This window comes from Gopherus evgoodei, chromosome 4, assembly GCF_007399415.2.
Source record: "Gopherus evgoodei ecotype Sinaloan lineage chromosome 4, rGopEvg1_v1.p, whole genome shotgun sequence".
Lineage (NCBI taxonomy): Eukaryota > Metazoa > Chordata > Testudines > Testudinidae > Gopherus > Gopherus evgoodei.
The window spans coordinates 32,123,119-32,244,041 of NC_044325.1; the positions used below are offsets into that span (position 1 = coordinate 32,123,119).

General features: G+C 44.8%; 1 protein-coding gene and 1 long non-coding RNA gene across 2 annotated transcripts; one reads left to right on the forward strand and one right to left on the reverse strand.

The window, feature by feature from the left end:
* Positions 1-8,031: 8,031 nt before the first annotated feature.
* RIN3 (Ras and Rab interactor 3) lies at positions 8,032-120,653 on the reverse strand. The gene is made up of 10 exons (XM_030558887.1): positions 120,380-120,653; positions 91,257-91,446; positions 79,666-79,780; positions 56,086-56,158; positions 48,206-48,297; positions 38,516-39,991; positions 34,353-34,661; positions 18,712-18,843; positions 15,517-15,680; positions 8,032-9,416 (listed from the first exon to the last, which is right to left on the reverse strand). The coding sequence occupies exons 1-10, from the start codon at positions 120,421-120,423 to the stop codon at positions 9,108-9,110; spliced, it is 2,904 nt and encodes a 967-aa protein (XP_030414747.1). The 5' UTR covers positions 120,424-120,653; the 3' UTR covers positions 8,032-9,107.
* Positions 12,563-27,688, forward strand: LOC115649837. The gene is made up of 4 exons (XR_003999943.1): positions 12,563-12,699; positions 21,558-21,564; positions 23,925-23,928; positions 27,677-27,688. It is a non-coding gene; the product is annotated as an uncharacterized LOC115649837 (long non-coding RNA).
* Positions 120,654-120,923: the final 270 nt, after the last annotated feature.

The following is a 120,923-nucleotide window of genomic DNA, read 5'->3' on the forward strand; positions in this document are numbered from 1 at the left end:
AGGGGCAGGAGTTGCTTGAAATTCCATTTATATAGGGAGGAGCAAGCTAGAGGCATTGCTCCACCCTCAGCTTTCTGCCACCTCCTGAAGAAAGGATATAAAAGACAAGTTCCAGAGTATGTTTTAGAAGAGGTGATGACAGATGTAGGGTTTGCAAGAATTGCTTTCTGCCTCAGTGGACATGAAAGAAGGCTTAAGCCTTCATTTTTGCCTAAACATCAGCTTTTTTCCCCACTTCTTGTTTCTTTTCAGTTGTGAAACTTTTACAGATGGTAAAGGCCTAAAAATAAGAATGAGATTGCAGAATTGCAAAAGGCATGAAACATCACTATCAACATTATGGCCCTGGGACTTAATAGCGTGAAAAGGAAAGAAGTGACATTGAAGACCACACAAAATAAGCCGCCCCCCCCCCCCTCGCTTCCTGTAAGCTCTTACATGCTCACAGACCCATATGCTTGTTTGGAGTCCCACTGAAGGCAATGGGGTCTAGCTACATAGAACAGCTTGCAGGTAGGGGGGCTGAGAGACCAGCATATTTTGGTAAGTATCCAAATTCCCTTCAAAACAGCAGTGAAAACAAAGACTCTCAAACAGCTGTTGGAATGTATACATCAAACTAGCCAAACATTTAAGACCTTTGGATACCAGTCTTAGACACACACATTCAGTATATTTCATGGACCCCTGGAACCCGTCATTCATAGCTTTACATTATTCTCCAGTTTTTCCCCTTTCTAACGATACATTTTCTTTAAAGTATTCAAAAGAACCTTACAGTCTTCCAGATTTCCACTTTCAAGGTTTCTGTGTTTCTTGAAAAGAGTCAGTAGGGTCAGGATCTTTAATAGTATTTAGGTGCCTAATTCCCAATTTCAATGGCCGTTAGACACCTAAACACTTTTGAGGCGCTGGGATCAGAGCTCCTCATTTCTGCCAGATAATAATATGGCATCTTCCATCTGAAGGTCTCAATGTGCTTTAAATAAGCCCCATAACAAATATGTATCATATGAAAAATGAGGCTAAGTGACCTACCAAAGATTACATGGCTCAGCTTTCTTACTTCTTAACTCTATTTTCACAACTATCTTATACCCAGGTGGGCCTTGTGCCTGAGCAGTCATTACATGATTTGGCTCTAATGCATTGGGGCAGTGTAGAGCTTCACTGTCCGGGGGAGCAGAACTGGAATGACAGAGCATAAATTTTAGTTTCTTACCTCACATCCATAAACTTTTTTCTGCAAGAATAATTTCCAAAGTGCTATTTTCCATAACATGGCTACTCATGGTTGTGTAGCACCCATTCCTAAGTAACTAGTATGGCATGGAAGAGAAGGCAAAAACTGTGAGAGATGTACCACATCTCCCTGGATTCAGCTGAGTTCTCACCCCAAAAAGCACTTAAACTTGCTGATGTGGTTAGGCCTTTTCAGAAGTTATCTTTTTCTTAGCAGCAATTCAATTACAAACCCTACCAAAAAAACTTCACTCATTTAAAAACCAATGTAGGTTAGCAGGCTCACCATTCTGCCTGACACTTACTCACCAGGGAAAGATCCACTCAGCACCAGCATGCCTATGCTAATATACAACAGTTCCCTGTTCACATGAGGGTGTTTTCAGAAACAAGTGTTAAAAAACTAGTTCAGCAGTGACCAAAGTTTGGCCAATGAGCCATGGAGTTCTACAATGCAATGCACTGCAATCATCATCAAGTTTAATATGTGGCTACAGTTGCTACATTTCCCAGTATGCACGGCTTCATCTGAACTTGGAAATATGGCCACATACATATTAAAGTAAATTGGATGTTCCCGCTATGCACATTTTGTGCAGTTCTCAGCTTTCTGTCAAGGTTTCTTGTCCTAAACTGGGCAAAGTTTACATTGCTTGAGTTTAAGCGTTATTTCTTGTTTCTTATTAAACCTATGCAAAGGGTGCCCTTCTCTCCTTAGATCTAAGTTGGTTTCACCTCTTTCTCCTCTTATGTTAGATGCCTGTACAGAAGTCCAAGGCCGCTATTTTGCAGTTGTAGGTTCCAGGCATCAGGCTGTTTGTATGGGATCAACTTTAAGACGTCCATTAAAAAGAGGCCCATAGGCAGTGCACAACCTCGTTTACTGGTCCTAGAAAAGCTCTCTAAGCAATGCAGCAGGTTCCTGAGCAGTATCTACTGGCACATTATGTTCTTTGATTCCTGTCCATCAGCTCAACAACAGCGAGGAGCAAATGAAGCCATTCTTCATTTGGTTTCTGTGGTTTACTATTCACCAAATGTTTGACCGTGACTCCTTAGCATGCACTTGTCGGGACAGAGGTGCCCTTCACTAGTGGTTGCTGCCACTAGCTACCTCATGAGGGTTGGCGTAGCAACTGAGGCAAGGGCCGGTGGTGTGGTGCCGCAGTGCCCTGCAGCTACTTGAAGCCACTTGTGAGCACTGCGTGAGTTGTTAGGCTCAGCCCATTACAGGTGTGGCTGGGTACCATGCAGCAGTTGAACTCCCTTCCCCACCCCATGTACCGCAGCACATTATCTAATAAGCAACTATTTCCAGATATACAGATGCCGCTTGTGTAGTGCGCTCCTGTAACTGTGTGCACTTCCTTAATGCTAAGAAAGGCAAAAGAAACATTCATTTGGCGTCTGTGCATTTTTTGCTCCATAGATCCTCACAGATGCCATGTTACTGTTATCTCAGTCCAGACCAAGACGAGCTGACTTGAGTGTGTCCGTCACCCTAGGGTGCCCAAACCCTACAAACAGCCCCTTGTACAGTCCCATTTAAAGCCAGCAATTTGCAGGCCCTATTCAGCCTGTCTCTGAAAGCCAGATTCTGCCTGGCTCGCATGTGGATGTACCATGGGGGGAAGAGCCTATGTGGCTTTAGTAAGGGTCAAGCAAATCTTCATCCCTTGTGCTCAGGGGAATTCAGGGGCTGAGTTGCCATGTCTCTGTCACTCCGCCAGGCACTGGCCAGAGGAGCTGTCCAGCTGCACATGGGGAGTCGGATGCACCTCACAAACTGGCATGCTAGCTGCTGTGCAGGGTCTGCATCTCTGGGAGGAATTCCGAGCCCCCAGGGCAGTGCCAAGCCACTCCTGCCCCAATGCAGGGTAGTGCCAAAATGGCATTGCTAGCCTAGTGCTAGTGTATCTGCTTCCATCAATTGGCCAGTCTGGGCTAAATCATGCAATGCTTACTCAGGGTAAAGGCCCAATGAGGACCGCAGCATGTGTATGATTATGGGTAACAACAGCCACAGTGCTAAGTCTTACTGTGCTTGTGGCATATATATTATTATCTCTCTTTCCTGTGCAGGCAATAAGAATGGACAATCAATTATTCTATGTATTCAAAATACAGGCTGTGGATTAATTTATGATGCTTTTAGTAGAATGCCTTCCATTGCTTTCAATGGGCTTTGGATCAGGCCCTAAATGATCAGCATATGTAATTGGGTTAGTAAATTATTGCCAGATTGTATTACTGGCTTCAACTAAGCGTGGCACTAAAGGCTTCCATGCACGGAAGGGTTACGTTAAAAAAAGCTGGGTGTTCTTACAGACTTTAATGTGCTCAGCAAGTTTCTCTTGTGCATTATTCCTGGCCTTGCAAGTAAATTATGTCCAAATAGTTTCACAATGTTTCTGTGGAAACTAATGCCTGAGGAGCACTTGGCTGGCTTGCACAACTTCACTTGTTCATAGGGTAAAGTCCCCTGAAAGTCTATGAGGCTTGGGCAATCTGCTGATCAATCATGTGAGGGCTAGTGTTTGAGTCACTTAGTAATTGTGCCTTGACTAATCACATGATGGTACTGGATCATCAGACCAGCAAGTTTCCTTCAGTTAAATTGTCAAGGAAGTTTCTTTTAGGTAAAGGGAGAATTGTGGAAGACACTAAGCAATAAATAAATAAATCACTTTTAATCCAAACAGTTTTTTCCGTGTTTGCCATTTTCAGTACCCGTAACTTCGGCCTCCAGCGGAGACACAATGACTTAGGACTATCTCGCAGCATGGCAACAGGATGGCCCAAGACATGTGAGCCCAGCTCGTCAAAGGCCTTTAGGCACCTAATTTTTATTGAACTCACTGGGAGTTAGGCTCCTAGATACCTCTGAGGATCTGGTCTGTGGAGCCTTTCCTCTCCTGTTCACTGGTTCATTTCTGACACAGGTCACTAATGACTAGATGTGCTGCTTATTGTAGCGGAAGATGCCTGTATCACAACTAACAGTCTCAGTAAAGAAGCCAATGGACCTATGGCCATGTTCATTGAACTTCCCTCTAGCGCTGGCATTGCATCTCCAGCTAGGAAACTACCATCTCATTAGGTCTGGCAAGTCTTAACTGCTTCCTATCACTGCTGGTGCTGGCATCTGTTGAAGCTTTAAGCAACAGCCCTGAGCTGGCAGTTATGCACAGCTCTACTGCCAACACAATGCCCCTGAGAGCTCCTGCCTGTGCATGGGAATCAAAGCTGTACAGTGAATGCTCTCTAGCATGGCTGACCAGCTCTGCTTGCTTGGGTGCAGTTAAAGAGTCCCACCACACTCTCCCTTGCTGCTCTTGGGGTGGCTGCAGTGCACAGAATGTGGTGCCAGGGAGTAGCTCCTGCAGTCAGGAAAGTGCAGGGCCTATGAGTGTGCCCAGTGGATGTAAGTGGAGGGGGATCATACGCTCTATCCTCACTTGAGCACTCACAGTCACCTGCCACAATCTGGCTCTCTGTGGCTGCCTTGAGAGAGGGAAACACTGTGGGCTTCTTGAAATATATGATTTTGTTTTTGTGTTTTCATTTTTTGGTGACACCATCAAAGCCAATCTGCAGTACAGCAGTATCAAACCTAGGGACCTTGAGGACGCCGCCAGTGACAGAACACAGTGGCGTGCAACAGTTAGAAATACCTACATCGCCTTTGAGGAAGACCGCTGCCGGCATCTACAAGAGGCACGCAAACGACGTCACAGAGCATCAGCAGCGCACAATCCACTGACCGCGAATTTCCCAGGCACCATCTGCAGCAAAATGTGCACCTCTAGAATTGGCTTGTACAGTCATCAGAGGGCACACCATGAGACCAACAATAGATGATCTGCACAGGTTTGTCATCATCGGATTGATGGACTACCAAGAGAGATATTTGTGACTTAGGGCTTGTCTACTCTTGGAAATTTACTGAAATAGCCATTCCAGAAAAGTTATTTCAGCGTAAGACCTCATGTGGCCACTTATTCTGGTATAACAGGCTTAAGCCACAAAGTCAATTAAAGTTTGTCAATTAAACTAATTTGGAAAATCTATTCCAGACTAGCTATTTTGATAAATTTCCAAGTGTAGACAAGCGCTTAAGATGATTTACTGCACTGGAATGGGATCATACTGGCAGAGCTGTGGAATGTCAGGGATGATACCTTCTAGGACTCAGAATAAACATTTTTCTCAGGATGAAAAATTCCAGATTTCAGGATAGATTATTTTATTTTTGGAAGACCTCAGGTAGAGACCAAGTAGCCTGTATTTTGCCCTCAAAGAAATCCTCCCCGGGTCTTATTAGTATTCGCAATAGTTTTTTTTCTCCTGCTGATTGATAGCTCATCTCAATTGATTAGACTCTTCCTGTTGGTATGCAGACTTCCATCTTCTCATGTTCTCTTTATGTATAAATATCTCCTGTCTGTGTGTTCCATTCTGTGCATCCGAAGAAGTGAGCTGTAGCTCACGAAAACTCATGCTGAAATAAATTTGTTAGTCTCTAAGGTGCCACAAGTACTCCTGTTCTTTTTGCGGATACAGACTAACACCGCTGCTACTCTGAAACCTGCTTTAGTGTAGTTTTCGTCATTTATATAGTGCGCCCTCAAGTGGCCAAGTGCTCTACATACATATAGGAGAGAAGTCCCTTCCAAAGCCCTGAGAGTCTGACACTGCGCCCACAAGCACTTACCCACCAGGTGTAGTAAGCCCTCATTACTGTGAATAGTCTCTTAGATTTCAATGGGAGATATGACACCTCTAAAAATCAAGCCACTGATTGACAGGTCTGAATATGGATTTAAGGACATTTTAAAAATGACTCATGACATTGGGTTCCTCAATTCTGGGCAGCCCAACTTGAAACACATTAGTGGAGCCCAGTTTTCAAAGGACAGGATGCTCAGCACTTTCTGTGTCCCAAGTTCGGTTCCCAAAATCATTACTTAGCTTTGAAAAATCATGGCCTGTGTGCTTAATTTTAGGTGCCCAAGTTGTGCTTTTTGCACTGTGGCAGCTAAGTATTATCCTCCTTAATCTCAATGTAGCTACATTGATTAGGAGGTAACTTAATGCAGGCGGGATGGGTGGTTTTCTTTTTTCCATAAGACTTATACAGATGAGGATGTGTATGGCCATTAATAATCCCATGACACTTTTAGAAAAGATAGGTGGCAGCCTCACCATACTCCATGCACTTGTGCTGTGTTGGGTGTCATTTGTCTGGCACTGGTGATTATGTTTGAGCAGTGGAATAAATGACTCCCAGATCTACTGACGCTAAACAGCTTATAAAGTACTTTGGGATCCTTCAGAATCAGAGGAGTTAGGGTATGTAAATTACTGTATGAGCTTACAGCTGTTGTGCTAAAAGGAAACCATACCTTGCTGCCATTATTTCACCCATCTTGGCAAACTATAGTGACTAAGAATTTATATATATATGCAAAATCCAGGGGTTGGGGCAGTAGCTTGTATCCAAGCCTATAGGCTGGAATAATGGTTGTGGAAGTGCTATATTACAGCCCCATGGCATGCCCACTGGTTGGAGGATGGATTTCCTTTCCCCAGCCACTGCACAGGATGTGTACATAAAGCTGAATCACTCAGGCTTCATGTGGGCATACTGAATTTCCCCCTTAGAGCAGAGAAGAGGTTCCCTCCACCTGCCCCAGATGCAGAAATGCCCTTTTCACTCCCAATAAAAAGTTGCCAAGAGTCATCTCCCCTAGCCTCAGCCCAAACTCCAGATGCCATAGCTCAGCCGTGTCGTTCCCTGGGCTGTATTCCAAATAATACCGCATATGCAGCACCTTTGATCTGGAAGGATCCCAAGGCTGTTCCCACAGTGGAGGGTACCAGAAGTGGAGGGTGCCAGCCAATTGCACAGCACAAGTGCATGAGTGCGGGAAGGGCGGGAAAATGAGTCAAAGACTTTGGGGCAAACCTCTCTCATAAAGAATCCCTCAGTGCTGCACATGATATATTTGAAACCACAATATATTATTTACTCTTCCTAAACGTAATATCACTTTCTCCTGGCTACATGGACCCAAGACTAAATGCATTACAAGGTAACAGCCTTGGTAATAATTTGTAATTTTTATGCTCATTTGGTTGGTGACCAGTACAAAGGATCCATATATATTTATTTCACACACAAAATACATGCCAAACTACAGTACTGGTGAATATAGGGACATGGATTTCAAACCTCAGAGAGAACGACTGTAGACTGTCATTGTTCAGTAATGAGGCTGGGATCCTTTAAAAAGTAATGTAATAACAATGTAGTGGGACTTGTAGGCTCCAGCCCATCCCTCAAAACACTGACCATTTCCTCCTTAATGCTAGCTGGATGTAGAAGTTGTGCCATTTGAACACACTTACACAACCCCGTTTTCTAATCACAACAATGTGTTTTTCCTACTAAAGACAAATCAATCAAAGTTGGCCTGTTCCTATAATCCTTGGGTTGGCTACTCCCCACTGCACCGACAATTACTCATATCCTGCGTGCATTAACATGAGTGGGAACTTTGACTGAGTAAGGGCTGTGGGATCAGGCCCATGATGGACTAATATCTATGCTTAAACCAAGGATTCCCATGTCCATTCTTCACTTAACAAGCAGAAAGCTGGCTTGAGGTTTTGTGTGCTTTTGCATCAGGCCATTTTATGGAAAATTCAAGCCTGCAGTGAGATTTCATTGGCAGGTTCTGAGTCCTGGAGAATAGGAGTGGAGAAATCAAAAGGAACTTCAGCAAGTTCAGTCTGCAACAGCATGTATTTACTCATGTAACAACCTGAAGATACAAAAACATCTGAGAAAATAACAGAAGCATCCAGTACTGGCTGAAAAGGAAGTGGCATTTTAAAAAACGTCTCTGACCTTGAGTCCTTTCACTGATCTATTTGAAATCAAACAGTTTTTTATAATGAATGTTGCCTTCTCCCTCAGTGTTTTTACACTGTCAAGTTATTCACAAATAGGAAGTGATTTTAGAATGATCACACATGGAAATAAATACATTTAACCAGACATTACTGTACAACAGATTTGATTAAGGTTGTTGTACATCTAAAATGATGGTGACGGAGTCTCAGTCTTTAAGAGGAAAAAATACATTGATGGAAGTGCATAAATTACGTAATTCAGTAAAATGTATGTCACACAGAAAGGCTTCTTAGCGCACATACACTATTGGATTTCATGTTCTGTTATTACATGTATTTCAAAGGTTAGTACATATAGCATCAGCAAGAATCCTGTGGCATAACATCCCAGGGTACAGATGGAGTTCTGCTGCATGATACGATTCTATGCTGCTGAACAGATCGATCATGAGTCATAATTTATTCAAACAGGGTGAAATTCAACCCTGTGCAGGGAACCAGCTCTAGGCACTCACACCACATAAGTCCTCAAAAATAGGGTTTAAGTTGTGCATAGACCCTTTACAGGTCTTCTGCATAGGTGACTCTCACCTATATAACTTATAATAGGATAGATAATCACTCTTCTGTAAAAACTCAGGAGCAACTGATTAAGCTCCATTGTCCACATCCGTTATGAGTTTGCTTGTTGCCACAGGGAGGTTTTGAGGTTTAATACTTCAAGTTTTCCAAAGTAGGAACATTCCTATGAATGGTCTGTTTGCTTCTGCAAATGAATTCTGCTGAGAAATGCCCAATAGTGAGACAGCATCTACAACTACTACCCTGTCCCCCACTGCTAAAAGGCTGAGTTCCAATATGCTCCTGATGTCAGAAGATCTCATAAGATAAAGTGTCTCAGTCTTTCCAAAGACTGCAGCAAACACAATACAAGAGCAGTTCTGCCATTATAAAAAGTCTGGCTCTTTGATGACTGGAATTTGTGTCTCTTCCTTGCATAGCAGTTTATAAATAAAATGGAAATCTTTTTTGGGTTCACTCTTCAGAAGGTAGGATTTTATATAATGAGGTTGGGCATCATCAGCAAGTTGCAGGCACTTGTCGTCAACGTGAACAAAGAGCCCATAGTTCTGGGGATCCGACACTTCAAACTTCTCAGCACATTGCTGGCCTAGCTGCTGAGCTGTTGTGTCTATCCGCGAGGCCATCGTCCGTTTCTGGGCACCAATCTCCAAAAAGGAGATGGAGATGAAATCCTGCAAAGAAAAATATAGATTTAAATATAACACTCAAGTTCAGGCCATAAGGATAGATTGGATACTAAAGAGGGGCCTGAGATACCATTTTCAGAAAAGTTTGTATTAGGATTTTGGTTCAGACACAGTTCTGGAGCATTTAGGGATTTTCATTAAGAAAACACACAACCAAGGAAATTCACTGTTAGCAGGGCCAGCTCCAGCTTTTTTGCCACTCCAGGCAGTGAAAAAAAAGAAAAGAAAAGAAAAAAGCTGCAATTGGCGGCACTTCGGTGGCTGCTCTACTGTGCCGCTTCATTCTTTGGTGGCAATTTGTGGCCGGTCCTTCTCTCTGAGAGGGACTGAGGGATCCGCCGCTGAATTGCTTCTGAAGACCCGGATGTGCCGCCCCAAGCATCTGCTTCCTGCGCTGGTGCCTGGAGCCGGCCCTGACTGTTAGACCCTGATCCCGCGAAGCACTTATCTTTAAATAAGTGATCCACCCCACTGAAGTCAGTGGGCCTCCTCACATGCTTGAAGTTAAGCACATGTAACTATTTTGATGTTTTGGGGACCTCGTGAGAATCTCCTGCTACGCAGAAGGTACACTCTGAAATCGTTCCGACCCTCATCTGTGAGACATCATGCAGCAAGACAGGAAGCAAAGGAATGCACCATCATCATGAGTAATCCACAAGCTTCTCCTCAAGACATCAAGCCTCACAACCAGATGTGTCACAGAGACAAGAGAAGACTTGGCTCATGGGAAATCTGTCAGGTAACAACATGGTGTAGTGTCTTTACTCTTTTGCTTCAGTAGGGTGGAAATAAATGAATGATTGTCGTGGTGGTAAATTCCATTCATGTCCCAGCCTCAATGGTCAGGCCAAGAAAATGATGATTCCATACTTAGTTTCTCCCAGGGAAGAATCTTGCATCACAGTTCTAGTCAGCTCATAGCCCCAATGGGAAGCACGTTTCAACTTCATTCTCATGCACGAAGATTAAAAATTCCCCGCCCTTTGGTTGGAAAGCCCTCTGGTCTTCCAGCTCAAGAAGGAAAGCTGAGAAACGTGGGATATTTTTTAAGATGACCTGGTGGAGGGCTCTGACTCTTGAAAAATGAGACTCAGCTCTAAAAAGAGACTGAGTAAAAACTTCTATAGAATTGCAAAGTCTTCTTACTAACAGTTCATCTAGGCCAGTGGTTCTCAGCCCGTGGCCCAATCAGCATGCAGCTGCAGCCCATGTGACATCCTCAGGGCCATAAGGGTAGTATATATATTGTGTGGACGTGGCCCACATAACACATAAAAAGCAGCAAGTGCGGCCCAAAATGGTAAATAGGTTGAGAACCACTGATCTGGACCATTCCCCAGCCAGTAGCGGGCTCTTCTCTCCTGCACATTTTCCAGTGATTTGTCCAGCCTATCGTGAAATGGCTAAAGGGAAGGGTAATTTGGCTGAATGTCTAAAAGGCAGACAGGTCACAGACAGTGAAGTGTTTCTTCATGGACAAAGGGAGCACTGGCTAACCCTGGCACTGCCAAAATACTAGGGCTGTCCACAGCAACTTCTGTTCACTCCGCTTCAGCATTCGTTGTTTCAGGGCATCCCTGTAAATGGCTAGTAACTAATCAGACCTCTGATCTTTACTGCCACCTTGTGGATGAAAATAAGGGTTAATGTAAAGTGTTGTTAAAATTCATTTTGTGCTTGGGGAAGGTGCTGGTTTGGCAGCATATTTACTCACTGGCCAGGTGCAACACAGGTAGCAGCTACAGAATCATTGACAGCCTGCCCTTCCCGAGTGCCACACCTCTGACTTGGAAGGACATCTAGGGAGGAGAGGATAACCCAGTCTCCCTGCCCCATTCTGTCTTTCGTTTCTCTGCCGAGACTGACAAGAGTGCTTATTAGTGTCAACTCTGAGAATGTTTTTTATAATGAGGCCAGCTCTCCAGGCAGTCACTGGAGAGAGACAGCCATCTCATTAGCAACAATTGTCAGCCTCCATTGGCATAAACCCTATTCAAGCTGCTTCTTGAGATAACATCACAGTATGGGAACGTAGCAGCCTTGGGTAGGCTAGTTACTTCCATCTCCAGGACAACCCACAGTCTTTATTTACTCCCATTCTGCACCAACAAAAATTAAAATTCTGCACCAAAAAAAAAAATTCTGCACACAATATTTAAAAATTCTGCAAATCTTATTTGTCAAATAAATGTGGAGGCTCCAGAATGGCATTGGGGAGCACAGACTGCTGGATGCACAGAGGCGGGAGATCACTGTGCAGCTCCCCCTGGGACAAGGACTCAGTGATGAGGCTGCACCCAACCCTGACACAGCACAAGGACAGGGCCTGCCCCAGAAACACCCCAGGGCCCTTCCCCTCCATGCCAGGTGCACCAGGTGTGGGCAGGCAGGCTCAGCAAGGCAGGATCCAAGTGTGGAGCGGCTTCGTGTGAAGGGATTCAGGAGTGGGTTGAGAGGGTTCTGTGTCGGGCAATCTGGGTGCAGGTAGCTCAGTGGGGGATCCAGGTGGGATCTAGATGCACAGAGGCTTGTTGGGGGGGTTCTCGGTGCTATGGTCATGGGACTCTGCAGGGGGGTCCAGGTGAAGTTGGGACTCAGGTGTCTGGATGTGGGAGGGATAGAGCTCAGCAGGGGGGGATGGGTGTAGGGGGCTCAGTGGTGGGGTCCAGATGCTGGGGGAGTGGGGCTCAGTGGAATGGAGATCCAGGTGCAACTGGTTGGAGCTCATTAGGATGGGGATCCAGGTGCAGGTGGCTCATCATGGTGGTTCAGGGGCAGGGGGAGTGGGGCTTATAGGGGCGCTTCTGAGTGGGGTAAGCAGAGGCTCGGCAGGAGGATATGGGTATGGGGTGGGGTCTGGATGCACGGCGGTTGGGCAGATGGCGGAGCAGTTCCCTGTACAGGTATCCCTCCCCCTGAGGAGCAATGGGTGCAAGAAGCATGGGAGAGGGGGAGTTTGTAGAGCTTCTACAGCCGGGGGAAAAACTTGGGGGTGGGTCTGACACATCCCTGGATGCTGTGCCAGAGAAGAGGAAGTCCTATTCTCCCCAGCCCAGCTGGGACTAGCAGCTGAGCGCAGTGCAGGGTAGGAGCCACCAGCCGGATCTTCCCCCATCTCACCCCCCTGCCCCACAGTGATTTACTTCTCTGCTGGCTGCCTGGGCACCCAAAACATACTGCTGGGGAGGGCTGCATGACCGCTCTTGTAGCTTCCTTTTGCTTCCCCATCGGAAAGTCATTTTTCTGCAGGGAAGCAAAGAAATCTGTGGGGGACATAAATTCTACACATGGGCCATGGTGCAGAATTCCTCCAGGAGTAAATGTATTACATCACCCACACAAGCCAACTAGAGGAAGTGTTACATGGAGGTATTGTACTAGTGATGGAAAAGAGGCCTATTAAATAGGAGGTGGAGTGGGCCTTTATTTTCAGTTACACCCTCTTGTACATCAGCTATTACATGACTGGCATTTATGTTCTCTATCCCACCTATTTCAAACAGATCCTTTCCAAACTGTGTTTATGGACACATTCTCCCATCAGTGCGTATACGTGGTTGTTGATAATGCTAATGGGAATCACACAACAGGATAGATCCATTAATCCAGAAGAATATATCCATTCAGATTTTCAGCTTGTCTTCAGAACTCAGATCATATTGCCCTGGCATTAACCCCATTGCCTCTGCCTGCCTACAGATTTACACATTCTCCACTCTTTTTTCTTTTCCTCGCCTTTAGTGCAGCCTCCTTGTCATTTCTTTGAATTCCATCATTGCAATAGTAAACCCCTTGGGTTGCCCTAGGGCAATTCCTAGGAGTGACCTTGGAAGTGGGGTGCTAGAGATCAGGATCTAGCCCACAACTCAGATCCTGAATTAGGTCACCAGTGAAAAAGAGTTTTCTGGGTTTCTGGGTTTAAAAGCTAGCTTGGGTAACTTTTATGATCAGTACTGATGTTCCTCAAGGGCAATGTCTGTTGTAATTCTGTGTATGTGTAAAGTCTAATCAGAGCAACCTCCTGCTGTCCGGGTTCCCTACTTCTCCTCTCAACTGTGTCCAAAATTCTGCTGCAAAAACCAGCTTCCTCCTCTGATATTAAAACCAGGCCACGCCCCTGTTGGCATCCCCCCATAGAATCATAGAATATCAGGGTTGGAAGGGACCTCAGGAGGTCACCTAGTCCAACCCCCTGCTCAAAGCAGGACCAATTCTCAACTAAATCATCCCAGCCAGGGCTTCATCAAGCCTGACTTTAAAAACCTCTAAGGAAGGAGATTCCACCACCTCCCTAGATAACCCATTGCAGTGCTTCACTACCTTCCTAGTGATAAAGTTTTTCCTAATATCCAACCTAAACCTCCCCCACTGCAACTTGAGACCATTATTCCTTGTTCTGTCATCTGGTACCACTGAGAACAGTCTAGATCCATCCTCTTTGGAACCCCCTTTCAGGTAGTTGAAAGCAGCTATCAAATCCCCTTTATTCTTCTCTTCTGCAGACTAAACAATCCCAGTTCCCTCAGCCTCTCCTCATAAGTCATGTGCTCCAGCTCCCTAATCATTGCCCTCTGCTGGATTCTTTCCAATTTTTCCACATCCTTCTTGTAGTGTGGGACCCAAAACTTGTAGTGTGGGGCCTCAATGGATTCCACTAGCCTTCGCATCAGCCTCACTATTAAGAGATTGTCGGATGCTGCTGTGACAAATATGGCAATTTCCTGACTTATCCCGGGGAGATGTCCATTGTATTCGATGAATGGTTCGTGTATTATTGTGGACCAGGACTGCATGTAACTTCTTGAGGGAGTAGCTGTGACAGATATAAGAGCTGGATGATCAAAGGACTATACTGAACAAATGATTTTTGGATTGGATTTCCTGGGCTATATGTGGGGGAGGTGAATACAAATCTCTCACCTTTGGTTATTAAAAAAAAAACAGCCTTCAGAAGCTATGCCCTGAGATAGGAGGTATGGGGGCATTGTCTGCTTATTACCTGTTACATGAGGCCAAGATCAAAGGCCCCAGCTGTATAGTGGAAAAACGGAGCTATTCATGAGGGTGCTAGTTCTGAGCTGAGAAACCTGCAGAAAACACCCTTGATGGGGTCTGAAGCACTGACTCCTACCAGAGTCCTTGTTTGCGCTGGGGAGGATGGTGATCTCTGATAAGCTTATTAGCATGTATGTAGGTTCTTTGATGGGTTTGAATATGTTTTCTCTGTAGTACTTTCACCTTCAGAGTAAAGGTACTTGCTTAGAAAAATCTGCGTGGTAACCTGTGACTGCTGGCAATTACAGCTGTTCACAGCCTTTGAAGAGAAAGCAAAGTGCACTTGCTGGCTTGTCTCGGATGCCTGGCTTGCTAGGAATATCACACAGTATAGGCAGGAAACTGTGAAGCCTGGAAAAACGCTGGTCAGGAGAGACAGAAATGTGGGTCTACGCACAGGAGAAATGACAGCTGAGGAGTTGGGAGCCCAGACTGGCTGCCCTTGAGGGGCCATGGAGGGCAGGGACGGATTTACACCGTACACGCACCTAGGCACAGCATCTTCAGCGCTCCCCATCTGCCTACAGCTGACTTTCGTGTTGCACAGTTTTAGAGAGATAAGGCGCCCTTAGAATGCCAGTGCTGATAGGTATGTGCCTACTGTGCCTAACTGGAAATCTGGCCTTGATGGAGGGGGGATACAGATGCAGTTGCTTCAAACTATGACAGCTGATATTGCACTCTCTTAGTTCTTTATTTTCAATTCTTTCTTCTCCTCTTCTTCCCCCTGCTCACATCTCCCACTTCTCACAGCTCCCTTTGTAGCTTTCTTTCATTCTGCACTTCCTTGCTTCTTCCATGGTGCCCAGCACAGAATGTAAGCTCTTGCGGATAGGAACGTTGACTTCCTCTGTGCACAGTGCAGTGCCTAGCAAGCAGATGGTGTGCGCTGAGTAATAGTATTACTAATCGCGGGGAATAATTGGGGCCCTGTTTGAAGCCTGGTTTCCAGTTGGAATTTTCATCTGCTTCTCACACTATGGAAGTTGCACTCTCCACCCCACACCCTTCTCCCAGAGCTGCTGACCTGCACAGATGAGCGGGACGCCCGGGCCTTGTTGAGCGTTCTCCGCCTCTCCCAGCGGTGAATGGAATCCTGCACTTCCATGCTCAGCTGCCGAGTTACTGTTATCTTATCGTAGTTCTTGATGTGCTCCAGGGCCCCATAGGTGGTAGTTAAGTAATAGGAACCTACAAAAAGACAAGAAGGTCCCAAAACAGCATCACATCTGAATCTACCATTACTTTGTCCTTCCCTCCTCCCTGCTTCTATGTTCATTCACCAGATGTGAACTGTTTAAATCTGAGACTGTGAGCTCCATGGGGCACGGAATGTCTTTGCATTGGTTGTATAGCAGGACCCTGACCTTTGTTTGGCATGTGTAGGTGTGACTAATAGAACTAATAAATAATGATCACAGTGCTCTCCATTCCATTCTGGTTGATGTAGTTGCAGATGCAACACATGCTACCTAACCTGCTTGTGTCACTTCTCTCACTCACAGCTGGGAAGGAGCAGTGACTGCAGGCTGGTGCGCTGTGGGTTTTCTTTGATATCTTATGGTTAAACATAGAATTCATGTAAATGAACAGAGCATCCTCTTTTATGGAGAAACCCAAGTCACTAACCTTCCCTTAGATTGTAAACTCTTTGGGGCAGGCACTGTCCTTTCATTCAGTGTTTGTACAGCACCTAGCACTATGGGGCTCCTTGTCCATGATTGGGACTCCTAGCTGACAGTGTAATACAACTAATGATAATGTAGCTGCATACAACTGGTAGGAATCAGTAACTAGAGTGGAATGAATCATTTATATTTTGGTTCCGTGGCCCAAATGAAAAACCAAAAAGTATTTCATTCTGGGTCAAACAGAACATTTCTCAACCTGAAACAAAATCTTTTTTTTCCCCATTTAATCTAGGGTGGGGGGTTTTTTTAACCTTTTTTGCCTTCTTAAATAAAGCTAGCTAAATGTTGAACTGAAACCTTGTTTCAAAATGAAAACATTAAATATTTTGTTTAAAAAATGTTGGGATAAAACATTTTGACTTTTTTGAAAAAAAAAAACCTCTCTCTTTTTCAACTGCAACTATTCATCAAATTCAACCCAAATTTGCAAATAGTTTTAGTTGACCCCAAACTGCATTTTTCAGTGAATGTACTATTGGTTCAAATTTTTCCCCCCAGTCTATTACTAACTAACTAACTAAGAGAGGGAAAGGGTATAATATCTACCTAGCCATTGACAATGAGCATATTGCAACCAATCCTGTCTACTGTGGAACTTCCTGAAGGTCCTAGTGCTTGGAGCACTGGCAGTGCTGGTCTCCAAGTGTATGGTACACCCAGTGCCCTACCAGACCAATCTCTAAAGGGTGGTGAGCCCCAGCACCTGCAGCGGGGTCGGGTACAGCATTACTGGTAGGTGCTAGGGAGGCAGAAATCTCTAATGAAAGAGCAAGGACTAGAACCTGGACATTCTAATTTCTGGTTCTGAGCATTCACCACAAGGTGACTCTTCCCCTCAGCAGGGGTAATCGTAACGCTCAGTAATCTAGTTTACCACTGAAATCAAACCAATTGTTTCCAGATTTGCTAAGTGTATCATTGTACAGCAGAGATAGGCTAAGGAAGCAATTTTCATATATGGACCAGGATCCTGTTTAGACTAAGGTAGAAGGTTGGGATTTGAGACCAGATCAAACTGGTGTTCACTTTCCGATTTGAACTGGATGGAGCTGAAGTCTCGCGAGTTGTTCTTGAGAGATCCATGCTAGAAACAAAATTGTAGGGGCAGGTTCAGGTCCAGGGATTTGAACTCAAATTCAAAGGGATTTGGATTTGAGGTCCTGAGTCTAACCCAGGGATGGCCAACCTGAGCTTGAGAAGGAGCCAGAATTTACCAGTGAACATTGCCAAAGAGCCACAGTAATATGTCAGCAGCCCCCCATCCACCACTCCCCTCCAGCTCCCAGCATCTCCCACCCACTGGTAGGAGCAGCCCCACCAATTGCACCTCCTCCCCCTCCCCAAGCCTCCTGCCCAACGCAATCAGCTGTTTCGCAGTGCGCAGGAGGCTCTGGTGGGGAAGGGGGAGGAGTGAGGGCATGGCAGGCTTGGGGGAAGGGGAAGGGCTGGAATGGTGGCAGGATCGGGGGCAGAGCAGAGGGTTGAGCAGTGAGCACCCCACAGCACATTGGAAAGTTAGCATCTGTAGATCCAGCCTCGGAGCCAGCGCCTATGCAAGGAGCCGCATATTAACCTCTGAAGAGCTACATGGACCTCCGGAGCCACAGGTTGGCCAGCCCTGGTCTAACCCATCTTTAACAGTTAACTTTCACAGTTCTTGCTAGCTTCCAGGTTTGTCTTCTCATTCTTTATGAAAACAAATGAAAATACTAAAAGGCTGCAGATGACCAAAATGGCCACTAGATGGCAATTCTGCAACATACATATCCTCCCCTTCTGTGTGCTCTGTGGGCTCTCTCTAGTGCTTCCTCTGATTGTTAATGAAACTCACAGTAATTATGGCTGGCCAGACAAATGATGTTTAGAAAACACTTAAAACAATATTTTCAGAAACACACCAGTCCCCTAGCACAGGAGGCAAAGTAATTTAATTTTCCCTGTTCAGAGAGATCTCCCCCCTGCAGTGAATGTTACTCCACCTCCTTTGGACGTCACTGGTTATTTATCACTCAGATAACATTGCCAAAGGGGTCAGCTGGGTTACACAAACATCCTGGGGGTTGACAATTAGACATGATCAAAGACATACCAACCAATTAAAGCAAAGGGATCTTTTCTCATTAAAATAATTAAAAGCATTAGCAGAATGTATTACCAAAGTTTATTTTTCAATAGAGAACTGTTAGGTTTCTAACACCTGGGCCAAGGTCTTCAAAACGTCTCTACCTCTTACGTCTGTATTTAGGTAGCTAAATTAGTGGTTTGATTTTCAGTAAGGTTGAGTACCTGCAGGTCTAACTGAGGTCAGTGGGAGCTTCTGGATGCTCAGCATTTTTGACAATCTGCTGCTATATTTAGAAACCTAACTTTGGGTCACATCGTTTTGAGGCATAAGGGGGAAGCTTACACTACAGCTGCCTGACCCTAGCTAGAGCTCTTTATCTATTTCACAAACCCTACATGCTTTCTGCAGAGAAGTACATAATCGTTTCAAAAGGGAACATGCAACATAAGAGAAGACTCTTTCTCACCCTCGCCCAGCTGCAGAGCAGGATCCATGAGCTCCATCATATACTCCACATTCAGAAGCACCTCAGTCAGGTTGCTGCGGGCCAAGGCATACATGAGCACCGGGAGGAAATCATCTGCACCATAAGGCTTCCCTGCAACCAAGAGGAACACACCCAGGTATCAACAGGTTATCCAGAAAGGCTATGGTTCTAATACAGAAGTGCAAGCTTCCCATTAAATGGCTCCTACTAGACAATTTCCTTTGCGTTAAATCAGCTAAAGGGTTCATAGCTCAAAAATGCCAATGAAAGAACACTGAAAAATTTAAAATTAAAAAACTGTCAAACAAGCAAAAACACCCCCCACAACACTAAACTTCGAGCACAAAATATCAGGTTGAAGACACAAAGAAGAACAAAGATGCTTTACCAGCTAAAATCAAAATGTGTTAGTTATTATGAAACACAAATAAGAGAGAATTGTGGATTGACATAAAGGCTGAATTCTTCTCTCTTGAAGTTCAGTCTGTTGCTGTTCAAAAGTGCAGTACCCGTGGTCTGAGTTGCTCCCATCAGCAGAGTGGTTTACAAACTCATGTAACCTTTGGGTTCATCCTCATTCTCTGTATCTGGCAGTAGAACCAGGGGTTACAACAAAATATGAGATAGTATATTGAAAGTGGTTCTTAGGGCTGGAGGAATCCTGCTTTCCTGTTCCTTCAGGAGGTGATTATCATACTGTGAGCGCTAAATTACAGTGGATGCCCCAAGGAAGCTGGGAGCCAAGGAGAAGTATTTCTGTATTCAGGGCATTAAGATGTGAAAACAAAGAGCTTTTCTATAGTACTGGTGATCAAACCAGTTTTCAGACTTGGTTTGGAGACCAGCAGCAGACCAATAGCAGAGTGAGGCTGACCAGTGGCAGAGGCAAATGTAGTGCCCATATTTAAAAAAAGAGAAGAAAGAGAACCCAGGGAACTACAGACCAGTCAGCCCCACTTCAGTCCCCAGCAAAATCATGGAGCAGGTCCTCAAGGAATCCATTTTGAAGCACTTGGAGGAGAGGAAGGTGATCAGGAACAGTCAATATAGATTCACCAAGGGCAAGTCATGCCTGACGAACCTGATTGCCTTCAATGATGAGATAACTGGCTCTGTGGCTATGGGGAAAGTGGTGGATGTGATATACCTTGACTTTAGCAAAGCTTTTGATATGGTCTCCCACAGTATTCTTGCCAGCAAGTTTAAGAAGTATGGATTGGATAAATGGACTATAAGATGGACAGAAAGCTGGCTAGATTGTCGGGCTCAATGGGTAGTGATCAGCGGCTCGATGTCTAGTTGGTAGCCGGTATCAAGTGGAGTGCCCCAGGGGTTGGTCCTGGGTCCGGTTTTGTTCAACATCCTTATTAATGATCTGGATGATGGGATGAATTGCACCCTCAGCAAGTTCGCAGATGACACGAAGCTGGGGGGAGAGGTAGATATGCTGGAGGGTAGGGATAGGGTCCTGAGTGACCTAGACAAATTGGAGGATTGGGCCAAAAGAAATCTGATGAGGTTCAACAAGGACAAGTGCAGAGTCCTGCACTTAGGAAGGAAGAATCCCATGCACTGTTACAGGCTGGGGACCGACTGGCTAAGCAGCAGTTCTGCAGAAAAGGACCTGGGGATTACAGTGGATGAGAAGCTGGATATGAGTCAGCAGTGTGCCCTTGTTGCAAAGAAGGCTAACGGCATACTGGGTTGTATTAGTAGGAGCATTGCCACAAGATTGAGGGAAGTGATTATTCTCTTCTATTTGGCACTGGTGAGGCCACACCTGGAGTATTGTGTCCAGTGTCACTACAGAAGGGATGTGGACAAATTGGAGAGAGTCCAGCGGAGGGCAACAAAAATGATTAGGGGGCTCGGGCACATGACTTACGAGGAGAGGCTGAGGGAACTGGCATTATTTAGTCTGCAGAAGAGAAGAGTGAGGGGGGATTTGAGGGCTATTAGCCAAGATGGGTAAGGAAGGATGTCCCTAGCCTCTGTTTGTCAGAGGGTGGAGATGGAGGGCAGGAGAGAGATCACTTGATCATTGCCTGTTAGGTTCACTCCCTCTGGGGCACCTGGCATTGGCCAATGTCAGTAGACAGGATACTGGGCTAGATGGACCTTTGGTCTGACCCAGTATGGCCATTGTTATATTATGTTCTTATAGCAGCCTTCAACTACCTGAAAGGGGGTTCCAAAGAGGATGGAGCTCGGCTGTTCTCAGTGGTGGCAGATGGCAGAAGCAGCAGCAATGGTCTCAAGTTGCAGTGGGGGAGGTCTTGGTTAGATATTAGGAAACACTATTTCACTAGGAGGGTGATGAAGCACTGGAATGGGTTACCTAGGGAGGTGGTGGAATCTCCATCCTTAGAGGTTTTTAAGGCCTGGCTTGACAAAGCCCTGGCTGGGATGATTTAGTTGGTGTTGGTCCTGCTTTGAGCAGGGGATTGGACTAGATGACCTCTTGAGGTCTCTTCCAACCCATATATTCTATGATTCTATGAACAGGCACCTTCCCCCGGCGTCTTTTAAGTATATGCATGGCATCTTTTCAAACACACACTCATTCCCCCTACCCCAAATCCCCAGTTGCCCTTAGTTACAAAACCTGGCTCCATTGCTGTTGGAGATGTAGAATCCTGACTACAGAACTACGATATTGTTATAGCCATGGCACCTTGGGATGAGCTCTCCTCAGAGCTACTGAGCTAAGCAATGTCAGGCTGAGTAAATATTTGGATGGGATACCTCTAATGTAAACGTACCTTCTACACGAAGTGATACTAATGGGGTGAGGATGGTCTTGTGCTTAAAGCATCCATATAGAGACAGTGAGTCTGTGAAGTGATCCATATTTATGGTATGGAAATCTCTTTGGGATCCTTTAAGATGAAAGGCACTATATGTAAACTCTTATCAGTATAAATCATTACAGCTCAAAATAGGATCCAAGGAGAAGTTCCATCAGAAGAACTATGAAGAACCTGAGATCAGCATTTCTTATCTAGAAGCTGTTCATTTTATTTTGAATTGGCATGCTTTTTGTTCATAGTGTACAGTATATGCATGATAAAGTTGCTTCACAAATCCATCTTTCAGGACACCCAGATACATACCATCTTCATAAACCAAGATCACTTTCAATCTCACTGTGATCATTCATGGTGCCTGCAATGTTCAGTCATTTTCTCTTTTAGGCATCTATGTCATGTGTTGGCTTCATTGGTTTGGGATTGGCCACATATGTCTCACTCCTTAATCATTTGTCCAGACTCCAAAAAAAATAATCTATCCCTGATGGAGCTTTGGTAAATTACACCAAGGCTGATTTTGGCCCATATTCTAGATGTCCTTCCATATAGGGAATAAATTCCTATTCCTCAGCTGTTCCCACTGACTTGTTTCAAGTCTTTGCCATGAGTCAGCTTTCCTTATTTGTCATAGAGTAGTTGACATAAGTTCTCCTTTGGCAGAGGAAGATCTTCTGCTGGAGTTTTAAACAAATACAAGCCTAGTTCTCAATAAAAAGCGTGACTTCAAAATAAACCAGAAAAAGTATCTAATAAGCAGACAGTCAGATGAGTTAAAACAGAGTGCCTAAGGCTGTGACTGTTATAGTCACTTCTGAAGCCGTAAGTTAGACTAGTTTGATGATGTTGCAGGTCTTAGCCAAACCATAAAAGGGCTTCATTTTTTGATTAGTGTCTGGCTGGATGTTTTATTCATACTGTTACTATGGCTTATGTTTCTATGAAAGCTTGAGTTGGCTGGTGACACAGGGCCAAATTCATCACTGCCATAAATATTAATCTAAGATGAATGTATTAATATTATTGCTATTAAAGTATTGTGCAGCTGGGAAAATTACTCAATGGAGACAGTGAGTACTGGAAAAACCTCAAGGAGAAGAGCCTGGATTCTGATCTCACATACACCAGAATCAATTAGGAATAATGCTATCAATGAAGTTCACACTGGTGTAAAACCAGTGTGAGGGAGCGTACAATCAAGCCTCAAGGAATCTACTGAGCTTCATTTTTTCTGCCCCTTCAAATGTTTTATTTAAGTTCTGAAGTAGCTGGTGGACAGAGCCAGACCAGCATGCCTGGAAACTCAAATTTTCTAGGGAGCCCTAGAAAGACTCACTACTGCTGCAAGAGTGCAGCCTTCAACCTGTTGCCCTACATCTCAGCTGGAAGGACCACCCTTAGGAGGGAGAGGGTAAGTCAGTCTTTATGACCCTTGCATGTCCTCTTTGCTGAGATGCCCAACATGGATATCTGTTTGTGATATAAACATTTGTCCACTAGGACCTGCACTCAGACCACCAACTTCTTTCAAAAAGCTCACCAATTGGCTCCCTGGTGGTGTTAACCTGCCATCCTGTGCTAGACTCAGATCAGGGACATGGAAGTGAATAGTTCAATGTACACTCCCCTGAGCCAGCTAGAGCTGACAGGGGATGATACTCTTCCAGGGCTCTTACAGAATCTCTCCATTTCTGTTTGGTTGACTAAGCTTTATATTTACAACCAGGCTTTGAGTCAATTATTTTTCATTCCTATCCTATCCTTTGCTCACCAGTCCTTATTATAAACCTCTCTCAATTTTAAGACATGATAGAAATATTATTTGAGAAAGACTTCTGCAGTTTCAGTTGTTTGCATGACTTAATTATTGGAATCTGACATCTACTTTTTTTTTATTATTAATGAGTTCAAACTAGGGAAGTTTGTGGCATACACTCCCAATTTGCACATAATAGTTGACTTAATTTGTTTACCTCTAGGAATACAGGTCCTGATGTCTGAGCCTTCACAACTGCAGATGAAATCAGCGGGAGTTGTAAGCACTTGCTGTGAGGAAACATTGTCTAGGGGCTATGGCATTAGCCTTGGACTTTTAGACAACCTGGGTTCAAGTCCTTGTTTTGCCACAAAGTACCTGTTGGATCCTGGGCAAGTTACTTAGCCTCTCTGTGCCTCAGTATCCCCACTAGGGAAAACAGTACTTCCCTACTTCGCAGAGGTGCTGTGAGGGGCTTAGCTACTACAGTAACAGGGTGCACATATGTACTTAAGAAAACACCACTGAAAATTGGGGTCATGATTTTTTTCATCATATTAATGATTTACAACTTGATCCGGAAATTTCTCAGCACTTCATGTGACATGCTGAGCATCCTCATCTCCCAGCAAAGTTAATATTGCTTAGCACCTGCAGGATCAGGCTCTTCCTGCACCAGGGCAGATCAAAAAGATAAACACCAATTCGCCCCCTGTGAAACCCAGTGCATCTCCACAGATTTAAATGGAGTCACAGCAGCTCGTGTCAGTGTTGATTTGGCTCTCTCTCTCTAAAATGGGCTGATCTCAACCCTTGAGACGTCTGAAGGAGGACAGACCCAGATGTGTCGGAGCTCAGGCCCATCTCTACTCAACATGGGTGGGGTTTAGATCACAGGATCAGGTCAGTTCGTTTTTACTGTAACTGCCTCGTCCAGCCTTTGAAAACATCCATGTTTAGTTTGTGTCTTTCATAGAAAAGCTCATTAACAACGTGCAGAATTACATCCTGCTGTCATCCCTCTCTCCTGCCCCAACTGCTGTTCCGAGTTCAAGGTGGAATCGTCCCACTCCAAATCAGACTTGTTTGCTTTTTTTCCAACGACAGGAAACATTTGTTTCATAAACGTTCATAAGAGGCTTAAAATAAACCTTCTCCTCTGCCATAAACTCATCCTATTACACTCAAGGCAAAGTGTTTGCAATATCAGCGGCTGGCTGCACTGGAATTGGTATTAATTAAATGCATGGTTTAATGAGATAGGGCTCTGCTCTAACAAATTCATGTATACGCTCCTTCAGTGGATCTTCTGTCCAGTAGGGCTGATAATCATCATAAGTAGGCTTGGAAGGATTCAGTGTCGGTAAACTTTGTTTTCATCGTACACACACAAAGTGATGAAAAAAATATTTCCATCAGTAATAAGTGTGATCTACAGCTAGGAAAAGTAAGAAAAATGTTCCTTATGAACTTCTTGGAGTTTGATTTAGGGATATTAACTTTGTATATTTTGACATGTGATGTTGACAATCCATGTGTTTTAATGGTTATAAACCTTAACGTTTTGAATTTCAACATCTTCTGTCAAGAAATAATTATTGTTTGACCTCCACATAATTTCATGTGACTGAAAAACTAAACAGATAAAAATTAAAAAATGCTTAAAAATAAATAATCGATATTATCCATCAAAAAGATAAAAAACTAATTCTGCCAAGCCTAATCATAATATAGTAAGAATACTTTGCACTGATATTGCATCATCCATCCATCCATCCAGTGCTTTCAAGGCATTTTGAAAACACACATGAATGAAGTCTCACAATATTCTCCTAGGAATGAGGTACAGGGGGGAGTCCCCAGGGCAGGAGTGGAGGCGTTGGAGAGTGAGTTCACCTCACTCTGACCCTGCAGCAGTAGCTCCTGCCTCATAGGCCTGGACCCGGCTTCCTGCTCTGGGTGTTGCAACCCCCCTACTGGCCTAGGATTAGGGTTGCAGTGCCAGGGGAATTGATGCCCCCTGGGCAAGGCAAGGAGGAGAAGGAGGAAGAGGACACGGGCCTTCACCCCCTACAAATGTGGACCCTGAGTGGGTTGCCAAAAAAGACACAATGCAGTTGGTAGGTCTCCTTACTAAAATGTTTGGGGATCACTGCCTTAACTCATAGGTCAGAGGCATCAGTTCATATTGGCACTTTTAACCCAAAGCAGTAATTGTACCATATGAGATAAAGGATACTCTCCAATCCACCAGCTATCACTAACAGTAGCCCTCATACAACATCTTCTGCCAGGTCTCTGTCCGCTACAAGGCAAAACTTATACATGGAATTATTTTCTCCCTGGTAAGCAACATGTGATAGCGAGCAATGTACAGGAGCATCTTGGATTCGCTGTAAATAGATTCTAGAATCGCTTCAGCATAAACTGTTTATGCTGATGCCTCCAGTGCTTAAATCCTCTTTCAAATACATGAACAGTAGCTCAGTTATGCTACTCACATTTATGCCTTGCTCATTATTAACTGCAGAACCCTATGTAAAAAGTGAATGGACAGGGTGCAATTAATGTTCATCGGGTAGGTTGGTTTTACAGGGGACAACAAAACTTATTCCAAAAACAGGGAGAGGAAAGGTTTCTAATACAATATGACCTTACTACACTCTTGTTCTTTTCAAACTAAAAGCGCAGTATGTGTGAGTCAGATTAACTGTACAAAGCACAGAATCCTACAAAATAGGACTATTAAATTCACCCCCAAGCCAGTGCAGACTTGTTCCTTAAAGTATATAATCCAGTGTTTGTTCAGTCCAATTTTAGGTGACTCAAATGAGGAAGTGTCCACCGCTTCACCTCACGGATTATTCCAGATGTGAATAGACATATCTGTTAGAAAATTGTTCCTTTATTCCTTGGACAACCCTATATGATTGCTCTCCCCAGCGTTGGCATTTCCAGCTTTCATATACTTGCAGACTTAGTAGTCATCATCTGATTAATCTATACCACTTTAGCTCTTTCAATATTTCTCTCTATACCAATCCCTGTAGCTCCTTAATCTTTGTTCTTTCTTCATTTCCCTCCTACGTACCAACAACTTTCATGCACCAAAGTGCCTAGAATGGGTCACCGTGCTCTAGTTGTGGTCTTATCAGTTTCTTATAGCAAAGGACTGTCATCTCTTTGCTCCATAGCACATTGCATGTTTCTGTCTCACTATCACCCCAGATCTGCACTGCATTTCATAGTCCTTATGAGAAAAGTTTGAAGAATTTACGGCCTGATTTTGATCGTACAGCAAATCAGGCCCTTCATGTTTTGTTAGGGGAAAGGATCTGCGCTAGAAGAACGATACAGGGTAAAACAGAATGGGGAAGTTGCAAGCTTCTTCCAAGAACACAGGGCACATGTGATATGAGTGTTATCCTGCTCTCATTATGTGCCTAGTTGCCCTTCAAGGAGGCAGTCGGTGGTGTGTCTGCAAATGTTAGAGCTGACTTAACCAATTTGTAGAGTCCCTCATCAGGGGCTGGAATTGCTGTTTACATCCTACATCCAACTACAGCCACAACTAGAACTGGTATCCATGTGGTGCACTGACAGCAGCTCTGCTAAGGAGATCTGAGCTCCAGGCTACTCTTTGCAGCTCCTACAGCTTCTTGTGCCTTCTGAGATGAAGCTGACTTCCCCATCCTGCTTAAATTCCTTACACTGTGAGAGCTGGTGCTGCAGTTAATATGAAGGTCTCTCTTCCCAGCCAGCATAGACTTACCCAATGTGAGTCATATTTTACATTATCCATTAAACTGTGGCACTGTTTGATTTGCTATTTTTAGAGTATAACCATGCAAAGTATGTGCCTGATACACAGCCTCAGCATAGCAAGAAGAGCAGGATTGCATTAGAGGCCAAAATCTGCTTCTCTGAGCCTTTTCCTGCACATTATTGTTACTTACACGATTGTTATTTTTGGATTGTAAGCTCTCTGAGGAAAGGTCCATCACCTACTAAATGTTTGTATAGCTGGTTGAGGCTCCCAGGTGCTGCCACATTATATATATTGCAGAAAAACCCAGAGGCCTCAATCAGGAGTGCCACCCTACTGCACTGAGCACTGTATAAACATATATGAAGACATGGGGCTACCCATAGTTTCTACCCTGTAAAGCTTGCAATCTAATCTGACCAGTGAGATGTGAAGGTGGGGGCAGGCAGAGGAATACAATGATATATACACATATATAGATGTGCAATTTGTAAAAAAAATTGATATAAATAGACCTAGCCATAATTCATTGGCTGATTTCTCACCAGCATGGTAGCAGAGGTGCATCTTGACTAGGAATTTGGAGGAGGAGAGGGTAGTGGCCGGATGGATCAGTTCTGCGCATGAAAGTCAGAGTAAGAGGTGCAGAGATGCTTGTTCAGGAAGCTGACAAATGGGCAGAGAAGGCATGTGGGTGGCGTGGAGGAGGTGGGGAGGACACAATGAGACACAAGAGCAGACAAGTAAGGAGAGGCAGAATTGTAGAGGGCCTGGGAAATGAGAACAAGAAGCTTGACCTTGATGTAGTAAAACTAGAGGAGCCAATGGAGAGATTCAAGGAAGAGGGTGTGTGTACCCTACACGGGTTCAGAATGGGCCTAGGAGGCCAATTGACATACAGAGCTGTGCCCGGAGAGTGGGACAGGCTTAACGGAGGATGAGGCCCAGCTGAGGAGGTGCTGGGAGAGGACTATAAACAAAAGAAGTTGAGAGCAAAAGGAAGCTGCAGATAGCGCGCAAGGAGCTCTGCAGTTACTCTCTGAGACTAGAGCAGGGCAGGATAGATAAAAATCAAAGAGTATTTTTGAAACAAATATATAAATCCATTTTTTTTAGTTTAAGGGGTTTTTAATTTAAATCTGATTGTTTTATTTTATTATTTAAATTAAAAACTCCTTAAATTAAAAATAAAGGATTTATATATTTTTTTCAAAAATACTCTTTGATTTTCTTTTTAAAAATAAACCCGTTTAACGTTAAGTCTGAATTTATTACAAAATATGTTAAAGGCTAAACTTATTAAAATCTCTTAACACATTTAAGAAATATGCTGACTCTATGAGCCTATCTTGAACCTAAAGGCTGCTTTTCTATATAAAGAAAGAATCCGGAGAGGAGGGGAATTAACTTTCAAGGTCAAGCTTTATAAATACGGCACAACAGGCCACGTACAGTATTAAGTGCTTGATCCTGTGTGGGGCTGTGCTACTAGGGGCAAGAGACTGGCAAAGTCACCACAGGTATTAAGACCTGGCCTCTGACTCTAGGAGACTCCATCATGTGATCTCACTAGGTGGCAAAAAGATGTGCCTAACCTAACGTAAAGGGTCTATATAGTTGTATGCCAATATGTTTTAATGATTATATTGACCAATGAGAAAGTACCTTTCTTTAGAAAATAATTGAAGTACAAATGGAAAAGTTGATTCAAATCAATTATTTAAATCACCGTGATTTAAATCAGTCCACCCTGGAGAGGGAAGAGACTGGGAGGCTCATGGAAGAAGCCAAAGGGAACAGTTGGTCCTGGGATCCCCTCTTGAATAGAAAAGTGTGGCAGGAGGCTGGGGTGAGACAGCAGAGTGGAGCAGGCTCTGGTGGGAAGGCCTGACAAAACAGCAGGAACTGAATTTACAGGTAGAGAGCCCTGGAAGGCATCCAGTGGAGGAATGAAAGGTCAAGCTCCAAAAGGGCAGAAGGGGTTTTAAGATTGTGCTTTTTAGTTTGGGATTTTGTTGAGGGATTCCAGGGAAGGTCCTGGAGTGCACCAGCCATGACAGAAGGGTGACCCTACAGAAGTTGCAGCAGGGGAGAAGGCCAGAGAGAGGCTGGGTAGGAAGAACCAAAGGAAGGCAGCAGCAAGGAGTCGTCATGGCTGGATCGTGGCGTAGTGAGCAGGCCTGGGTTCCCCTACTAGCCACTGGTATGGTGGCATGAGGCTGGAGGAGGGGACAAGGATGACAGAGAGCCCTGAGAAAAGGGAGTGAAAACCACAGGCCCAGAATTGACACTGAAGACGTGATACAAGGTCTTGGACACTGATTTGTTGGACTTTTTACTATTTCAGATGACCTGGCTGGTGAGCTGAGGCATAAGAAGGGGCAGACCAGCAGAGGACCAGTGCGGCCATTGGCAAGAGGCACCAGAGAGGACAGAAACAGTACACCATGCCAGGCCACAAGGTGTTGCTTCAGTGGTGAGTCCTGCCTCTTCACAGGGTGGTATGGTGAAAGGAATGGGCAAGGAAGATGGATCTTGTCTTAGCTATACTTTGTACTGGTCTGAAAATAGTGGATCAGAGCCATAGCTTCTCTGACTTCAAGTCAAGGGGGCTATTCCAGTTTTCACCAAATGAGAATCTATCCCATTGTGTTTAAATTCTAAACATAGCAAGTAGGGCTTTGGGGAATTTAACTGCAGCAAACTTACTGTGCATTTTTATTGTGTATGTTCAAGTTAAACTTCTGACATCAGGTGAAAGCTCTCTAACAAGTTTGCATATATGGGGGCTGAGCAACATTTTCTGCCAGGACACATCCCCCTACTTCCACCTCACTCATTTGTCTTCCTTGCTTCAGCAGCGAGAAAGCTGGAGACTCTACGTTTCTGTTCTGCAGTTATAACTTGAGGAATAATTAGGAACTGTTCTGGGTTGTTGTTGATTTTTATGAACAAATAAGGAATGGGGATTCACAGTTTTTAGAATTACGGTCGTGAATGTTGAAAGGGTCACGAAACTTCTAAGTCAGGCTGGGCTGACCTATGTACAAACTGAAATCTCATCTTAAGAAAATGGGAATTCAGCATGGTTAAAACTGAGCCTCCTATCTCAGGCTTACACATTCCTCTCTTCCCATGCATATAGGGGTGTAAGGAGGCGCCCTGGCTCCCAGCCGCGCCTGAGAGGGACGAGCCAGAGCAGGTGCCTCAGTGGGCGGAGCCACCACCGCCTGTCCCCACCCCCCCGGAAGTCAAGGAGCGGGACAGGAAGTATAAAAGCCCGGCCCAAGCGTTCGGTTGGCGGCCGGCTGCCGGAGAGGACAGACGCTGTAGCCCGAGCTCCCGCCGGGCCCAGCATACCCTGTGCTCACTACCCGGAGGAACGCTGGCCTGACCTGCCTCGCGCTTGGTATCCGGAGGAGCGCTGGCCTGACCTGCCCCGCACTCACTATCCAGAGGAACGCTGGCCAGATTTGCCTCATACCCGGTACCCGGAGGAACGTCGGCCTGACCTGCCTTGTGCCCGGTACCCCGAGGAGCGGCCTGAGCTTCCCTACGACCGGTATCCCGAGGAGCGGCCTGAGCTTCCCTACGACCGGTATCCCAAGGAGCTGCCTGAGTCTCCCTACGACCGGTACCCCGAGGAGCCCATGGTCTGGGACCCCCCCAGACGAAGCTGGCGAGAGACAGGCACCCAGAGAGGGGGACGTCGGAAGTGGCCCAGGGGTAGCCGACCCTGGTTTGGCTCCTGAAGAGCCTGAACCCATGTCAGTGTGTTTCGGCCAGGATCCCCACTGACAGCAGCGTGCCTTCACCGCTGCTAGGGCCCCGGGCTGGAACACAGTGGAGTGGGAGGGCCTGCATTCCCCCTGCCACCCTCCTAAGGGTGGCAGACTCCCCCTCTCCCTGGCCTGAGGAGGTCTTCTGTGTGGATGTATGATATACTTCCTTTGCTCAGCCTGCTGAAGGCCTAAGCCTGAACTGCTTACTGCCTCGCCCTGCCCAAGGGCCTGGGCTGATATACTTTGTTTGCAGACCCTTTATTCCCTCAACGCCTGCTGAGGGGTTAGGCCTACCCAGACTGCTGTGCGTAAGGAGGCGCCCTGGCTCCCCGCCGCGCCTGAGAGGGACGAGCCCCGACACCGCCGGCTTACTAGGGGTTTATCCTTGTTTTGATTACAACTCTGTGAAATTATCACAATCCAGCTGAAAAAAAACTGCACAAAAGTGCCCTGGCTTGGGGTTTTGATAGAGGTGAACCTCAGCTACTGGATTTGGTTCCAAAGTTTCCCAGACTTCACAGGTGTGAAGATTCAGAGTTCTGGTTTGAATTCCCGACTGCAAAGTCTGGAGAGATATAATGTGTTCCTTTCTGGGCTCATCTCTAGTTTTAATGCAAACTTGAAACCCATCAAAACCCTCTTAATGAGCTTGGCTAATGTATTTGTGTGGATCAAAATCTTAAGAAATTGGCAGTTTTGCAGGGTTATGACACAAAATCAGGTGGACATTGATGCAATTGTGTTTTATCTTGAAATATTAGGTAGATTCTCTGACCTGACTTGTCCCTGAATTAGCACAAAGGAAATGCAGCCATCTGGGGAAGTCACACCAGATAGTGTAATTAGTTACTGTTATTCTACAGTTATCATTCTTGTCACAGCTAGACTTTTGTCTTTTTGGCACAGGGAAAAGTTGAATTGAGACTCCATCTGCTCTGCAATTGGAAAAGATGGGAAACTTACTGATTCAGTGATGAACAAAAGGCACTTAATGAAGTACACATAATGATACAAGAAGCTGAGCACAGAGTGTACTCTTACTATGTCAAAAATACTGCCTGGACTTGAAGCTGGCCCAAAGAATGAGAAGGATTGGGTTCCTATTCTCTGGGTGAATAGGAGGGATAAAGAGAATTCCCAGTGAAATCTGGTTCTGAACAGCCTAATGCACTTAGTTAAATTTATGACTAGAGTTGTTTGGGAATTTTCCACTGGAATGCTTTTTTGACAGAAAATGCAGTTTCTGCAAATTTTTTGCCAAAAAATGTTGAATTGCTGTTAGGAAAATCAAAACAAAATATTTTGTGTCAGTGTGGTTTCACCTGAATTGGAATATTTTGTTTTGTTGAGCTAACTTCAAAATGCTTAGATTAGAATCAGGTCAAACATTAAACTGCCTTTCCCAATCAGCTCATTGCCTTATGGAAGTTGTAGTTTAGACCCCGACTCTCTTCTATGGACTAGACTCCCTGGAGGATTACATCTGTTATAATGCAATGTGGATTTCCCTCTGACCTACTGTATGGCACATTATGGGAGCCACATGAAGTTGGGTGCATCATGGGAGATATATTCCAGCCAGGGATCTAGCCCCTGGGGAGAATGGAGCCATCAGTCTTCGAAACTACAGCTCCCATGAGGCAATGAGCTGAACTGGGAAATATAGCGTAAATGTTTTGTAGAATTGATTTGAAATTCCAGTTCAACAAACCAAAATGAAACACTTCAATTTCAGGAATGTCAAAATGTTGTGTTTTGTTTTGATTAAAAAATCTTAAAATAAAACGTTTCAACATTTTCAAATCAAATATTTTCAAAATTTGACCTTTGAGGCAAAAACAAATGTTGAAATATCAGAATGGCCCGTAGGACAGCAATTCTGAATTTCGCATAGCTCTAGTTATATCTCAGAAACAATGCACAAGAATCACATGGAGATTATGCCAGATATGTGGCACTTAGGGTTAACACTTTGGCCAGTCAATTCAAAATGTGTGTTTAAGACTAAAATGATGATGAATTTTCTTAACATACAGTGCTGTGTACACCACCACAATGTGTCAAAACATATTTTATTACATTTAAAGTCTGTTTTGATAGGACAGATACACTAGAGAAGTGCAGTAATGGCTTTCTAAGCCTACTGAAGCAACCATGAAATAGTAACAAACAATATTAACACTTTGCACCTACACAATGTCCTAGGGGCACCTTCTGCACATTTCAGCCAAGGTTTTGGAAAGACAAAACCCAAGAGACTTTCCCCAGGGAACCCCTCTCAGGTTTTACACTTAGTCCAGTGCGTTGTAGAACAGGACTTTGGGAGTTTAGGGAGAGCTATGTGAATACTTATGACAATTTAGGAAATCTGTCTGGACAACTTAAGAATTCTGGTGGTTGTTATGAAATTATTATGCAGTTGTTACTATGAAAATTGATGTATCATTAATGTCTCTCTGTCTCTGTGTATCCACCATTGTGGACAAACCTTTCAACATGTACCTCCCAAACGAGGGACAATGGTGGGCTGCTAGTATGCAACAACTAGCTCTTTGGGACAATGGGTTTGCTTTTGCTGGAAGAAAATACTTCCTCCTCTTGTCTGAAAGGTGTGGGGAAGTGGATAGAGTGTAACTTTCCCATGCAGGACAAAGAGACAGAGGTGACCAAACATGAGGTTATAAAAGGACTCACAGAAGGGAAGACTCACAGGGAACCATACAGGAAGTTTGGAAAGTAGAGAGGAAGGGAACAGATCAACCAAGGTCAGAGTAGGCAAACTGGGGGAGAAGGTTCCGTGTTTCAGAACCCAAGTCAGGGACTGCAACAGAAGATCCTTGAATGGCACTAGAAGACCCTGACCCCAGCCCAAGGAATGGTCTGGAATTATGAGGAAACTGAGGCAGGGAAATGCATGCAGGGTTTATTATTTTTGTAGAGATCTCTTTGTATGGGGGAAGTCTGAGGGGTTAGCACTGCTTCCAGGGACTGGACATTGCACCACACAGAAGATCTGTACTCCAGGAGTGCGCCAAGAAGCCCTAAGACAGTGCCAGTGCCCAAGCTCCATCCAGATTCCAGAGGCTTATAATACATGGAATCCAAAAGCTGGATCCCCTTACAGCAGACTCCTGAGGGCCAAGAGGAGGCACTTGAATGGACCCATGACACTTGTGCAGGACAGACATGATGATCAATGAAGCTTATAGTCATGGACGTCATTATCAGTGCTTTGATTCAAAGAACATTGACTCTCTTGGGGTACATCTTATAACATCTTCTATTTGAGCATCTCAGAGTAATTTGCAAACATTAACAGATTAAGTCTAAGCATACCTCCATGAAGGAGTTATAGTAAACATACTAGCCACCAAGTTCACTATCAAACCAAAATCTTTCCATGTAACTGCAACAAAACCCTTTTTTCTTGGGTACCATAGCGATGAAAAAAGCAAAGCAGAGATGGAGTGGATAGGGAGAGCAAATGTTTTAATAGATCTCTACTGTACCTGAGTTTCCTTGAGCCATGGAGTCATAGATGAGTTTGCAGGATTTCAGCAGTGTGCCAATCTTCTTCTCTGGGGAGTAGAACTTGTGCATGGTTGTAAACTTGTGAAGGATTTTTTCCAGCACAACAGTTTCAGGCACGCTGGTGGTAACACCCAGGTCAGTGGTGGTTGTGTTCTGTATGACCAACTGGTTCTCTTTCAGCAGCTGTAAGGATCCATCTTTGTTGTGGATTTCCCGTAAGTAGGAATCGATGGCATTTTTTAAAGGTTTCAGGACACATTTGTACAACGCTGACTCAACAATCACTTCTGCATAGGAAGGGAGAGAGGGGAATAAAAGAACATGAGATCCATGAAAAAAGATTAGCTTAGTAGCACAGATGCATCCCCAGACCAACCTAGTCCAACTCCCATGCAAGAACCTGGGCCATGTCATAAGCAAATTTAAAGGACAGTGTCAGTTACAAGTGGGGTGCATATCAATGCAGTCTGGACAAATTGGAGAAATGGAGAAATGGTCTGAGGTAAACAGGATGAAGTTCAATAAATATAAATGGAAAGTGCTCCACTTAGGAAGGAACAATCAGTTTCACACATACAGAATGGGAAGAGACTGTCTAGGAAGGAGTATGGCAGAAAGAGATCTAGGGGTCATAGTGGACCACAAGCTTAATATGAGTCAACAGTGTGATACTGTTGCAAAAAAAGCAAACATGATTCTGGGATGCATTAACAGGTGTGTTGTAAACAAGACATGAGAAGTCATTCTTCCGCTTTACTCTGCGCTGGTCAGGCCTCAGCTGGAGTATTGTGTCCAGTTCTGGGCACCGCATTTCAAGAAAGATGTGGAGAAATTGGAGAGGGTCCAGAGAAGAGCAACAAGAATGATTAAAGGTCTTGAGAACATGACCTATGAAGGAAGGCGGAAGGAATTGGGTTTGTTTAGTTTGGAAAAGAGAAGACTGAGAGGGGACATGATAGCAGTTTTCAGGTATCTAAAAGGGTGTCATCAGGAGGAGGGAGAAAACTTGTTCACCTTAGCCTCCAATGATAGAACAAGAAGCAATGGGCTTAAACTGCAGCAAGGGAGATTTAGGTTGGACATTAGGAAAAAGTTCCTAACTGTCAGGGTAATTAAACACTGGAATAGATTGCCTAGGGAAGTTGTGGAATCTCCATCTCTGGAGATATTTAAGGGTAGGTTAGATAAATGTCTATTAGGGATGGTCTAGACAATATTTGGTCCTGCCATGAGGGCAGGGGACTGGACTCGATGACCTCTCGAGGTCCCTTCCAGTCCTGGAGTATATGAGTCTATGAGTAAAGTAGTGTCATTTGCATCAGGCTGGCATTCAGTAGGTGTGCCACAGGTAATTTACACACCAAAGGGGCAGACGTTGGTGGGGGAGGTGTAGCTGTACTCACCATAGGCCACAGGCAGGGTTTGAACCAGAGCACAATATCAAAACATAGACTTCTACCAGTTGAACTGAAGGAGTAACTCCATTAACCAGAAGCAGTAGTGAGACACACATTTTACAAGTGCATTACTATCCTGTAACAGGACAGCCAACTAAGGGGAAATATAAAGTAAAGCAGAACCCCACTTTCCCACACCGCTCTTGGTTGCTTTTCCTCTAACAACTCTGCTTTTCCAGACCCTCGTGTAGGTTACACTAACTTACCGATATGCAGTAATTTACACCACATTTTACGTCATCTGTGAATATGGCCCATGAAACCTATTTCCTAACACTTGCTTAATATTCAACAGGAGGGAAAAAAAAAACACCCAGACAACAGCAAGCTTGAGAAACTATGGGAAATTGCATTACGCCTGTTGCCTACTACAAACATATAGTTCAATGGCACTGCAGAACAGTGCAGCCGCCCAGACAGGGAGCAATGAAAACATAGCAGTTATGTTTATGGGCATGACGTGCAGCTCTTTTAAAGAATCTTCTACAGGTTACAAGGGAGACAATCTGTGTGCATGAGCAGCTAGTCTGGAGAAGAATCAGAGTCTGAAAACTTTTCCCATGGAAATCCCCACTGCCCTCAAAAGAGCTATCCCTGGCCAAGTTTAACCTGTGAGGAGTCTGCTGACTTTGGGCCAAATCCTCCTCTCACTGGTCTGAAGGAATAGAGCCCATCATCCAACTATGAGCTGGGGGAGGCATGCAAGAAGGGAGTTCTATTTCTGCAGCATTGCATTTCCAGCCATAACAGATTCCTCCTCTAAATGAGCATTAACTTAGGCAGATAACTCTCCATGCTCTGAACCTCTCCCATCTTGAAGGATGGGGGTTCCAGAGCAGTGACCAGTGGGGACCCTGCAGACAAAGGAACAGAGGAGTTCAGGTGGAGCTCTGAGGCAGGATAGAGGCCCAGAACCTCCACCAGATGGTCCTAGCCTCTGATGGAACTCAGGCTATGTGTGGGTTATTTAAGATGAAGCCTGTGACTGTTCTGAAGGTGATGGGGCTACGTGTAAACCCCACTCACAGTGGAAAGAAGAAAACTCAGGCAGTGAAAACTTGCACCGTTTTCAGCTTCCTCTACAGGAATAACCCACCGTGGAGCCAGCATTTGGAGAATGGGAACTGTAACCATACATCAGAACTCATGGAGTTCAGGGTTTGTCTTCACTTCTAAAAAAGCTGCGGCTTTTACTGCAGGCTAACTAATGCGTGCAAGCTACCCTGAAGTAAAAAACACAGTGAGAACCAGACACTTTAGTTTTACCACAAGGTATTCTCGCTGAGTTCAACCTATGTCCTTCCCTGGGGTTGACCTTACAAAATTTATCTCATGGTAAAACTAACGTGCCTTGTCTTTAGTGTGTTTTTGACATAGCTCACATGTGTTAAATACTCTGAGGTTAAAAAAAAAAAAAAAAAGGAAAAAACCCACATTTTTTAGCAGTGAAGACAAGCCCTCAGTCACCTTCTACTTTGCAGTTGGGTTTTGGTCTGTTTATTCACTTCAAGGTCTGTCTTAACAATGCATATAATTCACTGATGTTCACTTGTCTGCCTGCAACCTCGGATTTTAGCTTTTGCAGCATCAACACCTTGACGTTTGGGGAGGTATAGGCTAGATGTCCAGAGAGGAAGAGAGAGCAAGAAGACAGGACTGCAGGACATGTCTGTCACCATTAATGGTATTAGGTCAAATGCCTTATGCAAGGAGGGTGGGGGGGTTTCCATTTTCCTTCATACAGGTGAATTTCTATGCCTGGGGGTACTGAATAAAGAGGCTCATGACCTGTCCAGATATGCAGATCAGGAGTGATTAAAAACCAAGATAACATTACAACATAGGTGCTTCTTAAAGCAATGCGCAAGTTCTCAGGGTGGCCAGCAGGCCTTCCACTAACTGCCACAGCACAGAAACAGGGTGTGTGATTTTGCATCTGCACATATTTGCATGAGATAAGGATTTTACATTTCCTTGTACTGTTCCCACAAATAAGCTCTAAACTACGCATGTCTTTGTACAAAGGCCACTGGCACAATATTCTCTAGGGAATTTTAAATTAAAAACTGTATTGTTAACAGTTATTCCCCTTGAACAGAAGTTGTGATTGAGGTAAAAATGAGGCGAGTGCTGTATTTTGGGGTTAGGGCTGCCAGTGCAGCTCCAGTGTTCTTACTAGTTGTGGTGCATGGAGCAAGAATTCATGGCTTCTGCCTTTGGAAAAAACCATAACCTTGCCTTTCCCAGCAAATGTTCTGCTGCTAATACCTGAAATGGATGTCAGAGATGGGGCAAAATTCTGCTTCCAGGGCTCCACTCTAATGTTTTACTTTAACTGGACCTTCTCAAGACATGGAGGTCCACAAACAGCAGAACTTTGTAGCAGAGATCTCCTCCATGAACCTGGTGGCTGCAGACAGAGTTTTTTGTGGAGCTTAGGAAAGATAATGCTTGTTCAGTTGAATCTCTCTCTTAAAGCAATTTTGTTTGGGTTTTTTTAATTTGATCTCCAAAATTTTAATACTGCTACCCTGAATGCAGCCAATCAGAGAGCAGCTTTAGCCCACAGTATTTACATTTCATCAGGCATCTAACAATTTTATAAGGAAAATTTTTCTCTGTGTCACCATTACCCCCAAACCTCTGGAAATCCACCCCCTGAAAGAGTAAAATGTGAGCATTACCTAATTCTTCTTCTTTATAAACAGCTGGATCTATGAGAGATTTCAGCTCTGTACTTTGTATTAAATAACTCTTCAGCTGAGTCATCATCATTCGAATTTCTTGTAGCATCTCTGTGCTGGAACTCTGTTTCGCCATCATCTCTAAACTGTACACTTTATAGTCCTGCACCAAATTGCCAAAGTAAGAATCCTTGTCCTGTGACAGCTCTACAATCTTCTTCTGCAGCTTTCTGTCAGCAGATAAGAAGACTGTGAAGACATTGGTTAGGCTTACAAAGGAAAGCCTGTGCTTGGCCTTGCCCAAGATTACAGAACGTGTCTTTTTAATGGCAGGGCTGCTCAGTTGCTCTAATTCATCCTCCGTGCTGCTTGTGGAGTAAGAGTCAGGCTCAGAAGCAGAGGTCTGAGCCACTGCATTGCTTCCTGGACAGTCCAGGGAGGTATGAGAACCTTTAAGTTCAGATGAGCTAACAGATTTACAGCTAGCATCTGATTCATCCTGAGTGTGTTGGCAGGTGGCATCACCTTCTGGCTGTGGGCTCTTGGATGAAGATTGTGCATTGCGTGTGTCTGGCTCTGCAATGCTGTTTTGATTTGAGTCGCAGGAGCTAGAAGAAGCCGGCAGCCGAGAAAGCCTCTTCTTTCTTGGTGGTGGGACAGGGGGCAACTTTACGATTGCCATGGGCTTCCTCTGTAGCTCAGTCAAGTTCTCTTTTTCTGCAGCTTTGGGCTTTGCTTCCTGGCCCTCTGATATGGCTCTCTCCGTAATGGCAACAAGCATTTTTACTGCCTTTCTGCATTGAGAATCATTGCTCTCTGTACGAACATCCTGTTCTTCTTGAGTCTGTTCCCCTTTCAGCAATTCACATTTTCCAGGTTTACCAATGCAGCTTTCTTCTGAAGCTCTTTCAGATGGCCGCCTCCTCGGAGGTATGGAGGGAAGAGCACATTTTGGTGGGGCGGCTGATGATGGGTCACTGGATAAGTAGGGTTCTTTTCCCTTTTCTTCCTTACCTTTACTGCCCTCAATTTTCATTTCCTTAGTGCTCTTCCTCAGTTGCTGAAGAAGCAGCTGGTCCTCTTCACAGGCAGTCATGGAACTCTTAGATAGCTTTTCAGGTGGCTTCAGAACTTGACTCTGAGGAAGAGGAGGAGGTGGAGGGGGACGGTGAGGAGACCTCTTAGGATTTGGTGTGGATGCACGACAGTGATCAGCGCTTGCACTGGAGCTCTTGTAAGGAGGTACATCCGGAGGAAGAGAATTGCTGCACTCCTCTATAAAAATAGGATTCACGAACCACAGCTTGTCATTTCCTATTGACAGCTCAATTTCACATGAACAGTGGTTTGTGCTACTTGCAAACTGCTGGCTAGACCTTAGATTATTCATCTGGGCAGTTCTGAGGGCAGAGTCTTTCACAGGCTGGGAAATCCCCCCTCCTGTTCTTCGGTGGTTTAGAGAGGAATCCCAGAAGCCTATCAAAAAATAACAGAGTGAGACAATGCCCTGAGAGAATGCTATCATGTCTGACAAGGTATGGGAAAACTACTTTGTATCAAAAGAAGTGAGGCAAACTTTGAACCCAAGTCCACACTGGGGAAAAAAACAGAAATTTCACTAGAAAACTGTTCACAGTCCAACTGTCAGAAGCAGGGCCACCCAGAGGGATGGGAGAGGGGCAAGTGGGGCAATTTGCCCCAGGCCCCGGGCCCTGCAGGGGCCCCCACGAGAATATAGTATTATATAGTATTGCAACTTTTTTTTATGGAAGGGACCCCCCAAAATTGCTTTGCCCCATGCCCCTGAATCCTCTGGGCAGCCCTGGTCAGAAGCTCATCCAAAGAGGACCATTGACCTGATGAGGTTTGTCCATTGCTAAGTCTGAAGGCAATAGATAACAAATATGAAGCAATTAAAATAAAGTCTGTATGCCCCCTACCATAGTCATTGTCCTCAAAATATACCAATAACCTTAGATAACTAAGGAAGGAGGGAGCATGACAGGGATGGGTGGGCATGGTGGAGCTGAGTTTCCCTACTCCAGGGCAGAAATTAGAGCAGACCACCTGCTACTCTCATTCCATCATTGTCAAGCGGTCAGGACTCAGAGAGCTGGAGCATAGGATCAGAATGGATCAGACCCGTGTCCATACAATCTGGTATCCTGACAGTGGCTAGCACCAGCTGTTTCGGGGAAAGTGTAAGAACCCTGCACACATTGCATAATCTGCCCCATGCGTTTGGTTTTATCCTTGTCTCCAACAGTTGAAGATTGGCTAAACCCTGAAGCATTACGGTTCCTATCCCTTCTGCAAGTTGTTGTTAGCATTAAGTGTTATAACTCTGGGTATTCCTGTTATCCATAGAATGCACGATCACTCTTTGAATCTCTCATTGAAACTGGCTCTCTGCCCAGCTCCACCACTGCAGCTCATGGCAGTGAAACAGAGCTTGGAGAATTCTGTGTATTGCTTCAAGGCATTAGACTGAAGTATCAGACAGCAGTTTAAATATTTCAATGTCACCTACACCTGATTGGCAGAGAAGCCATTGTTTCAGACGCAAGTGACTTTGACACACTGAAAACCTGTCTTCAGTAAGTGTTTGTACACAAAAAAAGGATTTAAGTGTTTTATAAGCATTTTTAGCATCAAATTTAACCTTTGCCAGGATTCCCCTTCTCTCTGAGATAAATTCTCAGTCACTTGTATTAAAAACCACATAGCTGAAGAGACCACTTGTTTTTAGTCCTTTGTGTGGTTGCTCAGTCAGGTTTCACTGTATTCCTTAGAGGAAGTATCAGGAAGCACAGGGACTACTGCAAATCCCTTATCTATTGATCTAAGGAAAAATGCTACTTATTTGTAAGGGCACCCACTGTATGGCCTATGAACTCAGGAATTCCACACCCAACCCAAAGGCATGATAGGAAACACAGAGGTGGAGGATAGCTAGACACCAGAGATAGTGCCAGGCTTAAGCAGTCTAAGCAATTGCATAGGGCCTCAAGCAGTTCAAGGAGGCCCCCCTATTCACTTGATATTGTGTGTTGGGAGGGGGAGGGGCTAGCACTGCCTCTGCTATACACACTAAATTAGAATGGGGATCCATACATCTTATTTTACTCAGCCAGGACCCCAACCAGAGAACTGGTGCTCCTTGCACACTCCCAGTGGACAAGGCACATCACTGTGTTTCAGCAAGGGAAGTCAACTGGCCATTTTAGGAATGGAAGCAGTGGCCTGGGGTGCAGATCCTCTGCCAGAAGTCCCATTGATGTGACTGGAACTGCTCCCAGCAGTGGGTGCTATGCCTGCAGCAAGGCTTTCAGGTCTGTGCCCTCAGTGGTAAATTCTGAGGGCCAAAGCCTCCTCTCAGTTACACCAGCATAATCTCCTTAAGCTTCAGCTGACGGTGGAACAGAAGAGCCTTTGGCCAGGAATCAGTGAAATAGCTTTTGAGTTCATTTTGAGTTTCAGTATATGAGGGCTGGTTCACTCCTGCCTTACCCCACTTTCACACCACAGTAACTCCTTTGATTTCACCTGAGGCAACTTCAGCCACCATCAGGCTCGCACACATGATGTAGCTGCACCAGTGCTAACAATGCAATTGCTCTTTCTTCCCATTTGTCATGTGCTGCTCAAAACCCTCTGGCACCACCCATCCACAGCACTGTTTCTCACAGTGAAGCTTATGGATGTCAGCTTATGGTCTTCAACGTGGACCTTCACCACTTACTGCAAACAGGATCAAGCTACTGCTTTAGTCCATAAAGGACTGGGCTGGTGTCTAGGACAAATTTTGGTTTATAAGCATGTCACAGTATTTTCTTACTCAGGAAAGCTGACACTACAGTCACTTCATATTATGATTTCCTCCCAGGGGAGAGATGATGATGAACTGGAATGTCTGTCTTGAAATAAACAAACACACATTGTCAGGGGCAGTTGAACTGTTTGAGAACAAATTAAACTAACAACTGCAAGAACATGACCATTCATTTGGCATCACCTAGTCCGGGAGCTGGCAACCTGCGGCACATGGGCTGATATTTAGTGGTACACTGCTGCCATCTGGGGTCCTGGCCGCCGGCCCTGCTCAGCCCGCTGCCGGCCTGGATTACAGAACCCCAGACCAGCAGCAGGATGAGCTGCTCAGCCTGCTGCCGGTCTGGGGTTCTGGCCGCCGGCCCCTTGCCAGCTGGGGTCCCGGCTGCTGGCCCCGCTCAGCCTGCTGCTGGCCTGGATGGACAGAACCCAGGCCGACAGGGGGATGAGCAGGGCCGGTGGCCAGGATGCTGGCTGGCAGGGGCCAGCGGATGGAACCCCAGCCCGCTGCTGGTCTGGGGTTCCGTCTGCCGCCCGCACTGCCGGTCTGGCACGCAAAACCTTTTACTGGCACACAAAACCTTAAATTAATGAAGACTTGGCACACAACTTCCCAAAGGTTGCTGACTCCGATCTAGTCTAAGACCCTGCTTCCAAGAAAAGCAAATGGGGCACAGTTCTCTTTAAACTGTTTAATGCTGCTGCACGTCAGCAAATGCAGCACAATGGAATTTGCTTATCTAAGTAGCAGGAGGGAATTACAGCATCTTGTGGGTCGAGGTAGTGACAGGCATGTCGTGGATCAGCCTATGAAAGGGGAAGCTGATGATTTTTCTCAGTAAATATACAGATGAGGCACTATGCAGAAAACCCAGAGCTAGGCACCCAGGCTGAATAGCCTGGCAGGGCATTGGGCAGATGTCTGGAGTTAAAATGGGGGAGGACTTCTTTTTCCAAAGTAACTGAGGGCCACACACAGCTGCCTCCTAGAAGCTGTTCCGGGGCAATAAATATTCCCTCCCATGAAGAAAGAATAGGATGATCTGCTCCCACGCCTCTCTTCTGGCACATCCATAAACCTATATCTTCCCACCCACAGCCTGCTGCCAAGTGGGTCTGCATTGCACATGGGCAAATATAGTGCCCATCTATAAAAAGGGAAATAAAAACAACCCAGGAAACTACAGACCAGTTAGTTTAACTTCTGTGCCAGGGAAGATAATGGAGCAGGTAATCAAAGAAATCATCTGCAAACACTTGGAAGGTGGTAAGGTGATAGGGAATAGCCAGCATGGATTTGTAAAGAACAAATCGTGTCAAACTAATCTGATAGCGTTCTTTGATAGGATAACGAGCCTTGTGGATAAGGGAGAAGCGGTGGATGTGATATACCTAGACTTTAGTAAGGCATTTGATACAGTCTCGCATGATATTCTTATAGATAAATTAGGAAAGTACAATTTAGACGGGGCTACTATAAGGTGGGTGCATAACTGGCTGGATAACCGTACTCAGAGAGTAGTTGTTAATGGCTCTCAATCCTGCTGGAAAGGTATAACAAGTGGGGTTCCGCAGGGGTCTGTTTTGGGACCGGTTCTGTTCAATATCTTCATCAACGATTTAGATGTTGGCATAGAAAGTACGCTTATTAAGTTTGCGGACGATACCAAACTGGGAGGGATTGCAACTGCTTTGGAGGACAGGGTCAAAATTCAAAATGATCTGGACAAATTGGAGAAATGGGAGGTAAGCAGGATGAAGTTCAATAAAGATAAATGCAAAGTGCTCCACCTAGGAAGGAACAATCAGTTTCACACATACAGAATGGGAAGAGATTGTCTAGGAAGGAGTATGGCAGAAACAGATCTAGGGGTCATAGTAGACCACAAGCTTAATATGAGTCAACAGTGTGATACTGTTGCAAAAAAAGCAAACGTGATTCTGGGATGCATTAACAGGTGTGTTGTAAACAAGACACGAGAAGTCATTCTTCCGCTTTACTCTGCGCTGGAGTATTGTGTCCAGTTCTGGGCACCGCATTTCAAGAAAGATGTGGAGAAATTGGAGAGGGTCCAGAGAAGAGCAACAAGAATGATTAAAGGTCTTGAGAACATGACCTATGAAGGAAGGCTGAAGGAATTGGGTTTGTTTAGTTTGGAAAAGAGAAGACTGAGAGGGGACCTGATAGCAGTTTTCAGGTATCTAAAAGGGTGTCATCAGGAGGAGGGAGAAAACTTGTTCACCTTAGCCTCCAATGATAAAACAAGAAGCAATGGGCTTAAACTGCAGCAAGGGAGATTTAGGTTGGACATTAGGAAAAAGTTCCTAACTGTCAGGGTAGTTAAACACTGGAATAAATTGCCTAGGGAGGTTGTGGAATCTCCATCTCTGGAGATATTTAAGAGTAGGTTAGATAAATGTCTGTTAGGGATGGTCTAGACAGTATTTGGTCCTGCCATGAGGGCAGGGGACTGGACTCGATGACCTCTCGAGGTCCCTTCCAGTCCTAGAGTCTATGAGTCTATAGGGGTTGGATCCTTCAGTGCTGCCCTCCCATCCACCTCCCAACACATTTAGAAGGGCTGGGTTTTCCTCTGTCTTCTCAGTGATGCATCAGTTAAAAGGAGATTCTTTTTTTGATGAATCCTCTCTTTTAAAACCACATTTCAGTGCTCTACACCTTATACTCTTTGACCCTTCGTGTAATAACTAGATCCCGAAAGGGGCAATCTAGCTTGCAGTGGGACATCTAATTTCTGTCCAATGAGAATACATAACATTTTTGAGGGAAGTGGAAATTGACATCCTAGACTTTCAAACAATGCCAGCTTTCCTTCTGGAAGAAAAAAAGTGGCTGCTACCTAGCACAATCTGTCTGTACATATTAGATTTTGTTTTAAGAAGCAATAAACCCAATCCTAAATATTTCATCCTCTTTGACCTTATTGAGATGTCATGGAGCTCTAAGGAGCTCTGGAGAGATGGCATCCCTTCTAGGCAGCTGTACATTACACGAAGTTCTTTGTCTTCAGAAACTTCACTGGGATCCAGTACACAATTTCAGATGTGATCCCTCTATTGCAGGGGTTGGCAACCTTTCAGAAGTGGTGTGCCGAGTCTTCACTTATTCATTCTGATTTAAGGTTTTGCATGCCAGTAATACATTTTAACATTTTTAGAAGGTGTCTTTCTATACGTCTATAATATATAACTAAACTATTGTTGAATGTAAAGTAAATACAGTTTTAAAATGTTTACGAAGCTTCATTTAAAATTAAATTAAAATGCAGAGCCCCGCCAACCAGTGGTCAGGATCTGGGCAGAGTGAGTGCCACTGAAAATCAACTTATGTGCCGCCTTTGGCACGGATGCCATAGGTTGCCTACCTCTGCTCTATTGCCATCATCACGGTGGAAAGAAGAGGACGAAAAAGACCTCAGCTTGCTTTTTTGAGAAGCAGCTACACCTCTACCCCGATATAACACAACCTGATATAACACGAATTCTGATATAATGTGGTAAAGCAGTGCTCCGGGGGGGGGGGGGGAACTGCACACTCCGGTGGATCGAGTTCAATATAACATGGTTTCACCTATAACACGGTAAGATTTTTTGGCTCCCAAGGACAGCATTCTATTGAGGTAGAGGTGTACTACTTATTATCAGGTTTCAGAGTGGTAGACATGTTAGTCTGTATCAGCAGAAAGAACAAGGAGTACTTGTGGCACTTTAGAGATTAACAAATTTATTTGAGCAGAAGCTTTCGTGGGCTAAAGCCCACTTCATCAGATGCATCTACTGGAAAATACAGTAGGAAGATATACACCTCTACCTCAATATAACGTGACCCGATACAACACGAATTCGGATATAACGCAGTAAAGCAGTACTCAGGGGGGAGGGGCTGAGCACTCCAGTGGATCAAAGCAAGTTCGATATAACGCAGTTTCACCTTTAGTGCAGTAAGATTTTTTGGCTACCGAGGACAGCGTTATATCGAGGTATTTTGGCTGCCTCTGTTTCTGGGAGCTCAATTTGAGACACTTTAGAGGCCTCATTTTCAGAAGCTGCTGAGTACCTGCCCTCTGAAAATCAGGGTCCTTATGGTGTCTCAGGTTGGGCTCCCAAAAATTGTGGCTCCCAAAATCACAAGCCACTTTTGAAAATGTAGGTGAAATATTTTATTTTTTGTTATAACTTTGAGCTGCAAAGTAGCATTTTCTGAGCATTCAGTATTGGCTGGATACCCAGAGCCAAGGGCATTTGGACAAAAGCAAAACTCAAAGCAATAATGGGGGATCCTGAAACTGGAGTGAACCTGCTGGCTAAATTCATCAAAGCTGATAGGAATTGAAACTGGTGGGTTTTGCCCAGCCCTACTTGGAAATATAATACAGAATATCAAAAACGAGATGTGAAAACTCCCAAGTAATTCTATAGCATTAATGACAAATTAGGTCAATACAGATTTTAGGATATCTTGATTTCAGTAATGGGAGACTATTAAAAATATTGTGTGCAGAATAAAGCATTCATATATATATTTATTGGACAGAAAGCACCAAGCTACATAATTTTTCTGCTACGTTACTTCATGCAGAAAAAAACAATGGGAGGAACTATCTTGTTGAGTACAGTAACTGAGCAAACAAGGTTTACATCGCTTTGTTAAACATATCAGACACTGGCTTCACCATGGATATAAAAGAAGTTACAGGTGTAATCTCAAAGAAAAGTCAAAGCTCATCTGGTTCAAAGAGTAGAAGAAAAGTTGAACAGGAAAGTAGTGTTAGAGCTGGTTGTTAGATGCAACATGTGACTTAACTGGAGTGGGTTTAATGGCAAGGAATCAGAGTGGCTTAGCCAGAGGCCCAGTTCAGTTAACAGAACACAGAACTTAGTGGGGAAACAAAATGGGCAAAGTGCATATGTACAACTATTATCTAAGGCACTAAGATTTTGAACAATCATTTACAGCAAAAAGTAGAGATGGGAAAGTCATAATAAAGATCTGTGTTACGCTCTAGACCTAATTTTTTGGGTTGATCAGTTACCTGGAGAGCATCAAGTTCATGCACCTTGAAACCACCAAGGATCAACTCCAAGGCCAAGTAATGAAAGCAAGTCAGCTTTATACATCAACATAAATGAAGATGGTGTTTAATCAGCAAATTGGCACTGGTCTGATATCCTCCAAATGACATCATTTTTCAGAATGGCACCATTCAAGGTAGCAGTAGATCACTAGTTTGGAAGTGGGTCAAGCAGTCAAAAATACCCAATCTTCTGAAGACTCTGTCCCAGTTGAAGCTTGACTCAAGTAATCAAAAGCAGATAAACTCTACCACTTGGTGAGTGACCCATCCACAACGGTCATTGCATTTCCCATGAGTCCTGAGAGATTAATCCAAATGTAGAGGCTTCGCAGCTCATAATTCTTTTTTTCCCCAGTCACTTAAGAACAGGGAAAAGATTGTGAGGTGATGAACTGCTGGAGTGTGAGCGTGTTTTTAGCTTTTCATTTGCCTGGATTGCCAGTTATTTTGAATATTTGTCTGTTATGCTGGATGGCACTGATGCACTTTAGTTATGTTGGAGTGTCCTTTAGTGTGGGTATTTCTACATTGTACTCTGGGCACCTAAAAAAAGGCCTGGACAGGTGCCCTTTTTTAGTGTGTCTGTATAAAAGAAAAGAAAACCCATCTCCCCTGCATTTAGGCTTCTCTACCTGTTCTGAGAGCAGCACAAAGCGGTTGTACTGCCTCTCCTATCCTCCAGCAATGACAACCCTCAACTGCTTTCAGGTTACCAGTTCCTGTGAACTTGTGTAAACTTCAAGCTGCTTCATAGAAGACTTACCTATCCCCAGGCTCGCAATGGTTTCGAGGTCTGCAAAGCTATTGGCCTCCAGTATTGCTTGAGGCAGCCTGAGTGTGAAGGGCAGCAAATCCCTGTGAAAATAAATAAAGCAAAAAACCCAACCATTAAGAACTCCGAGTTTTGCAGTTTGATTTTAGAGATCTGATTTGCTAGCAATTCTAGCTCTATTCTGACAGGTGTGGAAGGCCCTTAATGCCACTAAAGTCAGCAGCAGCGCAGCTGCACCAGTGCAATCCCCAAGCTCAGACAAGGAAAACTGCAAGATGCACTGGCTGAGATTCTCTAGTCTCAAGCAGATTCTCAGCCCAAGTGAGGCTGCTTTGGGCCAGGCTGGTGGCTTCATCTCAGTTTCTTCCATGCTAAAGGAGGGATAAGGATACCCACCCACCCTGGTCCACTGTGAGGCTAAATGCTTGCAATGTTTGTAAAACACAAAGAGACCTTTGGATGGAAAGTGCTACGATAGAATCATAGTGTTAGAAGGGATCGCAAGTGTCATCTAGTCTAATCCCCTATAGCACTTCAGTACTTAAGACGGTAGGTTCTTTGGAGCATGGACCATCTTTTTGTTCTGTATTTGTATAGTTCCTAGCACAGTGGGGGCCTGGCCCATTAGTAGCGGCTCCTAGGTGCTACTGCAGTACAAATAATACAGAATAATAAGTATGTACAAAGTTATTAATACTTATAATTAAAATTATTTTGGGGTAACAGACTTTCCTCTATCACTTTTCTCATTACTTCCTACTCTGCCTCCCTCCTTTACAAAAAATTAGAGCTTAACATATTTTAGATTCTAAATAGCAAGGTAGAATTATGGAGTAGGGTCTGGCTACACTGAATGATGGGACAGTGAGCGACTGGTGAAGGATCAGCTGGGCAGTGGGAAACTGGCTGCTTTCATCAGTTGTCTATTCCCAGACTTTCTAACATTTGGGGTTTTTGAAGGTGTAGAAGTTTAATACGGAAAATGTGATGGGTGTTAGCTGGATTCCACTGAAATACACCTTCACTCTGAGTTCTATGGTAATGATGCTTTTGGGATCGCTATGAATTGTTTAGGTTTGCTCCTTGTCTAACAATAATTTGCTATGCTGTCTCTCCCTACTCCCCATCCTAACAAGGCCTTTCAAAGTCAATAATAAAATTAACAAGACAGTGAAGACCTGGGTCTGGATGGCTTTATGTGTGAAAAAGCTTAGCTAACCATTCTGCAAGAAGCAGGAAATCCTATTTAGAAAAACTAACCACATGACTGGATGGTCTCTATTTAAAAAAAAACTGTATGACTTTGCAATTCTGAGAAAGTCCCGTGTGTTGGTAGATGAACCTACTGTGAACTGCCTTCCTCCTTACAAAAGGGTGTATATTTTGCTGACTGAAATGCACACGCCATGGCTAGTTAGGAGTGCTAGTGATAATAATGTAGTATTCAGGCCTATATATTTGCCAGAAATAGAATTTTGGGTCTTGTTTTCCCATTTGACTTTTGATATTTTTATATTCTTACTAATATGTGTGAACAAGGAACAAAACAGGGTGTGGTACATCTGCCCACAAGCAGATGGGGTGAGAAAAGATAAGAAATAGAACTAAAGTGTTGCTGGGTAAAGTGGGAGTTTAATATACGAGCGCATACTTGAAGGACAATCCTGCCTCAACTCTTCTCCCGAGATAAGGTTCTGCAACCAGTCAGGAGGGGTGAGGGGGATGGGGGAAAGGAATAAGAAACACTAAAAGCCAAAGAAATGCCTGTCCGTGACTGAAGCACAACCTCACTTCTTATCCCTCCCATGGGATACAAAAGAGGTGGTACTGAAGCCTCCAGACCCAAGACCCTCCAAAACAGAACACAACCATAAATTATAAGGGGTGGGACCAAGGGCAGCCACTATAGGTATAATTATGCCTGCTAAGGAAGGGAAAGAGGACACAGTGAAGGCTCTGTAGAATACAGAGCTATGGATATGCTTGCTTGATTAACCCCAATAAATATTGCATTGCTGGCACTTTGGACTTCTGGTCTTCTGCTTTCTGTCTGCATGACAAGAACCAGGGGAGGGAGAAGGGAAAGCCCTTAACATGGCTATTATGTGCATTGCTGAGCACTTAATTGTGTAACTATTTTTAATAAACTGAGTTCACGTTTGTATCTCTTTGCATGGAAAAAATTTTAGTGTAAAAGAGGAACAGAGCGTGAGCCATTGGCCTTCTCTTATTCTGTTCTTCCTATGGGTGTGGGGTATGTGGGAATTGGCTTCATTTTTTATTTAGGTAAATATTTGTAATTTGGAAAATACCAAGAAATGAAACCCTTAGAAAAAATCTATTTTATTCACTAGCTGGGCTGCCACCGACTCACCCATTTACCTACAAGTACTATTTTAGTGCTTCGAGGTAATTTAGACACCATGCCAGAACAGACTTATCTTTCTCCTGAGCAGAGGCTCTCAGTTATGATAAATTGTTTCAAATTATTTACAGATTACTATTGACTAGAGTCTGAGCAGAGGTCACATAACTCATCAGCATTCAGGAGCACATGCTGAACTCTTACAGGCTCCCAGTACTGGAAGACCACTGCCTAATAGCCTTTGTTTTAATCTGGTGCTATCAGAAAATTATTTCCCGTTTACCTTCTCTTATTTGACAGCAATCTCTGAAATTAGCAGAAACATCAAGAGCATAGGTTACATTCAGTAATATCATTTATAAAAGGGACTAAGAGAAACATTTTCCTCTTTGTTGGGGATGTACATTTTTAGCTGCGATAGGCGTTACTAGAATTGCAATGCAGAAGTGAACTGAGTTGTCTTTTTCTTTTTTCCAAAGGATCATATGATTAGAGACTCTGCACTAAGGCTGTTTACACCACTCTGGCAGTGTAAGTGTGTCCTTAAATGTACCTTATGGCCCTTTTACACAGCCTAAGCAGTGTAAAGTAGCTTTACGATAAATGAAAATTAGACCTCTCTTAAAATGTGAATAATCACAGTAAGAGTCATATTCTTTGCTCTAGGAATGACAGCATAGCGGATCACAAGCTAAATATGAGTCAACAGTTTAACGCTGTTGCAAAAAAAGCTAACATCGTTCTGAGATGTATTAGCAGGACTATTGTAAGCAAGACACAAGAAGTAATTCTTCCACTCTACAATATACTGTATTGTGCCGAGTTCTGGGCACCACATTTCAGGAAAGATGTGGACAAATTGGAGAAAGTCCAGAGAAGAGCAACAAAAATGATTAAAGGTCTAGAAAACATGTCCTGTGAGAGAAGATTGAAAAAATTGTGTTTGTTTAGTCTGGAGAAGAGAAGACTGAGAGGGGATATGATAACAGTTTTCAAGTACAGAAAAGTTTGTTATGAGGAGGAGGGAGAAAAATTGTTCGTCTTAACCTCTGAGGATAGGACAAGAAACAATGGGCTTAAATTGCAGCAAGGGCGGTTTAGGCTGGACATTAGGAAAAACTTCCTGTCAGGGTGGTTAAGAACTGGAATAAATTTCCTGTGTAGGTGGTGGAATCTCCATCATTGGGGATTTTTAAGAGCAGGTTCGACAAACACCTGTCAGGGATCATCTAGATCAGGGGTGGGCAAACTTTTTGGCCTGAGAGCCACACTGGCGTTCCGAAAGTGTATGGAAGCCCGGGTAGGGAAGGCTGTGCCTCCTCAAATAGGCTGGCCCCCACCCACCTATCTGCCCCCTCTCACTTCCCCCCCCCCACCGTCTCCTCTCAGAGCACCCCCGACCTATCCAACATCCTTGTTCCTTGTCCTCTGACCACCTCCTCCTGGGACCCCCCACCCCAACCACCCCCCCGGACTCCATCCCCTATCCAACCCTCTTCTGCTTCCTGTACCCTGACTGCTCCGACTCCTATACACACTCCCACCCCCGACAGGTCCCCTAGGACTCTGATGCCTATCAAACCACTCCCTGCTCCCTGTCCCCTGACAGCTTGGTGAGCTGAGGCTGCGGGTGAGAGGGCAGCGGAGGAGGGGCTGGGGGTTAGCCTCCCTGTCCGGGAGTTCAAGGGCTGGGCAGGAGGGTCCCGTGGGCCGGATGTGGCCCATGGGCCACAGTTTGCCCACCTCTGGTCTAGATAATACTTAGTCCTACCTTGAGTGCCGGGGACTGAACTAGATGACCTCTTGAGGTCCGTTCCAATTCTATGATTCTGTGATTTACGTTGAATTTAAAATTCAACTACATAAAGTAGGAGTAGGATGCTCAGACTGTCACAGTGATATAGTTGGCATAAAAGTGTAGATTAGATTAGACTGGATTAGTGTAGATGCGTAGGCTAGGTTACCCAGGGATTCCATTAGAGAGGGCCTGGCCCTGCTGAAATGGACAAGATGTCATAAGTCTTGTCTAGCTCTAACATCTATACAGTATATTTTGAATTTCTGTCTTTAAATAAATGCCTGCTGTTAACTCTTCACTCTTGTGATTTTTTTTTGTTTAATGTTGGTCAATTAATAAAAATAACCCAGGTAACATTGAGGCTTCTATCGCTATCTGGATTTGATTCAGATTCCTCTAAAGTGGAAGGACCAGTTTATTAGTCCAAACTTTCGGCATGGAATATCTAAACCAAGGTCTGTCCTAGGCTTGCAGAATTTAATCTCAGGTCCTGTCTGCTTTATAGGTACACTAATAATCCATGGCGCTTTTTGTAACAGTAGGTTAACCGTGACACCTTTCACCAAAAATTCCCTTGTCCAACTACTGTGCAACATGCTATGGACCAGCTGTGGGCCCAAGTCCTACAGACTTTAGACAAAACTTCCAGGGAATCATAGAATATCAGGGTTGGAAGGGACCTCAGGAGGTCATCTAGTTCAACCCCCTGCTCAAAGCAGGACCAATCCACAACTAAATCATCCCAGCCAAGGCTTTCTCAAGCCTGACCTTAAAAACCTCTAAGAAAGGAGATTCCGCCACCTCCCTAGGTAACCCATTCTAGTGCTTCACCACCCTCCTAGTGAAAAAGTTTTTCCTATTATCCAACCTAAACCTCCCCCACTGCAACTTGAGACCATTACTCCTTGTTCTGTCATCTGGTACCACTGAGAACAGTCTAGATTCATCCTCTTTGGAACCCCCTTTCAGGTAGTTGAAAGCAGCTATCAAATCCCCCTCATTCTTCTCCTCTGCAGACTAAACAATCCCAGTTCCCTCAGCCTTTCCTCATAAGTCATGTGCTCCAGCCCCCTAATCATTTTTGTTGCCCTCCGCTGGACTATCTCCAATTTTTCCACATCCTTCTTGTAGCGTGGGGCCCAAAACTGGACACAGTACTCCAGATGAGGCCTCACCAATGTTGAATAGAGGGGAATGATCATGTCTCTCGATCTGCTGGCAATGCCCCTACTTATACAGCCCAAAACGCCGTTAGTCTTCTTGGCAACAAGGGCACACTGTCGACTCTTATCCAGCTTCTCGTCCACTGTAACCCCTAGGTCCTTTCCTGCAGAACAGCTGCCTAGCCATTCAGTCCCTAGTCTGTAGCAGTGCATGGGATTCTTCCTTCCCTAAGTGCAGGACTCTGCACTTGCCCTTGTTGAACCTCATCAGATTTCTTTTAATCCAATCCCCTAATTTGTCTAGGTCCCTCTGTATCCTATCCCTACTCTCCAGCATATCTACCACTCCTCCCAGTTTAGTGTCATCTTCAAACTTGCTGAGGGTGCAGTCCATGCCATCCTCCAGATCATTAATGAAGATACTGAACAAAACCGACCCCAGGATCGACTCTTAGGGCACTCCGCTTGACACCAGCTGCCAACTAGACATGGAGCACTTGATCACTACTCGTTGAGCCCAACGATCTAGCTATCTTTCTATCCACCTTATAGTCCATTTATCCAGATCATACTTCTTTAACTTGCTGGCAAGAATACTGTGGGAGACCATATCAAAAGCTTTGCTAAAGTAAACACATCCACTGCTTTCCCTTCAGCCACAGAGGCAGTTATCTTGTCATAGAAGGCAATTAGGTTAGTCAGGCATGACTTGCCCTTGGTGAATCCATGTTGACTGTTCCTGATCACTTTCCTTGCCTCTCAGTGCTTCAGAATTGATTCCTTGAGGACCTGCTCCATGATTTTTCCAGGGCTGATGTGCGGCTGACTGGCCTGTAGTTTCCCAGATCCTCCTTCTTCCCTTTTTTAAAGATCGGCACTACATTAGCCTTTTTCCAGTCATTCAGGACCTCCCTGGATCGCCACGAGTTTTCAAAGATAATGGCCAATGGCTCTGCAATCATATCTGCCAACTCCTTTAGCACCCTTAGATGCAGCATATCTGGCCCCATGGACTTGTGCTCGTCCAGCTTTTCTAAATAGTCCTGAACCACTTCTTTCTCCACAGAGGGCTGGTCACCTTCTCCCCATACTGTGCTGCCCAGTGCAGAAGTCTGGGAGCTGACCTTGTTCGTGAAGACAGAGGCAAAAAAAGCATGGAGTACATTAGCTTTTTCCACATTCTCTGTCACTAGGTTGCCTCCCTCATTCAGTAAGGGGCCCACACTTTCCTTGACTTTCTTCTTGTTGCTAACATACCTGAAGAATCCCTTCTTGTTACTCTTAACATCCCTTGCTAGCTGCAACTCCAAGTGTTATTTGGCCTTCCTGATTTCACTCCTGCATGCCTGAACAATATTTTTATACTCCTCCATGGTCATTTTTCCAATCTTCCATTTCTTGTAAGCTTCTTTTTTGCATTTAAGATCAGCAAGGATTTCACTGTTAAGCTAAGCTGGTCGCCTGCCATATTTACTATTCTTTCTACACATCGGGATGGTTTGTTTCTGCAACCACAATAAGGATTCTTTAAAATACAGCCAGCTCTCCTGGACTCCTTTCCCCTCATGTTATTCTCCCAGGGGATTCTGCCCATCAGTCCCCTGAGGGAGTCAAATTCTGCTTTCCTGAAGTCCAGGGTCTGTATTCTGCTATTCTCCTTTCTTCCTTGTGTCAGGATCCTGAACTCAACCATCTCATGGTCACTGCCTCCCAGGTTCCCATCCACTTTTGCTTTCCCTACTAATTCTTCCCAGTTTGTAAGCAGCAGCAAGAAGAGCTCTGCCCCTAGTTGGTTCCCCCAGCACTTGCACCAGGAAATTGTACCCTATACTTTCCAAAAACTTCCTGGATTGTCTGTGAAGTCAATGGGAGTTATGTTTGCAGTGACTAAGGACAGCTCTGTAGTAATAACTAGAGTCTGAAAGCCAAAGTGTAGCAGAACTTTTAGAGATGGGAACACAATGTGTGAGCATCCTATCCCTAAACACTGGGGAAGTTTGACTCTGGTCTCAGACCTGGACCTAAATCTTGTGACTGGACCTCTCTGCATAATGGTCTGAACTCCAAAATCTGGGGAAGTATGAATTTAAATCTGGGCCAGAACTTTACAATGTGGTCCAATCTCAAATTAATTCTCAATGACAATATTCTGCCCCCGTCATCCCATCTTCCTCTTTTAAAAGGAGGAAGAACAATGTTTGCATTTCTAAGGCCAGATATTGCTCTTTGTTACCGGCGTGAAACACTGAAGTCAATGGAGTTACCCTGACAACAAAACCTTGCCCCTTACTCTGCAATTGAAGCTGTGCACATAAGGAAAGCAGAAAGATCACTTAAGACTTGGTTACTCTGCATGCTGTTAAATATGACTTTAGTTTACACAGGAAACTTGCATATTAGAGACCAAGCTGTCCTTCCTTCTGTCCTATGCACACCTTCAAGTCAAATAGAAATACCACCACAAGAGCAAAAATCAGTTCAGGCCATGGTGTTACCCTCAGCCATGCATGAACCAATCCCTCTGAACTCAAGGAGTCCAACTTACCTACTGACACAGTAGAACGCTACCAGTTTGAAGATGTCCTCAAACACTAGAACAGATCCTTCCAGGTACAGTACTGATGAGAAAAAAGAAAAGTATTCAGCGACTGCTCTCACTGAGCCTTGTGGGGAAAAAGTTGGATGGGTTTGATGCTCACTCATCTGAGCATAAGTGGTTTCCTAGTCATCACTTGGATTCCCTGCTTAACTTAATATTAGTTAATTTAGAGGAAGTCAATGTATTATAATGATAATAGAAACAGTGGGATGAAAAACACACTTTGTTCTAGTTAAATCTGTCACTGACAGATGGAAGTTTTGGAACATATATGTGGCTGTTCTCATTTCCAGGTTTCTCTCCCCACATCTACATGTGTGTTTGTCTGGATGGGAAAAGCATTTTGAAGTTAAAAATGCAAATAATTATTTTTCAGCTGTATGTGTGTCTCACAGGGTTGCCAGGAGTCTGGTTTTCGATGGGAATGCCTGGTCAAAAAGGGACCCTGTCGGCTCTGGTCAGGATTGCTGACTGGGCCATTAAAAGTCCAGTCGACGGTGCAGCGGGGTTAAGGCAGGCTCTCTGCCTGCTCTGGCTCCACTTGCCTCCTCCTAGTGGCCGGCTTGTCCCTGCGGCCCCTAGGTGGAGGGACAATCAAGGAAGCTCTGCCCCGAGTGCCAGCTCCACATCTCCCATTGGCCACCTGCGGGCACGGGCAGCACGCACCATGCAGAGCCAGCTGGCCGCTCCTGTACCTGGGAGCTGGACATGATGGCTGCTTCCAGGAGCAGTGCAGAGGAAGACAGGGAACCTGCCTTAGCCCCACTGCGCTGCAGATCAGAAGCCACCTGAGGTAAGTGCCGCCTGGCTGGGGCCTGCATCCTGAATCCCCTCCCATGCCCCAACCCCCTGCCCCAGGTCGGAACCCCCTCCTTCACGCTGCACCCCACACTCACTCCTGCACCCTAACTCCCTGTCCCAGCCCTGATCCCCCTCACACACCCAAACTCCCTCCTGGAGCCCGCACCCCAACCTCCTCCTGCACCCTAACCCCCTGCCCCATCCCAGTGAAAGTGAGCGAGGGTGGGGAAGAGTGAGCGACAGAGGGAGGGGTGATGGAGCAAGTGGGGGTGGGGCCTCAGGGAAGGGGCAGGACAGGGGTGGAGCAAGGGTGTTCAGTTTTGTGTGATTACAAAGTTGGCAACCATACCGTGTCAGTATATTTTTGCCTTTCTGTATATGCTTTTCTCTATGTATTTTACAATTGGAGAGATTTGTTTTTAAATGATTACAGAGAGTATAAATTTTTGTTGCAAAGATTCTTTAAGGCTTCCTCCATCACAGAAATATATACTAGAGCGTTTTGCAGTAATAGTGCAAAATACTTACGTAATTGCAGAGGTTTTGGCCATTACTGTAACAATACAAACAATAATGGACAAAACCTCTATATCAACTATATATATTTATACCCACCTTGGGCTACCAGTGAATGCTATGAGCACTGCATAGGTGCTGGAACTAGGGGTGCCAGGGTGAAGCTGCACCCCCTGGCTTGAAGTGGTTTCCATCATACACAGGGTTTACAGGGGGTTCAATGGCACTCAGCATCCCTACTATACATAGATGAATGCTACAATCTTACAAATACTCTGTGTGTGTGTGTGTGTGTGTAATACTCTGTGTGTGTGTGTGTGTGTGTGTGAGAGAGAGAAAGAGAGATGGAATTCTAACATACTACATAGGACTCATGGCATTTAGTAATAATTATATTATAGGATGTCAAGGCACTTCAGATTATTGAATTTTAGAGGCTTCATAGTGAGCTTTTGAGTCATATAATTCAGTGCAATCTGGATACATAACACATTGAATACGGTTCAGACATGGCAGCATAATCAGTTTTAGAACAGTCTTAGATGGCAATCTTTTGTTTGATTGTCTGATTCAGAATTTCCTTCCATAATAGCAAAGTGACACATGGAGCACCAACATATTTACAACAGCCCAGCAGTAGAGAAAATATTTACCATAGCATCACCTAAGAAAAGTATTTAGAATGAATCTTCCTTTTCCTCTCCACTATGAATAGCAGTGTATTACAATGCATGCAGGGTTATGCAGATGTGGAATGCCTTAGCTAATGTTGAATAGAAGGTAAAATTTCCATTTTGGGATTCTCTCATTTCAAGTGACATTCTAACTAGCTGCTCCCCGCCTGTCCGTGCGTGTTGTTATTCTGTAAAACAATGGAACATCTACACAGTACGCCATTTTTTCATTAAATGACTTGGGCTTCATTCTCCTTTTATGTGCACTAGTGTAAATCAAGAATAATTCCACTGAAAGTAATGGGTGAAATCCCGGGCCCATTGAAATCAATGGGAGTTTTGCTATTGGTTTCATGGGGGCCAGGGTTTCACCCAGTGGAGTTAGATTGGTGCAAAACCTGGGTAAGCGAGATCGGATTCAGGTATCTTCACCCTATGTGGAGGTTCACGGTTACCAGGATTGCAAAAGGAACCACGGATGCAATGTTTCAGTGTATTAAATGCATTCGGGACAATCATTTCTCTTTTAAATTAGAGATGTCCAAATTGTAACACAGACCTCAAAACCCATTTTCCACTCCCTGAATTTCTGGGGGGACGTTCTTAAGTTTTAGGATACACCAAAAATCATTCAAAAAAACCCCAAGCTGTATGCTTAACATATTTAATCTGAAATTCTGCCACGGGCTCACCTACAGAGATTCATTTTGGGGGAGTTGCGGAAAAGAAACAGGGTAAGGGTGAAATCTTGACCCTACTGAAGTCAATGGAACTTTAGCCATTGACTTCAACTGGGGCCTGGATGTCACCCTGGATCTTCAGCTGCGGACAAGATACAGTCAGGGTGTGTCTCCACAGGGAGTCAGTGTATGGTATTAGGTGTTAATCTACAGCGCACTAGCCTGCCATGCACTAACATGCTACGTGGACCCTGCTACCATCCACTAAAAGTTTCCTAGTGCATTTTGATGAACTCCCATTTCAAACTGTAGTACGTCAAAGTGCACTACTTTGTGTGCATGCTAGCAGGGTCCACACAGCCAGTTGGTGCGTAGTGAGGCGATTGTTGTATGTTCACACTCTGATTTGCTGTGGAGAGAAGCCATTAATGCAGCAGAGGTGGAGACATAAGTGACTTTAAACTTCTGATCTTGGGGCTGGCCGCAGTCTGGTCTGGTCCCTGGCATAATCTAAAAGCTCATAGACAGTGGATAGTGGTTTTGTCACCACATAGTGCAGTGGGATGGTTACCATGGTAATTGTCTGTTGGTGTCATTTATCGTTGAATGACAGCAATGTTTATTTAAAAAAATAATTAATCGTTCCTCTCTACGAGGTCAGGTTTAGCCTTTATGTTATTTGAGGGAAATCAGATATAAATAGCCTTTTGGTTTGTTTCTGTATTCACGGCTTATCATAAAGAGGTTTACATTATTAAGTAGTCTTTTGTCTAATGGTTAAAGCTGCAGAGTTGCCATGTGAGAGAGGCTGGTGATCTTGGTGACAGCAGCCATTAAAAAGAACAATGCCCTCTTGGAGATTCTGAAGAACAACCTACAATGTGGGGTGCCCTGTATGTAATATCAGATAGGTGCCTTGATAGAGTTCATAGAATATCAAGGTTGGAAGGGACCTCAGGAAGTCATGTAGTCCAAGCAAAGCAGGACCAATCCCCAGACAGATTTTTACCCCACTTCCCTAAATGGCCCCCTCAAGGATTGAGCTCACAACCCTGGGTTTAGCAGGCCAATGCTCAAACCACTGAGCTATCCCTCCCCTACATAATCCCAAATGTGCAAGCAGTTAACTCTAGGAGCCTGCCTACAAGGGAGGAAAAGGTGCACAGTTTAACGTCCATTCAGTGCTGCTAGCAGGTCACGTTGTATCCTAGGTGGGAGCCTGCAACAAGGCCACATGACTTTAAATGTATTAAACTTGTCTACATGGGTGTTAATGGACCTTTAAAAAAAATTAAGCTCACTCAAATGAGCTAATTCAATTGGAAAAGTGCACCCTTATCCTTGTTTAGACAGAACTGAGCATGGGCTCCCCTTTCCCATATTCAGGAGAAACTTGTAGATAGAAGAGGGAGACACTTTGGAACGGTCACAGTCTATGGCCAGGGTCATAGTAGTGGAGTGAATCTTAAGCTGGGAAGTTCTGGTTTGGTTATTTATTTATTACCCCCTATGTTAAACTTAGTCTGATGTCCTGCTATAAATGTTATTCCTAGACAGAGAGAGAGAGACACTGACGATTGTTTCTATGCCTGTTTGCTTTTCCCAAATATTTCACCAGTTTATGAACCTCTCGCTCTTCCTGATCAGTCACAAGGATAGACGTGATCTAAAAGGCCATTTATATCACTGACTGCAGCAATCCTAAAAGACTTCACGTTAGAGGTGAGAGTCATGCTCAGAACACCTGTATTCTCTTCAGAGAGCTTGTTTTTCAGTAGAATGACAGATTCTTTCAGTCCAGACCCATTTGATAATTTGGATTTCCTTCTTCTCCCATAAATTGATAGGTCAAATTCTTTCTAAGCAGATAGTCGCCAAAAAATTATATATTTGAGTTTCTCTTTCTTTGTGTTTTTGTTTCTCAGTCTTTAGGAAACTTTCAGGCCACATTTACAAGCTTTTCACTGTGAACCTGAGGTGGAGTAGCCAACTTTCTGATTGCAGAAAACCGAACACCTTTGCCCCGCCCCTTCTCCAAGGGCCCGCCCCCACTCACTCCTCTCCTCCTCCCTCTCTTGCTCGATCTTCCCCACCCTCACACATTTTCACTGAGTTGGGGCAAGGGGTAAGGATTGCAGGAGGAGGTGAAGGCTCCAGCTGGGGGTGTGGACTCTGGGGTGGGGTCAGGGATGAGGGGGTTGGGGTGCAGTAGGGGGTGTGGGGTTCAGGCTCCAGGAGGGAGTTTGGGTGTGGGAGGGAGCTCAAGGCTGGGGCAGGGGGTTGGGATGTGGATGGGGGTGAAGATTCCAGCTAGGGGTACAGGCTCTGGCGTAGGGCCAGGGATGAGAGGTTTGGGGTGCAGGAGAGGATGTGGCTCTGGGCAGTGCTTACCTTAGGTGGATCCCAGAAGTGGCCAACATGTCCCTGGGTTTCCTGGCCAATGGGAACTGCGGAGCCAGTACTCAGGGCACGCGGAACCTCCCTGGCCACCCATACACCTAGGTGCCGCAGGACATGCCGGCCGTTTCTGGAAGCCACACAGAGCCAGGGCAGGCAAGGAGCCTGCCTTAGCCCCCTGTGCTGCCGACTGGACTTTTAATGGTCCGGTCAGCAGTGCTGACTGGAGCCACCAGGGTCCCTTTTTGACCGGGCGTTCTGGTAGAAAATCAGACAGCTGGCAACCCTAATCTGAGGGTTAGGGACTTAACTTATTTAAAAATAAATGAAAGCTAAGTTTTCATGTAATTTATTGATTCCATCAGCTGGTGCTTTAAGAAAAAGACATCACAAGCTTCATGGTAAAATTGCAAGAGCTGGCAATCCTGCTAGACAAATAGTCACATTACAAAGATCATCAGTTCAAGTGGCCACTCAGTGATTAAATTAGTACTGTGTGAAACAGGATTACAATAATGCACTCTAGGGAACTTTTAGTGCGTGCCTGCAGGGCCCACATGAGCCAGTTCATGTGCAACACACTAGCGCACACTAGAATTTATACCCCTCTGGTGCAGACTAATACACTATGTGGACAAGCCCTAAGGAGTGAATGGGTCATGGAGACTGAAGTATTCCTTCACTCTTACCAGGGGCCTATCTTTTTCAGAGTGTGAGGAGGTCAGTCTCCAGGGCTGCTATAGATGCCAGAATAACACTTAGGGTTGCCAACTTTCTAATCGTACAAAACCAAACACCCCTGCCCTGCCCCTTGCCTGAGGCCCCGTCCCTGCTCGCTCCATCCCGCCTCCCTCCGTTGCTCACTCTCCCCCACCCTAACTCACTTTCATCGGGCTAGGGCAAGGGGTTGGGGTGCAGGAGGAGTGTAAGGGCTCCAGCAGGGGGTATGGGCTCTGAAGTGGGGCTGGGGTTGAGGGGTTTGGGGTACAGGAGAGGACTCTGGGCTGGGTCAGGGGGTTGGGGTGTGGGGGGTATGGGATCTGGGCTGGGGGTGTGGGCTCTGGGTGGGGCCAGAAATGAGGGGTTCAGGGTGCGAGAGAGGGCTCTGGGCTGGGGTAGGGAGGTGGGATGCAGGGGTGTGTGTGTGAGGACTCTGGCTGGGGATGCAGGCTCTGTGGTGGGGCCAGAGATAAGGGGTTTGGCATGCAGAAGGGGGCTCCGGGCTGGGAGAGTGGGTTGGGGTGTTGGGGTGGGGGTTGCAGGGTGCAGATTCCAGGCAGGAGTTTGGGTGTGGGAGGGAACTTTGGGCTGGGGCAGAGGGTCGGGTTGCAGGAGAGGGTTTGGGATGCGGGCTCCCAGCAGCGCTTACCATGGCTCCCAGGAACTGGCCACAGGTCTCTGCAGCCCCTAGGTGCATAGGCGGCCAGGGAGGCTCTGTGCACTGACCTCATGCCTGCAGGCACTGCCCCCACAGATCCCATCAGTCATGGTCCCTGGCCAGTGGGAGCTGTGGAGCCGGCCCTTGGGGTCAGGGCAGCATGCAAAGCCTCCCTAGCCGCCCATGCGTCTAGGAGCTGCAGGGACCTGGTGCCTGCTTCTGGGAGCTGTGCAGACCCAGGGCAGACGGGGAGCCTGCCTTAGCCCCAGGCACCTGCTGCCCTGCCAACTGGACTTTTAACGGCCTGGTCAGCGGTGCCAACTCGATCCTCCAGGGGCTCTTTTCAACCAGGCATTCCAGTCGAAAACCAAATGCCTGGCAACCTTAACACTATATGCACTAGAAAAAAAATGTAAACAAAGTAAATCAGAGGGATCTGCCATTGATTACCATGGTGACATTTAGTTTTTCTACTGGTGCAAGCAAAGCACAGCAGACAGTTCCACTAGAAGTGGCTTGTGGAAATTTGAACCAATGCAGAACATCTAACAACAATGTAGGTATTATTTATTTTCATTCATATTCAGACTGCTCTTTCTTCCCCTGCCTTGCTCAGTGCCCATTATGAACCCTGGCACATCCTGTGCAAGGCTGGGGGAAATGGAGACTCAGCCTCTGAGGCCATGGCTACACTAGAGGGTTACAGCGCTGCAACTTAGGATGCGGCCACACTTGCAAAGCATGGCCAGCGCTGCAACTCCCTGGTTGCAGCGCTGGCTGTACACCCGGTCGAGCCTCGGGTGTAGCAATTCCAGCGCTGGTGATCCAGCGCTGGTCAGCAAGTGTGGACCCCACCAGCGCTTTTATTGACCTCTGGGGTATAAGGAGGCATCCCAGAAATCCTGTCAACAACAAACCGGAAGAAAGGGAGAGCTCGGAGTTCAGCCAAACTGCTTATTTAAAAAACAAGCACAGCTCCTGTTTGCTGAGCGAGCGGAGGCAGGCAGGGGAATTCCTTTGGAATGTTCACAGCTGTTTGCTTGAAGAGAGAAACAGCACGCTCATACGGCAGAGGGGGAGGGGGAAGTCCGTGTTGAGCGGACGCTTATCTGGTCTGACGGCTATTTAGGAGTACATAATCTGCATTTAGTGAATGAGAGAGGGGTAGGGGAAGGGGGTCAGAACTTTTAAAATGATTGAAGGTAGGCACTGTGTGTCTTCCAGTCCTTAGAACTTGCAAGGCAGGGAGCTGAGAACAGTGTCAACTCCAAAAATTCATTCTCTCTGTCTCCTCCACACTCCCTGTCACATTCCACCCCACCCCCCTCTTTTGAAAAGCACGTTGCAGCCACTTGAATGCTGGGATAGCTGCCCACAATGCACCACTCCCAACAGCGCTGCAAATGCTGCAAATGTGGCCACACTGCAGCACTGGTAGCTGTCAGTGTGGCCACACTGCAGTGCTGGCCCGCCACAGCTGTACGAACACAGCTGTAACTACCAGCGCTGCAGAACTGTAAGTGTAGCCATGGCCTGAGGCAGCTGAGCCCCATATCCATGTGGATGAGATGTGACTGTATGCACATGGCCTTCACCTCTCATTGATTAGGGGATATAATCACAGCTGTCATTTTTACTTATATCTGAGCTTACAGGCAATATAGATTATAGATAGATTATTAGGGTTGGAAGGGACCTCAAGAGATCATCTAGTCCAACCCCTTGTTCAAAGCAGGACCAATCCCCAAATCCCTAAATGCCCCCCTCAAGGAATATACAGAGCCCCCTCCTCCCCCTCAGATGTGTTTATCCCACCCTATTGCATATCTTTGTGTAAAATATGCAGACTTTTTTTAAAACTACAAGCTGTTGGCCAATGTTACTTACACACTACAGAGCAACGGTTCTCAAGCAAGCTATGTGTACCCTGGGGGCACACACAGGTCTTCCAGGGGGTACAACTACTCATCTAGATATTTGCTTAATTTTACAACACGCTACACAAAAAGCACTAGTGAAGTCGGTACAAACTAAAATTTCATACAATGACATGTTTATACTGCTCTATATATTATACACTGAAATGTAATATTTATATTCCAGTTAATGTATTTTATATGTATAATGCAAAAATGAGAAAGTCAGCAATTTTCAGTAATAGTGTAATGTGACACTTTTGTATTGTTTTGTCTGATTTTGTGAGCAAGTAGGTTTTAAGTGAGGTGTAACTTGGGGGTATGCGAGACAAATCAGATTCCTGAAAGGGGTACAGTGGTCCGGAAAGGTTGAGAGCCATTGCTACAAAGCACCTCACAGTACACGCAAAGCCACCATTAGTTCATCTTAAACTTTACTCATATCACTCAGTTCAAATGACAGCAGTCCATAATCAGAGTGTTTTCTTTTCATTGGTGCTTGGAAAGGAGGACTCAGGAAATAGCTGAAACAACTTGGTAGTTGGTTTAAGTTAGCTGGCTGTGATGCATAAGAAAGCGTATCCGCTTGAAATAGTGCAGCTAAGGAAATCAGTTGCAGAAGCTCAGCTGTTGGACCAGCTTCCCTGCTCCACTGTTCTTTGTCTCTTCCTTTTGCCTAACTGATCCCCACCCTTCTGAACTTCCTTATTCCAGGAGCTCCTTCAGCTACATGAATTGGCGTTTTGACTCATCAGTGCTGCTTGCTTTCACAGCTGCTTCTAGTAGTAATACCCATCTGCTTGTGGGAACAAGTACCTGAGCCAAGGATGCCCAGAGGGAAGGGCAAGTGGGGCAATTTGCCCCTGGCCCCGTAGGGGCCCCGCGAGCCCTGGCCCAGCGGCGGTTCAGGTCTTTGGTGGCATTTCGGCAACAGGGGGCCCTTCAGTGCTGTCGAAGACACGGCGCAACTGAAGGGCCCCCCACCGCCGAAATGCCGCCAAAGAGCCAGACCGCCGCTGGGTGAGTACAAGCACCGCAGCTCCCCCGCTTTGCCCCAGGCCCCCTGAATCCTCTGGGTGGCCCTGACATGAGCCTAAACCAGAGAAGGGTCCAGAGTGGAGTGGTCCAAAGTTTGATCTCTGAAATCCCATCCTTCCTCCTCCACTTCTGGAGAAGTTGGAATCTGGATCTAGCTCTCAACTTCATGAATTGGGCCTATCTCTATGATAGGCCAAATACAGTGATCAGTGCTGGATACAAAACTCTGATTGGTCCGACCAGGACCTGTGCTTTGATACTGGATCACTTTGTCAACATCTCTGCAAGTTTTGGGAGAATATTAAGTGATTGCTCCTAAATGTCTTCTGAGGGCAGTAATTTTCAGCACTTTTCCTTTCAAGGTGTATTATGTATCCTTTTCGGCTTTGCGGCAGAACTGTTTTGTGTGCACTGAAGTACAATTGCTGTCTATAAGTCAAGGTACTAGCATAACCTACTATATAGATATACACAGCATTCTATAAGCCAAGGTTATGGTGCATGGTACTTACAGCACTGCATCTCTTTACAAATAATACCATGTTTGGATAATCTGGGACATCTTATTTCCATTTATAATATCAAAGTTGTTTGCTTTTGTTAAATTTGTTTAAGAATTTCAACTATGCTCAAATTTAACCCAGGTGTAATCTCACTGAAGTCAATGGAAGTTACATCAGGCAATATTTTGGCTTAAGCCCCAAAATTTTTCTTACTAGAGCAGTAATTAAAAAAAAAAAAAAAAAAAGCCCCGATTGCTGAAGTAAGTCTTACATACAGCAAGTTAGTGGGCCAAATATACCTTTAGAGTAAACTCACTGATGTCGATAGCTTATAGTTGCAAAATTTTTCCTAATATTTGACCTAAATCTCTCTTGCTGTAGATTAAGCCCATTATTTCTTGTCCTACCCTCAGGGGACATACAGAACAACTGATCATTCTCCTCTTTATAACAGCACAACCACCATGTTACATGTACTTTGGAAGGAGGGTGTTTGGGTTTTATTCATTAGTGTGACTTCCAGCAGGTTGCTTAGGTGAGTAAGTATTACACGATCAGGCCCACAGTTCTTGTTCAGACCACACCCAATGGGCCATCTGCATTATGTGTTTGGAGTTCTTCAGCGTGATTTTATGAGTTGAATACACATTTTAGGCTGGGTTATCTTTCCAATGGACCTGACTTCCCTGGGGATTCGCTTTTAAAGGGGGCATCCTGGGTCAGTCATCAGCTGCTGGAGTTCTGCCAGTGAGCAAAGTTGGGGGCAGGAGAGGAAACACCTGGGGTACAGAACCTGATCAGAGGTACAGGGACTCTGTGGAGAAGATCTTTGTCTCTGGGTGATCACTTGCCAGAATTTGGGGGTTCGCCCTGTGGTCTGTTCCAGAGAGGGGCAAACCCTGCCTCCCAACAGAATGACAGGGGACAAACCTCCATCAAGAAAATTAAAACAACCTAGTGGAGATTCCCTACCCTGTACCCCCTTTCCCAAGGGTTTTATTGCAGTAGGGAGTAAGAGGGCCCAATGTTGTTTGTAAAGCACTGTCCTCCTCAAGGTACTTGGGACACTGTAAAGAACATCCTCATCAGAGCAACGTGAAATACACATTATAGAAATAAATAAAAGACTAGTCTCAAAAATAAAGAAAAACACAACCAGGGAGGATTCAAATAAAAATAATGGGAGATTTAGGTGCATCTGTCTGAATGGAGGAGAAGGTACTAAAGAAAACACCTTAGGAAGAGAAAGATTTCATGTGTGAGGCAGAAGCTGCTGATCTAGATTTCAAGGGGAGAGTGATTTTCACAGCCTAGGCGACACCGCCACAAAGGCTCCAGCACCTGTCACTCTAAACACCCGAGGGTGAGGTCCCTAGAGCGGATGGTGCCAGAGTGCAGATACCTTTGAAGACAATACATCCAGGGCGAACACAGTTAAAGCCTTAAAAATAAAAAAATCAACAGCACCTATTTAAAGTCAGTCTCAAGAAATCATGGCCAAACCTGCAACCCTCAGTCCTATGAGCAGTCCGGATGTCAATGGGACGAATTACATGAGTCAGGGTTGCAGAATGAGGCCTAGGAACCTAGGCTAGTAGACCAATACCCCTGCTGAAGCCCTGATGCTCATAGTACTTTAACTTGCCTTATTTAGATGTCTTATACTCTAAAATCCCCCTCAGCACTGGTTTATTTGCCAGGTTAATTCTCTAATGGCTTTATCAGAAATGATCTGTTCTTCCTTATTCTGTAGGTGAGGTGAGTTACTTCTCTTATTCACCCCTTGCTCTGTGCATTTGGAAAGGACTCACATCCTCTCTTTTGTCAAGAGGAAGGGGAAACACAATTGTTACATGGTACACATTAAAAATCCACATGTATTTGCAGAACTACAGAAAGAAACTAAGCTTGAATCAAACATTTTATGAAACTGGATTTTAGGAATGAAAATATTGAATAATTCAGATAATTTCTCAGTATTAAGCAGGAAACGTAACATATGGTGCTCGAGGAGTGCTCAATAAAAGACATCTCCCCCTCTCACTTTTATAATCATAGAGAAAATTTATAGATGTTAATAGATAAGGGGCCATAGATAGTGTCATAAACAGATAAGTAATAGTTAATAGAACAGAAGTACTTCATATCTCTTTTGCCTGTAAAGGGTTAACAAGATCAGTGAGCCTGGCTGTTACCTGACCAGAGGACCAATCAGGCAACAGGATACTTTCAAATCTTGAGGGAGGGAAGTTTTTGTGTGTGCTGTTAGTTTTTGGTGGTTGTTCTCTCTGGGTTCTGAGAGTGACCAAACGTGCAACCAGGTTTCTCTCCAATCTCTTTAATACAGTCTCTTATATGTCCAGAATAGTGAGTACTAGGTAGATAAGGCGAGTTAGGCTTATGTTTGTTTTCTTTATTTGCAAATGTGTATTTGGCTGGAAGGAGTTCAAATTCGTATTTTGCTGAAAGGATTTTAGTTTGGTACTTGTATACTTAGGTTGGGAGGGTATTCCCAGTGTCTATAGCTGAAACACCCTGTAACATATTTCATCTTGAATTTACAAAGATGATTTTTACTATTTTTTCTTTCTTTAATTGAAAGCTTTTCTTGTTTAAGAACCTGATTGTCTTTTTATTCTGGTGAGACCCCAGGGGACTGGGTCTGAATCCACCAGGGAATTGGTGGGGAAAAAGGAGGGAAGGGGGAGAGAAAGGTTAATTTTCTCTCTGTGTTATGATTACTTTCTCTCTCAGGGAGAGTCTGGGAGGGGGAGAGAGAAGGAGGGGGGAAGGTGAATTTTCCTCTCTGTTTTAAGATTCAAGGAGTTTGAATCACAGTGATCTTCCAGGGTAATCCAGGGAGGGGAAGTCTGGGAGAGGCAATGGTGAGGGAAAGGGTTTATTTTCCTTGTGTTAAGATCCAGAGGGACTGGATCTTGTGGGTCCCCGGGCAAGGTTTTGGGGGGACCAGAGTGTACCAGGCACTGGAATTCCTGGTTGGTGGCAGCGCTACAAGTACTAAGCTGGTAATTGAGCTTAGAGGAATTCATGCTGGTACCCCATCTTTTGGACGCTAAGGTTCAGAGTGGGGAATTATACCATGATAGATGGCATTCAAGAATATGCTATGAAACTCTAATTCTACACAAGACTGAGGAGTGGGAAGATCCTGGGAGTGGTGTTGGTTCACAATTATCCAAATATCACTTTCCTTTATTTCATTATGACTGTAGATCCAAAGAGCAGCTAGGAGTCACCATGATTAACTCAAGGGTTTGTGATGTGCGGGGTGGGCGGAGGGGTGGCTAAACAAGGCCTCAATTTAGAATGCCAGGGAGGAACTAGAAAGGGACTTTTCAAAGTCAAAGGATGAATGATGTCCTTGGAAATCCCCTGTGATGCTGGCAGACCAGGTGCCAGTTCTTGCCAAGGCTGTAGGTGTCAGCTTAGCAATGACAAATTCATAGCTGGAAACTAGACCAGCTCACCCGTACATTCATATTGTTCAAGATAGGTGTTAGAAAAATGCGTTTAGTGTTTAGACTCTATGGAATGTTTGTAAGTTGCTGCATGCATTAATTTCACTTGTAATGTCTGTATCCCTGCTATAAGGGGATTTGTAAGTATTGCTTTATAACTGTAAAAATGCCTGCTCTGAACCTGTGAGCCCAGGAGTGGTCCACTGCCCATCAAAGGCGACTATCAAAAACTAAACGGGCCATTGTGGAACATCACAATAAAAAGACTTGGTTAATGGCCCTCTCACACCCATGAAGGTGGTACTTGAAAGAAAGTCCATCCATCAGCTTGAATGCTGGAACAAGGGACTAAAACAGGGACACAAGAAAATTTTCCTCTCTTTGCTGTTTGGATGCTCACAGGGCTGGAGCTAAGAAACTGAATAAGAGATCCCCAGGGTCAACCTGGGTTAGCCCTAAAAGACATTCAGAACTGACATTACTACAATGCTGTCATCTTTTAAAAGTATTATATATAGATATAGATATAGTCTGCTTTAATCTGTAAATAACTCTCTCATTTCCTTTTCCTAGTTAATAAATCCTTAGTTAGTTTACTATAGGATTGGCTACAAGCATTGTCTTTGGTTGGAGATCTGAAATACAAATTGATATGTGGTCACCTAGTAAGGAGGGCTTTAAACTAGGTTCGATGGGGACAGGTGAGCAAACCCCACAGGTAAGTGGGGAACAAGACCTGGGAGATGGGTTGGAAACAGGAGGGAGCACAGGCTATAATGGCAGTGAGGAAGGAGGGTCAGGGCAAACCTGGGAGGCAATATCAAACCAGTATCTTAGATGCCTATATACAAATGCAAGAAGTATGGGTAATAAGCAGGAAGAACTGGAAGTGCTAATAAATAAATACAACTATGACATTGTTGGCATTACTGAAACTTGGTGGGATAATACACAGGACTGGAATGTTGGTGTGGATGGGTATAGTTTGCTCAGGAAGGATAGACAGGGGAAAAAGGGAGGAGGTGTTGCCTTATATATTAAAAATGTACACACTTGGACTGAGGTGGAGATGGACATAGGAGACGGAAGTGTTGAGAGTCTCTGGGTTAGGCTAAAAGGGGTAAAAAACACTGGTGATGTCGTGCTGGGAGTCTACTACAGGCCACCTAATCAGGTGGAAGAGGTGGATGAGGCTTTTTTCAAACAACTAACAAAATCATCCAAAGCCCAAGATTTGGTGGTGATGGGGGACTTCAACTATCCAGATATATGTTGGGAAAATAACACTGCGGGGCACAGACTCTCCAGTAAGTTCCTGGACTGCATTGCAGACAACTTTTTATTTCAGAAAGTTGAAAAAGCTACGAGGGGGGAAGCTGTTCTAGACTTGATTTTAACAAATAGGGAGGAACTTGTTGAGAATTTGAAAGTAGAAGGAAGCTTGGGTGAAAGTGATCATGAAATCATAGAGTTTGCAATTCTAAGGAAGGGTAGAATGGAGTACAGCAGAATAGAGACAATGGATTTCAGGAAGGCGGATTTTGGTAAGCTCAGAAAGCTGATAGGTAAGGTCCCATGGGAATCAAGACTGAGGGGAAAAACAACTGAGGAGAGTCGGCAGTTTTTCAAAGGAACACTATTAAGGGCCCAAAAGCAAGCTATTCCGACGGTTAGGAAAGATAGAAAATGTGGCAAAAGACCACCTTGGCTTAACCACGAGATCTTGCGTGACCTACAAAATAAAAAGGCGTCATATAAAAAATGGAAATTAGGTCAGATTACAAAGGATTAATATAGGCAAATAACACAGGAATGCAGAGGCAAGATTAGAAAGGCAAAGGCACAAAATGAACTCAAACTAGCTATGGGAATAAAGGGAAACAAGAAGACTTTTTATCAATACATTAGAAGCAAGAGGAAGACCAAGGACAGGGTAGGTCCACTGCTCAGTGAGGAGGGGGAAACAGTAACGGGAGACTTGGAAATGGCAGAGATGCTTAATGACTTCTTTGTTTCGGTCTTCACTGAGAAGTCTGAAGGAATGTCTAATATAGTGAATGCTTACAGGAAGAGGGTAGGTTTAGAAGATAAAATAAAAAAAGAGCAAGTAAAAATCACTTAGAAAAGTTAGATGCCTGCAAGTCACCAGGGCCTGATGAAATGCATCCTAGAATACTCAAGGAGTTAATAGAAGAGGTATCTGAGCCTCTAGCTATTATCTTTGGGAAATCATAGGAGACGGGGGATATTCCAGAAGACTGGAAGGGGGCAAATATAGTGCCCATCTATAAAAAGGGAAATAAAAACAACCCAGGAAACTACAGACCAGTTAGTTTAACTTCTGTGCCAGGGAAGATAATGGAGCAGGTAATTAAAGAAATCATCTGCAAACACTTAGAAGGTGGTAAGGTGATAGGGAATAGCCAGCATGGATTTGTAAAGAACAAATCATGTCAAACTAATCTGATAGTGTTCTTTGATAGGATAATGAGCCTTGTGGATAAGGGAGAAGCAATGGATGTGATATACCTAGACTTTAGTAAGGCATTTGATACGGTCTCGCATGATATTCTTATAGATAAACTAGGAAAGTACAATTTAGATGGGGCTACTATAAGGTGGGTGCATAACTGGCTAGATAACCGTACTCAGAGAGTAGTTGTTAATGGCTCCCAATCCTCCTGGAAAGGTATAACAAGTGGGGTTCTGCAGGGGTCTGTTTTGGGACCGGTTCTGTTCAATATCTTCATCAACGATTTAGATGTTGGCATAGAAAGTACGCTTATGCGGATGATACCAAACTGGGAGGCATTGCAACTGCTTTGGAGGACAGGGTCAAAATTCAAAATGATCTGGACAAATTGGAGAAATGGTCTGAGGTAAACAGGATGAAATTCAATAAAGATAAATGCAAAGTGCTCCACTTAGGAAGGAACAATCAGTTTCACACATACAGAATGGGAAGAGACTGTCTAGGAAGGAGTATGGCAGAAAGAGATCTAGGGGTCATAGTAGACCACAAGCTTAATATGAGTCAACAGTGTGATACTGTTGCAAAAAAAGCAAACATGATTCTGGGATGCATTAACAGGTGTGTTGTAAACAAGACACGAGAAGTCATTCTTCCGCTTTACTCTGCGCTGGTCAGGCCTCAGCTGGAGTATTGTGTCCAGTTCTGGGCACCGCATTTCAAGAAAGATGTGGAGAAATTGGAGAGGGTCCAGAGAAGAGCAACAAGAATGATTAAAGGTCTTGAGAACATGACCTATGAAGGAAGGCGGAAGGAATTGGGTTTGTTTAGTTTGGAAAAGAGAAGACTGAGAGGGGACATGATAGCAGTTTTCAGGTATCTAAAAGGGTGTCATCAGGAGGAGGGAGAAAACTTGTTCACCTTAGCCTCCAATGATAAAACAAGAAGCAATGGGCTTAAACTGCAGCAAGGGAGATTTAGGCTGGACATTAGGAAAAAGTTTCTAACTATCAGGGTAGTTAAACACTGGAATAGATTGCCTAGGGAAGTTGTGGAATCTCCATCTCTGGAGATATTTAAGAGTAGGTTAGATAAATGTCTATTAGGGATGGTCTAGCCAATATTTGGTCCTGCCATGAGGGCAGGTGACTGGACTCGATGACCTCTCGAGGTCCCTTCCAGTCCTAGAGTCTATGAATCTATGAATCTATAAGTGACTGGTGTCTTGGGACTGTCAGTAACCTGAATCTTTTGTGTTCTTTGGTTTATGGCTATGAATATTACTAAGTCCAGCTTGCCTGGGTGCCAAGACAGACTGGACTGCCCCAGGGGACTGTTTGTGACTCCAGGGTAAGACTGTTATAGTGCTTCAGGAGTTCACACTTGTTACTGGGGTGGTGAAATCTAATCACAGAACACACCATCAATTAGGAGTGTCTGTCCTGCTAATTGGCAGTCTGCCCTGAGGCTGGCACTCACAGTTGTGATCCACTCCAGACAGCATGACACCCTAGTCCAGGTCTAGCAGTTCCTTATATGGCAGCTCTAACTATAGATTTGGCAGATTGTGCCAGGGTTCCGTTGGTATATTATAATAATAAGAGTACTCTGCACTCTGCATCTTCAGTGCACATTCCCAAGCTAGGCAATTTCTTTTGTCTGTGGTCGTTCAGCAAATGTCCCAACCCTGACGCTTACACTACTTACAGGGTTCCAAGGAAAAAAGAAATGCATTTTAGAAAAGTAAAAGAGAACATGAATTATCACAATACTAATCACAAAACCCCAGCAACTGTATTTAATCCACTTAAAGTCTTCTGACAACATGAGATTCTTTGTTAAAATATCCTGTGGCACCTTATAGACTAACAGACGTTTTGGAGCATGAGCTTTCGTGGGTGAATACCCACTTCCTCAGATGCATCTGAGGAAGTGGGTATTCACCCACGAAAGCTCATGCTCCAAAACGTCTGTTAGTCTATAAGGTGCCACAGGATTCTTTGCTGCTTTTACAGATCCAGACTAACACGGCTACCCTCTGATATTTGTTAAAATAAATATCTTTCAAAGAATAAAACCTCCAAGAAGGAGATACCGTTGTCCAAAAAGACATAAATCAGAGCAGATGTATTAGGTTTTTCCAATTCTCCTGTCTTCTCATGTAGCATCATACAAAGGATACAATCCGTTAGCTTTATTAATAAGAATTCATTTGTATTCCTCTAGATTCAACAAGGTGGGCAACTCACCCTAAATGAAGAAGAACCCAAAAGCACGACCCTTAGAGCTTGCTCTAATCTGCTGCTGTCAAACTTGCTTAGTACAAGAACTGACAAGGTATCTAGGACACATCACTGACAGAACTCAAGGCTAAAAATAATATGAAGAACCATGGTAGGAATCTGACTTCTGCATGACTATGTGGTGCCATTTCTCATATTCCTGAACGGGAACTAAGTTTTAATTCTACTGCTCCATGAATTGTGCCACTTCTATAAATATGGTGTGCATTTAATTTTTTGTGGTAAATGACAGGAAGCTCATTTCTGTTTACGCCCCAGACTATACATGTATTATACATGAATTATAAACTGGGAGGTAATAATTTGGAGAAATGCTACACTAAATCCTTCATTTTCTTAGCATTCCTGGGGCCAGATCCTCAGCTGGAGTAAATCAATATAACCAGTGAAGTGACAGTGAATTATGCCAGCTGAGAACAGGGCCCATGGTTCTATTGATAGTTCATTAAGATAGCAAATTAAAAAAATAGCTCAGGCATTATATAATGATTTTTGATAAGAGTATTTAATTTTACCTTTATTCACAGGAACCAGAGATTTTATAGTGCAGAGTACAAGCTGAACAAGTGCAGCATCTGGATCTGATGTTGTGATAATGCCAGTGTTCAAGAATGGAACTTGCTAACAGCTTCAAAGAATAACTGGTAGTATTGAAAAACAAAAGCTCTCCAAGCAAAATCTAAATGATAGGTTAACTTACAATAAAGAATAGAACTTTTCTCTTCAGATCCTGCAGTTATTCCTTAAAGTTCCCGTATTATTTTATTTATGAATAATGCATAGATGTTGTTATAGATAATGTAATAATTCTTAAATTGTTCAAGGTGATTTCAAACACTCTGTGCCAGGATATACCATTATGCACACACATATTCAAGACTGGATGCCTTTCGGGAAGATAGACACTGTCAGAACCAAGTTACTGGGTTCAATACAGGACTAACAATGCAACTCTCTGGCCTGTGATACACAGGAAATCAGACTAGATAATCTAAAGGTTCCTTCTGGCCTTAAATTCTATTATTCCATTAATCTAGGAATATTCTTGTGCCCTCGCTGTTTGATAATCCAGACAGTCAAACAAATATATGATACAAAAATAAACCCAGTAACTGTGAGGGAAAAGAAACAGCTTGTGATGCTGGTTATCAGAAATTAATATCAAGCGTTTCAGGATGAATCCAAGAATAAAACATAATCCTCATTCTGGCTGGCTATGTAGTAGGGCTGGGTATACTGTTTTAACCCCTCTGCCAATGGTATCAGCAGCAGCAAGGGCCAGATATTTATTTTACAGACCTCCCCACCCCCACAGCCAGATTAATTTTTTGTGGGCCTGGATCAAACATATTTGTGGGCCCCTTGGGGGAATGAAGGGGTCAGGGGCAAGAGCACAGCAGGCAGGGTGGATTTGATTTAAATCACTAGTCAGGAAGACTTGATTTAATCATGGATTTCTACATAAAAGTGCATTCTTGTCAGTTGTTATAACCTTAATTCATATTCTTCACAACTCAGAGATAGATGTAGATTTCATTTTTTAGAAGGTACACACTATACATTTTTAAACAGTGATTTATTTTGAAAACTTTAATCATTAATATTTGGAGGATTTTCTTGCCAGGCTGTATTAAGAGGAGAGCATCACTGGACAGACATTTAAATTGTTTTATTTTACTAAAACAACAACATTAAGTATTCTGGATTTTTTTCTTCAACAGAAAACATAATATTTTAACAAAAATGCATATGTCCCTCACTTCTCACACTTATCTCCAGAGTTGTTCTTCTTGTCCAGATCTAGTCTGCCCCCAACAATCTTCTAGTCACTGAACGTTTTTAAACTTTGCACTTTTAGAGATAGGTAAGGGATTGACTCTGTGTACACAAATTTGCAGGTCTGTTATTTCTCACCTCTCTATATTATTTATTTATTTAAAAACATTTTTGCTGTTAGCAAGCATGTTACCTCTGGAGACACAAATCCACAGTTTGAGAACTGCAAAACTAAGCATCTCTGATGGTATCTTCTAGACTGAGCACTGAGTCCCATGGGATAGATAGAAAGATTAACCTAAATAATCTATAAAGAAGCCCCTGCAGCCCCGTAAGATTGGGTCCCTAAACCATGAATTATTAGAACTCATTTACAAAACTTTTCTGAAACATTACATGAATATATTTTCTCATACTATAGAATTAGAATTTATAATCCCAATTTCATGATGAGATATAATGTATCTTAATTAAAACTATCTTTAGATTGGATTTTTGAGGGAAAAACCTATTTAAATAAAAATCCGTTTTTTTGATATTTTTTTTAAAAAGGCATTGATTTTTATCACCCTGACAGCAGGGTATGATGTGGGGGAAGGACTGGTTCCCAGCTGGAGCGAGGCAGGGGCCAGGGGCAAGATGAGCACAGTGGGGTATGGGGGGAGGATTAGTCCCTGCTGACTGGAGCAAGGCAGGGGCTGGGGGCAAAAGTACAGTGGGGTAGGAGCTAGGGTTGGTCCCTGGAGCAAAGGAGGGGCCGGGTGTAAACTGCAAGTGCAGCAGGGCTGGGGAGGGGGTAAATATAAAGCGGGTACCTACCCTCTCCCTGGTTTTAGCCCATTTTCTTTCTCTCTCTCTGCACTGAGCTGAGGGTGGGGTTGCAAGTTCTGGGAGGGAGTTAGGGTGTAGGAGCAGGCTGGGGGTTGGGGTGCAGGGTCTGGCCAGATGCTAGGGTTAGGAAGAGGGCTCAGGGTTGGGGCAAGAGGTTGGGGTGTGGAGCGCTTACCTGGGGCAGCTCCCATTTGGTGCAAGGGTGCAGGTGGGAATGTGGGGAGGGGGTGCAGGAGCTCCCGTTTGGTGCTCAGGATGGGCGTGGGGATGTGGGCGGGGTGCAGGAGTCAGGGGAGAGGGCTGGGGTCATGGAGGTGCTCACGGCAGGGGGCTAGAGGCGGTATGCCCTGATTCCACCCCCTTCCCCAAGGCCTCGCCCCCGCCTCTTCTCCGTCTCCTCCCCCTCCCTCGCATGGGCGAACAGTTGTTCGGCAGCAGGGGAACTGCTGGGAGGTGGAGGGGCAGGAACAAGGCATGCTCCAGGGAAAAGGCGGGGGAGTGGGGAGCTTGGCTGCCAGCGGAGCCTGCCCTGCTCCAGCAGGAACTGGCAGGACCAAGCTTCGGCCCACTGCCCCCACAGGAGAGAGCGGTGGGCAGGGGGCAGAGAAGAGCCGGCCAGGCCAGGGCCCCTTGGGAGCATTGGCCTGGCACCATAGTAAATCCAGTACTGCCCACCCCCTCCTGTAACCTGGGAACCTATAACCACTCTGGGCACATTTGCTAGGCAAATCTGTACTCATGGCACGAGCACAGAGGTTTAAACAAACAAACTGTATGTAGGGGAGGGAAAGGCAAGGTTGAATGGGGACAAATATTTACAATTTACCTCAGGGGGCATAAGTCCCAGTCCCAGGCACTTGGACCCTGACTGGTTGATGCAGTTTGTTCTATCTCCCAGCCTCCCACTATCAGTTCATAGGTCCCCAACTTCCTTACTCACAGTTTGTGGTTCCAAGAGTCCAGGAAAATCAGGCTCCTTGTTTTGTAGATTGCTCTGGGGCTCTGCCACCTCTCCTGCTATATTGATTTCAGCAGCTAGGACTAGGGGGGCCTTGCCAGAGCCCACTAGGCTGACATAGACTATTGCTCTGAATTCCTCTGCTCCCACTGTAGTGCATGTAACTGCTACTCAATCTGCTGCTCTCCTGTTAGGAGCTGTAGCCTGTGGTGAGTCCAACTGATGCTTTGTTCTGCCTGAGGCTTAGGTGATCAAAACTGCTGCTGGTCTCTCACTTCTGCTTGCCATTAGCTAGAAAACTGGAACTTCTGGTGAGCTTGGCTTACATAAAGCCACTACATCTCTTAGCTCAGATTTTTAAATACAAGGAGATCAAGAGTCTTAAAAACTTATCCAAGTCCCTACCACTCAGAGAGAGGTTCCCAGCAATACACCATTTCTCTTTCCTTGCCCTCCGGCTCTGTCCAGGGACTCTTACCCCACCTCGACAAACGTCAGTTTCATTAGGGTGAACCCATGCCCAGTCATTGTCCCGGCTTTGCCTGGTGAGTTCCTAACAGGATAATCTCAAAAATATGGGCCCCAAGAACAAAATGTGGTCAAATTATACCCCAGTGTCCCCAAACTACCCATAGTTAATATGTAAATGAGGTTCTGCCTCGCTGAGTCAGCTCCTCTTGCTCTCCAGTAGATGCCATCTAGAGCTCACTCACTTAGTTACCTCCCTTCTCATATAGGCTTGAGGCCACAGGACTTACACTGTGGAACCGAAGGTGTAAATGTTCATCATTTTAATTAAAAAAATATGAACATTCTTTCATGGACCCTTCTTCTGTGAATAGCTTATCAAAGAAATTATTTGCAAACATCTTTTGGAAAGCAAAAATGTCTTGCAATACAAGTGTGAATTTCAGTGCTTAATTTGTAAAGTGGGAAGTGCCAGGGCACACAAAATGGCTTCCTTCACACAGTGTGACCTTGCATGCACTGTATGTGTGAGTCACACTGCATAGAGGATGCCATTTTGTTTTACAAATTGGCATCTCTGCATAGCATGACCTTGCACACACCGACAGAAGAGGTGCCCAGACCGCGGCCCACCATGAAAAGAGGTGCCAGGGCTCAGCCAAGTTACAAATTAAGCTCTGGTGACTTTGTGCTCTCACAAAAGTCTGCACCGGACATATGCCTTTTGGAGTCTCTTTGGTTTCCCCTTTTTTGCTTATAAAAAGTTCAGTCATCCAATCAGGGAACAGAAACAACACTATGCTCTTTTGGGGACCAATCATATACTGTGAATACTGAAGAGCTGAAGACACAGTCAAAAAGAAACAACCAATAGGTCAAAATATTTGTACAAAATGTTTGAATCAGAAATGAATAAAGAATAAATTAGCAAAAATCAAAGTCTGTTGGCAGCTAATTCAAGAGCAGAAATAAAGACTAAATTAATTGGATAGATTGAGATTGATTCTCCATTGCCTTGCACATTCTATCACTACTCACACCTGTGTAAATGTTTCCATTCTCATTTGCCTGAATAAAATGCTACCCTTCTAACGTGGTAGCATTTTACACAACCCTGTGCACAGGTACAAATGATGACACAAGGTACAGATCAGCGAACAATTGGGCCAATTGGTCACAACGAATCTGAACAAATTTTCCTGGAGGAGTCAAGATTTACCATTCCTCCAACTGTGGCAGGGTCTTCTTCATTGCAAGCACATGTGTACATACTTCACAGTCAAAAGAAGAGCCCACCTGATGATCAGAGCAAGAGATAAAAGGCTTGAGAAAACGTACGTGATTTTTCTTCTTTAATGTTGTACTCCTGCACATCAGAAGCCGCATTCTGGGCTGGGAAGTGGACCAAGAGTACCATGTTGTTCATGTTACCATCTCTCCTAACTAGGAATATCTAAAGCAGAGAAAAAGAAGTAGGAGCTTGTTAGGCATCTGAGAATGAGACTCTTTCCAGTAACCAGAGATAGGTCTTTTTCAATTCACATCTAACACATTTCATTCTAGTTTCACTCCAGTATGTCAAACCTTTCATGAAAAAGATAATTACTACTAAGGGGATATTTTCTCTTGGTGAAATTCAGCCCTGCAGCAGGGACTAGCAGAATCCCAATGCACCACTGATATCCCACTTAACCTGAAGGCAAAGCTGCACAACTTCACACAATTTGCCAAGTGACAACCCCTGATGCAACTGCCCTAAGTGATGGTGAATTTGCCCCAGTACATCCTCACTCAAGTTTCTAGCACGAGTATAGAATAGGGGCCTGTCATAAACAGATAGCTAAGGGTTAATGTCTGTTACACCTGGAAAGAGGTAACCTGAAGCACCTGACCAGAGGACCAATCAGGAAACCAGACCTTTTCAGGTCTGGGTGGAGGGAAGTTTGTGTCTGAGTTCTTTGTCTTGAATCTGTCCCTCTCGGCTATGGGAAGGATTTTTCTATTTCCTGCTTTCTAATCTTCTGTTTCCCAGTTGTAAGTATAAAAGATCAGATAGTGATTTATATGGTTTTTTGTATTTTACATGTGTGTAGTTGCTGGAGTGTTTTGAATTGTATTCTTTTTGAATAAGGCTGTTTATTCATATTTCTTTTAAGCAATTGACCCTGTATTTGTTACCTTAATACAGAGAGACAATTTTTTATGTATTTTCCTTTCTTTTTATATAAAGCTTTCTTTTTAAGACCTGTTGGAGTTTTTTCTTTAGTGGGGAACTCCAGGGAATTGAGTCTGTCCTCACCAGGGAATTGGTGGGAGGAAGAAGTCAGGGGGAAATCTGTGTGTGTTAGATTTACTAGCCTGACTTTGCATTCCCTCTGGGTGAGGGGAGAAGAGAGATTAGCTCTCGGTACTTCTGTTTTCCAAGACTGGAAACGGGGAGGGTGGAGTCCCTCTGTTTAGATTCACGGAGCTTGCTTCTGTGTGTCTCTCCAGGAACACCTGGAGGGGGGAAGGGAAAAGGTTTATTTCCCTTGGTTGTGAGACTCAAGGGATTTGGGTCTTGGGATCCCCAGGGAAGGTTTGGTGGGACCAGAGTGCCCCAAAACACTCTAATTTTTTGGGTGGTGGCAGCTTTACCAGGTCCAAGCTTGTAACTAAGCTTGGAGGTTTTCATGCTAACCCCCATAGTTTGGACGCTAAGGTCCAAATCTGGGACTAGGTTATGATATGGTGTGCAGCGTTTGTGGGAAAGATAGAATCCAGAAGCCGGTAGGAATATTATATTTTTCTTTTCTCTGCTAGGGGCTTTTAAGCAGAGAGAAACAGTTTGGTTTTAAAAGGAACCAGAGAACATTTTTTTTCTCTGCTCTCTCTTGCAGTTTTTGGCTTGCATATTAAGCAAGGAACCATTAAGCTGTGACAAACAGGTCTTTTGTCACACAATAGCACTCCCATTAGGAGTCAAATTCCAGCACTATACACATGCAAATAAAGTGGTTTTTCTGGTTTACTTTACCTTGAAAAGATTAGCTAGAGGAAGAAAGGGAAAAAGGCACTGTTGCTAGGCAGACCCCAGGTGGCAACAGAGCCTGTAGTTCAGACAACAAACACCAGAGGGCACCCCAACACAAGAAAACAGGAACCATGACTTCCAAGGAAAAAAGAGAGGCCGAAGAACAAATTAAAGAAGCTGAACACAGGCGACAACTGGAAAAAAGAAAAAAGAGGTGGAGCTGAAAGAAAAGGAAGAAAGCATCAAACTGGCAGCCTACAAAAGAGAACAGGCAGCCAAAGAGGCAGCCCACAAAAGAAAACTAGAAGAAGAAGAGGTGGCACACAGAAGGAAACAAGAAGAAGAAGATGCAGCCCACAAAAGATAGGACTCCAGAAGGAGACACACCGCCAGACCCTGGAATTAGAAAAGGCTAAGCAAAACACAGCCAACCCTAACAACCCTGCGCCAATGATTGTTCCACATCACAGAAAATTTCCCACCTACAAGGCAGGTGATGACACTGAGGCCTTCTTGGAAAATTTTGAAAGAGCCTGTCTTGGGTACAGCATCCCTGAAAACCAGTACATGGTAGAATTGAGGCCACAACTCAGTGGACCTTTAGCAGAGGTGGCAGCTGAAATGCCTAAGGAGAACATGAACGACTATAAATTTTTTCAAACCAAGGCCAGATACAGAATGGTGATAACCCCGGATCATGCTCGTCGGTGTTTCAGAACCCAAAAGTGGAAACCAGATGTGTCATTTCCCAAACACGCCTACTACGTTGGGAAAAATTATGAGGCCTGGATATCAGGACACAATGTTAAATCCTTGGAAGAACTGCACCTCCTCATACAAATGGAGCAGTTCTTGGATTGTGTTCCTGAGGACAAAACACGGTACATACAAGATGGAAAACCCAAAAATCTCACCGAGGTAGGGGAGATTGGAGCCAGATGGATGGAAGTGGCAGAAAGCAAGAAAGCTACTGTCAAGGGGAATGAATACCCCAGAGGGCACACCGACCATAAACCCTACAACTGAGGGGAGCCAAAAACCCCACCTACAACCCAAGTAAAGCCACAGACACACTATTCTTCCACCTCACCAGTCTCCAGTAACTCACCTTGACCCAGTGACCCATCAGATGGAAGATGCTTTAAGTGTAATGAACTGGGATATATCAAGGCCCACTGTCCAAAGAACGCCATCCGAGTGCAGTTCATTACACCACCATCACCCAAAAGATCCCCAGGCCCAGATGCCTCTCAAATACCCTTGGAGCGAAGGGAAAATTTGAGGGTGGGCGGAAAGAAGATTACTGCATGGAGAGACATGGGGGCACAAGTGTCAGCTATCCACCAATGCTTCGTAGGCCCCAAATTCATTAACCCAAAGGCCCAAGTGTCAATTTACCCCTTCATGTCACAAGCTGTAGACTTGCCTACAGCTGAACTGCCTGTCCAGTACAAAGGCTGGTCAGGAATGTGGACTTTTGCAGTCTATGACAATTATCCTATCCCCATGCTACTGGGGGAAGACTTGGCCAACCAGGTGAAGCGGCCCAAGCGAGTGGGAATTGTTACACGTAGCCAAACCAGGCAAGCTTCCAGACCCATTCGTGTTCCTGAGCCGTCCACAGACGCCCCGTCTGTGTTACCAGAGACCCAGACAGAGGTAGTGGACCCGGATTCCATGCCAACCACTGAAACAACCACAGCACCTCCAGTCCCAGGCCCGGAACTGGAACAGCAACCAGCACCAGCAATTGCAACCACATCTTCAAACTCAATGCCAGTGGGCGCCAGTGAGCCAGAACTGGCAGAAGCAACAGACAGCCATACCCAAAAGGCTCAGCCAGAGCCTGAAATACCCTCAGGTGCACCAGTGGAGAGCGGTTCACCAGCAACGGAAACAACCCCATCACCTACATCGCTTCCAGAAGGACCAAGCCCAAGTCCATAGTCTGAGGAAAAACTGGTGACCCCAGCCTCAAGGGAACAGTTCCAGACTGAGCAGGAAGCAGATGACAGCCTTCAGAAAGCGTGGGAGGCGGCACGGAGCACCCCACCGCCTCTCAGCAAGGACTTTTATACAAGGAGATTCTTTCTGGTGGACACCAGGAAGAATGGCAGCCGCAAAAACAGTTGGTGGTTCCAACTAAGTACCGGGGGAAGCTCTTAAGCTTAGCCCATGATCATCCCAGTGGCCATGCTGGGGTGAACAGAACCAAAGACCGGTTAGGGAAGTCCTTCCACTGGGAGGGGATGGGCAAGGACGTTGCCAAGTATGTCCGGTCTTGTGAGGTATGCCAAAGAGTGGGAAAACCCCAAGACCAGGTCAAGGCCCCTCTCCAGCCACTCCCCATAATTGAGGTCCCATTTCAGCGAGTAGCTGTGGATATTCTGGGTCCTTTCCCAAAAAAGACACCCAGAGGAAAGCAGTACGTACCGACTTTCGTGGACTTTGCTACCCGATGGCCGGAAGCAGTAGCTCTAGGCAACACCAGGGCTAACACTGTGTGCCTGGCCCTAACAGACATTTTTGCCAGGGTAGGTTGGCCCTCCGACATCCGTGCAGATTCAGGATCTAATTTCCTGGCAGGGATCATGCAAAAACTGTGGGAAACTCATAGGGTGAATCACTTGGTTGCCACCCCATACCACCATCAAACCAATGGCCTGGTGGAAAGGTTTAATGGAACTTTGGGGGCCATGATACGTAAATTCGTCAACGAATACTCCAATAATTGGGACCTAGTGTTGCAGCAGTTGCTGTTTGCCTACAGGGCTGTACCACATCCCAGTTTAGGGTTTTCACTGTTTGAACTTGTGTATGGTCACGAGGTTAAGGGGCCATTACAGTTGGTGAAGCAGCAATGGGAGGGGTTTACGCCTTCTCCAGGAACTAACATTCTGGACTTTGTAAGCAACCTACAAAGCACCCTCCGACACTCCTTAGCCCTTGCTAAAGAGAACGTAAAGGATGCTCAGGAAGAGCAAAAGGCCTGGTATGACAGACATGCCAGAGAACGTTCCTTCAAGGTAGGAGACCAGGTTATGGTCTTGAAGGCGCAACAGGCCCATAAGATGGAAGCATCATGGGAAGGGCCATTCATGGTCCAAGAGCGCCTGGGAACTGTGAATTACCTCATAGCATTTCCCAATTCCTCACTAAAGCCCAGAGTGTACCATGTTAATTCTCTCAAGCCTTTCTATTCCAGAGACTTACAGGTTTGTCAGTTTACAGTCCAGGGAGATGATGCTGAGTGGCCTGACGGTGTCTACTACGACGGGAAAAAAGACGGTGGCGTGGAAGAGGTGAACCTCTCAACCACCCTGGAACATCTGCAGCGGCGACAAATCAAGGAGCTGTGCACTAGCTTCGCCCCATTGTTCTCAGCCTCCCCAGGACGGACTGAACGGGCATACCACTCCATTGACACAGGTAATGCTCACCCAATTAGAACCCCACCCTACCGGGTGTCTCTTCATGCCCAAGCTGCTATAGAACGGGAGATCCAGAACATGCTACAGATGGGTATAATACGCTCATCTACCAGTGCATGGGCATCTCCAGTGGTTCTGGTACCCAAACCAGATGGGGAAATACGCTTTTGCATGGACTACCGTAAGCTAAATGCGGTAACTTGTCCAGATAACTATCCAATGCCACGCACCGATGAGCTATTGGAGAAGTTGGGATGTGCCCAGTTCATCTCTACAATAGACTTAACCAAGGGGTACTGGGAAGTACCGCTAGATGAACCTGCCAAGGAAAGGTCAGCATTCGTCACCCATGCGGGGGTGTATGAATTCAATGTCCTTCCTTTCGGGCTTCGAAATGCACCCCCACCTTCCAGAGGCTGGTAGATAGTGTACTAGCAGGACTGGGAGAATATGCAGTTGCCTACCTCGATGATGTGGCCATTTTTTCAGACTCCTGGCCCGAACACCTACTACACCTGGAAAAGGTCTTTGAGCGCATCAGGCAGGCCGGACTAACTGTTAAGGCCAAAAAGTGTCAAATAGGCCAAAACAGAGTGACTTACCTGGGGCACCAGGTGGGTCGAGGAACCATAAATCCCCTACAGGCCAAGGTGGATGCTATCCAAAAGTGGCCTGTCTCAAGGTCAAAGAAACAGGTCCAGTCCTTCTTAGGCTTGGCTGGGTACTACAGGCGATTTGTACCACACTACAGCCGAATTGCTGCCCCACTGACCGACCTGACCAAAAAGACCCAGCCAAATGCAGTTAAGTGGACTGATGAGTGTCAAAAGGCCTTTACCCAACTTAAGGAAACGCTCATGTCTGACCCTGTGCTCAGGGCCCCGGACTTTGACAAGCCATTCCTAGTAACCACGGATGCATCTGAGCGTGGTATAGGAGCAGCTCTTATGCAGGAAGCAATGGATCACAACTTCCATCCTGTCGTGTTTCTCAGCAAGAAACTGTCTGAGAGGGAAAGTCACTGGTCAGTCAGTGAAAAGGAATGCTATGCCATTGCGTACGCTGTGGAAAAGCTACGCCCATATGTTTGGGGACGACGGTTCCAGCTACAAACTGACCATGCTGCAGTAAAGTGGCTTCATACTGCCAAGGGGAACAACAAGAAACTTCTTCGTTGGAGTTTAGCTCTCCAAGATTTTGATTTTGAAATTCAGCACATCTCAGGAGCTTCTAACAAAGTAGCGGATGCACTCTCCCGTGAGAGTTTCCCAGAATCCAGTAGTTAAAAAGTGTTCTTAAACTGTAGAAGTCTGTTAGTTATATACTTAGTGGTATATGTAACGGTGCATGTGTTGTATTAATCTGTTTATTTGAAAGTTCTAGGAGGAAACCACCGCCAGTGAGCTTCCCCACTGTCTGCAATTTGGGGGGCGTGTCATAAACAGATAGCTAAGGGTTAATGTCTCTTACACCTGGAAAGAGGTAACCTGAAGCACCTGACCAGAGGACCAATCAGGAAACCAGACTTTTTCAGGTCTGGGTGGAGGGAAGTTTGTGTCTGAGTTCTTTGTCTTGAATCTGTCCCTCTCGGCTATGAGAAGTGATTTTTTCTGTCTCCTGCCTTTCTAATCTTCTATTTCCCAGTTGTAAGTACAAAAGATCAGATAGTGATTTATATGTTTTTTTGTATTTACATGTCTATAGTTGCTGGAATGTTTTGAATTGTATTCTTTTTGAATAAGGCTGTTTATTCATATTTCTTTTAAGCAATTGACCCTGTATTTGTCACCTTGATACAGAGACCATTTTTATGTATTTTTCTTTCTTTTTACATAAAGCTTTCTTTTTAAGACCTGTTGGAGTTCCCCACTAAAGAAAAACTCCAGGTAATTGAGTCTGTGCTCACCAGGGAATTGGTGGGAGGAAGAAGTCAGGGGGAAATCTGTGTGTGTTAGATTTACTAGCCTGACTTTGCATTCCTTCTGGGTGAGGGGGGAAGAGAGATTAGCTCTCGGTACTTTTGTTTTCCAAGGCTGGAAACGGGGGGGGGTGGAATCCCTCTATTTAGATTCAGGGAGCTTGCTTCTGTGTGTCTCTCCAGGAACACCTGGAGGGGGGAAGGGAAAAGGTTTATTTCCCTTTGTTGTGAGACTCAAGGGATTTGGGTCTTGGGGTCCCCAGGGAAGGTTGGGGGGGGACCAGAGTGCCCCAAAACACTCTAATTTTTTGGGTGGTGGCAGCTTTACCAGGTCCAAGCTTGTAACTAAGCTTGGAGGTTTTCATGCTAACCCCCATATTTTGGACGCTAAGGTCCAAATCTGGGACTAGGTTATGATAGGGCCACCTAGACCTTTACAGGAAAAAGGATTAAAATAGCCATAAGTTGATCTTATAGCAAATGACTAACTTTTTGTTCTGAGAGGCTCAAAGCAGTGGATGTGCTGGACTAGCACAGGAGCAAGTTTAATCAAGAAGAGAAAGGGCTTTCTTGCTGAGTCAGTCTCTTCTCTGTGCATTGTAAGCACTGTGTGCTTTCCTCAGTGTTTCTAATCAGACTTCCATGTCAAATATGTATCTAACTTCTAGCTTGAAATCCTAGGGGTAAAGACTCTTTGTCATCACCTCTTCCTTAAAGCAGCTTTAGGTAAGAGAGAGTCATGGTATTTATAAAAGTGATTTCAAAGATTTAGCTAATTCTAGAGCCACAGTATTAACATTATGGAGGAGAAGTGTGATTCTGAAAAACAACAAAATAATTGCAGTGCACTGGAACTACACCAGGAAAGCTTTGATTTTGCGAGAAGAGGAACCAAGAGGAGCTTGTCTAGAAGCCAAGTGGCAATGCGGTGTGCTGCCAGAGGGGGAACGCAGTGTAGGTTCTGAGCATGGCAGGCAAGGAGCATTGCTAATTCACAAACCCTCAGGTCCTAAGGTTGGGAGCATCTCGTGTCACATTCAACCAACCACTCCGACCACAGCTTGAAGCAGTTTTGCTAAGAGGGGGAGTGAGTGTCCTCGACCCTGTCTTGTGTGGCTCTCCGTTCAGTTCAATACAACAGAGAATCTGGTAAAGTCTTCTGCTCTCTGATGTGAAATTCAGTCCTTCAGCAGTTCATATTTACACTGGATCAGACTCACTGAAAGGGCAGCCCGACCCCACGCCATGGTGGTGAGCGGGATATAAATGGCTAAGTAGGCAGACAGGCAAGTGTCAGAGACAGTTGTGAGCATCCTGCACCTTCCCATATACAGGGAAGGAGGGAAATCATTTAATCTCTTTGTGTCTCAGCTCCCCCAGCTGATAACTCTAACCTGCTTCACTGGGCTGTTGTGAGAATTAATGTATGTTTGACCCCTGAGATCACTGAGTTATCGATTTAACACTTGATCAGTTTTGGTTAAAATTCAGATTAATAAAGCGAGAAGTGAAACCTGGAAACTGATCTGTTTTCTTTTCTAATCAGGAAGGCTTGTTGCCATGGTTCCAAAGGTTAAATTTGGGCCAGATCTGTTGAAACAAGTCCTTAGCTGCACAGGCTTCCTAAGCTTGCAGATAACTTGTTCCTTATTTGCAGGGCGGGAGCCTATTATGTAAATAAGTCTTTCCAGATTGTGCCTCTGGTGTGCTGGAGAGCTGCTCCATCCTAAAATGAGCTCTGGGAGCAGGCAGAGCATGTGTTGCCCCAGTTCTTTGACATTTAACTAGTGTATGTCCACTGCACCCCCGTTTGTAGGATACAGCATCAGCACATGCTCCCCTCTCTTGCTGGCCAGCTGTTCTCCCCTGGGAGGCACACTTCTGTGCACGTTCCTCTCCTGGCTACCTATTACAGAGGGGGAGGGATCATGCCTATGGAAAAGGTGGGGTGGGAGAGCAGAAGCGGGATTTTCCCCGAATGTCCTTCAGAGACACTGCCCATCTTTGGATGTCTTGGAGAGCTTTAAAGATGTTAAAGCTGTGACAGCTGGATGCCATTGCGAGAAACAGCAAATGGCAAAGGAGACACTTGTTTCTAACTTGGCACGAGCTGGATTTCGTTCCTGAACGCTGACTCCAAAAACGAAAAAGCAACATCCACTGTTACCTCACGACGAGAGCATGTGAACTGCCTGGGCACTCTGCAATCTGCACTGCCTATTCCCACCTTTCCTTCAGCTAAAGATGGTCTGTTCATTTCCACAGGAACAGGTGTAAACATCCACTATGGCTTCTATTGCTAAGAAGAGATTAAAGAAGGAAAAGGGGGAGGCAGACTCTTAGCCAGACTGCCATTTTCTAATGCTCTGTCCAGGGAGGCTACATGAGCCTGAGGGAGAACTCACCAGCTAGTGCCCTAACCCCCCTCCGCCCAACAGCATCAGGATTTCCAGACCTTTTCTTCGGGGTTCAATGTTCTCTCTCTAAATTAAAACCATGAAGCACAGGTTCATCATACAGACCAGGTCCTTTCCTCATGGCCAGGGACTCCTGCAGGTCTTACTCTTCAGGCCCCCTGCCTGGGAGCTAAGGAGAGTCTCTCTACTCCCTCTGCTGAAGTTTTCCTCCAGTCGACTGGCTATGACTTCCTAACCTGCTTCCTGCAACTCAAGCTGCCCTTTATATAGATCTCAGCAGGCCTGGGTCTGAGTCATCTAGTTTCTACCACGTGTGCCTGAGACTTACTTCCTTCATCTGGGGAGATGGCCTGAGCCTAGCACAGGCTTTACTCTAACCCAGATACAGCCTTTACTGTAAACACCTCCCTTATCACAAACACCAGGCCCACATTTTTTTTGATCAAGCCTCCTCATGCATTAGGATTTAATGTAAAAAATCCCTCAATAACCCAGCAACATTTCAAGGCCCATGACACGATCAGACCGAACAGACTCTTTCTCCAATAAGCCCAATTCTGCTATGCTTACTCAGACTGAGGAGTCACACTGAGCTCAGTGACACTACTCAGATGGCAATATACAACTCAACATGAGTACAGGCGGCAGGCCCAGGCTCACTCTGTGTCATCTGTGCTCACCTAACCCCTTCCTGGGATTTGGCTTTATTGGTAAGCCAAAGAACAGTGAAACCATAACACTCAACCTAACGCTCACATAAATTTGTTAGTTTCTAAGGTGCCATAAGTACTCCTGTTATTTTTACTCAGCCTAAAATGTCTCCTTCAGCTTGGCTGTGCTTCAGGTTTCCCTGCAGCAGCATCTCTACCCCAAATCCTAGCCTCATTCCAGATCAGTTTTCATTTAGTTATTTTAGTCTCTTTGGTTTGCAAAGGATTGTTACCTTCCCTTAGACCACCAGCCAGAGAATGAAGAGAAGTGGGAGCAGGCCACTTTTTAGTAGAGGCAAAAATTGGGCTTATCCACCCTACTTCCTCCTAATCATCTCCCAATTTCTTATGACATATGAAGAATTCCTGAGAGCTTTCCCTCCACAGACTAAACAATACAAAAAGCATTTTATATCTTGCTTTGTTTACATTAGAAATTCCGTTCTTGTCTACTTTGGGAGCTTCTATGGATGACCGGAGAGGTACTATAATGATATCACAGTATAGGGTGAGCAGACGTCCCGATAAAATCGGGACCGTCCTGATATTTAGGTGTTTGTCCCGCATCCTGATCGATCTTTGGTCAGGATGCAATTTGTCCAAATATTTCGTTCCGCCGGCAGCACTTGCCCTTTTAGTTTATTTATTGCTGCTCCACCGACAGCACTCAGCTTTTTTTTTCCTCCACCGGCGGACCCCCACCACGTGTCCCGATATTTTCTCCCTCTCAACTGGACACCCTATCACAGTACCAAGGATGTGAAATCTGAGCAACTGTATCAAAACTTTTAAGAACACTACATGTTTTATTTGTTGTTTTTTGTCAACCTTTCTCTATCTCAAACACCTGACATGCGTTTGGGAGAAAATATTTCTTTCTTAAAGCTCCAAACCCCATATCTTGTCAAGAAGGGCTGAAAGAGCTGCCCCTAGTTCTCATGTCTACAAGGAAGACAAGGCTTGATTTTGCTGGTTTTCCTAAGGTACAAAAATCAACAAGCAAAATTGACACCCCGAAGAAGCAAACTAGGGGCACTGTTGTTCACCTTTAAGATTTCACTTTTTAAGGAAGCTACAAGGCAGAGATATTTGAAAAATACTGCATCAGACTACAGAGTGTGTGTGGAGATATCTGAAAGCTCAACAAGCAGAGCTATGAAACAAATAGGAAAACTGTTCCCAGACACCAACTGCTAAGTAAATCAAAGGTATAAGCCTTCTCTTTCCCACACACCACCACTCTAGGGAGAATGGAAATGTCTATCCCATGAACATAAGACTAGCCAACAACCATGGGCAAAGGAAAGAAAGACCAAAACCAGCTAAATATGTTTGCTTTCACATGAAAAAAACAAAACACACCACAGCTATCCATCTCCCCTGAGGAGCAGGAAATATGGTTGTCTGAACTGAAATTGTTTTGGACAAATGTAGACTTACCCCTGCTCTTTCTTTGCTGAGTATCTCTCCAGCCCGGTCCCGATTCATGCTCAGCTGAAGCCAGACTGGGCAGGTTTTGATGAGTTTATCAAGGACACAGATGCCAGGCGCTGGAAGGCAGTTTTGCAGTGTGATGGACTGAGATGGCCGTGTCACATCATTGTCTTCTTCATCAGGATCTGTGACAGGACTGAAACAGCACAAGAAAATCCCGTTAAGCAGAAGTGAAGAACAATACACTTTGTTGTGAAGAAGTGTAAATACACACACACAACACTACATGACTGGCATCAGACTAGAGATTATTATTATTATTATTATTATTATTTAACAGTTCTGTTGTGTGCCTACAAGTCAACTAAGTCAGAGCGCTATTGTGCTAGGTACTGGCACAAACATACAGGAAATGACAGTTCCTGCTCAAAATAAGATTAGCTTGAGCTATAAATTCACCTCTGGGGTTCCAGCCAGCTTAGACTTTGGTGGGTATTCTGCTCTGGCAGCTGGTGGTATTTGGACTTACCCTGCTCCCATCCTCCCTGAAGAAGAGGGTGGAGGCACATTGTCAGCGACTGTGGGGAAGCTAGCACTGCCCCATGCTGCACCTCTGTGGATCCAAGATTTCAGTCTCCAGGGGCCCAGTTCACCAGCTGAAGGATCTGAGTGACTGCCCTTGACTTTAAAATGAGGTATTTGTCCTCTACACTGGAAGAATAGGAGCCCCAAACTAGCAAATCACCTTTAAGGAATGCCAAATACACTTCACTATACTGTATTTTTAAAGAGAGCAAGGGACTCTGACAGCTCATGCCACCAGAATGCCTCCGGGTCAGCCTGCATCTTTATCCTTTTCAGGATTTCTGGCATCATACAGTAGCTTTAATGATTAGCACCTAGCCCAAGCCCAGCTAAAGGAGTACATCACCTGTAAGACACAGTGAGTTAGAAAGGTCTGATTTTAGCTGGAAAGCCTTGTTTCTGTACCTAAGGTCCCCTCAGATACTTGACCTAAGCAAAAATTGAGACCCTGTAACACTGAGATTTCCCCCCTTCTGTAATTACATTTCTCTGCCGATGCCAGGATCAGGTGGGACAGTATTTGCAAAGGTTGACATCTGAAATTCCACCCCCGTACATGCTGGTGACAGGGTTCAGTGAGCACACACCACAGCCACAGTGTAGGCTGGGTGGAGGTGTGTGGAGTGGGGATGCTCCTCACCTTTGGTTAACACCACGGCAACAAATAGCCTGAGAGAAGGGGGTGGTGTGCTTAGGAGCGCAAGCCCTTTGAGGAGCTGGGCCTCAGTGCTTTTTATGCACAGTTTAGTTTACGTCAGAGTAAGGGTGTGCGTTTATTTACAAAGCTTCCTCACCAAGCGTGAACTGAAAAAGAGGTCACTCCTAAAAAGCTTACTCATTGATCTAGGGTAGGTCAGCTCAGATCAGCAGAGAGTGCAAGACTGGACCCAAAGACCACCAGCAGAACTCCTCTCTCACGTGCTACTAAACCAGAGAGCTGAAGTGAGTGGCTGCAATGTGTATGTGTAAACACTAGATGGAGCTCAGGGACTAGAAAACCAAGGGGCCTGATTCTTCCCTCTTGTGTGTGACAGCTACACTCTTACCCAACACTGGGGATGTAACTGGGAAACTCCGGAGCTTTAAAAATAAATAAATACCGCCCCCCCCCACATACACACCCACCCACCCCTATGAGCAGCTACCGCTTGAGCAGAAGAGACTCACACTTCACAAATCAGCCACTGAGCAGGGTGGTGGGTAGTGCACACTGAGCAAGTGAACTCCACTTGCACTGTGTATAGTCATTTACACCTGGGTAAAAGAAATGTAACGTATTTTCCAATGAGAATTCTTCACTCAAGTACACCAATAGCATCATCTCACACCCAGTTTGCACTGGTGTAAAGACTACACAAGTTGCACGGCCGGGAAGAGCCAGGCCCAAGATGGTTGCAGCGCTTGCTTTGATCTCAGAAGCTGCTGGAAAGGGAGCATTTGTCAAGTGAGAAAGTAAAGACAGAAACTGTGTCAGTTGTCGCCACCCTTCAGGTGGCAGCTGTTAGTTTTATAATAGCGACCTCCACTGTGTGTAACTTTGTTGAGACTGCTGAGAAGTGGGGGGAATGCAGTGTGAGGGGCAGTGCTGGGAAGAGGATGCAATAGCTACTTCTCATTAGCTTTTCTTTCTGGCTGCTTATTTTTAGCCCGATAGAAACCGTGAGGATAGTGAAGTGGATGCATTGTTAAGAACAAGGGATAGGTGTTCTTTTAGGCTCTGATCCTGAATAGGGAGCTGGAAGGAGGAGGGAGACAGGTTGCAGTAAGATAATATTTGCTATTATCTTACTGCAGTCAGCTTACCACCTGGAAGTAAGGGTTGATCCAGGCCCCTGGCCCCAATCCGGCAAAGAATTTACACACATGCTCAACTTCGAAGTAAATGGGACTACCCATGTGCTTAAAGTTAAACACACACTTAAGTGCTCTGCTGGATCAAAGTCTGTATTCATAGGCAGTGCTGCCTAAAGGATAGAGCCTGGGCTGAGCCTCAGAAGACATGGCTTCAAATCCTTGCTCTGTCACTGGCCTGCTGATGATTTTGGGTAAGACATTGCACCTCTATGCCTCAGTTTCCTTACCTATAATGATACTAACCTCCTTTGTAAATCACTTTGAGACCTACCGGTGAAAAGCACTAGGTTTTATCATCATTCCCAGTACTGACCCCTCTGTATATGTTTATTTTAAAAAGATCACTGGGGGGGGGGGTTAAAAGCAATTAAATGGTTCCAAGAAATTTCTGTTTCTTTTAGTATGAATTTCATCCTTTTGATCTGAGAGCTGAAATTAACCCGGCTCCTTTTTCTCCTCTTGGTTGGTATTACTTCAGAAAAAGGGAAAATACAGCTTTTTGTATCTAGGGCACACCATTAAGTAGGTCACATTTCAGACCTGAACTAGTTGAATGTCTCCTGTCAAAGGCACTAAGTCAATGCACCACACTTGGCCCCCCCAGTTCAGGTTTTGTCAAAGCTACCTCTTACAAAGCCTAAACATTGCTACATTGTGGTAGTGTAGGAGAACCTGATATTGATCAGTTCGTTTTCATTATCCAAGTAGAGAGAAATACAAGACAAACAGCACAGTTAGGGATAAGTGAAAGACTTACACATTTTCAATTTTAAAACAAAGTTATTTGTCCCACAGGTGAGGAAATTTTTCTTTTTAAAACTACAGAAGATGATGCTTAATCAGACAGTGCCCTTTAAGCAGAAGTACAGTAAGATAATAGCATTACAAAAAATGAATTAAAGCTGTGGCAAATTAATACAATTAATCTTATATTTCCTCCCCTCTTTTTTTTCTTTGCAACAACTACTATCAAAATATCCGCATGTTAATTTAGTCATGAAGATACTAGCTAAGGAAAATACATGGGAGATGATGATAACCAGTGAAAGAAAGGAAGTCAGAAGCAGCAAAATATGTGGATTAAAATCAGACAAACAAGCCAGGGATCCTGAACCCTGCCAATAAAAAGTGAAAACTGATGTGAAAAGAGGGACAATGTTCATTGTTATCTGTGTTGCGGAAGGGCCAGATTTTCAAAGATATTCAGGGGCCTAAAGATTCAGATTGGCACCTACTGGGATTTTCAAAAGTGTCCGCCTCCTAGGTGCCTAAATCCCTTTGAAAATCTAGTATCAGAGGGGTAGCTGTGTTAGTCTGGATCTGTAAAAGCAGCGAAGAGTCCTGTGGCACCTTATAGACGAACAGACGTATTGGAGCATGAGCTTTTGTAGGTGAATACCCACTTCGTCGGATGCATCCGGTATTCACCCACGAAAGCTCATGCTTCAATACGTCTGTTCGTCTATAAGGTGCCACAGACGTATTGAAGCATGAGCCACAAGGACTCTTTGCTGCTTTTGAAAATCTAGCCCATTGCTCTCCAAGGCGTCATTCTGGCCTTGCAAAAACAGCTGGATAGGCGCAATGCCCCAGTCCTTTAATATGTAGCATGCAGGCAGTCTGCTGCTATGCCTGTGAATGTCCCACTGACTTCAGTGCAGCTCCTCGCAGCTGTGTTAACCCACACACTGCAGGATCAGGGCCTGATTTAATAATCAGTGGCATATATTATATATATATATAAATAAAGGTGAGGGTAAGTGTGAAGCAGCATATTGCAGGGACTGGTGGTTTTAGATCTAGCATTCACAGCTAGTGATCCAGCATAGCACACATCATGTTAATGACATCCAGAGAAGTTACTAAACTGGGAGGAAATGCAAATACCAGCAGGCCCAGAAGACAAAGACAAAGCAGCCTGGAGTCGGAGATTAGAAACCCAGGCAAGAATGCACATTTAATACATGGAAACTGAAAGCAGTTGAATGAGAGAGGAGAATGTGGAAAACAGCACTGCTAGGAGAAACCTGATGGCAAGAGTGAACTGCAAATTAGACATGAGCGTGCAATGCACTAGGACACCAGAAAAGATAAATGCAATTTGTAGCTGCATATGCAGAGTCATCACATTGTGGGATAGAAATTGGGCAGGTCTCTCTCTGTACAGTTCCAATACAATTAAATTGGGAATTTTGCACCTTACTACCAGACCGATAATGTCAAATTGCAGTGAGATCTGAGAACAGAACAGATTAGGGCCCTGAAGGGGCTGATTGATGAGTAAAAATAAAAGAGCTGAACATGAATAGCTTGACTCAGTTACAGCCAGTCTATAGGCAGTGGAAGCAAGAAGAGTGATTTAGGGTGGTAAAAGGGGGTGCAAAGGGGAACAAGTAATGAGGAAAAATTAAGAAAGGGACATAGGGGAAACTTCCTGCCTGTGAGATCTATTAGACCAGGGGTGGGCAAATTTTTTGGCCCAAGGGTCACATCAGGATTACAAAACTGTATGGGGGGTTGTCATAAACAGATAGCTAAGGGTTAATGTTCTTTTACCTGTAAAGGGTTAACACAGGGAACCAAACACCTGACCAGAGGACCAATCAGGAAACAAGACTTTTTCAAATCTGGGTGGAGGGAAGTTTTGGGTGTGAGTTCTTTGTCTTGGGTCCGTGCCCTCTCGGCTCTGAGAGTGATTTTTCTATCTCCAGGTTTTCTAATCTTCTGTTTCCAAGTTGTAAGTACAAGGATAGTAAGACAATAGGTTTATATTGTTTTTTTTTGTATTTACATGTGTGTAGTTGCTGGAATGTGTTAAATTGTATTCTTTTTGGATAAGGCTGTTTATTCATTTTTTTCCTTTAAGCAATTGACCCTGTATATTGTCACCTTATTACAGAGACCATTTTATGTCCTTTTTCTTTCTTTTTATATAAAGCTTTCTTTTTAAGACCTGTTGGAGTTTTTCTTTAGTGGGGACTCCAGGGAACTGAGTCTGCAGCTCACCAGGGAATTGGTGGGAGGAAGAAGTCAGGGGGAAAATCTCTTTGTGTTAGATTTACTAAGCCTGACTTTGCATACCCTCTGGGTGAGGGGGAAGAGAGATTAGATCTCTCGGTACTTGTGTTTCAAGGACTAGAAGCAGGGAATCTCCTAGGGTCGTCCAGGGAGGGGAGCCTGGGAGGAAGTAACAAGGAAACAAGGGGAGGAGGTTATTTCCCTTTGTTGTAAGACTCAAGGCATCTGAGTCTTGGGGTCCCCCAGGGAAGGTTTTGTGGAGACCACAGTGAGCTAGGCACTGTATAATTCCTGGCTGGTGGCAGCAATTACCAGGTTCAAGCTGGTAACTAAGCTTGGAGGTTTTCATGCTAACACCCATATTTTGGACGCTAAGGTCCAGATCTGGGAAAAAATGTTATGACAGTGGTCGGGTAGGGAAGGCTGTGCCTCCCCAAACAGCCTGGCTCCCACCTCGTATCCATCCCCTCCCAGACTGCCTCCCTCAGAACCCCCAACCCATCCAACTCCCCTCGCTCCTTGTCCCCTGACAGCCACCTCCCAGGACCCCCGCCCCTAACCACCCCCCAGGACCTCACCCACATCCAATTTCCCCTGCTCCCTGTCCCCTGACTGCCCCAACCCCTATCCACAGCTCCGCCCCCTGACAGGCTCCCCAGGGACTCTCACACTTATCCAACCCCTCCCCAGAAACTCCACCTCATCCAACCCCCCCACTCCCTGTCCCCTGACTGCCCCCTGGGTCCACTGCCTCATATCCAACCCCTTGGCTCCAGCCCACTTACCACGCTGAGCAGAGCATGCAGAGCAGCATGTGTGGCAGCCGCACCATCTGGCCGGAGCCAGACACACTGCCGCACTGCCCTGCAGGAGTGCACAGTCCCACGGCCCAGAGCGCTGCCCGCACGGCGGCATGACTGTGGGGAAGGGACAGCTGGGGAGGGGCCAGGAGCTAGCCTCCCCTGTCAAGAGATCAAGGGCCGGGCAGGATAGTCCCGCAGGCCAGATGTGGCCCACGGGCCGTAGTTGCTCACCTCTGTATTAGACAGTGGAATAATCTCCCCAGGGAAGGGCTAGGAGCCCCATTGCTTGAGTCTCTCAAAGCTACGCATTTTAAATTCTAGAAAGCACTGTAGAGTCAAATCCTGCATTGGCAGAGGGCTGGAATGGGTGACATAACAGCTCTTTTCCAGCTCTAATTGCTGGGACCCCCATGCCATGCTAGTCAATACGGTACATGGTAGCAACACTTGACTTCTTCTCTGCGTGCCGCAGTCACAAGACCTAGATGCCAGGCTGTGGAAGGGCTTAACCCAGCCATTTTAACAACAGACTCCACAGGTAGCTGCGCAGAGCAGGGAGAGGAAAAAGCAGTGAACAGCTTCAGAATTCCCTTTGCTCTGCCAAGTGCAAGGGGCCGTGCAGCCTGCCACAGTGAGCCGTGGCTCGCTCGGCCCTCACACACAGCAGATGATTTTTATCCCCAGCCTTTCTGAAGTGACATCCTGCCGACCCCTGACCCCCAGCTCAGCAGAGATATTTGTTTGGGCCAACCGGGACTTTTTGTTCTTTGCAATGTAAATGTGAAAAGCCAGCCCTGGAGCTGCCTGCACCACATCTCTGTATTGAGTTCTTACTGCAAATCAGGATTAAATCCCCTCACCCCTCTGCTGAGTTGAATTCAAGCAGCTTGCTGGGAACACGTACAGTGCATATTCATTGGTAACATGGATTAGTTAATTGCATAATAATTACACTAAAACACCATGCCTTCTTTGGCAAGATTGCATGGTAGCTCTGTTGGAAATAACATGGTAATTTGCTTTGTCTCATGGTAACAGTGTAATAAATACGTCACCACCATAACTCATTTCTTTACCATTAAGGAGCCAAATTTACAACCTATACAACCTCACTGAAGTCAAAGGCATTGACAAGGGCAGTGAGCCCGTCAGCCCAGTGCAGACTTGGGTCCTGATCTTCAGTTGTGTAAAAATAATGCAAAACTCATGGCTGTCTAGGGCTTAGGGCTGTCACTTGTAATATACACCAAGACCAGCTGGAGCAGAGAAAGAAAGTGTATGTTGTCTGGCTGCAGAAGCACAGATATTTATCACTTGATCTGAATGAGAACCTGTCAATGGTTAGCAGTATAGGGTCCATGACACACAGCTGAGCTATTACAATCCCAGCCAGTATACACTCACACTAGCCAGTTAACTACAGCACTAGATGACTTCAGTTTTGTTCATTAGCCAGCACCAGATATACAAAGGGTATGGCTACATTTGGAATTTCAAAGCGCTGCCCCGGCAGCGCTGCCGCGGCAGCGCTTTGAAGTGTGAGTGTAGTCTGAGCGGCAGCGCTGGGAGAGAGCTCTCCCAGCGCTGCATATAAACCACATCCTTTACGGGTGTAGCGTGCAGTGCTGGGAGCCGTGCTCCCAGCGCTGCTGCCCTGATTACACTGACGCTTTACAGCGCTGTATCTTGCAGCGCTCGGGGGGGTGTTTTTTCACACCCCAGTTGCAGTGCTGTAAAGTGTAAGTGTAGCCAAGGCCTGAGACAACTCATCAGATCTTAAGAATGAACACAAGTCAAAAAAAGTCCTATATAGTATTTTGCTGGTTTTCTTGATTTGGGATTTTTGAAATAAACTGTTTGTCAGGATTGATTAACTGATTTGTTCCTTTTCTTATAAATTATTGCATCTACATTTCTCTTGAATCTTACATTACGTCTAGACAGAGAGAGAGAGAAACAAGAGTTTTGCTATGCTTTCCTTGTCTAGAGAAAAATGATGCTCAGACAGATTTAGAATTGGTGCAAGAGCAGGCATCAGTCAGCTAGCATGCTACTGAGAAAGACAGAGGCAACAGCTGTCAAACATCACTTGTAAGGATGAGAACAGATTAACCTCTGTACCAAAAGCATCAAATACCAAGAGACTGCAAATGAGGACAAGCCAGCTTGCGGCAGAAGCACACAAGTCTGGGTGAGATCGTCAAATGCTGTAATATTATCTTCAAGGAGTTTCAGATCCAATACAGGGAGAAAGCTAAGACCTTATGGAGCTGATGTTACAGCACTGTTGGAATTAGATGGAGAATGATGGTAATTACAAACCCAGAGAGAGCGTCCAGTTGTAAGCAAGGGGCTGAGTGGGGATGACAGGAGGAGGATGCTTTATCTGTAACCCATGCAAAGGCTGGCAGAGGAGAACATATACATTTGTGGCATATCTCACAGCCAACTACGTTAAAACAAATTTGAGTCCAGACCTTCACCTTGACCATCATAGAAGCTAACAACAGCACCATATGTTTCTTTATAGCTAACTTCATGTCACATGAATGATAGTAAGTGGAGTTGTGCAAATAAACAAAAAAATAAAATAAAATCAGTTGTTTGTTTCACTGACAATTCTGAAAAGTAAAAACAATTCTGACCCCAAAAAAATATTTTTAAAAAACTTGTTTGACAAATTTAAAAGTAAAAGTGATGTGAGTCAAATGAAACTTTTCATTCAGGTCAAAATGAAGTGTTTCTTATTCAGTTTTCATAAAATTGGAGGAAATTTCAAAATGAATAGTAGTTTTGAATGAAAAATTGAAACATTTAGTTTAGAAAATGTCAAAACAAAATGTTTTGGTTGTCTCATAGTTTTTAGGGGGATTTTAAAATGAAAAATTCAGCAAAATCAGCTCAATTGCAAGAAATGTTTTGGTGTCACCAAAACTGCATTTTTTTGGCCAAAACATTTCTCCTAGCTTTAATCATAAATTCCAATCCTAGACCTCAAAATAATGATTAATCAGGATTGTGGTAAACTACAGCAGAAGAGGTGACAGTCTAGGGTTACATTAGATGGGCCCTGTCACAGGGCTCACTACTCACACTAGGGCAAGCAACCACTTTAGGCAATTCTGGGGATTGGCTCTGCCCAGTTCAGCACCCCCTTTCTTCTCTTCCACCATCCACAGCTCACCTCCTGTTCACACAGTTGCAGCACAGCCACTTTGCAACTTTTCCCTCCAACCAGGTCACATTGAGAGTCACATTCGGGGGGGAAGGGGGCAGGGTAATGTCCTCCAAAGTCTTTCTGCTCAAGCGGCATCCAGCACTCCTCACACCCACTGCCCTAACCCTGTCACTTCTGCAGTGACTCAGGCAGTCTTCTAGTTCACTGCCCATGCACTACCTCTCTGCAGTGGTTGGTAAGGGAACCCAGACCCACCCACTGCTCTGAGTTCCAGCCCAGGGTTTTTACCAAGCAGTCAAGGGCTGCAGCTTCCCTGATTTTACTGCTGTCACCCCTGGACTACTTCCTACCTTGCTTCAATCCATTCATTTTAGTCAAACCCATCTGTCCTAGCCTACTAGGTCTCAGGATTGCTAGCTCTCCTTCCCTCGGGGGGGGGGGGAAGGGGGGGATGACTGCCACTCTCCATGCTGCAGCCAGCCTTGGCTTTATGTAAGCCCCGCCTGTTCCCTCACACATGAATTTGCTTCCAATTAGTGGCGTCCTCCTAGGCTAAATCTCTCCCTTGGATTGGGCCCATCTGGCATAATTCAGCTTTCTGAGGATCAATGTGGGGAGTACACTGCATCTCAGGCCCATACTGCAAAGTGTAGATCTGCAGCCAAACTTCCTCAAAAGGTTGAGGGTATTTGGATCTGTGGTTCAGCCTATTATAAAAATAAGGGCAAATTGCAAAGTTTAGATCTAGATCCGAACTTTCCCTAAGTTTGGGGCTAATGGATCCAGGGTTTGGAGTGAGGCATGACTGCTCTTATATGATTAACAGCCCTAGACTGGTCTGCACCCCTTGAATCTCTCCACAGGTCTATAAATACCTACACGGGGAACACAAATTTGATAACAGAGAACTTTTCAGTCTAGCAGACAAAGGTATAAGATCCACTGGCTGCAAAATGAAACTAGACAAGTAGAACAGTGAGGGTAACTAACCATAGGGACAATTGTCATGCTGGATTCCCTGGAGATATTTTAAAACAAGATTTAAGAAAAAAATCAAAGATACGGGCCAGTTCAAATAGGAATTAATTATGGGAAATCCCATGGCCTGTATAATACAAGGTATCAAACTCCATGATCGCAATGGTCCCCTTTTGGCTTAGCAATCTATGAATCTGTTCACAGATGATCTTGTGCAGAGTACAAACATCTCAGTATAGTTATTGCCATGGAGCAGGGGTGGGCCATGAATGTACAAAATCGGGGGTTGGGATAAGGGCTATGGCTGGGGGTGAGGGTTCTGGGGTGCAGCCAGAAATAAGGAGTTCAGGGTGTGGGAGGGGGCTCTAAGTTGGTGTTGGGGGCTCTGGGGTAGGGCTGAGGATGAGGGGCTGGGGGTGCAGGAGGGTGCTCGGGGCTGGGACTGAGGGATTCAGGGTTGGGGTAGGGTGTTAGGGCACGGGAGAGGGTCAGAGGTGCAGGCTCTGGGGGGGTGCTTACCTCAAGCAGCCCCCAGAAGCAGCAACATGTCCCCTCTCCAGCTCCTATGCAGAGGCGCAGCCAGGCAGCTTTGCACACTGCCCTGTCCGTACGTGCTGCCCCAGTGACTCCCATTGGCTGTGGTTCCTAGCCAATGGGATCTGTGGGGGCGGCACTTGGGGTGGTTGCAGTGTGTGGAGCCCCTTTGCTGCTCCTATATATAGGAGCCAGAACGGGGACATGCTGCTGCTTTCGGGAGCCATGCAGAGCAAGGCAAGCCCCTGACCCCACTCCCTGGTTGAAGTGGGGCAAGCCCCGGAACCTGCTCCCTGGCAGGAGCTCGAGGGCCAGATTAAAACATCTGGATGGCCAGATACAGCCCCAGGCCGTAGTTTGCCCACTCCTGGTCTGGAGGCATTAAATCCAAACTGACCAGTCAGCACTCTGTCCTCTACATTTTTTTCAGCCTCTTCACGACAATATACGTACATGATTAGAAGAACATAAAGGTTGCAGAGTGAAGGACTCAGCAGAAAAAACAACAACAGGAAATGCTATAGTTAAGATTGCTCACCTAACATTAAATCAAATTCCTTGTACATAGTGCCCAAAGGCAAAATATAAACACAAAGCACAACTAATGAGAAGTAAAATGAGATTTTAAAAAAAGTTTTCCATTTTCATAATATAAAGTATTATTAACCACCGTCAGCAAAAGAAATTGCATGCTTTTTTAACCAAAGGGTGTCCCTATCAATTATGTATGTAGCCCACTTAATAGTTCTGGCCCAATTGACTGGGGATTGAGTAGAAATCTGTCAATACCACTGGCCATTCAGTCACAGCTGGAGTGGTCTTAACCTAAAACTGCTTGACCTGCTTTGAAAACAACAAAGTAAACTTGTCTATCCTTTGCCCTGCTGGTGGCTTTCCAAATATGTCCTAATGTGCTGCTTCATGGCACGAGGAAGTTCAGAAAACCTGCTTTAGTTCCCACTTCTTAAAAAAAACCAGGTAACTACTTAAGAATTTCCTTCCTACACTTTTTTTTTCTGGTTGCTATGGTACAAAAAGACTGTATCCTTGTGTGCCTTGTTCATAAACAATTGGCAATAGAATTACCCTGCAAACAGACCTGTGGAGCCCTCATTTCAGGAAGATTTGCTTTTTGGTTCCCTTGATCTGATGGGAAAAGAACCATCGTCAGGGCCTGATCCTAAGGCTATGCCTCTGGAAACTTGTAGTAGAGTACATACACCATGCGCTACCCTTAGCCCGGGAATAAATAGCAGCATAGAGGGTGTGGCACTACTTAGGAGAATAAAGACACACCTGAACCCGGTGGGTATGTCCTCTCTATGCCCAAGCAGTACTATTTTTAGCAATGTAGTGTCCCACTGTCTCCCTCCTGCTGGAGCCTCTCTCCACCCCAGAGAAACGTTCAGGGAGTGGGGAAAGGCTCTGGCAGTAGGGAGCTGCCAGAGCCTTTTCCAGCTGCCTCCCTAGTGCCTGAGGCTTTCACCACCACATGTAGCCATTCACTGCAGCATGGACGCAGCCTGATTGTCACTGTGGCATGTAGGTATGCATACCCTACATGCTGCCACCAGTGTAGACAAGGCCTCAGTTACATTTAGGTCCCTTTACACCACTCTTGACAGTGTAAAGGCGTCTTCAAGTAGGCATAAGTGTTACGCTTACAAACAGTTAAAGCCCCTTTACCCTGCCAGAGTTGAAATAGGACGTTAATGTAACAGAATCAGGCACTCAGTTTCCAGCTGATAAAGAGCCATTCTGCTATCCTTACTCCTGCTGAGTAGTTTCCCTGAAGTGAGAGACTACTCAGAGAGAAGTACTGCTTAACCGAGGAGTGGCCAACTGGCAGGGCAGGCTCCAGGCCCCAGCGCGCCAAGCGCGTGCTTGGGGCGGCACGCCGAGGGGGCGCTCTGCCGGTTGCCGGGAGGGCGGCAGGCTGCTCCGGTGGAGCTTCCGCAGGCATGTCTGTGGGAGGTCCACCAGAGCCACGGGACCGGTGAGCGGCAAAGCGCCCCCTGCAGTGTGCCGCTGTGCTTGGGGCGGCGAAATGGCTAGAGCCGGCCCTGCGAACTGGGCCCTACATTTGCTCTCAAACGAGTAAGAATAGTTATGTACAGCTCACAATATAGCAATTCCAGTCCAGTGACTCTTCTACAGAGTTTACATGACTTCATTCCAGTGAAGCTTAAAATACATTCCACATTTTAAGGACCGAGGGCCTGATTCTACTTAGATATGTTGACTTAAATCCAGAGTAATTTAGGGCTTTAATAGTTATATCAGTATAATTATACCGGTATAGTTAAACCAACACAGTTGTACCCATATACCTGCCTGTGTGCACATCCTTATCCCAGTTTAAGAGTGTTTTTCAGTTTAGCTTAAACCCTTTCCAAAACATAAGTTAAACCAAAAACACCTACCCCAGCCACTTATACCCATAAAAATAGGGTGTAAATTTACAGCACAATCGTTATACCAGTGTAATTCCCTGTGTGGGTCCTCTTATTCTAGTGTAACAATTGCGTTGTAAATTCATACTGTACCTTACCCTGGTATAACTGCCTTTGCAGACAAGCCCTTAGTTGATTTCAGTGGAGATGCTCTGTACTGATGCTGTTGTAACAGAGAATAAAATTTGGCCATATGTACTGTAAGAGCCAGATGGAGTTGTATGCAAGCAGGAAATCACCTGTGGCTGCTTAAAGTCCAAGAGTTTAACACCTCTACCACTGGTAGAGCAAGGGGATGTCACACAGTTATATCCATGCATTGCTGAACCATAGTTTATTTACAGCCAGGACCCTTGTACATGGCAGACTGACGCATACATGTCACATCTTAGGAACATGTAACTCTGGAGGGTTTTTTGCCAGACCAGTGTTATCAATCACTGAGGGACATCACTGAAACAAGGTTGATTTGAAGAATCTTTAGTAACTCACCACATTTTTTGCAACGGTTCCCAATTATAAGAAAAATATTCTGCACCTATCCAGCCCTTCTTCATTTTCAAAGTACGCTACAAAAAGTTACCTTAGCATTACAAAGAGCTGCACAAAAGTAAATGTTAGTGACACTGGTGGTTTCACATGAAAAATGATCAGCAGTTAATTAAACACATAATAAATATGCTTCTGAACACATGGCTAGAGCATGAGGCAATTAGCAAAGCAACTAGCCTAAGAGAGATCAGAACCCCACTGAGGATCCCTTCACTATGCCTTCATCAAATATGAGGAAGAGAAGTCCATGTCCCTCGATCTAGGTTTTTTTATCCTCACAAACTACATAATGCATCCCACGAGTTAATGATTAGGAGCAAACTGAAGCTTACTGCCAGACCCAGTGCAGTTCAAATTGCAGCCCCCCTAAGAATACATGTAATTTCTGGACAAGAAGAAAAGTGGCCCAAATCTAAGCTATTTCAGAGCTGAGTAAGCATGAGGAGCTCAGCATGTTGAGTGGTTTCTGTTTTTTTCTTGAGCATCTTGAGTGACAGATTCCTTGGAGATGACTTAAAAAAACCAAAAAAAAAAACAACAAAAAAACCCCACACATTTTTGGCAGCTAGACTGAAATGCTGAGCCAGCTCACAGGCTGCAACTTAGCCAAATGTGCCTATGTCACTAGGGATGCTGTCTACATAGGAGACTAATAGAGATTTGCAAAAAAATATTGCAGGTAGCCAGCAAAGCTGGGAGGCTGCTGGCCTTTTAGTGTTTGCTCTTGCTTGGTTAAGTTTCCCCAAGGAACTCTTTGCTTAACCTGATTCACAGATAACCTAATTCTCAGATAGCTGCATTGCAGCAACTGCCTCATGCTTTATGAAATATAGTTTACTGTATTTAAAAAAATAAAACAAAAAACCACATATGTGCAGTCTTTGAAGAGCCATCACTTTGTTCTTCAGAGCAGGTGTACCCCAGGGCACAGTGCATCTTTGGCTGCAGGTGTTGCTGTTGCACTGATTTGGAGAGCAGACTCCCAGCTCCAAGTCTGAGGGAGGTATCCCCCCCACTGGACATGATCACAGTCCAAAAGAAAGGAAAAGGCAAACCAATTAATCCTGCAGTCCACAAGTGGCCTGGGCTGTGCCATACCAAAGGTAAATAGTCTCTAAAGGGGGCTCCAGGCTCAGTGCTCTGGGCACTAGCAAAAAGCAAAGTTATGTAAAGCGAAGATGGTCCCTCTACCTCTCCGGAGAGTCCAGCTGGCAGAGGCTCACTACCTGCTTTCTATGCAAGCAGCCCCATCTCTATAGGGCACAGTCCTCTGGGTTCTAGCTCTGCTGCTATCTAAGTGCTACCCTCCCACCCCCATGGGCTTGGATCCTCCCTTTTAAGGAGGCATCTCTCTCTATGTGCCACAGACCTCACAGGTGTGCTGGGTTGGGGCTGATTGTGTGCAGAGGAGCTTTTTCACTCCTCCCTGACCAGTGTGGGCTCCTGCCATACCACTTACCCCACTATCTAAGATGGAACTTGGGCTCCCCCCTAGCTAGAGTCATAGACTTTAAGGTCCGAAGGGATCATTATGATTGTCTAGTCTGAACTCCTGCACAACGCAAACCACAGAATCTCACACACCCACTCCTGTATCAAACCCCTAACCTATGTCTGAGCTACTGAAGTCCTCAAATCATGGTTTAAAGACCTTAAGGTGCAGAGAGTGGATTCCCCCACTTCCCATGAAAAGAAGTCCACATTGCTGTGTTTTGCTCCAGCATGATGTTCTATCCTAACATTATAGGATTGGAGAGCTAAGTACCACTGCATAGCATGGGTATTTGTCTCTTTCTTTCTTTGAGCTGCTAGAGGGAGATGTGGCCCTGAATGAGGCAAATAATGTCTAAGAGCCTCATGGCCCATTTGATGGCTAGCGCCTCTTTTTCAATCACAGAGTGGACCTTCTCCCTGGGGAACAGCTTCCTACTCAGGTTCAAAACTGGATGCTCCTCACTATTCACCTCCTGTGACAGTACAGCACCAAGGCCTACACCTGAGGACTACATCTGAGGTAAAATGACTTCTTTTGAGAAAGCAGCAAAGAGTCCTGTGGCACCTTGTAGACTAACAGACGTTTTGGAGCATGAGCTTTCGTGGGTGAATACCCACTTCGTCAGATGCACGTCCAGATTGAACAGGACTGGCTCCTGGCACAATCAGTTTTTCACAGTGTTGAAGGCCTTTTCACAGTTGTTGTTCCAGTGGACCTTCTTTGGACTCCCACCTTTTATTAGGTCTGTTGAAGGGGCCGCAGTACTAGTGAAACCAGAGAGAAATTGCCTGTAATAGCCAGCTAGCCCAAGGAAGTGTCTTACCTGTTTCTTTGTTTGAGCAATGGGACATACTGCCAATGCCAGCACTTTACTATCTAGCAGCATACATAGACCTCTTCCTGCATTATAACCCAGATAAGAAACTTCTTTATTTGCTTGTTTACATTTGCCCAGATTGGCTGTGAAACCCGCTTCAGCTGAGGACTGGAAAAAGACTCCAGGCGGTCACTGTATATAACGATATCATCCAAATATGTAGCACCATATTGTTGATGAGGCCTGAGTATTTTGTCCACTAAAGGTTGAAATATTCCAGGTTCTCTGTGTAAGCCGGAGGGCATTGTCTGGAAGTGGGGGAGCCGGATGCATGTTGAGAAGGTTGTTTTTTCTTGCAATGTGGTTTACAGGGGAATGTGCCAATACCCCGGCAGGCCCTTCCTGTTCCAAAAGCTTGTCTACTTGTGGCATCGGGTATCCATCAAAAGTCAAAATCCCATTAACTTTTCAGAAGTCTATGCATCGGATTTTGGGACAAGCATGATGGGACTTGGCCAGTCACTTTGGAACTCCTCGATTACCCCTGATTCAGTGTAGCCTGCATCTGCTCCCAAACAGTTTCCCACATCTTCTGTGATAAGGGCTGGGAGGGTCTCTCTATAGCACTAACCCAGGACTGTCTTGCTGTGGCAGTGTATCAGCTGGGCCGGGCCTGGTACAGAGGAAACTACATTGGAGAAGGCCTCAACAAGGGGTAAAACCTGAGCTCTTTGCTCAGCCATGAGTTTGGCACCCATCTGCACCTGTGCTAGCCTTGGGGAAATGGGTACTTGGAGCCCTGGCTCTGGCAGGTAAAGAGCTATTAACACCTCCACTCTGATTTTCCAATGCTTAAGCAGGTTCCCATGTTAGAGCCTAGGTTCTTTCTGCCTCCCAGGTAGGTGAATCTTGTTGTCCATGAGGCCATCTGACAAACCCCTTCAAAAGATCCTTGCCATCTGGTTAGCAACTCAGGATCTGTGCTGGGAAGCAATCATAGTGTCCCTGGGTTGGAAGGGCTGTAGACATTCACCTGGCTGTATGTTTGTTCTTGTGCCTGCTGGGCTCTCAACAGATTTTCAAGAGCAAAAACTCCTGGCTTCTTGCAGCGCTCTTTGAGTTAGATAATATCCTGGGCCATGTTGGATACCTTGGATCCTGCTCTCGCAGCCCTCCCATAGTGGGGCTAATATTCCTTGAGGCTGTTTCCCAAATAATAGTTCAAAGGGGGATAAACCGATGAAAGCTTGTGCTGTCTCCTTTATAGTAAACAAAAGAGGAGGAAGTAACTGGTCCCAATGCTTGGGACAAGAAGCCCCAAATTGTTTTTTTAACATCTCCTTCATGGTTTTGTAGAACCTCTCAACTAACCGTCCAACTGTAGATGACAGATGGAGGTTTTTAGTGACTTGATTTTCAGTAGGGAGCATAGCCCCTGCAGCACCTGGGATGTAAAGTTGGTTCTCTGCTCCACCAGTATTTCTCAGGGGAGCCCTACTGGAGATAAGAGTGCCACAAGTTCTGAGGTGACTGCTTCATTTTACAGAGTGCAGTGGGATGGCCTCTGGGTACCATGTGGCATAGCCTATAATCACAAGACTGTATTGGTATCCCACTGCACTTTTCTCCAGGGGATCCACCATATCCATCCCAATTGATTCTAAGGGAGTTTCGATTTGGGGAAGTGGCATTGTGGGAGCCTTGGGGTGGTTAGTTGGCACTCAGGACAAGAGGCAAATTATTCTCCTGACCTCGAAGCGAAAGCCCAGCCAGTCAGAATGAGCCAACGCTTGGGACAAGCTATTCTCCCAGTCGAGCTACCCAGCACGAGGGATGTCATGTGTTAGCTGGTATATCCAGGGTACCAGTAATTGATGCAGTATAGGCAGTCTCCCAGGAGTATAAGGTGGGGCGCTGTCTCATGTGCTGGGGTTGTATCACTTCATCATTCCCAGCAGCAATTTAATCGTAGGCCCAGCTCTCCTTTTGTTTGTGGACAAAATCTGTCATGAATCAGAGCTTCTAAACCTGGCAATGGCAATTCCCAAGTGACCAATCCCATCTGTGACCTGGATGGTCATCCTGGGGACCTCAAACTCACCTCAAAGGGGTTCCCTAATTCTCTTAACCTGGTTTGTCCCTCCAGTCTCAGACCTGCCCCAGGTGCTGGGACTGGGTCAGCAGCCCCAGTCTCCAGTTTTCCTACTCACAGATAATCTTCCAAAAGTAACGCCCCTTCTGACCGATAATAACAAGATAGCCAATATGGAGGACAGAGCAGCAGTTGAATGTATTCATCTCCTATGATGGGTCTTCACATCCCCATGAGTGCACGGGAGGAAAATTGTCTCACCTAGAGTTCCTTCTGCCTGACCAAGCAAGTCTGCACCAAGGTCTGACTACATCCAACAGACCTAGAGCTTTCACCCCATTGGTCCACATGGGGACTGTTATTTTAAGTCTTTTCTTCCATGCGTTGCTCTCTCTTCTCCACACTTTGGTGTATTTGCAGTTCATAAGGGAGTATTCTCTTCAGATGTGTCCTGGTTGCCCACACGAGAAACAGGTCACCATGTTATGGTCTGGGCCCATTCTCTCATCTGAGGATGAGATTGCCTGTTGGATGAGTCTGGCATCTAAATCCATATCATCCCCACTTGGTAGCAGGGCTGGGGGCCAACCGCTCTGGTTAGGTTTCATCTGGGACCTTCCTAGCTTGTTGCTGTGATTTGCCCAGAGCTGGGGTGGTTATCCTAATTGCCAGAAGGCTGAAGAGGAGGGTGCTAGTCCCTGACCAGCAGAGAGTGTTCTGCCCTGACTGGATTTCACATCAGGCCAGGTCAGCGTCTTAACTCCAGGTTTTCCGCTTCCTGCTGTGTTTTGCCCTGACACAAATACATTCTGTGTTTAGCAAAGATGCCAAAAGACCGGGAAAGACACATTGATGTACCTCTAAACAAGCTACATGCCCTAGTACTGCCTGGCTTGCATGAGAGTCTTTAATAGAAAGCCCATTTAGGAAAATGTGACTAGCACAATCAGCTATGCAGCGCTCACATCTGCTGTTCTCTTCCCGCTCAAGTGATCATTTTCATTCACAGAAAGATCTGACTTATACTATTTTTGGTACTGACCAAAGCAGAGCAAATCACTTTAAGTGTTAACCTTCACCATGTGGAATCTTTCAGGAAATGCCAACTCCCTCCATCCCCAACTCAGAGTTCATATTGATTTAAAGACCGAGCGTCTGGAGTGAGCTGGAATTCTTTAGGTAACTCAGAAAGGTAGCAGATGGACAGAAAAAATGTGCTAGTGGCTACAGCAGTAACCACATCTGGTGAAGCTTGAAGCTTTGCTATATTTTCAGAGCTTAGACCGTGCAGTTTGCTTGACCACAGCTGCTTGCATTGCTGTTTTGTGACAAAAAAAAAATAGAACCCACATTTTTACTTCACAGTGGAAAATACCAGATTAAAGGGCGTTCTCTTTGTAAAGTGAGCACAGCACATACTGGGCCTGATTCTAACCTCACCTCTACCCATGTAACTCCCCTGACTTCAGCAGAGTTACTCTGGATTGGAACCAGTGTAAGGCTCCAATTCAGTGACACAGTTATAAATGGGCAGGTGCATAACTTCTGCTGAATCAGGGTCTAAGTGAGGGAAGGATCCGGCCCATTGGTTTCAAGTGTTCTCAGTTCTCAGGAGGGAAAGTAGGCGCTATGCAGAAATTAGAGGGTAGCAGTAAGTGCCTTCCTTAGCAACTCAGGTATGGCAACACTGCACTAACACACCTTGGGGTGGCCCATGTCAGCTGACTCAGGCCCATGGGGCTCTGGCTTTGAGGCTATAAAATTGCAGTGTAGACATCTGAACTCAGGCTGGAGCCTGGGGTCTGGGACCCTGCTGCCCCTGGGGCTCCAGCCTGAGCCTGAATGTCTACACTGCAATTTTATAGCCCCTCAGCCCGAGCCCTATGAGCCAGACAGCTGATATGGGCCAGCCACAGGTGTTCTAGCACACTCAGCATGTGCTACAGCATTATTAGCTGACTCTCTCACTGGCCAGTACATTTCCCAACCATCTTTGCATGGTCTATGTGTCGCCAAGTACTACGGGGTGGTTTAACAGTGCAAAAGTTGAACTTAAACTACCTACCCTCCCTCCTGAGGTTTCAACCCTGAAAGTTGCAACTTGGCATAGCTGTCGTAGGAAGATGCAATTGACAGCGTATGCATGTAGGGGCTGGATAGAGTTTGATGGACAAAGTCTTGATTCCCCTGTCTAAAAAATAAATGCCACATGGTTTTGCCCCTATGTCTTTAATCAAACTTTCTTCTCTTCAGACTTGCACAGCATGCTATGTAACACTTGGTTGTTGCTCTCCACTCCAGAGGTGGCTGCATGTAAACAGTGCTGTGTTCTATGTTCATGGAGTGCTTTGGGATCCTGCAGGATGGAAAGTGCTCTATAAATGCACATCATTATTCTTACAGATTTAGGCCCTTAATCTAATTTTGTCTACAGTCACCTCTGTTTTAAAAGGCTATTAACTCAAAGACCTCTTACTTCTTTTGTCTTTATTTCAGAGTCTATAAAATTACTTCACTAGCTTATAAAAACCACAGTTTCCTAACACTTCATGAAAAGTTAGGTAGTAAAAGCAGCTTCCTGTTCAGAGGCACAGTGTATTACTGCTTTTGCTGAAATTTCAGATCTGAGAGGAGCTACATCTGTACTTTACCCTACTACTGCACATCCCCTCACTCTCTCTCCATCCCTTCATCATTCATACAGGTGCTCAAAGATCTGGGAGACTGAAGACACTTTAATCCTCCTTGCTCTGGAGCTAGACTCCTGAACTAGGCCTGCAGAATTCACAAGGACAGAAGAATGTCCATACTGGGTCTGACCCATGGTCCATCTAGCCCAATATCCTGTCGTCCGATAATGGCCGGTGCCAGATTCTTCAGAGGGAATGAACTGAACAGGGCAATTATTGAGTGATCCATCCCGTGGGATCTGGGGCAAAAACCTGTCTGGGGATTGGTCCTGCTTTGAGCAAGGGGTTGGACTAGATGACCTCCTGAGGTCCCTTCCAACCCTGGTATTCTGTGATTCTAGTCCTAGCTTCTGGCAAAGTGCACTGAAGTCAATGGGAGTCATTCCACTAACTTTTATGGGCTTTCTGCCACGCCCTATAGGTTCCACTAGCACAGCTGCTAGTCTAGTTCTTTCTCATCAACATTCTAAGGGGGTTAGTACCCTTTGGTTTGGCAAATCTAACATATTAAGTCCCCCAATTACCAGCTGTGCCTCAAATTTGAATAGAGACATGTTCTCATATGTCCAGCTGTGTTAAAAGGCAATCTGGATATCAGCATCTTTTACATGTTAAAATACATGATAAAGGAGGCTCAAATCTCTTCCAAACCAAACATATTGGCCAAAAACTACCCAGGAAGGAAAAAAACTGCTTGCTGTCCAAAACACCCCTCACAATTGCTCAGCATTGCAATGCCTAAGTCCCTTTGCGGATTCCATCTGAAGTATCCAATGCATAATCAGTCTAGGCGAGCTTGCAGGGGAGGGTGGGAGAAGGAGGAGGTGGATGGCATGTTGCAAATTCTCATCTGGAATGTGGTCCTGTAGGGCCTTTTGTCAGCTATGGTAAGTTAAATTAGTGCCTAGGGACAGAGACCAGAGGTGCTGTGGTTTCACAATCAGGGAGGAGAAACTGACTCGCTCTAGTTCCTGCTCCTTCTTGCACCAAGATTTTGGTCCAGGAGAGAATCTGGCCCTAACCACGGAATTAACGGTGGGTACCTAACTTTAGTTACTCAAGTCTGAAAATGTTGGCTTAAATGACTTCTCCAATAACAAACAGGAAGTAAGTGTCAGCATTAGGATTAGAATTGATAAGTTCCTGTTTCCCAGACCAATGCTCAGACCATACCCCTCTGCCTTAAACCTCTATTGTAGCACCTGTTTCATTTGTTTTAACATGTCTCTGGACTCATTGCTTCCAATAACCCTTAAGCTCACTCCTTTACATGCATATATTGTCTTTTTCCATTGTCTGTGTTCTTGGTTTCGGTCCATGCACATTCAAAGGGCAAATCTATGTCTTTCCATTGGCTCCTTTAGCTTAAAAACTTCAAGCACATTGGATCATAACTGTATTTTCTCAATGGATTGACCTCTGAGTGTCCTAATTATTCCAGTCTCAGTCCTTTCTCTGGACCTGTGCTACTTCTTCAATGTCCTTTTTTATGGTGCCCCACATTGGGTACAGCATACTCTGATCTAAACATCTCTTCAAAATAGTAGCATCATTACTGCTGACTTGGGGCAATTTCTTTTTTGACTGCAACACTACCTTGCACTAGGGATTTCATGGAAGTGACTCCTAATTGTCCAAGGTGTCTTAGAGGGTACTTGCTAAATATATATTTTCTCCTAAATCTCATGATAACATTTTATATTTCCACAGTACCAGTCATCCATCAAGGCTCACCAAGTGCTACACAAACTGACATACACAATTCAGGTGATATCTACATGATAAATTGTGGAATTGTGATAAACTACATATATCATATACCTTTGATGACCTCACTTACATTCTCCCCACTGATCCATCTGCACCAGGACTTAGTTTAACATTCCAAATCCCAGAGCAGGTTCAAAGAGCTATCTTTTCTTTTTAACTAGCCTGCCAGAGAAGGAATTCCTTCCATCGCCCACATCCAGAATTCCTCCTTTCTCCACTTCCAAAATTACATTAGTCCAAAGTAGGGCTGTCAAACGATTAAATAAAAATCACAATTAATTGTGAGATTAAAAATATAGTCACGATTAATTGCAGTTTTATTTGCACTATTAAACAATAGCAGAATACCAATTATTATTTGTATTATTTATTATACATATTTTGAATGTTTTCTACAATTTTCAAATATATTGATTTCAATTTCAACACAGAATACAAAGTGTACAGTGCTCACTTATTTTTTATTACAAAGGTTTGCACTGCAAAAAAAAAGTTTTTCAATTCACCTCATACAACTACTGTAGTGCAAACTCTTTATCATGAAAGTGCAATTTAAAAATATAATTTTTTTTAAGATAACTGCACTCAAAAACAAAACAATGTAAAACTTTAGAGCCTACAAGTCCACTCAGTCCTACTTCTTGTTCAGCCAATCGCTAAGACAAACAAGTTTGTTTACATTTACAGGAGATAATGCTCCCCGCTTATTATTTACAAGGTTACCTGAAAGTGAGAACAGGTGGGTTCTACTTGATAACAATCCAAATCAGTGCAGACTGACACACCTTCATTTTCATCATCTGAATTAGATGCCACCAACAGAAGGCAGATTTTCTTTTTTTGGTGCTTGGGGTTCTGTAGTTGCTGCACTGGAGTGTTGCTCTTTTAATACTTCTGACAGCATATTCCACACCTTGTCTCTCTCAGATTATGGAAGACACTTCAGATTTGTAAATCTTGAGTCAAGTACTGTAGCTACTTTAGAAATCTTATATTGGTACCTTCTTTGCTTTTTGTCAAATCTACAGTGAATGTGTTCTTAAATCGAACAACATATGCTGAGTCATCATCCGAGACTGCCACAACATGAAATATATGGCAGAATGCAGTAAAACCATGGAGCAGGGGATACACAATTCTCCCCCAAGGAGTTCAGTCACAAATTTAATTAATGCATTCTTTTTTTAATCAGCATCATCAGCATGGAAGTATGTCCTATGGAATGGTGGACGAAACATGAAAGGGCATACGAATATTTAGCATATCTTGCAACACTGGCTATAATAGTGTCATGAAAACACCCGTTTAGCACTGCAATTAATCGCAACTATTTTTAAAAATCTAGTTAATTTGGTTTACGCTAATTGTGTGAGTTAACTGCGATTAATTGAAAGCCCTAGTCCAAAGTTGAGGTTGAACAATATTTAGTTTTCGTTTCAGGTTCAGGGTTAAGGTCCAATAACTCACCATTCTCTAGAAATCTAAATGAGAAATTTTGTGCCATTGGAAAGTGGACATCACCCACTTTCCCATGGGAAGTCTTCAGATATTAAGGCCTTAAAAGAGAGACATCTTGATGTATATATTTCAGGTAATTTTTAAGAGCTCTTTATGGCTCCCTCAAAGACTTTGATTGGATTCTGGGAAACTAAGCCACGTGGCTTTACTAGTCGAAGGATACAAAAGAAGTTTTTATATAATAGGTAAAAACTATATAAAATAGATTTTCGGTAAAATACATGGCATGTATCAATACAAAATGCACAAAGGCATGATAAGTAATGCACACTGATGAGTAATGCAACCATCTCAAACTCATGCTGATAAAAGCTTTTTGTCGCACTACACCACTAAGGATTCCACATACATGTAATATCAGTTTATGTACACAAACATCCACACAACTTATTTCACCCACCATTGCGTGACTTCTGGGTGAAACACAAAATCTGTTAAACAGCACCCAGCAATTTAGGCCAGGAAATGAAGAATGCTATATTTAGTTAATTCCGCAGTGGAAATTTCGATCAGCAGAACGCAATTAGTTGAACTAGAATGTGTGCAGGCAGCCCACGTTAATGTCCCCCAATTTTGTGAACAGAAATATTGGGCCCTCAGGAGCCACGCAGTGGCCATCAGGAGCTCAGTTCTGTTTGTCTTCTCAAAGACAGACCTTCTAGTCTCACAGTGTCCCCTACTACACATGCTGAGGCATAGGTTCAACACTGAGTCAGAAGCAAGACTCCCTCCAGCATCACCTCCCAAATACTGACCAGAGACAATCCTGCTTAGCTTGTGACAGCTGATAAGATCACAAGCCGCAGTGGCACAGGTGCAGATATGCTTTGTATTTATCTAAAATTAACTTCATGAGGCATTTCCTATGCAAACTCTTATCTCATCCACTGCAGGTTTATTTCAATGTCATCTCTTCTTTCCACCTTTATAGCAAGCTTCTAAGTTTGGTCTTACCTACAAACATGTAAGTCACAGTGGTGGTACTTTCCTGTAAGTCAGTGGTGGGCAACTTGCAGGGACATGCTAGCCACACGTGGCCCATCAGGGTAATCTGCTGGTAAGTCGCAAGACAGTTTGTTTACATTGACTGTCCGCAGGCACGGCCGCCCATAGCTCCCTGTGGCCACGGTTCTCTGTTCCCAGACAATGGGAGCTGTGGGAAGCGGCAGCCAGCACATCCCTGCAGGTTGCCCACCACGGCTATAAGTCATTTATAATCAGAATGGAAAACATTAATCTAGGCACCCTTTCTCCATCATGACTTATAACATTTTACCATAGCTATTTATCAGTAACCATCTGACCAGTTCCTTCCTTCTCATTCTGAGAAGATGCATCACATGTGGTAGTTGGATACTTCAGTTCTAGCTTACTAAGAGGAACTTTGGGCCTGGTCCAAAGCTCAGTGGAGTTAATAGGAATCTTTCCATGGACTTCAGTGAGGTTTGGATCAGGACCCTTGTGAATTGAGGACTGTTGAGGGTTTTTTAAAATACATATTACTTCTGGTTTTTAGTTCTGGTGAGATGTGCCAAACTGATGGTTCTAGAGATTAGATCTTTGTCTAATTATACAACCACACAGCACCATTGCTGGCTTTTCCAGTTGTCCTTTGCAACGTGTCTCAATTTGACCTGATGAGACAATCCTTCTAAAAGTTGTAGCTCAAACAGAAATTATGGCCTTGATGCAGAAATTACTGGGTGAGGTTCTTTGGCCTGTGTTATGCAGCAAGTCAGATTAGATGATCATAATGCTCCCTTCTGACTTTAAAACCTATGAAACTATGAAGGTAATTCAGTTTCCAGATCATTCAGTTCTTGGCCACATGGGTACAAAGTTAGTTCCAGTTGTGATGGTGTGTTTTGTGCCAGGGCCAATTGTCACTAAGAAATGGGCTGAGACCATCAATTCATTTCACACAGAAAACTGAGTCACTGGACAACTAAACTGGACGCAGATTGGTGACCCACAAGTGAAAACCTCCATAACTCATTCCAAGTCCCCATCCATCTATTTTCCTAAATGACTATTTAGTATGCAAGTATTGCACATTATGTTTCTCACTTAGCTCTTGTCTGCTCTCTTCATTATCTCCTCCAGAAATTTGCCAGATGTTGGAGTCAAAGCATGTAACTTTTTATGAAACCATGCTCTCTAGTTTTGATCAGCTCATATTTCTCCAGATGTTTTATGATCTCATCACTTGTTAATTTTCCTAGGAACTTGCCTGACACTAGGTCAGACTTACTGGTGTATAATTTTCTGATTCCTCCTGTATCCTTTTCTTAAAGACTTTGATTAGGTTGGTTGCTACGCAGCTCCTAGTTACCCTTTTCCCCCACACATCTCTCTAGGGACCTATTAATCCATTCTCTAGAGCGGTAATCCCTTCAGCATCTCTCTCACATTTCTAAGGTGTCATCTGGAAAAATGTCTATATTTACTGATTTAGATTACACATGGCTGATTCTGATGCCATTTCTAGGGACTGATACTTCGTAAATTGCAAGTGCACCTATGTGTGTTCCATATTCATACAGATACTATAAATGTAAACAGAAATTCTGCATATGAATGGCCTATTATGGATTTAGCCAGCCACCTGCAGACTCATGTAGTGCATTGGTATATGGAATTCAGAAGATTGTTTGGTCAATTGCACATGCATTTCTTTATGCACAGAATTCTAAAAATCAGCTCTCTATCCTTCACCAGAAATTTTTCTTACATCATCTTAAAGTTGTTTGTGAAAAATGTAAAATGCAGCTTTTTAATATTTTCCATAAACATTCTGTGATTTCTATGCTCTATTCCATGTGGTTGTAATAGAAGGTCAGTTGGGCACCACACACACAAGTTTTTGACTCTGTAGCGTATCAGGCAAGAGGCCGCAAATTATATATTATAAATATCACATTACAGGTCTTCAGGAATCCTGTGACAAATCTGAAGAGTTAGTGATACCAGGAATTTCCTAATATGGAAGTTACTGTCTGCAAGTCGGGATTTATTGATAAGAAGGGGAAACTGTAAGAGGGAAATAAAGTAAAATCAAAGGTGTTCCTAATAAATCTAACCAATGCTAGTATCTGAACAAGATCGGGGAACACATACACTTTGCGTTATCCCTGAAAGCAGCTTCATTACGCTTCAGATCACTGTTCTATGGCATATTTATTTCCCTGCGAACCTCTAAACTGAAAGCAAATCTCTCTGCTATGCAAACGTGTGGATCCTTTCAGCTGAGCTGAGAAAGAGATAAAGAGCCTAATTCATTTCATTTCTCAACGGCCGGCGCCTTAATTATCATGGATGCAGGAAATATCTACAAAGTGCATATTTATTCCTTTACAATAGCATAATACGTTGCTTTTGAGTCCCCACCGATCCTCTGAAGAACCGGTCTATTTGATTGGTATCTTGTTACTGTGTAAACCTGGTCGCTTGCTGATTAGCATTAAGTTGACCGAAGTAATGTGAAAAGTGCAATCTGGAACGGAAACAATCTTGCTCATATCACTTGGGTAAAACATTTTATATTGCAAAGGCAAGATACAAAGGTTACAGAAAAATCATTCAACCAGCTCTAAGGGCCAGACTGTGGAGCCCTTGCTCACTTAGTGATCACTTCCCTACATGAATAACTCTACCAGGTTAAGTGGGAGTGTTCATCCATGTGAATCAAGGTTGCATAATCCAGCCTTAAGTATCTGGAGCGTGGATATACCCACAATGCTTAAAATCACATTGATACTTCAAGAGCAGAGTTCCCCCACACCTCCTCTCCACGTATGCACACATCTTTGTATCCCTTTGGCTCAATCCACTGTTGGTGACATTAGGGGCAGTTCCTCTGGCTGCAGAGGTTTCCTTGCTCCTCCAGGCACACAATGGTCTCCTGTTTGATAATGCAAACGTATCTGTCTCCCTTCCTTGGCTCTCTCTATCCCGATTCTTCTCCCACCCCCATCACCAGGATATCCGGGAGCCTTTAGCAATGGGAAACATTCAAGGAGTGTGTCAGACCGATAAGAGGCACTCACAATACCTGGGACGTTATGTTTTTCCACTTGGGTAACCAGAGGGTTCCGCAGTTAGGTCATTTCCCCCTGATTGTTTTGCACAGGAAACAGGAATGCCCACCTTCAGCGTGGACTTTTTCAATTCAGCTGAGACTTGGGCGGCTGCCAATCAGCCCCTGAAATTGGACTTTTTCCAAACGCGAAGACCAGCTTGCTCTCTCGCTGCCTCCTCTTAGGGCTTGATCCTGCCAGGTGCAGAGCAGGCTGCTCCTCACCCAGGAAAGCGCTTAAGCACTGTCCTAACTTGAAGCATGCCGGAGGCAGTGGACTGCTCAGGTGCTTACGGTTAAGTGTGCACCGAAATGCAAAGGTGGAGCAGAGCCCGAGTGACCGGCATGCTGCAGAATGGGGCCCTTATTCATTTCTTTCAGCATTTCGGTGAAATCAAAACAAGTCTCCTGGAAACGATTTGCCATGTTTGTAAAAGCACCTAACCCCCTTGTCACCCACTTTTTAAGCGACAACCGCGCTCTGCTCAAGCTCTTTCTTCGCTCCCCAAATACCTGCATTGTCCCCTCACATAAGGTGCTCGAGTTTTTTTGCACAGGCACCCAGTAGCTAAAGGAAGTGCGGTGCGATCGTGCGAACCAGCTGATAACTGCACGTACTGCCTCTGAATGGAGCAGCGAGCCCTTTGTTCAGAAACAGCAGCGAGCGAAGCAACGTTCTGATTCGAAACTTGCCGTCGCGAAAGTTTCAAGACTTACCCTGCGAGAGCCCAGGCTGCCTCCGCTTCTGCCGAGGTTTTCATCGTTCCAGCAGACTTGGCGAGCCTTTCTGTTTCAGAATGGCGCTAGAGCTCCTTCCTCAAGCCAACGATCCTTTCCCATCCCTGGGCAAAGCCTCCGCATCCTTATGGCTTAGGCTCAGGAAGATGGCATGTCAAGCCGGGGTGAGGGAGGTGATTTAAGATCGGTGTCTGCCTCAGTAGTACCAGGGGGACAGTGGACTAAGAAGTACTGAAGTGAGAAAAAAACTGCTTTTAGCCTCTTCTTTCTACTTCCTGTATTTATACGAACGGGGGATTTCAGGAAGAGGCAGTCCTTGGTGGGCAAGGGGGGGTGTGTGGTTTGGTTTTTTCATAAAGCCATTTTTAGTAGTGAACTTTGGCTCAGAATCTGAGAAAGGAGGGCCCAGGACTATTCATCCCTGCCCTGGGGGAAATCAGTTTTGCAGACCTACAGGTAGCTCAGGGGCAGCAGAGCACTTTGTAAAGGATTTTATAAGGCAATGCAAGGGCAGTAAGTCTCC

Excerpts from the sequence above, each read along its gene's own strand:
- RIN3 (XM_030558887.1), bottom strand. The coding sequence starts at position 120,423 with ATGAAAACCTCGGCAGAAGCGGAGGCAGCCTGGGCTCTCGCAGG. Across the intron at positions 91,447-120,379 it reads GCAGCCTGGGCTCTCGCAGG|TCCTGTCACAGATCCTGATG; the intron begins GTAAGTCTTGAA and ends GTGCTGTTTCAG. Across the intron at positions 34,662-38,515 it reads TTATAAAGAAGAAGAATTAG|AAGTGATTGTTGAGTCAGCG; the intron begins GTAATGCTCACA and ends CTTCCTATGCAG.